The sequence below is a fragment of the Phodopus roborovskii genome, unplaced genomic scaffold (genome assembly GCF_943737965.1).
Source record: "Phodopus roborovskii unplaced genomic scaffold, PHOROB, whole genome shotgun sequence".
Lineage (NCBI taxonomy): Eukaryota > Metazoa > Chordata > Mammalia > Rodentia > Cricetidae > Phodopus > Phodopus roborovskii.
Genome location: NW_026126459.1, coordinates 25,270,327 through 25,395,834, shown reverse-complemented (window position 1 = coordinate 25,395,834; position 125,508 = coordinate 25,270,327). Strand labels below are relative to the sequence as shown.

The 125,508-nt window shown below is 46.7% G+C and overlaps 8 protein-coding genes, 1 non-coding gene and 1 pseudogene across 13 annotated transcripts in view; 4 read left to right on the top strand and 6 right to left on the bottom strand.

Annotated features, from left to right (window-relative positions):
- The first annotated feature begins 8,365 nt into the window (after window positions 1-8,365).
- Window positions 8,366-8,504, top strand: LOC127226256 (small nucleolar RNA SNORA48). The gene has a single exon (XR_007834867.1). It is a non-coding gene; the product is annotated as a small nucleolar RNA SNORA48 (small nucleolar RNA).
- A 6,414-nt stretch (window positions 8,505-14,918) lies between these two features.
- On the bottom strand, window positions 14,919-14,999 carry LOC127226250 (uncharacterized; annotated as a pseudogene).
- A 6,443-nt stretch (window positions 15,000-21,442) lies between these two features.
- Sp7 (Sp7 transcription factor) lies at window positions 21,443-29,512 on the top strand. Its single transcript, XM_051189086.1, has 3 exons — window positions 21,443-21,588; window positions 22,055-22,082; window positions 28,201-29,512. Exons 2-3 carry the CDS (start codon window positions 22,062-22,064, stop codon window positions 29,464-29,466), a joined length of 1,287 nt encoding a protein of 428 aa, XP_051045043.1. The 5' UTR covers window positions 21,443-21,588; window positions 22,055-22,061; the 3' UTR covers window positions 29,467-29,512.
- An 8,539-nt stretch (window positions 29,513-38,051) lies between these two features.
- Aaas (aladin WD repeat nucleoporin) lies at window positions 38,052-50,758 on the top strand. Of its 2 annotated transcripts, none has more exons than XM_051190021.1 (16): window positions 38,052-38,293; window positions 38,687-38,814; window positions 41,095-41,150; window positions 41,410-41,501; window positions 41,632-41,678; window positions 42,973-43,071; window positions 44,215-44,358; window positions 48,528-48,648; window positions 48,929-49,053; window positions 49,201-49,261; window positions 49,409-49,499; window positions 49,639-49,732; window positions 49,808-49,875; window positions 50,113-50,194; window positions 50,292-50,376; window positions 50,509-50,758. In XM_051190021.1, exons 1-16 carry the CDS (start codon window positions 38,171-38,173, stop codon window positions 50,731-50,733), a joined length of 1,641 nt encoding a protein of 546 aa, XP_051045978.1. In that variant the 5' UTR covers window positions 38,052-38,170; the 3' UTR covers window positions 50,734-50,758. The 2 variants fall into 2 exon arrangements, with proteins under 2 accessions (XP_051045978.1, XP_051045977.1); XM_051190020.1 differs by lacking the exon at window positions 38,052-38,293 and adding an exon at window positions 38,369-38,476.
- Window positions 50,759-51,517: 759 nt separating this feature from the next.
- Myg1 (MYG1 exonuclease) lies at window positions 51,518-57,839 on the bottom strand. Its single transcript, XM_051190018.1, has 7 exons — window positions 57,578-57,839; window positions 57,365-57,477; window positions 55,089-55,248; window positions 52,364-52,513; window positions 52,120-52,242; window positions 51,835-52,016; window positions 51,518-51,738 (listed from the first exon to the last, which is right to left on the bottom strand). The coding sequence occupies exons 1-7, from the start codon at window positions 57,791-57,793 to the stop codon at window positions 51,540-51,542; spliced, it is 1,143 nt and encodes a 380-aa protein (XP_051045975.1). The 5' UTR covers window positions 57,794-57,839; the 3' UTR covers window positions 51,518-51,539.
- A 208-nt stretch (window positions 57,840-58,047) lies between these two features.
- Pfdn5 (prefoldin subunit 5) lies at window positions 58,048-63,060 on the bottom strand. Its single transcript, XM_051190019.1, has 6 exons — window positions 62,896-63,060; window positions 62,595-62,697; window positions 62,262-62,293; window positions 60,845-60,919; window positions 60,652-60,757; window positions 58,048-58,255 (listed from the first exon to the last, which is right to left on the bottom strand). Exons 1-6 carry the CDS (start codon window positions 62,965-62,967, stop codon window positions 58,179-58,181), a joined length of 465 nt encoding a protein of 154 aa, XP_051045976.1. The 5' UTR covers window positions 62,968-63,060; the 3' UTR covers window positions 58,048-58,178.
- Window positions 63,061-64,347: 1,287 nt separating this feature from the next.
- On the bottom strand, window positions 64,348-88,366 carry Espl1 (extra spindle pole bodies like 1, separase). Its single transcript, XM_051190016.1, has 31 exons — window positions 88,291-88,366; window positions 87,902-87,991; window positions 86,328-87,383; window positions 86,067-86,171; window positions 85,704-85,815; window positions 82,478-82,614; window positions 80,945-81,138; window positions 79,974-80,213; window positions 79,655-79,799; window positions 79,398-79,536; window positions 79,092-79,231; window positions 76,422-76,556; window positions 74,955-75,074; window positions 73,908-74,079; window positions 73,245-73,373; window positions 72,959-73,115; window positions 72,435-72,544; window positions 70,423-71,411; window positions 69,690-70,078; window positions 69,364-69,527; window positions 68,037-68,250; window positions 67,745-67,944; window positions 66,900-67,027; window positions 66,650-66,772; window positions 66,190-66,345; window positions 65,927-66,097; window positions 65,699-65,803; window positions 65,430-65,545; window positions 65,220-65,303; window positions 64,908-65,072; window positions 64,348-64,698 (listed from the first exon to the last, which is right to left on the bottom strand). The coding sequence occupies exons 2-31, from the start codon at window positions 87,980-87,982 to the stop codon at window positions 64,491-64,493; spliced, it is 6,384 nt and encodes a 2,127-aa protein (XP_051045973.1). The 5' UTR covers window positions 87,983-87,991; window positions 88,291-88,366; the 3' UTR covers window positions 64,348-64,490.
- A 10,974-nt stretch (window positions 88,367-99,340) lies between these two features.
- On the bottom strand, window positions 99,341-101,608 carry Mfsd5 (major facilitator superfamily domain containing 5). The gene is made up of 2 exons (XM_051190005.1): window positions 101,433-101,608; window positions 99,341-100,913 (listed from the first exon to the last, which is right to left on the bottom strand). The coding sequence occupies exon 2, from the start codon at window positions 100,893-100,895 to the stop codon at window positions 99,543-99,545; it is 1,353 nt and encodes a 450-aa protein (XP_051045962.1). The 5' UTR covers window positions 100,896-100,913; window positions 101,433-101,608; the 3' UTR covers window positions 99,341-99,542.
- A 6,828-nt stretch (window positions 101,609-108,436) lies between these two features.
- Window positions 108,437-109,232, bottom strand: LOC127226137 (sperm mitochondrial-associated cysteine-rich protein). The gene has a single exon (XM_051190015.1). The coding sequence runs from the start codon at window positions 108,960-108,962 to the stop codon at window positions 108,444-108,446; it is 519 nt and encodes a 172-aa protein (XP_051045972.1). The 5' UTR covers window positions 108,963-109,232; the 3' UTR covers window positions 108,437-108,443.
- An 8,751-nt stretch (window positions 109,233-117,983) lies between these two features.
- Rarg (retinoic acid receptor gamma) overlaps window positions 117,984-125,508 on the top strand; it is a 22,330-nt gene continuing 14,805 nt past the window's right edge. Inside the window, exons 1-3 of one of the 4 annotated variants that reach the window (XM_051190001.1) lie at window positions 117,984-118,205; window positions 118,956-119,013; window positions 122,839-123,164. In XM_051190001.1, coding sequence (XP_051045958.1) covers window positions 122,981-123,164 — 184 coding nt within the window. In that variant the 5' untranslated portion in view covers window positions 117,984-118,205; window positions 118,956-119,013; window positions 122,839-122,980. Of the gene's footprint in view, window positions 118,288-118,955; window positions 119,014-122,838; window positions 123,165-125,508 lie in introns of all 4 variants that reach the window. The other 3 variants (XM_051190000.1, XM_051190003.1, XM_051190002.1) reach the window with 3 other exon arrangements.

Here is a 125,508-nt window from a genome sequence, read left to right as displayed (position 1 = left end):
TCTGTTGTGCAAGTTTTTGGACCGGGCCTCTGAAGGTACTCTGCCTGCTCAAGGGTGGCAAGCATGGCTCTGGCAGGCCTTGCCCTTCTCTCTCATTCCCTCTGCCTTGCTAAGAACCATTAGATTACATCCCTAAAGCTAGCCATCAAGGTCTGTTCCTTATTTGATCACTTCCTCTTCCTGAGGCTGAATACCAAGGTCCAGCTATCAAAGTATTGAAGTCTAGCAATCAAAAGCCCCCACTGACTCACCTAATTAACATGCCCAGTTAAAATTAAAGTCTCATCCTTACACGCAGTTTCCCCTTTCACCTTTTGAAACCACCATTTGCTTGTGGGTCTGTCTTCCCTCTATCCAGGGCCAGTCTTTGTCCCTTAGGGACAAATATCCTGTCCCCATCTACCTTTTTCCTTCTCATTCCCTGTTGTCCTCTATTTCCTTTTGTCTCTTACTCCCTGTCCTCTGTCCCTCTGAAGCAAATAAATCTGCTTTGTGCTGAGAACTTGGTCTTGGGGGCCTGAACAGATTTTTTTTTTTTTCCTTTTATCCTCAAGTTGCCCAAGCTAGCTCCAAGTTTGTTATGTGCTAAGGCCGGTTGTGAACTTCTGTTCCTCCTGGTTCCAAGTGCTTGGCCTATTGGCCTGTGTCAATTACCCTGCCTTTCAATCCAGGTTATGGTACACACTTCTACCTCAGACTAAAGCCACTTTCTCCACTTGATTTTTCATTGGTTTTGGTTTTTTATGTTTCTGAAATAGGCTCTAACTCTTTGGCCCAAGCTGGATTGTAACATACATGTACATAAATGTACAAATATAAACAAATGTCATAGAAAAAATTAGTAAGGAAAGAACTTTTTTTAAAAATGAGCTTGGTGGACGTTTTCTCTTTCTCCTTTTTTTGTTAATTTATTTTGTACATTCTAATCCCAGTTCTCTCTCCCTCCCTCCTTTCCTCCCACTCCCTTCACTCCCCCTCCTTCAGTCTGCTCCATGGAGAGGGTAAGGCCTCCCATAGGAAGTCTACTATGTCTGTCTCATCATCTCATTGAGGCAGGACCAAGGCACCTCTCTACCCCCAAGCATTCCTGTTTTAACTTCATGTATGTCTGTGTCAAGATGTGCTGGATCCCCTGGAACTGGAGTTATAGACCATTGTGAGCTGCCACGTGGGAATTAAATCTGGGTGCTCTGGAAGACCAGCCATTGCTTTTAGCCACTGAGCCATCAACCTCTCCAGCACCCTCCAAAAACTCTTAAGGTAGCAGCATGGTGGTATACACATTTAATCCCAGAGCTCCAGAGGTGGAGGAAAAAGGATTGTGACCCACCTGGTATAAACGGTGAGTTGCAGTGGATATTATTGGTGGGTGTTGAGGGATTAGGAGAGATGAGATGGAGGAGCCTGTGATCCAGATACATTATATACATGTATGGAGTTGTCAAAGAAATAAAAAGGATTCTAACATGCTTAGCTTTCTTGCCTCTACTCATTTATCTTTGTATGAATTCAATCCAAGGTTGTGGAATTTTTTCTTTTTCTTTTTTTTTGGGGGGGGGGTTTGGTTTTTTGAGACAGGGTTTCTCTGTATTGCATTGGAGCCTGTCCTGGAACTAGCTCTATAGACCAGGCTGCCTGGAACTCCCTCCTGAGTGCTGGGCTTAAAGGCGTGTGCCACCAAAGCCCAGCTTGTTTTTTTTTTTGTTTTTTACATTTTTTTTTTCTTGATTTGTTTGTTGCTTTAGTAATGGTTTGTATTGGTTACCTTTCTATTGCTTGAGAAAAAGTTTAATTTGGTTTAGGGAATTCAGAGGATTACGAGTGTCTATTGTGGCAATTGGACAGGCTGAGAGCTTATATCTGTTCATGAAATCTAAAAGCAGAGAGAAAGCAAAATATAAATAAGGTGAGGCTACACACTCTCAAAGCCCAGCCCCACACTCACCTGATGTTGTACTTTCTCAAACAAAGCCACAACTCCTAAGTCTCCCTAAGCAGTGCCACCAACAGAAGACCAGGAGTTCAAGCACCTTAGCCAGTGGGGGGCATTTCTCTTTTAAACCACCATGTGAGGCTGGAGAGATGGCTCAGCAGTTAGGAGCACTGGCTGTTCTTCCAGAGAACCCAGATTCAATTCTCAGCATCCACTTGGTGGTTCACAACTCTCTGTAGCTCCAACTGTGGGGGATTTAATGCCCTCTTCTGACCTCTGCAGGCATCGTGAATGATACATAGAAGAAATACATGCAGGCATACACATAAAATACATAATAAAGAGAAAATAAAAACACTACATAGTTTTTGTTTGAAAGATTTATTTATTTACATAGCCGGGCATTGGTGGCACATCCCCTTTAATCCCAGCACTCAGGAGGCAGAGACAGGCAGATCTCTTTGAGTTCCAGGCCAGCCTGATCTACAGAGATAGTTCTAGGACAGGCTCCAAAACAACAGAGAAACCCTGTCTCTAAAAACAAAAGAAAAAAACAAAAAAAGATTTATTTATTTATTATGTATACAGCATTCAGCCTTGGACACCAGAAGAGGGTACCAGATCTCATAGATGGTTGTGAGCCAAAAATGGTTGCTGGGAATTGAGGGAATTGAACTCAGGACCTCTGGAAGAGCACTCGGTGCTCTTAACCTCTGAGTTATCTCTCCAACCCATTTTTCTATATTTATTTTTTTTATGTGTATTGGTGTTTTGCCTTCACCCCTGGAACTGGTGTTATGGACAGTTGTGGGCCACCACGTGGTTTCTGGGAATCGACCCCAAGTACTTTGGAAGAGCAGTCCGTGCTCTTAACCATTGGGCCATCTCTCCAGACCCCACCACATAGTTTTCTTTTTTATTTACTGAGGAGAGTGAATACTTCAAACGGTGCCTGTAATGGAAACATAAAAAATCCTTTTCTAAGAGAATGCTTTTTTGTTTGATTGTTTTGTTTTACAGAGTTATGTTATACCTTCTGTGATGACAGGAATGAGAAATATCCACTATAGACTCAAGCATTTGAACACTTGCTCCAGGGTTGATACTGCTGTTTGGGAAGATTGTGGAACCTTTAAAAGGTACTGGGGTTTTTTGTTTGTTTGTTTAATTTTGTTTTTTGAGGCAAGGGTTCTCTGTAGCTTTGGAGCTTGTCTGGAACTTTGTAGACCAGGCTGGCTTCTAACTCACAGAGATCCGCTTGCCTCTGCCTCCTGAGTGCTGGGACTAAAGGTGTGCACAGCCACTGCCTGGCTTAATTAATTAATTAATTTTGGGTTTTTGAGACAGGATTCCTCTGTGTAGCCTGGCACTCACTCTGTAGTCCAGGCTGGCCTGAAACTCACATAGATCTGTCTGTCTCTGCCTCCTGAGTGCTAGGAATAAAGGAGTGTACCGCCACTGCCTGGCTGGTCTTCAGTTTTAACTCCAATATCTGTCTCTGAGTTTTTATTATTCATGCTACATAGATCCACCTGCCTTTGTCTCTTGAGTACTGGAATTAAAAGCATATACCACTACACTCCTCTTAGAATTTTTTTTAGAACAAGGTCTCTTGTAACCTGAAACTGTACTTGTACCCAAGATGGTTTTGAACTCCTGATCCTCCTGGGATCACAAGCAAGGGCCATCCCACTAGGTTTTGTTACCCTGGGGCTGGAATCCAGGGCTCCCTGCAGTGCTGTAGGCCATCCTTCTACCAGCCCCACTCTCTTACAGCTCTGGAAAGAAACTCAAGGAGATGCTTGATAAAGGCCTGTTGGTCTGTGGTGGCATGTGGGAAGAACCCAGACCAGGCTGTCTTCCAATTAGTCTTGTCCTTGTCCCTGTTGATAGTGAAGCAGGGAATGTTTGTCTTTGTTCTCTGAAGTTATCTGCTTTATTCCTTTTTGTCTCTGCCTCCTTCTTTCTCCACTGGATCTCTCTATTATGTAGCCCTGGCTGTCCTGGAACTAGCTATGTAGACAAAGCTGGATTCAAAGTCACAGGGATCTGTCTACCCCTGCCTGAGAGCTGAGAGCTAAGCTTCAACTCTAGCACATCCATCTTCCTCAAATCTCTATGAAGTGCTTCCATACTCTTTAAGTTTTCAAGGCTGAGCTGGATGATTACATGTATATGGTGGTACCAGGAAATGAATCCAGGACCTTTTACTTGCTAGGTAAGTATTACTCTACCACTGAGCTGCAGCCGGAAGATCATCCTTGGAGGGAATGCCCTCAGAGTCAGAGAGTAAAGAACTCCATGGCTACCTGACTCCCAAGGTAATGTGCTTACTCATCCAAACTGCCTTCCAGAGTCATCATCCAACTATAGTTATTTACCAGGCTGTCTTCCACTAGTTTACACACTTTTCCTCCCACACTTCTAGGATACTCCTGGTACACACACAGTAAGAAAGAAAAGCAGGTGGGGTACGAAATAGATGGAAACTTTGGATTCTGGGCTAGGGAACAAGATACCTTTGGGCCTTTGTCAAGTGTCTCTTTCAGCCAAGACTGTGAGAAGGGGTAGAACCATTACCATAGACCTTTCCCCACCCCAGCCTTTGCCTCGGTACTAGTGCCCTCTACTGAAAAGCGACAATATGCAGGAGATCAGAAGGTTCGCAAATGCTGCAGATGGGGCTTCTCATCAGCTCACTGCTGCCACCTGCTGGTGGTGAACAACATTGCTGATACTTATCTCATCCAGGCTCTAGATAGGGAGATCTGTTCTGTAAAAACCTCTTTGAACACTGAACACTGCCCTGTTCTCCAAGATCTTTTTTTTTTTTTTTAATTATTATGAAGTCCCTTGTCATTCTCACTCACAAAGTACTTTGACATTCCTGATGTTCCAACACACTGCGCTTATCTAGACCAAGTGAAGTTTTTGTTTCTTTAAACATTTATTTGTGTATTGTGTGTAGACATGTGTTTGCCACTGTGTCTGATGACCTGAGTTAGATCCCAGGAGGAAGGAGAGAGCAGATGTTGAACCCTGAGTTCACATGTGTATCTTGATATAAACACACATACACTAAATAAATTAATAAAGTACAAATCTTTTTTTTTTCTAAAAAGAAACAACAAGTAATTTCTTTAAAAGTTTCTGTGGTTTTATTATTTCTGTCTTGCTATTCTTCAAGCTTAGCACTTGTGGGTACCACTGGGAACTACACTACAGAGGATGGGTACAACAATACAGACTGCCCCCCAACAAAGAAGAATATTCCTAATATAAGCCTACAATCCCTATTTCATCAATGACTTACTATATTATATGAATTGGTCTTGCCTAGGAGTCTATACTTAAGGAACCAAAAATAATATCCAATCCACCCCCCATACTTCCTTTTTTTTTTTTTAAATTTTATTTATTTATTTATTTATTTATTTATTTATTTATTGAGAAGAGTTTTTCTGTGTAGCTTTGGAGCCTGTTGCAGAACTTGATCTGTAGACCTGGCTGGTCTCAAATACACAGAGATCCGCCTGTCTCTGCTTCCCAAGTTCTGGGATTAAAGATGTGAGACACTACAGCCCAATTTAAACTTTTATGTTGTTGTTCTTCTTTTTTAAAACAGTCTCACTCTGTAGTCTGGGTTGGCCTTGAACTTGTGGCAATTTTTCTGCCTTAGTCTCACGAATGCTGGAATTACAGATATGTACTACCAAGCCCTGCTTCATGTGTTTTGTTTTTACAGTTTGAAATTTACTTTGCTTTTGACACAGGATCTCACAATGTAACCCTCACTGGCCTGGAACTCACTATGGACTCAAACTCATAAAGATTGGCGTGCCTTTGCCTCCACAGTGTTGGGATTAAAGGCTTTCCCCTGGCTTCTTGTTTGTGAATTTGAGATAGGATCTCTTGTGTATTCAGACTGGCCTCAACTAAGATCCCCTTGCTTCAGTCTCATGAGTACTGGAACTACAGGCATATAACTGATTTTGTTGTTGTTGTTGTTGTTGTTGGAGACAGGGTTTCTGTGTTAGCCCTGGTTGTCCTGAAACTCCATAGACCAGGCTGGCCTTGAACTCACTGAGATCTTCCTGCTTCTGCCTCCCAAGTGCTGGGATCAAAGGTACACCACACTCACCTTTTACCCCCTCCTCCCACCCACAACATTCTCTCACTTAGTTTAGGCCTGCCTTGAATTCAGTATAGCCTTGGATATCCTTGAATTCCTTACCCTGCAGCCTCCATCTCCTGAGTGCAGAGATTATAGGCTTGTGACACTAAGATGCCTTCATAACATTTTCCCTTGTGAATCATAATGGTATCCCCAGCTCCAAGAAAATGACTTCACCTCTAAGAAATACCTCAAAGCTACAATCTCTACCATTTGTTCAATTCTGTTTTAGAGGCTTTTAAGAAGAGTCACCTTGAATTTAACTAAATATCTTAGTAATGTCTATTGAATTTATGTGCTTTTTTTTTCTTGTTTAACATATTAGTGGACCCAGCATAAACCAAACAAAGCAGTGTAATGACCTTCGGGCAGCTCGATTAGCTTCAGTTTTTCTTGTGACCTTATGTCCATTCCTCTATCCTTCTATAGTAATATACAGCTCAGACCTCTGGAACTTTTCAGTTTCACATACTTCCTCCAAACCAGTGAGACATTCCAAGAAGCAGAAGGCTATGTGTTGAATATTATTTTAACTAGGTAAAGATGTGTTACATTTGTTTATGCTGCAGAACAGAATATTACTTAAACTGTAGAAAGGTGTTTTACTTTTGTTTATGGTGCATTTGTTTAATGATATAAGGTGTGTGTTTAATTATGTAAAGATGTGTTGCATTTGTCTTACTTGTCTAGGCACCTGATTGGTCTAAGAAAAAGCAGAATGGCCAATACCTAGGCAGCAGAGGGATAGGAGGGACTGCCAGGCAGAGAGAATAAATAGGAGGTGAAATCTAGGCAGATGCCATTAAAGTATGTCACCAGTCAGTAACATTTGGTGGATGTGTTCATCAGTGCCTGATTCTACCCAGAGCTTCATGAAAACTTAAGGCTCATGAATGTGGCGTCAGGTCTCTCAGGGAGCATATGGCAATCATGCAACACAGTCACCAAGGATACCTTCCAGGACAACATAGAAGCCCTGCCTGGCTATCCTGGAAACTCACTTGTGCTGGGGTTAAAATAGATCCACTGGCCTCTAGGACAATACATCAGCCCAGTCTGGACATGCAAAAGAAGACACTTCATCACCCTAACATAAGAAGGAAGACTCCTGCTTCACTCGGGTGATACAAGTCCTAAGAGGCCTTGTGGAGTCGGGGTGGGGGGGGAGAAGGAGGAGACTGCCACAATCTGAGGGTGAATCAGGATTCTGCCAATAGCATTTCATTGAGAAAAGATTCCACCTTATAGTCGAACCTAGGATTAAATGGGAGATGAGGGGAATGTGAACTGGGGTGTGACTTGAGGTCAGGGGTTGAGGAGTCTAACAATAGACACCAGGCATCACATGCTTTTTGTCTTTGGGTTTTTTGTTGTTGCTGTTGTTTGTTTTGCTTTTTTGTTTTGTTTTGAGACATGGTTTCTCTGTGTGGCCTTGGCTGTCCTGGAATTCATGTGTTTGACCAGGCTGGCCTTGAACTCACCAAGACACACCTGGCTCTGCCTCCCCAGTGAGTGAGGCTGGGATTAAAGGCATGCACCACCCACTACTGCCTGGCTACACCAGTCATAAGTTAATGGAAGGGCCACTGAGTTCCTCCCAAGGGAATGAACTGATCTGGGGAATAGAACTTCTGGGGAGCAGATGCTTAGCTAAATGTCACTGCTGTTTCTCTCCCTTCTCCTGACTCACCCAAAAGGGAAGGTTCTGACATCTCAGTCTTCTCTTAGGATAACTACCATTCTGATTTCTCTGTATTTATTAATTAACTGAAATTTTACCTTTCATGGGCCCAGGCTCCCTTGGGCTCCTCTGCATCTGAATTGTAGGCTGGCTATCAGGTATGTCTAGTAAATCTCTAGCGTTCCTATTCTTGGTGTCCTTAAGGAGGACACAGTGGAATTCCTGGTCCTCTGGTGTTGGGGAGTTTGTTTCTCCCCAAAAATAATTATTTTGTTTAGAGAGCCTAGGCTACCATTATACACATTTTTATCCTCTACAAAAGCCCACACAAAATTTCCCAAAGGGAAAGGCATTGATATCCACAACCATTAGGAATGAAAGTGCAAAGGTGCTGGACAAGTGTGGTCTGCAATGTTGAAATGTTGGCACTTCGTTAAATGGCAATGGTGACCAAGTGGTGGTCTACACCACGTCCCTTCCTCCTGATCCATATGCCCTCTTTCAATGCATACTCAATAATGTAAACAAGTGAATGAATAAATAAATGAAAATTTTTAAAAAATAAAAGAAGGGAGGAAACCCCTGGCAATGGGAAAAGAGACATCTTGTGATGGTGCTCTTATGTCAACCAGGGGCAGAGCAGATGGCAGTTTTTGTTCATCCTAGCTTGATGCCTGGCTTGGTGGCCAAAGCTGTTTCATGCCTAGGGCACACTAAAAAAAAAAAAAAAAAAAGAAAGAAAGAAAGAAAAGAAAGAAAGAAAAGAAAAAGAAAGGAGGAGCCGGCAGTGGTGGCACATGCCTTTAACCCCAGAACTTGGGAGGCAGAGGGTGGCCAGTCTCATTGAAATTGAAGCCATCCTGGTCTACAGAGTGAGTTCTAGGACAGCCAGAGCTAAATAATAGAGACCCTACCTCAAAACAGTTGGGTGTCATGCCTTTTCTCTTTCTATAGTTTATAGTTTTTATTTATTTATTATTTTGAGACAGAGATTCTCTGTGTAGCCCTGGCTGTCCTGGAACTCCTTCTGTAGACCAAGCTGGTCTCGAACTCACATAGATTTGCCAGCCTCTGCCTCCCAAGTGCTGGGATTAAAGACATGTGCCATCACTTCCAGACTATTTTTATGTGCATTGGTGTTTTGTCTACATGTATATCTGTGTGAGTGTGTTACACCTCCTGGAACTGGAGTTACTGATAGTTGTAAGCTGCTATGTGCTGCCATGTGCTGTGGGTGCTGGGAATTGACCCCTGATCATCTGGCAGAGCAGTCAGTACTCTTAACCACTGAGCCCTCTCTCTAGCCCCAGGTGACTCATGCCTTTAATATCAGCACTCAAGAGGTAGAGACTGGCTGACCTCTGAGAGTGTAAGGCCAGCCAGGGGTGGAATCCTATAAATAAATTCTCAAAGGAGCAACAGGGAGAGAGGAGGAGTGGCCTGTCATCAGAGAGGTTTCTTGATCCCCTGTCTGTTCTTGAGAGTCAGGCTAGTGTTCTGTTTTAGATCTTAGAATCCATGCAGTTGCCCATTTTTGCTTTCTTTGACTCTGGCTGTCATAAGTAAACCTCATGAATACCCTGTACTAATAGAAGCAACTAGAAAGTGCACTGAAAGAGGCACCCAAGGAGAAGAGTGTTAGCATCCTCCCAGGACCCAGGAGAGACTGATCAGACATAATAATCATCCAGAAATGGAATGAGGCACTAAATACTGTGCAGTTGGGCACATAGATGTCCCAATCTGTCCCCTTTGTCATCTAATAACTTCCTGCAGCACTGTCCCAGTAATTTGGATCCCTAAGGTCTCCTTTTGAGGCAAGGAAGGCCCAACGAGTGGTTAGAAGGGTGTGGGGTAGGGTGGAGATAGTGTGTGGTGATATCTATGGATGTGTTGGCTCTCTAAGACTCAGTCCTGTGGTTCCTGTGTCGCCATGAATGCCCATGGGTGTATGACTGTGGCATGTGGTGTGTGCCTATGTCAGTGTGTGTGTCAAGGCAGGGGGCTCCGTGTGGTGTACAAATGTGTTGGGAGGGGGGTGATGGTGAGAGCCTGGCTCCTTTGCCTCCACCCCCCATCCCTGCTCCCATCTGGCCTTGATCAGCGGGTCCCTGGGGAGGGAGCCGCGGTTTCGGATACAGGAAAATGTTCCAGGAAGCGGCCACTGTGCTGAACCCTGCTTGGGCTCCCCCAGCGGAAATTGTTCTAGGAGGGAGGAGAGGAGGGAGTGTTGAGATAGGATTAAGGAAGGAGGAGGGTGGCTCTTGGCTCCCCTCTGGGTAGGATAAAACTGAGTAAATTGATGGGAGGCTCGGTCAGCCAGGATCCTGGAGGCCACTACCTCCAATCATTCAATGCAAAACTGGGAACGAGGAAAAAAGGGTCCCCTTTTCTATTTATTCTCTCGAGATCATTTTTATAGCTGGGGACCCGGATACCAGGGTCTTGACTGAAAATGATTTGGCTTATCGAGGGGCAAAGGAGTCAGCCCCTCTTCTCTCCACACTGAAAGGGACTTTGAAGTGTCCAGGACTGAGAGGGATGCCTAATTGGGATAATGGAGGTTAATGGGGCGCCTGGAGGGGGTGGCCACGCTCCAAGATCAAAGAGGCCAGCTCTCCCCACCACCCGACCAACACAGCTGGAGGTCACAGCTGGAGGGGGAGGGGCAGGGGCTTAGAGCCAGCCAGCAGGGGGTGCTCTGGCCTCGGAATGCTTGTCTTCTGGTGTCTCAGGTTCCTAGGATCTGCTTTTGCCGAGAGCGCTTCTGAGGAAAGTAGGATAAGAGAAAGTGGAGTCTGAGTCCTCTTTCTTGGGAGTTGGGGGAAGAGGGAGAGGCAGGCAGTCAGCTTCAGGTCAACGGCATGTCAGCACCGTAGGTCGTTGTTGCAGGGTCCCAAAGCACTAGATCTAGATACAGTTTGGATAAAGCCAAGCAAGGCTGGAAGGCTGGACACCTACCCTGGGTTTATAAGGGAAGCTGAGAAAGACCCGGCTGGGCAACTTGGGGGTGCTGACTAGGACAGAGGGAAAGGGACACCGGCACTCCCCCGCCACCGCCCCCCTGCCCGGGTTGGCGCTCCCTCTCCGGCTCTAATCGGCGCGGCGGCCGCAGCGGGCAGAGTCAGCGCCGCCAGTCTCCGGGACGCGACTCCCAGCAATTGTGGTCGGGACCGCAGATATGCAGCTGCCTCCTGCCCGGGCGCCTGGCCCGGCCTGCCCCGCCTGCGCCCCGCCCCCAGCCGTCCCGCCCCTCGCCAGCCCGCGGAACCCGGACACCGAGGCGTGCAAAGAGGTCCTTGGCGGCCAGCGTAAGCGATGGGAGATGCCCCCATCCAGATCTCACGACTTTGTCCCTCTGACTGCATCTGTTTCTTCAACAGCCATAGTTGGAGGCTGAGGCTCACTCTTATACTTTCACTGGATGAACACCTCGTTTCGAGCCTCCACATGGAAAAAAAGTCGAACAGTGCTTTGAAATCCAGAGGGATAACCTACGGAGGCTGGTGGAGATGGGGGTGGTGGCAGACTCCGGGGACTCTCATTAGCAATGGCAGTAGGGAAAGTTTCTAAGCGAGGAGAAAAGGGGGGACAGAAAAGAGGAGAAACAGGGTAGGGAAATAGTTCTTTAGAGGGACTCCAACAGTTCAGGAGATGCCTGCTAGAATGCTGAGGGTAGACCCTCAGATACGGCGCCTGCCCCTCTCTCCCTTTGGAGACCAGAGCCGCTGGCTGTCCAGGGCCATTCTCAGAATTGGACTGTAAAATCTGTATGCCTGCTGGTCAATCAGGCTGGTTCTCCTTTCCATGTTATTTCCCCCACACTTTGAGGAAACCAACTCTGTTGCCTTAGAGCACATCTCACCTGTGGCTTGGTCTGATGACACAATCACTTTCTCATCTCCAGTTTTGCCCTTCACCAACCTATGACAACACTAACAGGTATCATTTATGAAGCAAATACTAAGTGGTGGACACTGTTTATAGTTACAAGGGCTAGAGGTGTAATCCAGTGGCAGTTAAAGGTGGTGGCTCACACCTTTCTAATTTTTTGTGGATTTTTAAAAATTACTTTTATTAGAGGGGTGCATTGTGCCACAGTGCATTGTAGGGGTCAGAGGATGACTTTCAGGGGACAGAGAGTCAAAGAAAAGAACTCTGGTTTGATGGCAGATACCTTTACCCACTGAGTCCTATTTCTAAATGTCGTAACAACTCTGGGAATTTAGTGTCTTGTTTCCTGTTTCTACAGAAGAAGCATCTTGGGCATCATAGGTTAAACTAGTTTGCCCAAGCTTGCAGCAGAGTAAATCACTGATTGACCCAGAATGTCTGGCTCTAAGACACTATTTCATTATCATCTCTGCAGCCAGAGTTATCTTTCTTTTCTTTCTCTTCTTTTTATTATGGTTTTTCGAGACAGGGTTTCTCTGTGTAGCCCTGCTGTTCTGGAACTTTCTCTGTAGACCAGGCTGGCCATGAACTCACAGAGATCCACCTGCCTCTGCCTCCTGAATGCTGGGACTAAGGTGTGTGCCACTAACACCTGTGGCTAGAACCATCTTTCTAATATACATTTCTATATGCTGTTCTTGGGGTCAAGTTCAGATACCTTGCAGGGCTGACGAGACATTTCCCACCATCCTTTCCACCCCCAACCTTCCTCTCTCATGTACTGGGTGGGACCCAGGGGATTTGTGCTTGTGGAACACTACCACTGATCTACAGCCCACCAACATCCTTTGTGTGTGTGTGTGGCAGAGTTGGGCTCACATGGGAGCCTAGGTGACCCTCCTGCCACAGCCTCTGGAGTAGCTGGGAATACAGGCTTGTGCCACCTGACCCGGCTCAACCTCCCTGCTGCAGCCATATTCACTATCAGCATCACAAAGGTGTTCATCTCTCTAACCCTGTGACACTGTACATTTGCAATATTTCTGTTTTGTTGATGTTGTTTGTTTGTTTGGGGTATAGACTGTCAGGATGTAGCCCTGCTTGGCACAGAGTTCAAAATCACTCTCTTGTCTCTGCCTCCCATCCCAACATGCCCAGCTAGACCAATCCTTATTTTTATTGAGCCTTCCTACCTTTCGTCTTCTATCACCTCCTTCCATTTCTTTCTTTTGGTAAAATCTTACCACATAGCTTAGTCTAGCTTTATATAGCTCAGGCTAGCTTTACATAGCTCAGGTTAGCTTGTTTGTTTGTTTGTTTTGTTTTGTTTGTTTTTCTAGACAGGATTTCTCTGTGTAGCTTCGTAGACCAGTCTGGCCTTGAACCCACAGAGGCCCACCTGCCTCTGCCTCCAGAGTGCTGGGACTAAAGGTGTACTCCACCACACTGCCCAGCTCAGGTTAGCTTTAAACTCATGGCACTCCTACTTCAGCCTCCTATGTGCTAGGATTACAGATATGAGCCATGTCCAGCTTTTTTGTTTGTTTGTTTGTTTCTTTATTCAGTCATCTTTTCTTCTACAAACCTTCCTTGATTCCTTATTCCAGCACTGACTTAGATCAACCCTGTCTCCAGTACTCACTCTAATTAAATTAAATTAATTAAAATGATCCCTTTTCTTTTGTTCGTTGCTGGTTAGTTGCTGAGGCAAAGAGCTGGACCAGCCATGTTTATGGTTGCAGGCTTGTGCCTAGCTCTGCGTGCTCTGCACAAAGTATGTGGTCTTTGAACATTTGTTGAATGACTCAATGCTCTGTATACTCATTCCACATTTCATATATCTGTGACCCCAACAATTAGAGCAGGGCTATGCTTGTTCAGTATGCAGGAGACCCTGGGTTTAATCCCTTGCCATACCACACATAAGAAAGAGGGAGAAAAAGGTAAAAAGGAGGATGTAGCTCAGTTGATGGAGTGCTTGCTTGGCATGTGTGAAGCTCTGGGTATGATCCCTAACTTTGCATAGACCGGACTTCACGGTGTACATTTGGAATCCCAGCACTTTGAAGATGGAAACAAGAGCATCGGTACTCAAGGTCAAGAAACCCAGGCTGGCATGAAATTTACGTCCTGAGTAGACCAGGCTGACCTTAATTTAAGATGATTTTACCTTGACCTCGGCCTCCAGAGTGCCTGGTTTGCATTCAGAAATTAATTTTTTTGAGATTTACTTATTTTTATACGTATGGGTCTTTTGCCTGAATGTATATTTGTGTGCTATGTGCATTCAGTACCTGCAGAGGCTGGAAGTTCAGATTCACTTAAACTAGAATTAAAGGCAGTTGTGAACTGCCAGGTGGGTGCTGGGAATCAAACTTGGGTCCTTCAGAAGAGCTGTCAGTGCTCCTAACTGCAAAGCCATCCCTGCAGCCCGATATTCAGGATTTTTTTTTTTTTTTTTTTTTTTTTTTTTTGCTTTTTGTTTTTTGTTTTTCCAGACAAGGTCTTTCTGTATTGCTTTGGAGCCTGTCCTAGAACTAGCTCTTTAGACCAGGCTGGCCCTGAAATCACAGAGATCCACCTTTCTCTGCCTCCCGAGTGCTGGGGCTACTGGCATGCACCACCAACACCTGGGGATATTCAGGATTTTGAAGGATCATTTTTGGTAGTTGTTTAGTCCTATTCCTAGGGATAGAAGGTGTGGTCCTTATTCAAAAGTGTCATTTCTTAGCTGGGCATGGTGACACATTCTTTAATCCTAGCACTCAGAAGGCAGAAGCAGATGGATCTCTGTGAGATCAAGCCCAGCTTGGTCTACACAGTGAGTTCCAGGACAGTCAGACCTATGTAGAGAGACCCTGTCTCACAAAACAAAACAAAAATGTAGGTATATGTGTTTTTATTTATGACTTGTGTGTGGGTGCAAGAACATCACAACAGGTGTGGCTGTCAAAGGACAAATTGCAGGAATCTTTTTCTTCCATTATATGGGTACTTTAATTAAGTTTAGGGCATTGGTTTTGGCAAGAACTTCCTTAGCTCACTGCTCAATGAGCCATCTCACCAGCCCTCTCAAAAGAAAGATTTATTTTACTTTTAATAATGGATATATGTCTGTGTGAGTGTGTATGTGTACAAAGAATCAAACTCAGGTCCTCTGAAAAAGCAGTGTGTGTTCTTAATTAATCATTGAGCCATGTCTCCAGCTCTAAAGGGCATACATCTTCTCTAAAAATAAAAATATGGAGCATTTCATGAATTTATGTGTCATCCTTACACAGGGACCATGTTGATCTGTTCCTTTTTTTTTTTTTTTTTTTTTTTTTGTTTGCTTTGTTTTTCCAGACAGGGTTTCTCTGTGTAACTGCCCTGACTGTCCTGGAACACACAGAGATCGGCCTGCCTCTGCCTCCCACGTTCTGTGATTAAAAGCATGCTCCACCACTGCCTGGAGCTTTTCCTTTTTTTGGTTGTATATCTAGGAGTTCCAATTTTTAATGTATGTGCTACTGAAGGGACTAGTTTAACAAAAGGGCCTTTCCGGAGACCAACAGGGCCTTAGTTCAATGCTGACCTGTGCATGACAGATACCCAAGCAGGGAGGATTCCTGTGTTCCAAGGCTACACCTATCCCCCCACCACACACACACACACACATCCTATCCATCCCTGCTCCTTCTCTCTCTTCTCATAGTACTTCTTGCAGATTCTGATCTGTCTCCACTGAAACTACTGTTTCATTTCAGGGCTCAAATGTCAACCAAGGAAACTGAGGCTCAGAGATGAGGGGAACCAAGATTAGAGTCTTGCAGCTCCTAAAAGACAACAATGTAGTGGGCTGGAGAGATGGTTCAGCAGTTAAGGACACTGACTGCTTTTCCAGAGGATCCAGGGTTCAATTCCCAGCACCCACATGACAGTTGACGCCTGTCTATAACTTCAGTTCCAAGGTGTCTGACACCTTCACTCACATAGACATATAGGCAGTCAAAACATCAATGAACATAAATAAAAAAGACAGGAATGTGTGTAAGTACTTGGGGTGGGGGACTCCCTCTCCAAATTGTCTTGAGTGGTGTTTGCCAGCATTCTCTCTCCTATGCCATCAGCTTTGCCTCTTAGAGCTCCAGACTCCTCAATGTCAAATCAAAATGCTAGACGGGGCACTAGTCAGTGTCCAAATCCTGAGCCATTGAATAATGACTTCCCTTGACCCAGGACACAAGCTCTTCAAGGGTCCCTCCCATCAGATTAGCAGCTGTCCCTCAGAACTCTTGTCTGTGTCCCTACCTTTTCCATTCCATATATCTGTCTTTGCTTTTTCTGTTCTGTTAGTATTTTTTCTTTTCTACAAGGAAAAGGCATGTGCCACAGCACGCATGTGGGGGTCATTGAACAACTTGAGGGTGTCAGTTCTTTCTACCCACTATGTGGGTTCTCGGGTTCAAACTCAAGAGTGTCAGGATTGGCAGCAATTGTCCTTTCCCACTGAACTATCTGACTTACCTCTCTGTTTTGGTTTTTCAGGTAGATGCCACAGTAACTCATATTGCACCAGAACTCAGTATGGAGCCTATGCTGGTCTAGAACTTGTTGCAATTCTCCTGCCTCAGCTTCCTGAGTGCTGGGAATACAAGCATGTACCAGCATACCTGCCATCTTTTCTTTTTGGGGTGTGGTTTCACAATGATATCAAGACTGGCCTAGCCTCCTAATAACGGAGACAGACAGAGAGGATAGTCTCACATTCTTGCCCCTGGCTCCTTTTGTCTTCCTGTTTTCTTATTTCTGGGTACCTTCTTCTTCCTATCTCTTTGTCTGTCACTGGAGTCACCACTAGAGAGGAGGACTGGGCCTGGGTGCTTGGGGGCAGGGTGGATAGTGGCCAGACTAGGGGCCCGGGACATGAGCGCAACTTTCCAGGCTTCTCTTCCAGGCCCCTGTGGTTGGGGAGCTCCACAGAGGGAGAGATGAGTCAGCAGGGCCACAGAGCAGGGGGGCAGTTGGGTGGGGGTGGGGATGCCTGGGGTTCCCCAGGGCCAAGGAGTCTGCTTAAGGCCATCTGGGTATCTTGACTCCTAGGGGTGTGAGTGGTAAAGGAATCAAAGTAGTAAAGTAGAAGGTAGAGAGAGCAATATATAGGGCTGGCCATATCATGCCTATCCTCAGATTTCTTTGTTTACTTTTTGAGATAGTGCCTCATGTAGCCCAGGCTAACCTTGAATTCACTACGTATTTGAGGATAACTTTAAACTTCTGATTCTCCTGCTTCTACCTCTCAAGTGATGGGATTATGACATTTGCTTGTTTGGAGATGCTATGTTGAAATGAGTCTATGTGAGTCCACAAGAGGTATCAAGGTTACTGAATCTGTATACAGACGTATTTACATATACATACATACCTGTGAGTATTTTGCTGGTAATACATATATAGCTGTGAGTATTTGTGCTGGTGTGAATGGGATTCAGGGAGCCTTTGTGTAAGCATGGTATGTATAGCACATCTATGAGTCAGTGTGTGTTACTGTGGGTATCTGTACATTACATAATGTGAATGGGTTCTATGTTCTCCAGAAAGTGTGCTAGTATGTGTACCTGATTGTGTGTTAGTCATCAGGCTTGTAGGGTTATGTGTCAATTTTGAGGGTTCTTTTTTCTCCTTTCTGGTGAGTCTAAGCAGTCAAATCTACAGCAGTTTCGAGGAAAGCCTAGGAGTCCCTGGATTAGAGATTTCAGAGAGAAACCTTAACAGGTGAGCGTAGGCAAAGATTGTGAAGAAGGTAACTAATGCCCCTCAAGGAACAGGGAGTATAACTTCCCATTCTCCCTGAGTTTCATTCTCCTTCCACCTTTGCAAAAAGATGTAAAATCATTAGAACTGAAGGCAGGTTCCAAATTTAACCCCTATAGTCTAGAGAAGCCCACCCTGAATCTCTCAAGGGAGGGAGGGAAGGGAGTGGTCCCTGCGGTTCAGCCCAGTGTGGCATTGGGAGATCAGAAGGCACCATCCACCCTTTCAAGGGACGTCCATCTCAGAGCTCAGTGTCTGGGTGGCCATGGGCGGAGGCTGAGGGGCCCCCAGGGTGGTGGGGGTGGTGGATAGAAACCAGATGCCTAGGGGGTTTATACTGGAAGGGCCAGAGCCGCAGCCTCTACCCGCCCCTGCCACATGGCGCCTCTGCCTGGGCTGCCCCACCCCCTGGGAGGCTGGGCTGAGGGAGGCCTGTGAGGGTGGAGGTAGGTCCTTGGGAAGAGATTCCAGTTGCTGCCCTCCAGTCCCTGAGGGCACTGGAGAGGTGGGTGGAGAGCAGGACCCAGGAATACCAGGTCCACAGCTGGCTTGCAATAGTGTCTTTAACTGGAGTGTGAGACAAGTCAGAAACCTGAGCTCGAGGGCAAGGGTAAAGGTGGCATCTCAGAGCTGCATACTGCCACTCACCTGGCTGACACAGATCCTTGTCCGGGAGACTTGGTGTGCAGTGGCTACCTATCTGGGTTCCTACATTAGGCTCTGGCTTTTACATTTTCCTGGGACTCTGCTCCTCCTGCTTCTTTCCCTAACATTTGTAGGGTTTGAATGCTTCTACTCCTTCCCACAGGGAATGGAAAGACTGGCCCTTGCCTATCTACCCCTTTGTAGATGGAGTCTGTCCTTTTCATCCATCCCTTACCCTTCCATTCTCTTTTTGTCCAATCAGGTTTGAGTTCATCTCTCTCTCTCTCTCTCTCTCTCTCTCTCTCTCTCTCTCTCACTTTGTTTCTAGAGTCTAGATTTCTCTCCTGCTGGAGAGGTTCCTTTTTTTCTTTCCAGTTCTTAGTTAAAATCCTAGAGATTTAACCAACACTTAGGCCTTAGACTCCCCACCACCACCATGGAGGAGACTACACTGCGAGGTCATAGGAATGTCCCACCACGGGCACTTCCTTCTGGGCAGACGGGTGGGGTGGCCCATGTAATCATCGGACACAATTATGCCCTATTTATACTTCATCCCGTCCCCCCACCTGCTGGTTGCTTTACCCTTCACCTCCTCCAGACCTGGCTGTTCCTCTAGCTATTTCCCTTGTCCTTCTGTAGCCTTGTGTCCTATCTTTGTCCGTCTGGATCTGTTTCTTTTTCTTTTAAGGTGGTTTTTATTGTTGTTGCCTTTTCTTTTCTGCTTTTTCTGGGTTTTGTTTTGTCTTTTTTCAAAGCCAGGTCTCTGGTTTTTGTTTGCTTGTTTGTTTTTGGATTTTGTTTTTGTTTCTTCTTCTTTTTTATTGTTCTTTTCTCTTTTTTTGTTTGTAATTGAGACAGGGTTTCTCTATGTAGTCCTGGCTATCTTAGAACTCAAAGTGTAGCTCAGGCTGGCCTCATATTCAGAGAGACCCTCTTGCCTCTGCCTCCCGAGCACTCCATGGCAGCTTCTTGTTTTCTTGGGCTCTCTAATGCCCTTTCCAGTTCTCTTGGGACTGTTTGCTGGGCTCTTGTGTCCTCTCTTCTTTCCAGTCTGTCTTTTGCTTTGCCTCTTTGTCTGACAGCCACCTGGTTCCCAATACTTCTTTTACGTGTTGGGCTCACAGGGTTCCTTGTGAAATCATGTGTTAGAGAAAGAAAGAGAGCGGGAGAGAGAAATGAGAATGAGACTGGAGATTAAGTTAAATCCAGGTCCACATACTTCACCCATTAGCATGCACTCTAGCCATGAATTAGAAATTAAATCTGGGAGTTTGGATCCAGAATTCTTGAGTCCTACCTGAAATTTGTTTCTGTTCACAGCTTCAACTACCATGTCCCTGAACCTTCATTACCAGCCTTCTCTCAATTTTTTCTTTTCTTTTCTTTTTAAATTTTCTTTCTTTCTTTTTTGCTGAGCAGTAGTGACAAACCCCTTTAATCCCAACACTTGAGAGGCAGAGGCTGACAGATCTTTGTGAGTTTGAGACCAGCCTGGTCTACAAGAGCTAGTTCCAGGACAGCCTCCAAAACCACAGAGAAACCCAGTGTCAAAAAAATCAAAATAAATAAATAAATAAATAAATAAATAAATAAATAAATAAAATTCCTTTTCTTAGATGCAGAATCCAAGGCTTCAGCCCAGATGTATCCAGTCAAGAGTCTGTATTTTATTTATTTATTGTATATTCAGTATATGTATGTATGCAGACCAGAAAAGGACACTAGATCTCATTACAGATGGTTGTGAACTCAGGACCTCTGGAAGAGCAAACAGTGAGCCATCTCTCCAGCCCTCTGAGTTTTTTCTTTTGAAGAACTCTGAGGTCAAAAAGAACAAGAAAGTGGGTTCTCTCTGCCCCCCACAAAGAGAAAATGAGGGCTGCTAGGGAGTAAAGAGAGCTAGAAAGGACAGGCAAGGCTGGCTGAGGACAGAGGAGGGAGGGGGCAACTGACTTGCAGTTCCTCTTCCCAGACAGGCCCCCTTGTGGGACAGATGCTATTTTGTAAAATTATTTTTTTCATTTTATGTGCATTGGTGTTTTGCCTACATATATGTCTGTGTGAGGGTGCCAGTGGGTTTCCTAGAACTGCAGTTACAGACAGTTGTGAGCTGCCACATGGGTGCTGGGAATCGAACCCAGGTCCTCTGGAAGTGCAGATAGTGCTCTTAACCACCCAGCCATCTCTCCAGCCCTAAGAGATACCATGTTTACCACTAGGCTGTCCAGTGTGAACTCATCCTGGGGCCAAAGCATCAGTTAATAAATATTTTAGACTTCCTTCTCCCATTTTGATTGACATTCCTTCTCTTTCTCATCTGGGTAGGATGCTACAGTTGGAAGTCCTAACCAAGAACTAGCATAAGTTCTTTCTAGAGAGGGAATTGCTGCATGACCATCGAGGAGAGAGCCATGAAGTTCCACCTAGGGAAACAAGATGATTTATGAGAGAAACCACCTACTGAAGGAAGGACATTAAATCCCTAGAGGGCATCAGCGATGGCAACCCCTCAACAGTAGGAATGAGAGATGATAGATTATTCCTTTTGGAGGAGATTAATCCCAGGAGACTAGGTGTGGGCATGAATGAGTTGGCCAAATGACCCTCTGCTCTGACCCTCATTCCTGCTTGCTTTTAATCTCTAAGGTTCTAGGTTCTGTTTTATAACCTGAGGAGGGCCCAGGTCTCATTGCCCAACAGTCTCATTGGGGACACCTTCCTCTGCAAACTATGCTGTGCTCTTCCCGCTCCAGCCTGACACTGAAAATCTGGGCAGTAGACACAACCACACTGAGCAGATAGGTCATCCCTCCTACTCCACACACCACACATCACACACACACACACACACACACACACACACACACACACACACACTGCACAGTACCATCCTGATCTCATGAGGTGGTGGCTGAATGAACAAGAAAACATCTCCATTGCTAGCTTGTGGTGGGTGGTAGTGTAGGTGCCCCATTGTGTCATCATATTCATTGTATGTGAGTTTGTCTGTGTTCATTCACCACAGTGACAGTCCCCATGTGGGTAGCAGTATGTACGTGTACATGCATCATCCCTGTATTTGTCCATGAGTGTGTATGTCAGTGTGTTCCAGTCTCTCTGTGTGAGTGTCGTCCCCAATCCCCCATCCCCCCCCCCCAGATCTCTAATTAGTGGTTTGGGGTTTGTTCCTTTTCCCTCCTGTTCCTTTCCTCAGCAGAGCGGCAGCGGCGGCGGCAGCAGCCTCAGCAGCAGCAGCAGCAGCAGCAGCAGCAACAGAAGCTGCCGCGACACTGAGTAGCTGCAAGGAGTCAGAGTAGGATTATAGGATTGGATCTGAGTGGGAACAAGAGTGAGCTGGCCTGAGAGAGGAGCGGATCCTCCCAGCGCCCTCAGGCCACCCATTGCCAGTGTCTTCGTGCCAGACCTTTTGAGAGGAGACGGGACGGCCAACCTCAGACTCCCCAGGTACAGATGCTGAGCAGTTCTGGGGGACTGCCCACAGATGCCCATTGGATTTCTGGGGAATGTAGGACACCTGGGTCTACCAACCCTTTTCACTTTTCCCCGTAGCACCCCCCCAAAAGCTCTGACAACTTGCCCATATTCCTGCTGCCCAGCGGCTCCCTGGGCACCCTTTTCTCCTCTCCCTCTCAGATCCCTTCTTTGGGGAGCTCAGCAAATGGAGCAGGAAATTTGGACCCTCTGCCTCCCTCTCTCGCCCTCCTCATTGGATCCGGAGTCTTCTCCGCTGGGAAAGCTGTAATTAGAGGGTGGATCCCTACAGACAGAGAGCAGCCCCCCCACCCCCACCCCCCAGTCCCTTCTAACTTTAGATCTCTTCTCTCCCATTCTCCCTCCCTCTCCCTTCTCCCTCTCCCTCTGGCTCTTCGGTTCTCTCCGTCTGCCTGGTTCCCTGGGACCCGATCCCCAGCCTGAGGATGGCATCCTCTCTGCTTGAGGTAACTGTTTCCTCCTCTTCCTAGGAAACCAGCTACAATCTTCCTGGTCCTAATCCATGCCTACCCCACCCCCTTCAGCTTATAGAGACAGTTGCTGCAAAGCGAGTCACTTCCAGGGTCCTTCTGATGAAGAGGAGTAGGGTCCTAGGAGGGGCAAGCAGAGGGCAGAAGCAAAGGGAGGGGGAACAGGGTCAGGGGTTAGAGGGCAGTCAAAGAAGGGGGGAGAGAGAATTGGGTAAAAAGAAATCGAGGACCCCTAAGGTCAGCTAAACACTAACTGTGAGGAGTGAGAGCAGGGAGAAGAAATGGACAGTAGGGTAGGTTGGCAGCAGAAGGTATCTGAGTGGGCATGGAGGAGCTTTCAACTACAGTTCTTTGAGTTGGGGGGAGTCCCATGTCCAGGGCTCCTATATTAAGCAAGATCTGGTCAGGTCTGTATTGAGGGGAGAGCCTGGCCTGGGAGCTGGTGTGTGGGAGAGGAGGTAGGTTGTGAGAGAGTCCTGCCTGGGGTGGGGGGGGGGAGAGGCTGGCCAGGGGAATTAAGCCCAGGCCTGAGAGGGAACCAAGGAGGAGGGGCAGGGTCTGAGGCTGCTTGCCCAGCTCACAAATATTTAGCTTTCAGCCAAAGACAAACTAAGCTCTATTTTGGGAGTGGGAGGCTCCAGGGAGGATTGGGCCACTTCCCCTCCAGGCTAGGACCCCAGCATCCTTTGCCTCTAGTTCTGAATATTGACAGAACTAGGGTACCATATGAATTTGGGTTCTTGAGAAATCACTAACTTTGTCAGGGATTCTGGGGAACCTGAGGCACAGAGTCGGAAAGGGACTACTCACAGCTTCTCAGAACCTGAAGTCTTCCTGGTCTCTTGGTGGCGTTTCTGTGTCACCATCTCTAGGCTGCTTTCAGGGTCCTTCTGAAGGAATTTGGGGTGAGATAATCCTCCTTGAATGTCAGCATCCTCCAGTAGCATCAACTTGGCCCTATTCTTGGGGCCTTCAGAAGCCACCATCTCAGCCCAAAATAGTGGCACACACTTTTAATCCCAATACTTGGGAGGCAGGAACAGGTGAGTATGAGGCCAGCCTGATCCACATAGAGAGTTCGAGGACAACCAGAGCTAGAAAGAGGGGCCCTGTCTCAAAAACAAAGCAAGCAAACAAAATCTGTTCTGGAGGCCCTAAGTCAGGGCCCAGGAGTGATGAGTCTTTGGTGCTTGACTAGCCAGAAAGTCACCTAGCTAAACCTGTGGCAGCATGTGTGTGTGACACTTACTATGTGTCCACTGGCCTGTGTATAAGTGTTAGAGTTGCCTATATTGCTGATTTTGTGAGTACAGGTGTCTGTTTGTGTGTGTATACACAAGAGTGCATGTATACTCATAAAATGGATTATTTTAGTACTTAGTGCAAACGAAGAATGGTGTCTGTAAGGCTTTGGGACTGAGTTTGAGGTAATGGCTTGCCAGCCAGTAGGGGGACACACCCTATAAGCAGATAGGAATCTCAAATACAGAGACCTACTCTCAGCAGCATTGTGTACAGATCATTATGGCCCTTTCCCTAATATAGTCTACGTATTTATTTCTTATTATGTATATGTATGACTAGGGGCACAAATTTTTACTCAACAGGCTCTGAGTTGAGCCATCATTGGAACAATGGATTTGAGGAAGTGAGAGGAAAAGGGTATATATAAGTCCTTGGTCTGCTCAGGGCAGGGACACTGTCATGGGTATGCACATCATGCCAGCCTTGCCAGCGTGGCACTAGTGCCTGGGGGAGGGGCAGTTCAGAGACTTTCTAGAAAGACACAGACTTGGGGAAGCAGTTGGCAATAAGAATGTGTCATGGATGCTAGACCCAACTCTTTATGAACAGAGCATGCTTAACCCAAGGACACACCAGTCTCTCCTTTTGTCTTTCTTTTTTTTCTTTTTTTTTTTTTTTTTTTTTTTTTTTTTGAGCTAAGGTCTCTCTACATAGTTCTGGATGTCCTGGAACTCGCTCTGTAGACCAGGCTGGCCTCAAACTCTCAGAGGTCTGCCTGCCTCTGCCTCCTGAGTACTGGGATTAAAGGCATGGACCATCACATAAGGCAGTCTCTCCATTACTTTTAACTCGTTTTTAGGATCCTAGGTTTTTTTTACCTCTTCTGTAAGGCCCTGGGAATCCCTCAGTCTGGTATGAGTAGCTTCTCCAGCAGTGGGAAGAACTTGGGATTCAGAGAGGGATGCTGCTGCTGGGGTAACACTTAGCTGAACTGAGAGCAGAGCTGGGGTGAGGAGGAGAGAGGAAGGGAGGACACTAAGCATGGGGTTGGGACTCCAGTCCTAGAGGGATATAGCTGGGTGCTGGAATGCTTGTTCAGCAGGGATGAGACTTGGGGTTGAATTCCTAGGATGACAAAGATAAAAATAAAATACTCATAATGAAAGAATATATATATATGTTTTTCTAGACAAGATCTCTCTGGGTAGCTCTGGCTGTCCTGGAACTCAAATTCACAGAGACCCATCTGCTTCTGCCTCCCAGGTGCTGGAATTAAAGATGAGCTCCACAACTGCCAAGCAAGAAAATTTTTAAGAATTATAAAGCTGGGTGAATTAAGAAACCTGGGAGAAAGCTAGGCACAAGGAACAGGGACCTTAGGTGCTCAGTGTATGTAGCTAGTTCCAGCTGTCAGATGTATAGTAAGTATTTCCACTGTGTTTTACTTGAAAGAGGGGGTCCCCTTGGTTCACTTGACATCAGAGCAAAAAAGCTGGCTCCCAGCATGTCTTCCGTTACCGGCTCCTCGTTCGTTTTAAGCCTTTTATTTTCTTTATTATTTTCGATTTTTGAGACAGGTCTCACTACTACGTAGACCAGGCTGGCATCAAACTCATAGAGACCTGCCTGCTTCTGAGTGCCACCACACCTGCCCAAGCCTTTTATTTTAAAAGATGCTGGGGCAGGCATGGGGGATAGAGAAACTGGTTTCTACAAGGTACATATGATTAGATATAGGAACATATACCCAGAACCTTGAATCCTTTTCTCAGCTCTCACAGAGAGCAATCAGCCAGAAAAGCTGTGATGTGAAGGGACTTAACCTCTAGTGCTTGGCCCTCAGAGCAGTCTAGTACTTTGCTTTTTCTTTCTGGCCTTCAGGGGCCTCGCTGGCCCTTACTCCCCAAAGTCGGGGGTCTCATGTCAGCTTAGGGTTGGCTGTCTTATTTTACCCCTCCCTGCCTCCCCACAGCTGGGTGGGGTCCCTGGGCTTGGCTGAGGCCCTTGTGGCCACAGTGTGAGGGCCGGGCAGGCGGGGGACCGCGTCGGCGTTTTTAAAAATAAACCAACCGCAGGGAAGCCACCGGAGCAGGAGCCGAGCAGGGCCGTGCTGGGCAGAGGGGGGAGGGGGCAGCAACTAAAGGGGAGAAGGAGGGAGGAATGGCCTGGTCCAGCGTTTTCTGTGGCCCATTGCCATGGTGGGTTTCTCTTAGGTGGGAAGTGTATGCCTTCCTCCTCCTCTGTCTTCCTTCTCCTGTGTTTTCCTTAGCTTTCCTGGCCCAGGATCTCTTACCAGCTCTCCTTTGTTTATTCTGCCTCACTCATCCCCCACCCTTTTGTTTTTTAAATTTCCTGTCCACTTGTGTCTGTCTTAATGTAAACATCTTCCTTTATGGTCCCCTCTTCTCTGTCTCTATGGAGCTTTGCTTGGCACAGTGTCCTTTGCGGCCCATGTTTCTGCATCTCCATGTGTGAGCTCCCACCGCGTCACCTCCCCTCCATGCTAAGATTTCACTCCTGCCTCAGCAGCTCTCCTGCCTAAACTCTCTGCTTGGGCCATTAGAGGCTTCAGGGAAACCCTTACAGGAAAGCCCAGGGCTTTACTGTTGGACAATAATCAAAAGTTTATTTGGGTGGCTTTTGATAGCTCATGTTTGAAAGCCCATAGGGTTGGCAGGACCTCAAAAAGAGATGGAGTGCAGAACAGGAATCATGAGTGCCAACACTGTCACTGAAACCCTGAGACACTAGCCTTATCTATAGGATTTGACATCATGCCATGCACACATACATATTGAACTGGGAGTCACTAGGCTGGTTGGAGAGTCCTTTGTAAGCTTGGTTGTTTTTTCTTTTGTTTTATTTATTTATTTATTTTTGTTTTTCGAGATAGGGTTTCTCAGCATTGTTTTGGAGTCCAACCTAGAACTTGCTCAGGAGATCAGGCTGGCCTCGAACTCACAGAGATCCACCTGTCTTTGCCTCCCAAGTGTTGGGATTAAAGGTGTGCACCGCCACATCCAATGACTAGCTCTTAAAAAAATGGTTGATACACACACACACACACGAGAGAGAGAGAGAGAGAGAGAGAGAGAGAGATGTAGGGTGTATTTATGTGAATGTTATGCCATGGCATGTGTGGAAGTCAGAGGATAACTTGTAGGCATTCTCTCTTTCTACCATGTGGGTTCTGGGGATTAAATTAAGGTCATCAGGCTTGGTAACAAATGCTTTTGCCCATTGAGCCATTTTACTGGCACCACATGGTCAAGATTTTGAAGGTTGTCTTTTATTTTCTTTCCTTTATGTAAGGCAATTTAGTTGAATCCAGGACCTTGTACATACTAACCAAGGATGCTGGAATGCACTTCTTCCTAAAGACCTGAGGAGGGGTATGGAGAGCTCCTGAAGAATGATGGGCACAAGGGTGATCAGATTGGTCATAGCACATTGGTAGGCATTAAGGAGATACCTCTGGTTTTTGTTTGTTTTTCAAGAAAGGATTTATCTGTGTAGTCTTGGCTATCCTGGAACTTGTTCTGTAGGCCAGGCTGGCTCAAACTCAGAGATCTGCCTGACTCTGCCTCCTGAGTGCTGGGATTAAAGGTTGCACCACTACCACCTGACTACTTCTGTGTTTCTAAAAGTCCTCCCTCAGCCCACTTTCCCATCTTCCTTCACTCACTTGAATGGTATGGTGCAGACTAGCCCCATGTACCACACATTCGGGGATACTGAGACATGGAGGAGTAAGGCTGTGACCCAGTGTCCTAACCAGCTCCCTGTCTTGGGGAGTCTTGAGGACTTTGGACTCTTCCATTACCAAGAAGCAGGAGGTACCCAGTGTCTGCTTGAAAGTCACTCTTGCTTCACCACAGTCTAGGCTTGGTTACAGCCCTATTCCCTCTCAATGTCCCAGTGTCTCTGCTGTCCTTTAACTCCCCAGCTCCAAGGTCCATCCATGCCATGTGGTCTTGACTTCAGGGAGATGAGGCAGTGGCTCTTTAGTCAGGGGCTGAAGCAGAAACAGGAAATGGAATTGGGGTGATGCCAGGAAAATCTGGATTGGGGTCAAATATGGTCCCCAGTACTGTTGCTTCTCTGTACCCTACACTGCTTTCTGTGGAGAAGGTATGGAAGAAGGTGTCCTTTCTGTGCTGACCAAGCCCATCTCAAAGACTCCTGGGCTCAAGTGACCCTCCCGCCTGAGCATCCTGAGGAGCTAGGCTTTTTGTTTGTTTTGGTTTTGGTTTTTCCAGATAGGGTATCTCTACATAGTCCTGGCTGTTATGGAACTTACTATGTAGACCATGGTAGCCTGGAACTAATAGAGATCCTCCTGCCTCTGCTTCCAGAGTTGAGGCCTAAAGGTATATGCCACCATACTTGGTGTGTTTGTACAGTGACAGGGTCTATCTGTGTAACCTGTTCTGGCCTGGAATTGCTATGTAACTGATGACCGGAGCCTCTGACTTTTCCTGCACCCTCCACCTCAGTGCTAAGATTATGGTGTGAACCGCTGCATTCGGAGCATGCTTCTCTTTAAGGGGCATCTTTTTTGAGTCAGGACCCTAACTCTCACCTCAGCCAGGTCTCTCTCAGACTCCTCAGTGGACTAGAGTATCAGGTCTGGGCCTCTCTGTCCCTTTAAGACTTGATCATAGTTCTGCCCTGGTACAAGACCTCACTGGTACACCATTCTTCCCTATAGTTCCCCTTTCTCTCTAACCTTTCCCTAAGCTCTGTGCTCTGTTCTCTGTCTATAGGTCTCAGTCCCATAGCTACGTCCTTCGCTCTCTCTTCTCTTCATTGTTCCTAAGCAGTCCTCTCCCTCTCCCTCTATCTACAGGAAGAAGCTCACTATGGCTGCAGTCCCCTGGCCATGCTGACAGCAGCTTGCAGTAAATTTGGTGGCTCTAGCCCTCTGCGGGACTCAACGACATTGGGAAAAGGAACCACAAAGAAGCCATATTCCGACCTGTCAGGCCCCAAAACCATGGGGGATGCTTACCCAGCTCCTTTCTCAAGCACCAATGGACTCCTGTCACCTGCAGGCAGTCCTCCAGCCCCGGCCTCTGGCTATGCCAACGACTATCCACCCTTTCCTCACTCATTTCCCGGGCCCACGGGTGCCCAAGACCCTGGGCTACTGGTGCCTAAGGGGCACGGCTCTTCTGACTGCCTGCCTAGTGTCTACACCTCTCTGGACATGGCACATCCCTATGGCTCCTGGTACAAGGCAGGTATCCATGCAGGCATCTCACCAGGTCCAGGCAACACACCAACTCCTTGGTGGGACATGCATCCTGGGGGCAACTGGCTAGGTGGTGGACAGGGCCAGAGTGATGGGCTGCAAGGGACACTGTCCACAGGCCCTGCCCAGCCTCCACTGAACCCCCAGTTGCCTACTTACCCATCTGACTTTGCCCCCCTTAATCCAGCTCCCTACCCAGCGCCCCACCTCCTGCAGCCAGGGCCCCAGCATGTCCTACCCCAAGATGTCTATAAGCCCAAGGCAGTTGGCAATAGTGGCCAACTGGAGGGGAGTGGTGCAGGCAAACCCCCCCGGGGTGCAGGCACTGGGGCCAGTGGTGGATATTCCAGCAGTGGGGCAGGGCGTTCTACTTGCGACTGTCCCAATTGTCAGGAGCTAGAGCGGCTGGGGGCAGCAGCGGCTGGGCTGCGAAAGAAGCCCATTCACAGCTGCCACATTCCTGGTTGCGGCAAGGTGTACGGCAAGGCTTCACATTTGAAAGCCCACTTGCGCTGGCACACTGGCGAGAGGCCTTTCGTCTGCAACTGGCTTTTCTGCGGCAAGAGGTTCACCCGCTCCGATGAGCTGGAGCGCCATGTGCGCACTCACACCCGGGAGAAGAAGTTCACCTGCCTCCTCTGCTCCAAGCGCTTTACCAGAAGCGACCACTTGAGCAAACACCAGCGTACCCATGGGGAACCAGGCCCGGGGCCGCCCCCAAGTGGCCCTAAGGAGCTGGGGGAGAGCCGCAGCGTCGGGGAAGAAGAAGCCAGTCAACCTCCCCGATCTTCCACCTCGCCTGCACCCCCAGAGAAAGTCTCTGGAGGCAGCCCGGAGCAGAGCAATCTGCTAGAGATCTGAGCTGGATAGAGGAAGGTCTCCAGGGTCCTCTTCCCAGGCTCTCTTGGTGCGGAGGATCACTGCTTGCCCCTCACTCCTATGCATGCTATACTTCGGGGTTCTTTCCGCCTTTCCCTAGACATTCATAGCCTGGCTATCTCCTCCCTTTGCCAGGAGTCTTAGCCAAACTCCTGAAACCCTTGTCTGTGCCCAGTTCCTGTGCTCTGGCTTCCTATATTTTTTCCTCCCTGCCCCTGTTCACAGCTTCCCTTACTTTCCTTCCATTTGGGTTTCAACTCTTTGCCATCGAGTCTTTCTGCTTCCCCACCCTATTTGCCACTGCAGCTTCGAGTCTGTGTTCCAGATTTACCTTGTGCTTCCCATCCCTTTGAACCTTTTTTTTTTTTTAAAAAAACAAAACAAAACAAACACAATGATGATGATAATTTATTGCCCCCTGGTGGTTCTTCATTAGGAAGCTGCGTTAGGGAGATTGGTATTAACAACCTGGCTGAGAGCAGAGTGCCAAGAAGGGGGCAGACCAGCAGGGATCTGATCCCAAAGATGGGGTGACCCCAGGGTCAGGGAGGCTGCCCCCAGCCTTGAGTACTTAACTTTATGTGCCAGGAGTAAAGAATAGTAATAATAATAATTCTATTTATCTAAGTTATGATGACGGGTCAGGTAGAGTGAGCTGGAGAAGGGAGGGGATCTTTTTTTTTTTTTTTTTTTTTTTTTTGCTAAGGAAGGAAATCTCGTCAAATATATCTATAGACAAAACAATAGTGGAGATCTTGTTCTTAGATCTCTACCATTGAGGTTTCAATGGGTTTCTTTTTCAGGGGAGGTTTTTTTTTTTTTTTTTGAGACAGTGCTTCTCTGTAGCTTTAGAGGCTGACCTGGAATTCTCTTTGTAGATCAGGCTGACCTCGAACTCACAGAGATCCGCCTGCCTCTGCCCGACTCTCAGCGGAGTTTTAAAAAGTGGGTTGTTAGAGTTTATGTGGTATCTCTCGGTTAGGTCACTAAGATCCCCAGCCCCAGCCAGAAGCTGTGAAACTTCAAGTCCTACGGAGGGGAGGACTGGACTGTACCCCAGCTCTCTGGACCTCCAGCAGGTTCTGCCACTGACCCTCTCCTCATACCCTGAGACCTCATCGGCTAATCCCGTTGTCATGGTTACGGAGAGCTTGCGGCTGTCATCTTAAACATGTCCTTTGGGGGAAAGCCCACCTGACAGGAGGACTTTGGTTTGGATGTGCCCCTTCTGCAAAATAGGTGGGGAAAGGCTTTCTCTAGGATCAAATCCATAAATCAAGTATTTATTGAATGCCTACTATGTGCAAGGCCTGGTGCCTAGAAGCCATGAGAAAGAATTTATAGCAGGACAGAGGTCCCTTAAAGGATTTGGGGGTACATCCACAGGCCCCCAATCTAGGAGTTTACCCCGTTCCAGTGACTTTTAAAAGCCGCTTCGTGCCTTTGAACGCCTTTTCTGAGACTATTGGCTCTTCCTGTTCCGTCCTCTGCTCCTTCTAGGCCCCCAGAAAAAAGCCAGTGGAGTGCGAGAAGAGAATAACATCGTTGAAGGGATCATCCCCTTGCGGAATATTTCTTTTTTTAATTTAATAAATAAAAGTTCCATTTGAAATTGTGTCTGGTGAGAAAAGGGGAAGAGGAAGGAGATGGATGGGCCGTGGGACATTTCCTTAGCAAAACGGGGACTTCCTGTCGGAGATATTTAATCCGGCTCGGTTGCGCTTCACACTGAAAGCTAAAAAAATGACAACTTGGTCGGCCAAGTTCTTTAACGGAGTTGAGCTTTTAGTCGCCCGGTGCTATTTGAAAAGTCAGGAAGGCCGAGTCTTCTTCCAGGGCTCTTTCTCAGTGGGTACCATCGACCTTGGTCTGGGCAGTGACCAAGCCTGAATATCACAACTGTGGTCACAGTATGGATTAGCTCGCAGCGCAGCCCCTGCACGTCGGTGGTGAGACTCCAGGCTGGCTGACCCGCCTGGCACGTAACCCGCCCCCTGCCCAGGGCCTGCAATCAGCCGTGCCTGCCTCGGAGTTAGTGGAGGAACAAAAGCCACTCTGTGGCGGCCGTCCCCAAGCCACAATAGGGCTTTGTGCAGCCCCTTCCCCCAGGGCTCCCCCGCTGGGCTGGGGGCGTGCGTAAGGCCTTTTCCCGGGCAGCGGCCCGGACAACCGTCCACTCTGCCGCTGGAGTGGAGGAGCGGGACCCGAAGGCGACCCCACCCCGCGAAACCCGTGCCTTTGCCTAGGTGCAAGATCCCCAGCCCTCTGGCCCGGCGCTAGGCTTCAAAGACACTTTGAAGAAATCCGAGTTCCGAGCATTTGTCGAGTGGGCTGGGGGCCATGTGGAAGGAGACCCGGGAGAGTGGGCAGGACCTGGGGGCGCCCGGGCGCACACCGGAGGCAGAGGGCGAGAGCGGACCCCCGACCCCATGGCGCACAGGACCCCCCAGGGGCTGGCCATGTCGCCTCCGGGGCTCCGCCTGTCCGGTGCCAGCTCCCGCTCGCCGCAGCCTCGAAGTCCTCCCCTCCCAGGCCCCTCGGCCCCTTTCATCTTTCTAGACTCGGCTTGGGGTTTTGCTGGTTTCTGGGAGATAAAAACCGCCTCAAATAGCGGCGGCGCGCTGCCAGGACAAACAGGGCCGGGCGGGCCATGTGCGCCTGGTTACCGGCCCGGGGCGCCCGGCTCAGGAGGGCGAGCTCAGACCCCGGCGATGCCTCCCAAACTGTGTGTGGGGCCTCTTAGAAGTCTCTGGCCGCAGCTTGAGCGCTGCCCGGGCTTTCCCGCTCAGGTCGTAGGAGGAGCGCTGGTAACCTACGGCCGAAAGCCCAGAGCCCTGGGGGGGCGGGGGGAGGGTGCCACCCGGCCACAGTCGCTGCGTCGCCGGGGCCGTCGCGCCCCCTAGTGAAGTTAAGGGGCAGTGTCCTAGGCCTGGATTTTGGCCTCCCTTGAACCCGCAAAGTGTAAAAGCCATTTTAAAAAATGTTAAGTTAGCAGTGTGGAAGAGGAGGGCTGTACTTGAACGAGGCTGAGCCGGGACAGAGTGGCAGAATGGCACTGTAGCTTTATCCCAGGGCACATTTAAGGTCGGCTCAAACAGTAGATAACATAATCCTAGGATGAAGGCGTGTGTGTGTGTGTGTGTGTGTGTGTGTGTTCATCCAAAGGTGCTGGAAGTTGCAGGCAGGAATGATGTTTTGGGGTTAGGGTTGGGTGGTGATGGAGGTTCAAATAAAAACTGCCGGAGGTTTGTCTCAACACTCTTCCGTCATCTGATGGTGTCAATTCCATTTTTTTCTTCATGTCTGCCTGATTCCCTGTCTCCCAGCCAGGTGAGAGTTAAGTGACTTCTCAGATGACAGAGAATTGATTTGTCCTGGATTAGCCTGGCTAATAGGAAAAGGTTAGAGTTTGGTCACTTAAAATGCATGCGTGTAATCCTAGCACTTCGGAGTTTAAGGTGGGCTTGGGATACATGGTTTGAAGTCAGTCACCTTAGGCTACATATTGGGGAGGGGGGAAGTATATAGATCTGAGCAGAGTTATCTGAGGATTCTCTAGAACTATAATTATGAAAGACTAGAATTATTTATTTATTTATTTAATTCAGGGGCTGGAGAGATCGCACAGTGGTTAATAGTTCTTTCTACTCTTACAGAGAACTCAGGTTCAATTCCCAACACCCATATGGAGGCTAACTATAACTCCAGTTTCAAGAGATCATGCCCCTCTTCTGTGTGCAAACAAAACATCCAAACACATAAAAAAAAAATGTTGCCTTAAAAAAAAAAAAAGACATGTTCTCTCTATGTAGTCTTGGCTATCTTGGAATTGAATATGTACATGAAGCTGACCTAGACATCACAGAAATTTGCCTGGGTCTGTCTCATGAGTGTTGTGTTAGGACTAAGGGCATGTGCTAACACATCTGGCAGAGTTTTTAAAGGTTCTTTTATATTATGTGTTGGAGCTAAGAGTTATAGGTGATTGTAAGCTACCTGATGTGAGTTCTCTGAACAGAACTATGGTCCTCTGGAAGATCACCATGATGCTAAGCACTGAGCCATCTTCTCTTCAGCTACACCAGCAAATTTATTAAAAATTAAAAAGAAAATAAAGTCTCAGGTGACATCCATACCCTTAACATTTGAGGAGTAAAAGACTAGAGGCAAGTCTGATGTGGTGGTACAGGACTCAGGACACAGAAGAGGGCAGATCTCTGTGAGTTGAAGACAGCCACGGTGAGCTCCAGGCCAGCCAAACCTGTAAAGTGAGATCCTGACTCAATGAAATAAAATAAGAGAGAGGCAAACCAACTGCCTTATCTTATGAAGTGTATTTGCAGGTACCTTCTGGACATCTTTGTCTTCTGACCTGGTAACCTCTCCTGGAAGAACCTTTAAGATAGGAAGGAGAGGTGGACACAGAAACTTGAGGACAAAAGAAACAGAATCCCATTATTGCTCTTATGTTCTTCAGTGAGACAGGAAGCTCTGGGGCATGGGGCCTAAGCCTTAACATAGCTTTAAAATTTTATTTATTTATTTATTTTGATGGGATCTTAAGTATACGAGGGTAGCCTCTCAAGTTCAGTGTGTACAGCTTGACAATCAAGGTTGACTGGTCACCATTGTCTTTCTCAGCACTGAGGAAGCTGAGACAGGAAGATCCTGGCCTGTTTAAAAATAAAAACAAAAAATTATTCAAATACATCTCCCCCTCTTCTTTCCACTCCAGTTTTAGTTCCATCCTGTAGATTTCTTTAAGACAGGTCTTTTTGTTTTGTTTTTTGAGACAAGGTTTCTTTTTATTGTTTTGGAGGCTGTCCTGGCTTTCACTCTGTAGACCAGGCTGGCCTTGAACTCACAGAGATCCGCCTGCCTTTGCCTCCGAAATGCTGGGATTGAAGGCATGTGCCACCAACGCCCCGCAAGACAAGATTTTATGCAGCCAAGGCATAGTATGAACTATGCATCAGAGGACAACCTTAGATTCCTGAACTCCAGGTATTTTGTGTGGTTGGTTTGTGTTTGTTTTTGAGACAGGGTCTCACTATGTATCTATCCCTGGCTGGCCTGCAACTTCCTTTGTTAGACCAGGATGACTCTGGATTCACAGTGACTACCTACTTCTGCTTCCTGAGTGCTGGAATTAAAAGCGTGCACCACTAGGCCAGGCTAACACGTTTTGTTTTTCTTTTTAAAATGTTATTTATGCTAGGCAGTGGTAGCACATGTCTTTAATCCCAGTACTTGGGAAACAGAGGCAGGCAAATGTCTGTGAGTTCAAGGCCAGCCTGGTCTACAAAGTAAGTTCAGAACAGCCAGAGTTGTTACACAGAGAAACTATGTCCCCCAACTGCCCCCCCAAGTTCTTTGGGGCTAGAGTGATGGCTCAGTGGCTAAGAGCACTTACTGCTCTTACAGGGGACCCTGGTTCTGTTTCCAGCACCCACATGATGATTTACAACCATCTGCATTTCCAGTTCCAGGGGGTCCAGTGCCCTCTACTGTTCTCTGTGGGCACTGCATGGGTGTGGTGCAGACACACAGGTGAAACAGAATTACACATAAAAAAATCCTTAAGCCCCCTCTCTAATTTTTTAAAAATATTTATTTATGGCATGGTTGTTTTTATGTGGTCCTGGAGATCAAACCTGGGGCTTTGTGCATGCTAAGCAAGCAGTCTACTGACTAAGTTAGATCCCCAGCCCACATCTTTGAATTTAATACCATTATTTATGGGTTGAGAGTGCACCTTGGATGTTAGATTTTTGTGACTAGCTAGCTAGGAGAGGCTTTGAGCTTCTTGCCTCACAATGACAAATAAATAATTAAAAAGTGTCAATGTCCAAGGACACTTAGTTGATTGCAAAATTAGAGTTGTAGCTAATAACTTCTGACATTTGTTTAATACTTACCAATTTAGTAAACTATTTCATTTCCATTATTCTATTTGTGAAACAACTATATAAAATAATTATGACTGTTGAAAAGATAACACAGCAGTTAAGAGCATTATTGCTCTTCCAGAGTATCTGAGTTCAATTCTTAGCATCCACTAGTATTAGTATTCAGGCATCTGTACTGGCCTGCTCTTGGGGTTCTCTTTTCTTCTTCTTTTTTCTTTTTCTTTTCTTTTCTTTTTTTTTTAGTTTTTGGAGACAGGGTTTTTCTATGTAACAGTACTGGCTGTCTTGGAACTCACTTTGTAGAGCTGGCTGGCCTCGAACTCACAGAGATCTGTCTGTCTCTGCCTCCCCGGTGCTGGGATGAAGGTGTGTGCCACCACTGCCCAGTTTGCTCTTGGGGTTCTTACAGGATATGCCCTTAGCTGCAGCCACTAAGAGCACCTCCTGTGCACATTCACTAAGTTCCATTTCAAAAGGGCCCTTCCTGCCTTCTCTCTCTCTCTCTGTGTGTGTGTGTGTGTGTGTGTGTGTGTGTGTGTGTGTGTGTCTATCTCTCCCACTCTCTTTCTCTCACCACTCTTGAGCCCAGGGACTGGTCTCTGTCTGCTCCCCTCTCTGCCCCCTTTTCTCCTCTTCCAGTAAATCTTCCATGTGAGTCCTGTTGTATGGTGTGACTTCTGTTCTAGAGTTTTTAAATTACAGCACATATGGCAGTTTACAACTGTCCTTAACTCCAGTTTCAGGCTATTCAAAGCCCTCTTTGGCCCTACAGGTACCAGGAATAGATGTAGTGCCATCTGAGTGCTGGAGTGACAGGCATGAATGCACCACCATGCCCAGTGACAAAATGACTTTAAAGGGGGGGGGGGGAGCCAAACTCAGCTTCAGAGGTTTCAATTTGAGGTTAGGTGAATCCATTTCCCTGGGATTCAGATGAGGTAAAGAATCTTGGCGGCAGAAGCAGGTGGCAGAGACTGCTCATTCATGGTTGTTCTTTTGCTGCAGCTAATGCCTATGAAAGACAAACAGGAGACTCGGCGCCCACCTGGAGTTTATTGATAGACGGGAGAGAATGGGGGGGGGTAGCTAGTGGCCAACCAAAAGCAGGGGAGAGAGAGAGAGAGAAGGGAGGAGAGAAAGAGAAAGAGAGAGGCATCATTGGCACGCTTGCTTTAAAAGGGAAACATGCGTAACTGAGTCCCCTGGCAGCCGTAAAGCTTGAGCAGCCAGGTAAATCATGACATAGAGAAGACATGGCCATGAGTATCCCGACCATCATCAGGGGGCGGGATCAGCAGACTGCTGGTTCCCAACAGTGGTGGCCAGGAAGCTGAGTGAAAGTATTAACAGGTAGGGGTTAGGCCCAAGGCATACCATTTGTGGGTACCATTCTGTTGTGGAATATTATTTTAACTAGGCAAAAATATGTTACATTTGTTTATGCTGGAGAACATTACTTTAACTGTGTAAAGGTGTCCTGTATTTGTTTATTCTGCATTATTTTGATGATGTAAGGATGTGTGTTTAATTATGTAAAGATGTGTTGCATCTGTTTCATCTTGCCTGCTTAAGGCACCTGATTGGTCTAATAAAGGTCTGAACAATCAATAGCTAAGCAGAAGAGGAACAGGTGAGGCTAGTGGCAGAGAGAATAAACAGGAGAAACCTAGGTTCCAGAGAAGAGGAACGAGAGAAGAGAGGAGAGGAGGGAGATGCCACCAGCAGAAAGGAGAAGCAGTAAAAGACACAGAAGGAAAGAAAAGTAGAAAACCCTAAGGCAAAAGGTACATAAAGAGAAGCAGGTTAATTTGAGTTAAAAGAGTTAGCGAGAAATGAGCCTAAGCTAGGCTGAGCATTCAAAACTAATGTCTGTGTCATAAGTTGGGAGCTGGTTGGTGGCCCCAAAGAATAGCCTGGTACAGTGATATGTATCTCAAGTTGGAAGAGAACTATGAAGTGAACCTTGAACTTTTGATCCTTCTGTCTCACTGGAATTGTGAGGCAGGGTCTTACTGTATAGACCATGATGACCTTGTATTCCCTTCTTCCCATCTTCACATCCTGCAGTAATTGTAGCCTTGGGCCAACGTCTGGTTTGGGTAGATCCAGATCCAATCTGTGTCACTTTGCTACAGGTAGTTCAATGGTGCATTTTTTTTTTTTTTTTGAGGTTATTGTAAGGATTAGAAAGCATTTATAAGTAATGTACTTAGGAAATGTCCGTCTTTCTCTTTTAGGACTCCTTTGCCTGTGGGCGCGGGTTCAGGAGGCACAGCACTGTCCCCTAAAGTCCTTTCTGACTTTCTACTTAAGGTTTTTCCTGAGGATGGAGCAGCAGGATAACACAATCTGTATTTTCCTCAGGGCTATTCATGGGCGTTGGAGGGTTTAATTAGGTACTTTCCTAGACCTGGCTTATTTTGGGCTTTTTCCGTACTAAGTAAATGAGTGGGAGACGCTGTTGGGGATTCGGAGTTGGAAAAAACAGTAGCCTCAAAGGAAACAAACCAAAACCAAACCGCGGAGCTCTGGACTGCATGCTGGCCCTTGCGACGTGTTCTCTCCGTTCGCTAGGGGGCGCGCCAGGAACTTCCGGAAGTCCGTCCGGGAACCTCACACGGAACTTTTCTTAATTGCACTTCCGTTGAACTTCGCGCTCAGGTTTGTCCTGTACGGCTACCCGTCCGCGTACGAATCTAGCCCGGGAACCAAGAGTCAGGAGAGCGCAGTCCCCAGCCGGGAGTTTGTCGATTCTAGACGCCCTCCGGACTGGCAAGATGTGTTCCCTGGGGTTGTTTCCCCCGCCGCCGCCTAGGGGTCAAGTAACCCTATATGAGCACAATAACGAGCTGGTGACCGGCAACAGCTATGAGAGCCCGCCTCCCGACTTCCGGGGCCAGGTGGTCTGGATGGGGATGCATGAGTGGATCTGCGGAAACTGGGAATGGGTGGTGTCGGCTTGGCTGCCACGGGAGACTAGAGAGCACGAAATGTATTTTAGGGCTGGTTGGCTTGTAGGGGATGCCAAGGCATTTGAGGAGGATCTGGAAGGGGTAGAGGAAAGGAAGGATGCTCTGAGTCAGGTCTTTTCTAATGTCAACCCTGTGAAAAATGATTGGGGTTTGCAGATAAGGGCTTGTTTTTTTTTGTCTCACAAGTGTCATCTTTGTGGATATGGGAAATGGGGCCGTGCAATCTTTTATGCCTAGTCCAGCCATGGGTTGGAGATGGCGGGGAGTTCTGGGAAGACCTGGGGAAGAGACTGACTTCCATCCCCCAATTCTGAGGTATAGTGGATCAATCTTCCTGTCCTACACCTGACCAAGGATCCCCTAAAAACTCCTGGGAGGCTGGACCATGGCACGAGAACTGCCTTCATCCATCACCGGGAGCAAGTGTGGAAGAGATGCATCAGTGTTTGGTGAGGCGTGGCAAAAGGTTGCTCATCAGTGTTTGGTGAGGCGTGGCAAAGGGTTGCACAGGCCATGGTCTACAGAACCTGCAGGAATGAATGAGCCACCACACCTCTGCTTTGGGCTGCTCTTGAGAAGGCTGCATTATTCAGGTCTCTATCTTCACATCTGTAACTCCACAAATCATACCCATCCAAATCTCAAGGCTTTATCAAAAGCTTCATTTATCCGTAATGGCTTGCCTTGGTTTCTGGTATGGTTTTACTTACACCCCAGTTCTCAGCACCCACCTCATGCCATTCATTATTCGTCCTGAGCTTTTATCTGAAGCTCAGGAAAGTTAGCTAAAGGTTGCATTGGTTCATGCATACATAAGGTCACATGTAAGAGCTGAAGCTGTGTTACCCATGTTAGTATTCAGCCTTCTGAACTGGCCTGCCCTTGGGGTTACGACAAGATAGTCCTCAGATGCAGCCACAAAGAATGACACCTGTGCACATTCACTATGTTTGTGTTTAAAAGTGCCATGTCCACCTCCCATCTTTTTCTCTCTGCTTCTCCATCTTTCTCTCTCTTCCTCCTTTCCCTCCCCCTCCCTCGACTCTCTCTTTTGCTGCTCCTGTCCCCAAAGCCCTGTCTCCCTCTCCCCTCCCCACTTTTCTCATTCACTTTCTCCCTAATTTAAAAAAAAAAAAACTCCATCCAAGCTCTGTCTCATGGCATCTTTCTCTTGAGTACCACTTTTTAAAAATTACCACAACCTGGTCTCTGGCCACCTTTTTTTTAGCTGTGTAGCCTTGGAAAAGTTACTTAACTACTCTGTCCTCAATGAGACTTATCTAGCAGTGTGGTATTGAGTAGATGCAGAGAACTGAGAGGCATATTTTGGTACATATCTTGAAATATTTATTGTCACTATTACTATCATTACCATTATCTGTAAGAAGGATCCCTGGAAATTAAGTTGCTGGGTTCATGGGTTACTTTGTGAATTGTTGCCATGGAAAACTGGGTGTGGTGGTGTATACCTGTAGTCTCAGCACCAGGCACAGGGTCAAAAGTTTATTGTCATTCTTTGCTGTATAGCAAGATTGAGGCCAGCCTGAACTCCATGAGACTGACTCAAAAACAATCAGCCAAATACAAAAGCCAAACAAGACAGAGAACCTGGGTGATCAGATTGTGGTAATGTTCAATTAGACTATGGAAGCGCCCAGCCCAATGCCTGGCACATTATAGGCATATTTGCTGTATAATTACTGCTAGATGTTTCTCAGCATATTGCTCTGTTCCTTACTGATGTCTTAATTATTTCTCAGGTCTGTGTATTCTGCTTCCCAAGTTTCTTCTATATCCTTCAGGTTTAGGCTACTCCCCCATTTTCTTCTGGAGTCCTTAAGTAGCTCCTTAATTGATCCCTTTCTCCATTCTGGACTCTAACTTCAAATTGATCTTTCTGAAATGCTCACATGATTGTTTCTCTTGCTTAAGACACTTCAATGACTTGCCATTCACTGTTTGAAAGTAAGGTTGATGCCCCCCCCCATTTTCCTTTTGAGACAGGATCTCAATCAATATGTAGTCCTGGCTGGATAGAATTCATTATTTAGACCAGGTTGGCTGAGGACTGACAGAGTTCTTGCATGCTGGAATTAAAGGTGTGAGCCACTACATCATGCCAAGCCTTAACTGACCCGCTCAGAAAGTCCACCACCCCTCACCTGTAAGTGGGCAAACTCTCATTGAGATTAGTGTGAGAGAGAAATGAAAGGATGAGCCAGGCATGGTGCTGCACGCTTTTAGTCCAGCACTTGGGAGGCAGAGGTAAGTGGAGCTCTGTGAGTTCAAGGCCAACTTTCTACACAAAGTAAGTTTCAGGGCAGCCAGGACTGTTACACAGAGAAACCCCATCTTGTGTGTGTGTGTGTATGTGTGTGTGTGTGGGGAAGCAAAATATAAAATGCTTGATGCTTATTTAGCACTCATTAAAAATACAGTACCTAGTGCCTCATATAGTCCGGGCCGGCCTTATACTGTGTTGCTAAGAATCTTGAAATTCTAATCCTCCAATTTTTATCTACTCAGTGCTGGATTATAGGCAGGTGCTACCTCACCTGATTTTATGTGCTGGTAGGATTGAACCCTGGGCTTTATTTATGCCAAGCAGAGATACTCTACCAACTGTGCCACATACATCCCAGCCCTCTTGAATATGTTTTAATGAATGAGACCTGTTAGGGGGACTTGTGACAGGATGAGAATAACTCTTATTTTTTTCTCCTTGTGAGGCGTGATGTGGGCCTTTTTGGAGTCTTGAATGAAATTGCCAATTCAGAGGAAGAAGGTATGTGCCCCTCTAGTCTCCTCTACCTGTAAACTTGTCTCCTTTCCATACTTTCCCCAGTTAGCCCAACTACTCCCATAGCCTGCTTTTTTTCTGTCACTGTCTCTTCCATGTACCCAGATGCCCTAGATGGGTACTGGGAAGAAGGTATCTAGACCCAGTACAGTGCTGGGCACAAGAATGAAAGAGTTTTGACTCTGTCCTCACCTAAAAGCATTGCTAGTAAGGTGTAATCTGAGCTGTCTTTTTAACCCCACAGTGTTTGAGTGGGTAAAGACAGCATCCAGCTGGGCCCTGGCTCTCTGTAGATGGGCCTCCTCTCTCCATGGCTCCCTGTTCCCGCACCTATCTGTAAGTTTAACTTCCTCCCTGCCTCTTTCCTTTGTGGGCAGGGCTGGGTGGGAGTGGCCCAGCTCCTTAGTGGGAAGGTTGAATAGGTGAGTCCCTGTGTATGGTATGTCTATTTGCTGTGTTCTTCCAGCTCAGAAGTGAAGATCTGATCGCTGAATTTGCCCAAGTAACTAATTGGTGAGTGCATAAACCCAGGCCCAATGTGGGTTAGACATCCTGAGTTGTGAAAATTCCTTTGGGGAGAGAGAGGGCAAGGCAGAGACTCCTCTACACTTTCACCCCTGTTCTGCTAGTTTTATGTTTTTTGAGACAGGCTCTCTCTGTAGCTTTGGAACCTGTCCTAGCACTCAGTGTGTTGACCAGGCTGGCCTCGAACTCAGAGATCCACCTGCCTCTTCCTCCTGAGTGCTGGGATTAAAGGCGTGCACTACCTTTGCCCAGCTCTGTTTTGCTAGTTTTATTTCAACTTCCTACAAGTTAGAGTGGGAACCTCAATTAAGAAAATGCACAGACAAAACTGGCCTATAGACAAGTCTATAGAGGTGGTTTTTGTTTTGTTTTCCTTGTTTTTAAAAACAGGGTGGTTTTGTTTGTTTGTTTTGTTTTTTAATTTGTGTAATAGCCCTAGCTGTCCTAGAACTCACTTTGTAGACCAGGCTGGCCTCTTCACTCACAAAAATCACCTGCCTCTGCCTCCTGAGTGCTGGGATTTAAAGTTTCACACTATCCCCATCCAGCAGTGGGGGTGTTTTCTTAACTGATGATTAATGTGGAGGGCCTAGCTCACTGTGGTGGTCCTAGTTGATATAAAAAAGTAGACTGAGCTGGGCAGTGATGGTGCATGCCTTTAACCCCAGCACTTGGGAGGCAGAAACAGGCAGACCAGCCTGGTCTACAAAGAGCTACTTTTAGGACAGGCTCCAAAGTTACACAGGGAAACCCTGTCTTGAAAAACAAAAAGAAGAAAGCAGATGGAAATCTGATACAGTGTTGTATATCTTTAATCCCAGCACTCAAGTAGAGGCAGGTGGATCTCTGAGTTGGAGGCCAGCCTGCCTGACCTATATGGTGAGTTATGGAGAGCTAGAGCTACATAGTGAGGCACTGTCTCAAAAGCAAACTACCCACCCAGCCACCTACATCACCTTAGAAAGCAAGCAAGCAAGCAGACTGAGCAAGCCAGTTAAGGTTAGGGCAGCGCGGCCTCTGCCCTAGTCCCTGCTATGGTTCTTGGCTTCCTACCCTCACCACCTCTGGATGCTGGATTACAAGCTATAAGATGAAGTAAACACTTTTGACTATGCTGTTTTATCACAACAGTAGAAACCCTAAGACACCCCCTTCCCCACCCTCAGAAAGGAACAAAAGAAAAACTGAGCATCTCTTTCTCATGTGGAAGGGAGTCTGAGTGAGTGGCTAGGTTGTTTGTGGAGGTACAGCTACTGACTGACTCCGTGCTGATTCCCCGCAGGTCTAGCTGCTGCTTACGGGTCTTTGCATGGCACCCTCATACCAACAAGTTTGCAGTGGCCCTGCTAGATGACTCCATCCGTGTGTATAATGCTAGCAGGTATGAGGGTGTGCACTGCAGCATCTGGTTCAGACTGGCCTTACCGTCTGCCCTTTGTGGGCTGGTCCATAGAACTTCCTTCTAGAATTGGTTGGGGATACTCCACAATTGAATGTGTCCTTTCTAAGTTTTTTTTTTTTTTTTTTTTTTTTTTTTTTCTGAGTTGGAGGTCTCTGCTGACCTTGAACTAGAAATCTGACTGCCTCGGCCTCCTTAGTGCTGAGATTAAAGGTGTGCACTATGACACCCAGTGTACATCTAACTTTTATCTCATGCTTCTGTCCCACAATACTCCATGTTCTTGAACCACTCCCTGGGAGGGTCTTCCCCACCCCTTTTCCGCCCCCTGTACTGGGGGTCAGATCCAGGCCATTGTACAAAGTACCAGAGTTATTTCTAAACTATGCCCTTAGATGTAGCTTTCTTCTGTGCAGTTTTACCTTTTATCTTTTTTATTTTTTGAGACTGGGTTTCTCTACCTTTTATCTTTTTTTATTTTATCCTTTGTGTGGGGAGGGGCGGGAAGGGGGTTCTGATGTAGTCCTAGGCGTTTGGAGCTCACTCTGTCGACCAGCCTGGTCTGGAACTCTGCAATCTGTCTGACCCTGCCTCCTGAATACTGGGATTAAAGACATTTGTCAGCACACCCAGCCTGGTTTTATCTTCTTTTAAAATTTATATTTTTTTTATTTTATGAGTATTGATTGGTGTTTTGCCTGTATGAGTGTCTGTATGAGGGTGTCAGATCTGGAATTGGAATTACAGACAGTTGTGTGAGCTGCCATGTGGGTGCTGGGACTTGAACCCTGAACCTTTGGAAAAGCAGCCAATGTTCTGAGCCATTTCTCCAGCTCCTGAATTTTATTTCTTATGTGTTTGAGTGTTTTGCCTACCTGTATGCCTGTGCACTGCATGCATGCAATGCCTGTGAAGGTCAGAAGAGGGCGACATATCCCCTGGAAATGGAGATAGACAGTTGTCCTATGGGTGCTGGGGGTTAAACCCATGTCCTCTGGAAGATTGGCCAGTGCTGTTAACCACTAATCCATTTCTCCAGCACCTTGTTTTATCTTTTTAATTGAACTTAGGTTTCCTGAGCTTAGTGTCCCTGCTTTGACTCAGCTTCCCATCTCTTTACCCTAGCACTATAGTTCCTTCCCTGAAGCATCGTCTACAGCGAAATGTGGCTGCACTGGCCTGGAAGCCCCTCAGTGCCTCTGTCTTGGCTGTGGCCTGCCAGAGCTGTATTCTCATCTGGACCTTGGACCCCACCTCTTTATCCACCAGGTGAGTCCTGTCAGCCTGTCCTGACCTGACCTGGGGATCATGCCAGGGGCTTGTGGGGTTTGCAAGTTACCCTCCTCACAGCACTTCCAGGGCTGTGGAGAAGCTTATCTTAGGTCAGGTGGGTGCTAAGATGCTCTGTCTTGACAAAGGGACAGAACTTAGAGGCTTTTGGGATCATGGGAGAATGTTATCTGTAGGCCATACACCGTCAGAGTTGTAGAACAGGAAGAGATACAGATATGAATAGAAACCATAGAAATTAGAACAATCACCAGTCGATGGTGGCACATACCTGTAATCCCAATACTGGGAAGCAGAAGGCAGATCTCTTGACCTCCAGACCAGCGTGGTCTGTAAAGCAAGTTCCAGAACAGCAAGGGGTATGCACAGAAACATTATCTGGGGGGGGGGGGAGGGGAGGGAAAAGAACATTTTCCATGAACTAAATAAAAAAATAGAAAATTCTAAAATTACGAACAAATACGGAAGCCTTTTGGCCAGCTCCAGATGTGGAAGAACTAAGGTCAGTGCTGCATATCTGTAACCAGCTACATAGGAGTCTGAGACATGAGGGCCACCTCAGCCTCAGCTCAGAAGGTTAAGGACAGCCTGAGCAATAGCCTGAGACCCGAGACCGCCTTAAAAAAGGGGGGAGGGGAGAAAGGGAGATGTGAGAGAGGATAAAAGAATTATTTTTTTCTTTCTTTTTTGGTTTTTTGAGACAGGGTTTCTCTGTGTTAACAGCCCTAGCTGTCTCAGAACTGGCTCTGTAGACCAGGCTGGCCTCAAACTCAGAGATCCACCTGCCTCTGCCTCCTGAGTGCTGGGATTAAGGTCATGCACCACCAACGCCCTGCTTGTTTTGTTTTTCAAGACGGAGTCCTACTATGTAGACCAGGCTGGCCTTGAGCTCACAGAGAATGCTAGGATTAAAATATGTGCTACCATGCCTGGCATTTTCTTTTTTTAAGAAGTACATTTACTTAAAGTATGGCTGTGGGACATTAGAACACTTTTGGGGCATTACTATGTGGGTTCCTGAGACTGAACACAGGTTTTCAGGATTTAGTGCCATCTCTCTTGTGTCCCCTCCTCCATTTTTCTTTCTTTCTTTCTTTTTTTTCTTCTCTTCCTCACCAGCATAATCTTTATAGAGAAGTTATAAAATTACTATTTCATTATACTTTTTTTTGGACAGGGTATTCCTTTATAGCCTTGGTTGGCCTAGAACTTGCTATGTAGATCAGGCTGGTCTTGAGCTATTAGACAGTGACATTTCTCTCCTTCTGAGATTAAAGGATGTATTACTATGCCTGATTTGTTTCAATATACTCTCAGTGGCTGCTTTAACATCTTACGTTACCATATAAGACTTCTCAAGACTGAGACACTGACATCTATCCATTCCTTGAGGCTTGAGGGTGGTGTGGAGGTGGTGGCTTTTTTTTTTTTTTTTTTTTTTTTTTTAAGATTTATTTATTGTGTTTACAATGCTCTGTTTACATGTCTGCTTCAACACCAGAAGAGGGCACCAGACCCAATTACAGATGGCTGTGAGCCACCATGTGGTTGCTGGGAATTGAACTCAGGACCTCTGGAAGAGTAACCAGTGCTCTTAACCTCTGAGCCATCTCTCTAGCCCCAGGTAGTGGTGGTTTAAGACAGGGTTTTTCTGTAGTGTTGGTTGTCCTTGAACTCACAAGGTCCTCTTCCGAGTGCTATGACTAAAGGTGTGTGTTTCACCACCACTGGCTGTCCGTTACTATTAACTAGTTACTTGGATCTCACCAGTGTTCATGTTGATGTCTTGTTTTTTGTTGAACAATTTCAAAAAAAGTTTTTAAGTGTACAAAATGGCACAAAACATCAGCACTGTGGTAATACTGAGTCATGTGTCTTTGGTTGTTTATTGAGATAAGGCCTAATGTAGGCAACTTTGATCTCAAACTTAGTATAGGTAGGGCTGGCTTTGAACTCTTGATCCTCCTGCCTCTACCTCCTAAGTGAAAGGATAATAGGAGTTTACCACCATGCTCAGCTTCTCCTAGGGAAATTTCTTTAAGGTTTATTTTATTTTTGTTTTGGTTTTTCAAGATAGGGTTTCTCTCTGTAGCCCTTGCTGTCCTGGAACTCCCTCTGTGGACCTGGCTGACCTCGAACTCAAGAGATCTGCCTGCCTCTGCCTTCCTAGTGCTAGGATTAAAGAGGTGCATCACCACTGTTGTTTTTTGTTTTTAACTTTATGCATATGGGTGGTTTGCCTATATGTATGTCTGTGTACCATGTACATGCAGCATCTGAGGAGGCCAGGAGAGAGTGATACACCCTGTGACTGGAGTTAGAGATGATTATGAACCACCATGTGGATGCTGGGAATTGAACTTGATCCTCTGGAAGGGCAGTTAATGCTCTTAACCACTAAATCATCTCTCTATCCCCTTTCTAGGAAATTTATTTTTCCTCCCCTAAGGAGAAGCCAGCAAAGTTTTATTGAGAATAGAGTAACAGTTCATGTAGGAGGAAGCTTCAAAAACAATGGGCTGCCCTTTAGAATGTTTTTATTTTAGGGATAGAGAGAAGGTAATGGGAGATATCATTCTGTAATTATGTTTCTCTTATTGGTTAATGAATAAAGCACTGTTGGCAAATAAGAAGGACTAGGAGACAAGGAGGATTCTGGGAGATGTAGTAGAGGAGATTCAAGATGTAGGGACTTGAGAGAAGAGGTCTGGACCCTATCTCCAGTAAGATAAGATCACGTGGAAACACTTAGATTAATAGAAATGGGTTAATATTTAAGACAGAGCTAGTCAATAAGAAACGCTAGTAACAGGCCAACAGCTTTATATCTAATACCACATCTCTGTGTTATTTGGGGGCTGATGCAGCTGTGGGATCAAGTTAGCTGAAAAACTACTCATAACTATAAGACTTAGAAGATTTTTCAGGGGATCTGATGCTCTCTTCTGGCCATCATAGGCATTACATACACATGGGCACTGACGGGCATGCAGGCAAAATGGTTTTACACATAAAACAAAGATTTATCTTTGTTTATCTGTGACACATACATGTGGCATGTGTCACAGGTACATTATAGGGACAGTGGAGCCACTGTGAGTTGGAGCTCTCATGTTTGAGCTGACTTAAAAGATTATTGCCATTCACTATAAAGTTAATCATCTGTCGATGGCCAAGGCCCTCAAAGGAATTAAAGGTGGTTACTGCTGGGTAGAAAGGGAAGAGCTCCCAGTAGTGGAAGTCAGTTCACATACAGCTCTTTTTTGGTAAATAGAAAGCTGTGGGCACATGGAAGTGGGAGATGTTTTGATGAGAAGGGGCGATTGGTGCAGGGGTTGAGAAGAGAAGTGTGGAGTTGGATCCTTGGGGTAATCTCCCTGGTGACCCAGCACAGTAGGGAATGACACACCAGTGTAGCCTTTTAGACTCACTGCCAGGAGCCGTCTTCAGAGATTTGGACTGCGGCTTCTTTTTTTTTTTTCTTCAAGACACAGTTTCTGTGTGTGTATCCTGTATTCTGGCTGTCCTAGAACTTGCTCTGTAGACCAGACTGGCCTCGAACTCAGGGATCCAACTGCATCATCTGCCAAGTGCTGGTATTAAAGCTTTTCTTCTTCTTCTTCTTTTTTTTTTTTTTTTTTTTTTTTTTTTTTATTTCATTTTTTAGCTTCTTTTTATCCTGGCAAATCAGGGGCTCTCCATAGATCTTCCCTCTAACCTCCACCATTATTGTTCATTTTTCTCAACATGGATTTCAGTTAGAGGCTATGGGTTAGGGGTTCTAGCAAAAGCAAGGAAATGGAATCATGACATTTTCATTTCCTGGTGTTTGGGTGCTGGCAGGTCAGAAGAGGGCATTGATACCCTGGAGCTGGAGGTGCAGGAGGTCAGTGAGTGCTGGGAGGCAAACTCCTACCCTGTGAAAACGCAGCAGGTGTTCTTAGCCACTTAGCCTCTGTAGCTTCCTTGATGCATTTATTTACCATCCTTGTTTTCTTGAGATGGGTTTCTCTGTGTAGTCCTGGCTTCCCTGGAACTCAGAAATCTGCCTGCCTCTGCCTCCCGAGTGCTGGGATTAAAGGCATGAGCCACCACCTTCCAGCTTTTATTATCATCTTTTTATTCTATCCCTGTTGTTTATCCCACAGACCTTCCTCTGGCTGCGCCCAGGTATTATCTCACCCTGGACACACACCAGTCACCAGCTTGGCTTGGGCCCCCAATGGGGGACGGCTGCTCTCGGCCTCCCCTGTAGATGCTGCTATTCTGGTGAGTGGTCTCCACCCCTATGTTGAGACAAGAGCCTTCTTCACCTGGCGGTGGAAATCTTACAGGGAGTGAGATTGTCTGTCTTCAGTTTATATAGTGAGGGAGCTAATCCCAGATCTTACTCTGACAACAATCATTGTAATCATAAACCCAGGTCTTCATGTTGAGAAGTTAGTTTCTTTCTGTGTCCCTTCTCTGGGCTTTTGTGCATAGAAGAGGGTAGCCTAAGTGAGCTGACTGATAGTGCTCTGAGTTTCTGTACCATTTCCCTTCCTCTCAGGTATGGGATGTCTCAACAGAAATCTGTGTCCCCCTTCCCTGGTTCCGAGGAGGAGGGGTTACCAACTTGCTGTGGTCCCCAGATGGCAGCAAAGTCCTGGCTACTACTCCTTCAGCTGTCTTTCGGTGAGTGGATAAAAAGCTGAGGGAAGCCAAGATCTAGAGAAAGGCACTTGGTTTCTGGGCCGGATTCTGGGGACCAAAAAGTGGGGACAGACCCACATTTGGAGCATGAAGGCCCCAGGCCATAATCATTGTCTTTCTCTGGCTCAGAGTCTGGGAGACCCAGATGTGGACTTGTGAGCGGTGGCCAACTCTCTCAGGACGCTGTCAGGTAAGAGGGGCTTAGGACTCACAGAAGCTGGGGATTTTTTTTTTAAACGGGCCTGGATCACCCTCGATGGTTCCATACCTCTACTTGTCTCTTGCTTTAGTCCTGTTATAGACTTCTTTTCTCCTGGCTTTTCCTTCCTGTCCCCAGACTGGCTGCTGGAGTCCAGATGGGAGTCGACTGCTGTTCACTGTATTAGGGGAAACACTAATTTATTCCTTGTCATTCCCAGAAGGATGTGGTGAGTTACATTTCATAATACAGCTTATATGGGGTGGTAGAGGGAGACAACAGCCTGTGGAGTGCACTGAGGGAAGAAGGAAGTATAGAAACCTAGGAAACCAACCCATCACTGCATGCTAGAAACCTCTGCCCTTCAGGAACAGAGAAGGGACATGTTGGAGGTGCGAAATCAGCAACGATCGTAGCAGATCTTTCTGAGACGACAATACAGACACCAGATGGAGAGGAGAGGTAGGTTTCAGTGCCTGTGGGAGGAGTGATACAAAGTTGGAAGAGCCACATTTGAATGCTCCTGTCCTGTCACAGGCTCGGGGGAGAGGTCCACTCCATGGTTTGGGACCCTAGTGGTGAACGTCTGGCTGTGCTCATGAAAGGTAAGGAACAAAGAGAATGGGGCTTGCTTCCTTTGAGACAGGGTCTCATTGAGTAGCATGGGCTATCCTGGAACTCACTGGGTAGTTCTTGCCTCTGCTTCCCACTGCTGGATTAAAGGTGTGCACCATTACACCCACTAGAGAAAAAGGGCTTTTAAATCACAGCCTTAAATCTGTCCTTGCTCTGTGGGACCTGGTTTCCAGAGTTCCCTATATTATCCGACTCATTTCTTATAGGAAATGCACGGGTACAAGATGGGAATCCTGTCATCCTCCTTTTTCGAACTCGAAACAGCCCTGTGTTTGAACTGCTACCCTGGTAAGTGCCAAGCAGACCTCTGGGTCTGGACTACACTGCAACTGCACAAACTTCCCTCCCAACACTGATCCCTCACATCTTTCTCTTCTTGCCACAGTGGCATCATTCAGGGGGAGCCAGGAGCCCAGGCCCAGCTTATCACTTTCCATCCTTCTTTCAACAAAGGGGCCTTGCTCAGTGTGGTGAGTAGACAAAGCTAGGTGTGTGTGTATGAGTATGCGTGTGTAGATGTCTCCCGAATGGCTGGAGCCTCTGTAGTTTTGGCCTATCATGAAGTTCAAACTCTTGACACCTTCTTTACCCTTTTTCTGCAGTGCTGGTCTACAGGCCGAATTGCCCACATCCCCCTGTACTTTGTCAACGCCCAGTTTCCTCGCTTTAGCCCAGTGCTTGGCCGGGCCCAGGAGCCCCCAGCTGGAGGTGGAGGCTCCATTCATGAAGTGCCACTATTTACTGAGACATCACCAACCTCTGCCCCTTGGGACCCTCTTCCAGGTCTACCACCTGCTCAGCCCCACTCCCCTCACTCTCACTTGTAAATAAAGTCTTCTTGTTTTCTACTCATTTACCAGGCTGTGTTTTCTTTCCTAGTACGTTGTTTGGATATAGCAGAAAAAAAGGATTAGGTCCACGGACCAATATTCTACTGTCATTTTCTAACTACCTGTGAATTTGATCAAGTTATTTAGTCCTCAGATGGCTTTTCTTTTAAGGTTTATTATTAAGGTAGGGGGCTGGAGAGATTCTCAGAGGTTAAAAGCACTGTCTTAGTTCTGAGTCCTGAGTTTAATTCCCAGCAACCACATGGTGGCTCACCACCATCTGATGCCCTCTTCTGGTAAGTAGGCATACATACAGGCAGAACACAACATACATAATAACTAAACCTCAAAAAAAAAAAAAAATTTATTATGTTGTGAGCCACCATGTGGTTATTGGGAATTGAACTCAGGGCCCCTGGAAGAGCAGCCAGTGCTCTTAATGGCTGAGCCATTTCTCCAGCCCTTCTCTTTATTTTTTAAAATGTTACTTGGGAGTACATATGTGTATCTAGTGCCCACGGAGTCAGAACGGGGTGTTGGATCCTCTGGAACTGGAGTTATAGACAGTTATGTCAGTGCAGGGAATTGAATCTGGTTCCTCTCCAAGAGCAACAGCAAAAATGCTCTTAACTGCTGAGCTTCCTGTGCAGCCCACTAGGATGGCTGTCAAATGGTTCGAAAAGCAAAGCTAAGAAGCAGTGGGAAAACACCTAGCCTAGGACCCAGTACGTAGGATGTTGAATTTATCAAGTCTGAGAAAATTAATAGGTGGATAAGGGCCTGGGTCAGTCAGAGATGAAGTTTTATTTAACTACAGCATTTTCAAGGGGCGTAGGTGCTGGGTGCTGGGCAAGAGTGGCACGGGCCATGTTCAGGGCACCTTCTCGAGTGCGGTGTCCACCAATGAAGCCATTGGCGTGGACAAAGATGCAGCCAGGTATCCCACTGACTTCGTCCAGGGCCTCATCCCGAAGTCCCCGCCATGGCTCTGGAAGGGGCAGCCTATATATAAGAACAGATGATACATAAGGGTGGCAGACTCCCAACAGCACTGAAACAGAACCTGAAGGCAGGTAGGGTAGTTTTGTGGGTACTCACCGGCTTTGGAATGAGTGAGGCTCCTTGGGTACACACTGGACTCGCCACTGTCCAGCCTGATCAGTGTAGATAACAAAGGTGATGCTCACTAGGGGGGACAGCTCAGATTCTAGGTGGTATAGATGCTCCTTCCAAGGGCACCCACCTTTTGCAAGCTCCACTATTTTCCCACTTGAGTCCACCTGAAATGGAAGACAGTGTGCTAGGGTTAGGTACAAGCAGGAAACCCAGTAGACCAGATAGCTCAGAAGTATCCCTGGCTCTCAGGCTACTTCCCAGGTCTACCTTGAATCGTTGGGCCAGAGCGTCCTCTACCAAGGCCCGGGCTGGCAGCCAGCTGTGCTGGTAGAAATTTAATCTCTGTAGAAACTCTTCTTGCACCAGGTCCATTGCACGCCTGAACCCTGCCTGGGAACGGTGGAAACCGTAAAACATGATGGGCACTGGCCCAAGTTCTACTTCACGGGACTTGGAAGGCATCTGTTCTTCCTTTGTCCTCAGGTTCTAATATGATTCAGGTTGTCCTTACCTCAGTGTCTTGGTTGGGTTGGTTCCAGGTAGGATTAAGCCGAGCAACCCGGGCACTCAGTGTAGTGGTCAGTGCATATCGAGGCTCACCTTCCCACTGAGAGATCCCATTGTCTACTGCATCTATCTCTTCCACAAAGTTCTCGTACATCTAAAGTAGCAGGGGAGATGCACTTGAGGGAGGATACTCACCACTGTAAAGTTGGCACAGGTTTCACAGAATGTAAACACACTTCCTCACAATAGTCCTGAGTGTTTCACCATTAACCAGACGGAAAGAGGGAGAAACGAGGGAAGGAAACAGCTTAGTGTTGGGACTGGAATTCAGGTCACCTGACTTCTAACAAACTTGTGGCCAAGACCAGGACAGCATGTGAGCCCAGGGCATTGTGTGTGTGTGTGTGTGTGTGTGTGTGTGTGTGTGTGTGTGTGTGTGTGTGTGTGTGTATGTATGTATGTATGTATCACTGATACTCTGCATATACACCCTCTGCATTCCAGAAGAGGGTGTGAGATCCTGTTATAGATGGTTGAGAGCCACCATGTGGTTGCTAGGAATTGAAATCAGGACCTCTGGAAGAGCAGCCAGTGCTCTTAAGGGCTGAGCCATCTCTCCAGCCCTCACTAATTTTTTTTAAAAGATGGGCATTGTGGCACACATTTAATCCTAGCACTTAGGAGGCAGAGGCAGGCAGATCTGTGAGTTCAAGACCAACCTGGTCTACATTGTGAGTTCTAGGACAACCAGAACTACAAAGTGAGATCCTGTCTCAAAAAAACAAAAACAAACAACCAAAAAAAAAAAAATCTTTTAATTCATTTTTATGTGTATGGGTGTTTTGCTTGCCTGTGTGCAATGTATATGCCTAATACCAGGGGAGGCCAGAAGAGGGCATCAGATTCCCTGAAACTGGAGCCACAGACTAAAGTGCCATGTGGATTTTGGGAGCCAAATCCTGTCCTCTGGAAGAGGAGCCTGTGCTCTTAACCTCCAACCTGGCTGTGACTTCTGAACAAGGATTTCAGTTCCTAAGTAGGATTGTGGAAATGGATTCCTGGGCCAAGAGAGGGAAGAGTAATGTGTGCTAACTAGGCTGTATAGCAAATTAATGAGGCAGTTGAGTGGGAAAGTGTTTGATGGACATTAAGAGCTATTAAAAAAAAAAAAACAAAACAAAAAACAAAAAGCAAAATCAAAAAAGAAAACCCCAAAAACCAAAAAACCTGAGCCATGGGGCTGAGATGAAGCCATAACGTACCATATGTTAGCAGCAGCTACAACACTTAACTCTGAAAAAATAGTAGAAAAAATAATGCCTCAAATTCTAGGGCAGCAGCAGGAGATATGGATGAGAATCTACCCTCAAATGTACTTCATATCAGTCCCATGTGTGATGTGTAGAAAGAGCACTGACCTCAGAGAATCGAAAATGTTAACGCCTCCATGCATAGTACCTCTTATATGACCCAGGCTTGATACTCACATAAAACTCAGCACTTAGAAAACCCATCAGCACAGGAAATAAGTAACTCCATTTGTCTAAAGCGTTGGCATTCCCAAAACTCTTAACCTACTCACTTCTTCCCCCTTGGCACATACAAACCGAGGCCGATGCTGGAGAACTGAGCTAAGGTCTGAACCCAAAAGTCCCCCTCAGTCCTGTGGGCTCATGGACTTCAGGGCTGATGCTGTCTGAAGTGCTGGGGACTGGATGAATCACAGGAACAGGGTTAAATGTTGGCCTTGGTACTGTTTGGCTTGAACCTGAAGATGCCTCTGTAATCTGTCCTTTCCACTCAAGCCCGACAACTCCTGTGGCCCTAGTGAAGCATGCAGATGGGGAATAGACACTCGACAGCCAGCCAGGGAGCCAGCCTCTCTGCACCCAGTGACTCTGAGTATAAGCAGCCTTCTCTGTTTACTGAGAAACAGCAAATAATTCTTTGTTTCTTTGGTCTGGTTTTTAAGTCAGCATCCAGGTGGCCTGAACTCAAGATCTTCCTGTATAAGCTTCTCAAGTACTGGGTGAACTGTGCACCACCACACCTGGAATAATTGTTTTTGGATGTATGGCACAAAAAAGACTGGGAAACGCTGCTTTCAACGCTCTTCCCTTGAGTGGTGTGGGTATGTACACTTACAGTCCCAGCCCTTAAGTGGGGAAGCAAGCATACTACTACTTAGTCACAAGTTCAAGGCCAGCCTAAGCAACACAGGCAGAATCTTCACTTCCCACTCCAGGATGCAGGTTAGGAAGGAGCAAAGAGCATACCTGATGGGGAGGGTGACTATTGGGTCCCTGTGGTGGTTTGAGTAAGAATGGCCCCCACAGGCTGATCTATTTGAATGAGAAGGATTAGGAGGTGTGGCCTTGGATGACAATGTGTCACTGGGAATGACCAAGCCATGCTCAGTGGTGTGCTGCCTCCTGCCTGCTGACGTGGATGTGGAACTACCTTTTCAGCACCATGTCTGCCTGAATGCCAAATGCTCTCTACCATGACGATATGGACTAAACCTTTGAAACCATAAGCAAGCCCCAATAAAATTACTTCTATAAGATTTGCTGTTGTCATGGTGTCTCTCCACAACAGAACAGTGATTAAGACAGTTCCCTACCGTCCAGTGATGCTGACAAGGGGGAGTCCAAGTGCCGCATCAGTTCCATTCCTAGCCAGCCTGGTGGGAATGTATATACAGGACAGCTTTGTCCTCAGGTCCGTACCTTGTCATAAAGGATATCCACCACGCTGTCCTCTTCAGTAGTGCCCAGCAACTGGGCCAGTAGCTTATGCCCGAAATGCAGATAGACAAGTCCCGCACTGCTCAACTTGGTCTGCCATGGCTTCCCAGGGCACAGGGAACTCATGGTGTCAGTAAAAGTCCTGAGGAGCACAGGGAAGGGCTACAGTGAAGGAGTTGGACCAGGAGTCGAGTGTGTGCATCCAAGTTTACATGGGGAGACCTGGGTATCAGCAGGATGGGGAATTCATACAGCAGGAGGCTGTATGAATGGGGAGAAGAAAACCCACTCAAAAGATGTTAGCTTTTCCTCCAGTGCAATCATAGGCCTTGGTTCAAAGCTTCTATTCCTGCATTCACTTGACAATGATTGGAACATCACTTACTGTATACCAGGCTTTGTGTTTTGTATATTAAGGAGAAAAATCTAAGATTCTGTCCTTTCAAGTTCACCTGTGGGAGGTTGACAAACATCAGAGCAACTGTAGCTCCCTGACCTCAAGTCCTTTATGTAAAATAGGGCAGTGTTTGCCTACAAACCATACACATCCTCCTATGTATATTTTTTTGTTTTGTTTTAGAGACAGGGTTTCTCTGTGTAGCTCTAGCTATTCTGGAACTCACTCTGTAGATCAGGCTGGCCTCAACTCAGGAGATCATCCTGCTTCTGCTCCCCGAGTCCTGGGATTAAAGGTGTGTGCCACCATGACTAGCTATAACTTTTTTTCTGGATGGGACCAGGGCAGGCTCAAACTTGCTCACAGATGATGGCCTTTAACTCTTGACCCTCCTGCCCCTACTTCCTAAATGCTGGGGTTACAAATGTACAGCACTTGTATCTTTTAGATCATCTCTAAATTACTTAATAGGAGGAAGATGTTAGGTAAGTTGATGTTATAGTTTAAAGAATAAGAACAGCATATTCACATTCCATACAGATGCTTTTTACTTAAACAAACAAACAAACAAAAAACAACAAAAAACAAGCCAGGGGCTAGAGAGATGACTCAAAGGTTAAGAGCACTGGCTGCTCTTCCAGAGGACCTGAGTTCAATTCCCAGCACCCACATGGTGGCTCAAAAGCATATATAATGAGACCTGGTGCTCTCTTCTGGTGTGCAGACAGAACACTGTATACATAAAAAGTAAATTAAAAACAACAAACAAGCCAGGCATAGGCACGCCCGCGCGCGCGCGCGCGCACACACACACACACACACACACACACACACACACACACACACACACACACACGTTTGATCCCAGCACTAGGGAGGCAGGGACAGGCAGATCTCTGTGAGTTCGAGTTTGAGGTCAGCCTGGTCTACAGAGAATTCCAGGGCAGCCAGGGCTGTTTCACAAAGAAACCCTGTCTGGAAAAACTGCAAACAAACAAACAAACACAACAGAAGGGAACAAATTTCCCTAAACTGGAAGGAGGAGTTGTGAAATGGAGGTGGGAAAGTGAGGGCACTCGCTGAAGTTTGAGCAGAGTGTGAGGTGAGGGCCGAGGGCGACAATATTGCTGTGGGTAACACATAGCTCTGTTCTGCTGCCTGGATAAAACACCTGACAGAGACCAACATAGGGCAGCACCAGCTTGCAGTCCATCACCGCAGGAAAGGGGCAGGAGCTTAAAGAATCGTTATCTCACCCACAGGCAAAAGCAGAGAAAAAACAAGCCTATGCAAGCTTCTGTGCTTGGCTTACTTACTCCAGCCCAGGAATTAGTGCCTCCCAGTCTATCATGGTAATTAAGAAATCCCACAAACATGCCCACAGGACAGCCTCATCTGGATAATCCCTCACGGGATTATCCCCCAGGTGATTCTAAAATCCAGGTTTTGTCAAATTCAAAATTAAAACCAACTATCACCGGGCTGGGGATGTTAAAAGAGCTGGTTGCTCTTGCAGCCTTAGAGGCAGGTTCAATCCCCTACGTCCACATGGTGGCTCACAACCCTTAACTACAATTCCAGGGCATCCCGATGCCTTCTGACCTCTGTGGACACCAATGCACTTGGTGCAGATATGAATCCAGGCGAAACAAATATACACATAAAATAAAATAAAAACAAAGCACAAGGCCACTGCAGTGGACTGTCTGTCCTTGAATTAGAAGGATTCAGTTGCCTGCGGAAAGGTTTCAGTCCCAGAGCGATTAAAGAGTTTGGCCTCAAGGACTGGGGCAATGGAAGGCGGGATTGTAGCACAAACGGAAGTTAAATGAAAACAGAGAAGAGATGTTTGTGAACTCACCTCTGGTGGTGATCGTAACGGTGTCTCAGTGGGTTGTACTCGCCACCCACATCCACCACAATGTCACAAGAAGCCAGTTTTTCGGGGTCCCGAGTCCGCACAATCTCTGCATCCTGCAGACACAGAAGGGAGGGGCTGTCAGGCAGAATCAGAAGATGAAGGGTAGGTTTCCAGAAGGGTGATGCTCAGGTTAGGTTTGCTGTCCGTCTGTACCCTGTACTCTGGCAGGAGGCGGAGCAACGCGCAGGCCAGAGCCTCGTCGCAATGGAAGGTGCCGTTGTGTGTCCCGATTCGCGGTGGTGCCATGAGGTTGCTGCGAGGCCTTTTAGGGGGCGAAACGGACTCTGGACCGAGCATGCGATGCTGGATTTGGAGAACTGACCGCAGCGGCAACAACACTGTTAGAATACCACGCAAGAAACAACCCATACAGTTCCCGCCGAGGGAAGGCTGACCCGGAAAAGGAAGTGTCTAGTGCAGCTTCACTTCCGCCTGCAAGCCATCCCCACGGCAACCACAAGCGTGCCTACTTTCTTCCAGCTCCTCAAAGCCCCAGGTGGAATCTCTAAAGGCAGAGTGGATAGCCTATTTTCCGGTTCTAGGCAAGCGTACACCTCTGGACACTCCCAGTTCACCACCCGTCCACACACACCGTCCACCACCACCACAAGAAAAGACCACCATTTGCCCAGCTGGCACATTTATTAACATTAAACACAAGGCCTTCTCTTCCCAGACACCAATAGGCATTGCCCACAAAGTCCCAGGCCCCTTGAAACAGGGTTCATCTACGCTCCTTTTCTGCAACACATCTTCATGCCTTGGCAGTTGCCTGATTCGCCCCCAGGGCTGTGAGCTGCTGGATCTTCTGGCTCATCGTTTCCATGACGGCTAAGAGAGGAGAAGGAGTGTCATAATAAGATACTAGAGAACCCAAGGTGAGGAACACTGTTCAATCGTGCAGGGCATAAGGAAACAAACAACACACAGATTGAGAATCTACACCGTGTCAGTCAGGATAACTGCTGGAATATAGTGTAGAATGAGACTCTGTCTCAAAACAAAAACAAAAAGCCACAAACTCTTCCCTGGCTTTAAAATCAAGAGCAATTTCCTGTACCCTCTTTCCAGACTGATTTAGTTGGTGTGAAAAGGACCTACACTTTCTTTTTAAACTTCCTGGAGGATTGCTATGTGCAGATTTCTACTGTGTTTATAGACATTTTATTCCAACCCATTATCAGATTTCTTCTCAATCACTCAAACCCCCAGGATAACACATCAGGTACCAAAGAGAAACATCTTTTCTGTTGTTGCTGAGACAATGTCTCTTTATATAGTGTTGGCTGGCCTCAAACTCAGAGAACTGCCTGCCTTTGCCTCCCAAGGTTGGGATCAAAGGAGTGTACCACCACATCCAGCAGAGACATGGTTTTAACTTGGAGGAGATACCTTCAAGCTTTTCTGTTGTTATTTCATTTTTTTGAGACAAGGTTCCTCTGTGTAGCTTTGGAGCCTGTCCTGGAACTCACAGATATACCTGCCTCTGCCTCCCCAGTGCTGGGATTAAAAGCGTGTGCCACCGCCCAGCTTTATTTATTTATTTTAAGATTTATCACGCCTTATGCATGTATACAGTGTTCTGCTAGCATATATACCTGAATACCAGAGGAGGGCAGCAGATCTCATCATGTGGTTGCTGGGAATTGAACTCAGGATCTTTGGAAGAGTAGCCAGGACTCTTAACCTTTGAACCATCTCTCCAGCCCTGATTACCTCCAAGTTTTATGTTACTATCCATGTTTTCTTCAAGCTCTTGAGTGTGTATGTTTATGTGTGTCCACCACTAAGCACATGTGTGGAGACCAAGGAAAACAAGGTATCTTACCTTTTTATCATTCTCTGTCTAGTCCCCTGAAATAGGGTCTCTCACTAAACCTGTAACTCACTGGCCAGCCAGTGAACTGCCAGGATCTGTCCTACCGGCACTGGGGTTACAAGCACTTGGGTCAAGCCCAGCTTTTGGGTACTGAGTCCTTATGCTTATGCACCAAGCCCATGGAGCCATATTCCCCAGCCTTTGGATGTTTTTAAATTTTAATACTTACTATGTGTGTGCTCGCACACACTCATGCTCATGTGCACCTGACCATATGTATATGCACTGTGTTTATGTAGGAGATTAAGAAGTCATATCTCCTCGTATTGGAGTTATAGGTGGTTGTGAGCTGCTACACAGGTGCTTGGAACTGAACCTGTGCCTTTTGCAAGCACATTAAATGCTCTTAACCACTGAGCCATTTCTCTAACCTCTGTGTTTTCTGAGGCAGGATCTTGGTACGTACCTAGCTTGGTTTCTAACCTGGAATCCTCTTGCTTTAGCCTTTTGAGTGCTAAAATTACAGGTGGGCCTCATCACATACAGCTGGATTACTCATTTACATTGATAGTACTGTACGTGGATTATGTGTGTACACACATATATGCAAACACATTATATGTATATATGCATACATATAAGTAAATGTTTTTTTTGTTTTGTTTTTTGTTTTTTTTTTTGTGGTCCCAAGGATTTAACCCATGACATTTATATGCAAGGCACTCTCTGTTGGTTTGTTGTTGTTGTTTTTTCTGGGGCTTTTTTTTTTTTTTTTTTTTTTTTTTTGAGACAGAGTTTCTATGTTTAATAGTCCTGGCTATCCTGGAACTAGCTTTGTAGAGCAGGTTGGCCTCGAACTCACTGAGATCTGCCTGCCTCTCTGCCTCCCAAGTGCTGGGATCAAAAGCAAGTGCTACAGCCGACCAGCAAGCTAGGCACTCTTACTACTGTACCTCTCTCCTGAAGACTAAACCAATTAAGTCTTTCTGGGAGGTGGGGACAAGAGTCTCATGATGTCCCCACTAGCCTGAACGGTGGGATTAAAGTCTGAGCTACAAACCCTGGCTCCTGTGTTTCCTTTGAGACAGTCCTCCCACTTCAGCCTCCTCAGTCTTGGGGATTACAGATGTGTGCATGGCATCATGCCTTATGCAATAATGTTCTTTGTTATAGAGGTATAAAGTGTCAGGAAGTTCCCTGGGGGCCTGGGAGATGGCTTTAACAGCTAGAAGCACTTGCCACGAAGCCTGATGACAAGAGTTTAATCTCTAGAACCCAGGGTGAAAGGAGAAAATCAACTCCTGAAAATTTTCTTCTAACCTCCATACATGTACCACCGCATTTGTGTGCTTCCCCACACCTCCCAGAGACATACAGACATTCACAGATACAGTTTTATAGAATTTACCTTGTTTCATAGCATGCTTCTCCTGCACAGCTGGCTGGATCTTCTCCATCTGCTTGGTAAGGAAGTCTATCTTCCTTTTGAAGAAGTCCTTGGCATCCTCAGCTGTCTGTAAGATCAGAGGTCAATGATGGAATAAAAGGAGACCCCATCCTACACACCTTCTCTGAGGACATCCATAGGCTAACCAACTCACCTTCTCCACATAGTAGCCAGTTCCCACATCAATGAGCACATGTTCCACGTCATGTAACTTCCCAGGGACATACATCTGAGAAGCAAGGATTAAGGGAAAACTAGCCCAGCATGAAACACAGTTTTGTCAGCCAGAACTAACCCCAAATAACAGAGTTGGTTCCTTGTGAAGACCACAGAAGCTGGATCACTGTCTTGTCCTGATCCCACCCAGATTCCCCCATTAGTCTTTCCACAAAGACCAGATCAGATGCAACCATGCTTTCCCAAGGTTCTAGAACAGTGTAAGTGGAAAGCTAGCCTTATCCATGCCAGTCATAATGATAAATTATTACAAGTTCTTACTTTTTTTTTTTTTTTTAAGATTGTATACAAGTGCATCGTGTGCATGTCTGGTGCCTGCAGAAGTCGGAAAAGGTTGCTGGATCCCTGGGGTTGGAGTTACCTACACCAAATTAGGTTCTCTGCAAGAGCAAGAAGTGCTCTTAAGTAGTAAGCCCTCTCTCCAGCCTCAGATCATCATTAACATTTACATTACATTTGTGTATATGTTTTCATAAGTGTGTATGCCATGGAACATGTGTGGAGGCTGGGAGTTGGTTTTCTCCTTCCACCATGTGGGCACTGGACTGAACTCAGGTTGTGTTTCTGCACATTTTTACCCACTAAATAATTTACTTACATTTGTTTTAGTGAATTGGTATGAAGGTGTCAGATCCCCTAGAACTGGAGTGTGGGTGCTGGAAATTGAATCCAGGTCCTCTGGAAGAGCAGCCAGTGCTCTTAACTACTGAGCCATTTCTCCAGCACCACACTGTCATTATTATTTAACTTAAGCAATCCTCACAAATTGCTATTCGTAGGTTTCTCTTTTAGCCTGTTGTTTCATGGATTATTTTCAACAGATGGAAACAATCTAGTTTTCTTAAAGTAGTTTTGGAATGAGCCACAATTAAGATGACACTAACAGAGCCAAGTTCTCAATTTTAATGTCCTACTATTTTCCTATTGCTTTAGCCGGCTGTCAGTTTTATCTCCATATTAAATGAGCATCCCCACACAGCAAAGAGAAACATTACACTTCAATTCTTCGTTGAACTCTGATGGAAAGTATTAGACACTGGCCCTAGATTAGACAAGAGAACTATGAAGTGCATATGACCCTTTGGTTTTCGAGCCAGGATTTCTCTGTGTAGTCCTAACTGTCCTAGGACTCACTCTGTAGACCAAGCTGGCCTCCAACTCACAGAGACCCACCTGCCTCTGCCTCCTAAGTGCTGGGATTAAAGTCATGCACCAATACCACGCTGGGCTATGACTGTTCTTAAAATCATTGGGTGACTGTTATCAAAACTCTCCCCGTTTGGGGGAAATGACTGAGGGATAAAGCAAGGTAGCATTTCCTGTGGAAAGGATACAGAACTCGTCAGTGGAACCAGTAATTCTTTTCCTGTGAAAGTAACGAAGACAAACAGCTGGGGAAGGCTGGCCGCTCCCACGTGAAGACGTTAAGGGGAGCTCCTACAGGGCTCAGTATCCACAGACAGTGAAAGAACAGCAACAGAGGTGACGGGAGCTGAGGGATGTCTTGTGCATTTTAGCTTTTCTGTAGGCAACATGCAGGGGCTCGTGCGGCTGGCTATACACTACCTAATGGGCAGTTTTCTCTAAGGAAAACCAGAGCGGGAAGAAACGGCAGAGACGCGGGCTAGCAAAAGTTCCCCAGGTGCCCTCACCCGCCTCATCCATACCCTCGTTGCTCTTGTTCAGCACGTTCAGACAGTCCTTAGCTTCCACGTACTTGGTCTGCACCACCTTGAGCTGAGCAATAGACGTGGACAGAAACTCCACTTCCTACAGAAGCGGAGATAAAAGGGGGTCAGCCCGGGAACCGGAGAGGGAGCTGGGCTCGGACAGAGGGGGCGGGACCTGGGACCGGATAGGGGTTTCCCTGGGAAAGGAAGCTTTCCCCAACGGGAAGGCGCGGGGGCGACCAACTTCACGCGGCCGGAGGACGTGGTGCGCGAGGAAAGTGCCGGGACAGGGCCTCACCTGGTCCAGCTGGTTCTTGAGCATTTCCAGTTGTGGCAGGTTCAGCTCCGTGATGTTAATAGACTGCGCCATGTTGGGAAGGAGGACTACCGAAGAGGAAGCCGGCTCGGCGTGCGACACTCTAGCCAGCCTCCGCGGTATTTCTGTGGTGCCTCCCGGGGATACACTCTGCGCCGCTCGTCTCTATGACCCTGCGGCTCTGAAGGGAGATAAGGATCTCAAGCTTGATTTATAGAGGATAATGGAGATTTTTCGCTGAGTATACCATAGCTAGCACGACTAAATCGCAAACATGGCTTTAGCCGTCAAGGAACTGGAAACTCCTGAAAGTCCTCAGGGCGCAACCGCAAGATTGTAAAGCTGTATACACTACTGCACATTGCTGGGACAACTCTGGAGACAGGCCTGTGTCGTGACAGAACCACTAAGGTGTTTTGTGGGAACGGTGCTTTAAAGGACAAACGAAGTGGAAAGGACTCTAAAGAACCACCACTGCTGACCAACAAGTACAGCATAAGCTTGTGTGTCTGTTTGGCCTGCGTGTGTGTATATATATGTATGTATGTATTATATATGATGTACAGTATCAAGGACACTGGATTCCTTGGAGCTGGAATTACACTTAGTAGGTAGCCTCCATCCAAATGCTGGGAACGGAACCTAGGTCCTCTGGAAGAACAGCTTAGTGCCCTTAACTGCTGAGCATCTGCCTAGTGCCAGCATAATTGTTACCGTGTGTTTGATATGAGCGGTATATAAATGTAAGATGTGAGGCAGAGACAGTCGGATCTCTGTGAATTCTAGAACAGCCAGGACTGTTACACAGAGAAGCCCGGTCTCAAAAAAGCAAATATATATGCTTCCTCAAAACAGTTTAGTTGGGGAGACAGGAACTGTATGGAAGTAGAAAAAGCCCATAGAATCTGGACTAATCATAGAGAAGAACAGTGGTTTCTAAAATCACTGAGCAGAGGCAAGGGCAATGGAGCCATTACAACACACCCTCAGCACTCTCTCGGCCTGTGCTGTCTATCCATCTGCTTGCCTTTCACTTAAGCATTTTGATGGCCTTCTGTCCAGCTCTGTCATCCAAGGCCCAGCCACACTCAGCTGTTAATGGGGAATTCTGTCACTGGTCTACTAGCCAACTGAGAAAGGCTTTTTTTTTTTTTTTTTTTTTTGGTCCAGGAGGTGGGGTTTTCAATTGGGGATGTGACAGAGGAAGCCAGTGGGGGCTAGCGGTGGCTTGAGTCTTGGCTCAGGTTCCCCTTTTGTTTTTTAATATTTGTACATAGGATTTTGCATTTTAATAAACCATAAAGAAATTTTTATCACCCAACTTTGTCTTTTGGCTTTGCCTTTCTTCCCAAAGCCTCCTCAAAGCTCTCTCCCATCTGCTTATATCCACACAGCAGGAGTGAGGAGAGGAGCGGTCAGGTCTGTAGACAAAACGAGGCTTGGTATATCTTTTATTAAGGTCACATTAAAAGGAAACACTTCATACAAAACACCAGGAAAAATCACTTTAAAAATTCTAAATAGTTAAAACTAAGTTTATAGGTAGACACATAGTTTCTACCATACATAAGGCTGTGTCAGGGTGTTTGTAGAGAGACAGGTAAGCCATAGGCTACAGGTGCAGCACCAATAAGATACTTGAGTCGAGGAGCCTGGCGGGCCTGGCTGACATAGTAGAGAAGGGGGGCCCCTGGGCCTGCTCCTAGCCAGCCCTGCAGCAAAGCCTCTGTATAGCGGTCAATGTCACGGTCAGTCACATCCCAGAGATTACCTAGAAACAAGGGGCTGGGAAGAAAGAACGGAAGAAATACAAAGTAAGGGTCTATAACATAAATATTGGAAAACATTAATGGTGATAGATATGTAAAGAAGCTTGAAGCAATGAGGAGCTCCCTTGGCTTATAGTTCTAGGAGGGCCCAAGACAGGAAGAACCTGGGGATGGGGACAGGAGGAGTTTTAATGCCCTAGGGCAAGTCTCATTCCTTGGCCTCACCAGCCAGCCATGATGTACTTGAGCACGATACCAGCTCCCTCCAGGTTTCCATGCACAGCAAGGGCTGCACTGCTACAGCCAAACAGCAGGGCCACTGCCCGGCAGCTCAGCCGCATGACAGCCTGCCCATCCAGGAAGCGGGCACCAGCTCCGTGCCCTGCATAGCTAAGGCAGAGGAAGTGAGAAATAATTACTGAGTTATCATTCCTAGGCCCCTACTTGTCTCCAGAGGCCCTAAAACGTCCAATCATCCCATAGTGATATCTTCCTCCAGAATGCCCCTCACCCTACTTCCCTGACCCAAACACTCACATATATAAGTCATGCTCTGTCAGGGCAGCCTGCACCTGCTGAAGGCTTGGCACTTCCCCAATCACTCCTTTCCAGCCAGCTTCACTACAAGGAAAAGGGGAACAGCAGACAGAAATGAGATGCAACAACTGACTCGAGCAGGAGCACAAGCATTGACCCTGCATGGTGTCTCTACCTTCCCCACCCTACTTTATGCCTTCGTTTCCAGACCTGCTAAAACTGGCTCGAAATCTCTCCTCTGTGCTTGACAGGTTACTGTGAGGGTTTAGGATATAGAAGGTATTCCGTGGATCCACACCTTGGTTCAGCACCGATGAGGCCCCAGCCTGAGGGGTAAGCACTATCAATTAGGGTCTTAGTCTGTCCAGGATGCCCAGCCGCCAGCATAATCAAAGCCATTCCAAAATTGACCCATCATTCAGCTACTCCTATCTTCCCAGGGATCGAGCATCCCCAGGCCCTATATCCCATTTTCCCACCTCTTTAGTGATGGAGTAGCTGAGGAGGAAGTGGAAAGAGGGCAGCCGGGTGACAGGCAGTGCTCGGAGGCTGGACATGCTTTCCCACGGCAGCTTCTGCAGGTCCTAGAGAAAAAGCACTCCAAGGTTACTTGCTGCCCCAGCACATAAATGCAGATGTCTGAAGGGCTCAGAGATGAGCTCATGCTCACTACCCTCTAGACACTGCTCAGTGCCCCAGCTCTTTACCTTGTCTAGGACCAATACAAGATGCTGACTTCGAGGGGCCACCTGGCTCCGTACCCGTTCTACCGCCTCACTCAGGAGCATTTGGGCACGTTCTGGCTGGGCTGGGCACAGCCCATATGCCAAGGCCTGAACATCCTGGCTGGTGAGGGTTTTAGCACCACTAAGAATGACCTACAGGAGAATAATGATTAGTGGGTGTGGGTGCCCCTGGCTGATAGAAAAAAAACCATTATCACACTTCCCCTTCCATTTCCTGAACTCACTTTTAGGAGAGTGGAGTCAGGATATTCCCAGCCACATTCCTGCAGCAACTCTTGTAAGCGAGAGGCCTCCTGGGCAGGGCCAGGGTCTGCACTGGATGGCAGCAGCAGCCCCCGCCAGCAGCCCAGCACATGCTCCTCTAGGGAGGTGATGAGTTCCTAGGGCAGGGGCCAAGCTTTCAGTTAGATAGGAAACATATTTAAAAATGAGGAATTTCTATCACTCTTAGAAAGTCTATGTCATTTCATTTTCTCACACTTAAAAATTAAAGACATAGTTGGGTGGTGGTGGTGTACACCTTTAATCCCAGAGCTCATGAGGCAGAGATAGGCAAATTTCTGTGAGTTTGAGGCCAACCTGGTCTACAGATTGATTTCCAGGAAACCAAGGCTACACAGAGAAACCCTGTCAAGATCCTGCCCCCTCCCCTCTTGCTTTTCTCCCTGCCCTTGGAGCACACACCTGCATCCTTTGATCCAATGCTAGCCTCCCTGTCCACCACGCTCGTTTCTCAGTACAGCTGCTGTTTTCTTTCTGGTCCTTCTGGATGGCATCAAACTCTTTCAGCATGGAGCTTAGTGGGAGCTATGGGAGATGAAGAGTTATGAGATTTGCTTACCTAGTGGCTGTCACCTTTCCATCCCTTAGGGACAGAATTCAGGCATCAAGGTCCATATACGGCAAAATCTAGTCCTTGGTACAGGAACCCTACCTTGTTTTGGGCAGTGGGAATCTTCACAGTAACTGGAGGGTTGTCCTTTTCCAGTCGGGTCAGCAGAAGAGTATTGCTCAAGGTTCCAGGCTGGAGGGTGGCCAGGGCCAACACACAGACAATCACCCCTAACATATGCAGAAGACACACCCAGAGTCAGCAAACACAAGAGGTACTTGCAGACTTGCCTTCTACAGAGTCCCTCAAGACAACTCCAGGAAGTCTTCTCTGGTCAATAAAGTTCAAGTGAGCTCTCTTGCCATTACAGCTCCTGGCAACAGGCAGCTGGTACTTCTTTCTATCCCTCACAGCAATTAACAAAGGCTGCATTCAGAGTAAGGGCTCATATCATATTAGCATCTATCATTCTCTCCCTCCTTCCTTCCTTTCTTCCTTCCTTCTTTGAGACAGTTTCTCTATATAGCCCTGGCTGTCCTGGAACTCAGATTCATCTGCCTCTGCCACCACCGCCTGGCTTAGCATGTTTCATTTTAATGTCAGAAGACTCCAGACATCTCAACACACACCTGAAGAAAAATTGTGAATTTCAGAATAAGTCTGATGTGAGGAGAAAAAAAAAAAGTTAATATGAATCATAGGGCATGACAAACAGGGTGTGGTGATGCATGCCTAAAAATATCAGCACCCAGAAAGAAGGCTGAGGAAGGAGGAGTTTGAGCTTGAGGCCTGGGTTACATAGTAAGGCCCTATCTCAGAGGGAAAGAATAAAAGATAAAATATAAGGAGCAAAATCTAGGTAAACTAACCAATCGCTTAAGCTCATCTACTGAGTTCAATTAGCTATGTAAGAGGACCAGAGACCCAGCCGGAAGCAGACATCATACCACTGGGTATCAGAGCCAGGTGCTCCTGGAAACTGTTCTTCTCTGCCTGGGGGAAGTAGCCAGATCCCAAAGCTCTGAAGGAGAAGAGGTTCTGGATGCGGGCCAGATGCCCCAGGGGGGCACCTCCAGGCCTCTCTTTCAGGTTCAGTCCTTGTAGATGCTCTGCTAATTCAGGTGACCTTTGGTGCTTCTGGGCCTTGCTGTAGGCAATACAAACAGGAATGAGCCCGTCTCCACACAAGTCAGGACACTTGCCCAGCAGTTTGCCCAGTATACCCTCGATAGCATTCACCTGAGCTGTCGGTGCAGATGGGTGAGCAGCTGGTGACGACAAGTGATGGAAACAGACTCAGCAACAAGGAATGCGGTGGCATAGGGGTCCCGGTGACCCAGACACAAAGCCAAGAAGCGGCAGAGGTGGGCATAGAGCCCACTTGGAGGGCAGTGGCTGACACCATGGAAAGCAATGCTCAAAGAATCCGAGATGGAATCCAAGGTAGAAAGATCTAGAAACAAGTCAACATTATTGCTGAACATGAACCCCTATTTCTTAATTAATGGGACCTTTTAAGTTATCCCTATCTCACCTCCCATAGAGAAGAGCAAGGGAATGTGCCAAGAGAATTGACTCTTAACAGACATCATTCCACCCTATCCCCCTAAAGCCCCAATTTACAATGAAGGAAACAAAAGCTCAGAGAGATTAAGTCTCTTGCACAAAATGCAGATTTCAACCAGGTTCAGAGACTGCTAGACCCAGGAAGCTAGAGCCATAGACTGGGAAGATGTGTATCATCTATAATATCAGAACTTTATAGAGACAGAGGCTCAGTATTCCCAAGTTCTAGGTCAGCTTGGGGGCGGGGGCAGAGAAAGAGAGAGAAAGCCTGGCATGGTGGTATGCTGGTGTATGATTGTACTCCTAGTATTTGGTAAGAGTTATCCTTGGCTACATTTAAAAAAAATAAATAAATAAAATAAAAAAGAGCCTTTAAATCCCAGTACTTGGAAAGCAAAGGCAAGCAGATCTCTGTTGAGTTTGAAGACAACCTGGTCTACAGAGTACATTCAAGGTGTACACAGTGAGACCCTGTCTGGGGGAAAAAAAAGACAAGCTGGGGAGATGGTTCACTTGTTAAAAGTGTCTCTTATGGAAGCTTCGTTTGGACACTCAGTAACCATTTAAAGAGCTAGCCAGACAATGGCATGAACCTGCAATCCCAGTGCTGAGGAGGCAGAGACAAGTGGACTCCTGGGACTTGCAGTCAGTTGAACTATTCAGTGACCTCCAGGTCAAAAAACTAAGATGGAGAAAGCAACTAAGGAAGAGATCAGTTGTCAGTCTTTGTCCTCCACACACAAAAACACATATGCATGAATACACAATTGACACAACACAAATATACCCACACATACATGAAAACACACACACACTTGCATTCATACAAAACTGAGTAGGATGGTGCACACCTATAATCATAAAAGCCGGCCTGGACTATATAGACAATGTCTCAAGAAAACATTTTTTGAAAGTTTATCTCCCAAAAAGGACAGATATCAAGAGACCTGTGGGCTCAAACCTCCCCAGGTAACCCAACTTCAGTGGTTGGTATACTCACCAATGGGTACAGGGACTGGGAGAGGTGGAAGCCAAGGACCAGGGTCACTATTGGCCTCCTTGTCAGGGTACAGGACAGGCAGTTCTGCCTTGCAGGAGTCCCGTCTCAACACCTCACATTCTCCTATGGGTAGGTGAGGGCCTGCAGCTGATGCCTTCTCAGCTAGGGAGAGAATATGACTTTTCATGATGCTCCCTCCTCCTTTCCTAGCCCCTTCCTTCCCCTTCTATACTACATTCCCAGAGCTAGCAAAGGCCTTTTCTTACCGGAGTCCCAGGGACACCCAATACATAATATACAACACATGCCTACCTGCCGTCCTATCTGAGGCTGAGTCTTCCCCATCAGAACCCCTGAGAATTTCAAAGCTCATTTCCAGCTGGTTGTCCATTAGCTCCTCTTCAGGAATAGTTCTCATGATCTCAGGTCCCAGGCTGGCGCAGACACAGAGGGCTGTCTTGGGACCCTCTTCTTCACAATGTCTTGATGTCACCTTCTTGGCCCGACGACCCCTACCACTGAAACTGGTGTGTGCAGGGTCACTATCTCCAGCAGCTACTGCATCTGTCTTCAAGTTTGGGCCCTTCCTGGTTTGGCCCCGGCCCCGGCCTCGGCCTCGGCCCCGGCCAGCAGTCCCTCGTCTCTTAGGTTCCTCTACAAGTTGTGCTTCAGTTGAGACCAGGTCTTCCAGGTCACTGTCATCACTGAAGTTCACCTTCCACAGAGGGAATGGGCAAAATAAGAGTCAAGAAACTCTCAGCAATACCTTTCAACAGTAGGTGGCACTATGGAGGTATCAACAGGTGTCTCTCTGATGACTTCAGAACTGACCTCCCTCATTGTACTTGCCACTCTCAAACCCCATGGTAACTCAGTTTGGAAGGAGGAGGAAAGAGTAGATAGGAAGGATGACAAGGGAAGGAACAGAGCTAATGAAGATGCATGGGCAGGACAGACAGATCAACACTCCACTTGGCTATGGGGAGCTACTCTACAAGGACCATACTCTGTGGACACCCATCTTCATGCCACTATCACCTAACCTCAATTCCAACTTACCTTAAGGCGAGTCTGGACTCTCCTATGTACCCTGGGGGCCAAGGGAACCTCAGGCTTGCTCTTTGTAGAATGGACTTCTTCAAATATGGTAAAAGGGACACGAGGGCCAGCCTGCCTAGCCCGGCCTGAGGGCTTAGGGGTACAGGGTGTCCCATCCTCTTCCAGACCTTTCTGAGAGATATTATGGAGGGGTGGGGGAGCAGAAGCTATCTGCTGGCACCTTTGTCCAGAGCATTTTTGTCTCCGAATCTTAGTGGGCTCTAAGACTGTGGGACTTTTTACCAATGGTGGCTGCCAGCCCCAGGTGCTTGCAAAAAGTTCAGAAGTACAGCAGCTGAAGCTGGCCAGCTTTGCAAGAGCCTGAACCAAGAGCAGGTTGGCTCGCCAGAACTCCAAGTATTGTATCCGTGTTGCCACAAACTTCAGCCCTGATGCTAGGACCTTTCCCAAATTCTTTTCAGATGTCTGGTTCAGGCACTCCATTGCCAAGTGTGTGTATACTTGAGCCATAAGTTCATCAAAGAGGCTTGGGACAGAAGAGGGGGGTGCACTGTGTTTCAACGAAGCTTGAAGATTTTGTGTGAAGCGCTTGGTGGTTGCAGGGCAACCTTTCAGCACAGCTTGTAGTAGATCCAGACCTTGGGCTTTATGCCCCATGGCCAGCTTCGAGCCTGCAGTGACCAACACCCAGCGTAGACAGACTGCTGAGAGGACAGGGCTAGCACACAGCAAGCAGTCACAGGCGGGTGAATGGGACAGGAAGCCAGGGTTGGGAGGGGGCTTGGTTTTCAGGACTGGGGAGGAGTTTGTAGAGGGTTGGACAGGGCCAGGTTCCTTGAGCACAGTGGCTACCAGCTCCAGGGCAGGGCCTCTCAGGAAGGGTTCCTCCTCTGGTAGCTGTGGGGAACAGGGGACTTGAGTCTGCTGCTTCCCTTTCTGCATACGGACCTTCTTCACAGAGTCTGGGTGCTGGGTCATGCTACTAAACTCTAGGGAGAGAGAAGATCAAAAATTACAAAACTAAGTCTCAAGAAGTCTGCCATAGGGTTCAACGCACTGTACATGCCATTTACTTAAAAGTTACTCACAACATTTGTGTAACACACAAAAAATTAGGGAAATCCTCTTCAGAAAAAAAAAATCCTAGTATTTTCACTCAACAAGACTTAACAGTGCACTCTACACACCACTTTTGTAACTCAAAAGATCTGTGTTCTCACTTGATAGGGGAGGTGCACAGGAGATAACAGAGGTAAAAATATTAGACAAGCTGGGCATTGTGACATACACCTTTAATCTCCAGACCCCAAATAGTCACACATGCATGTTAAAGTTTGAGGACAACTTTTAGGAATCATTTCTCATCCCACTATGTGGGTCCCAGGGATTGAATTCAAACTATCAGCCTTGATGTAAAACATCTTTATCCATTAAGCTATACAGTCAGCCATAAAGTAATTATTTTGTTTGGTTGGTTTTTGAGACAGGGTCACATTACATGGCTTTGGCTAGCCTGGAACTCAGAGATCTGCCTCCAGAGTGGTGAAATTAAAGGCATGTGCCACCAATCTAGTCCTTTAAAAAAAAGAAAAAGAAAACAAAACACTAAAATGTAGCAGGGTGTACCAGCACACACCTTTAGTTTTAGTACTGAGGAAACAAACATACCTCCTTGAGTTTAAAGCCAGCCTGATTTGCTTGACTTACATAGTGAGTTCAGGACAGCCAGGACTATATACAGTAAGACCTTCTCTTTAAACAAACAAACAAACAAACAAGCAGCTTAACAAATAAAATAAGCCAAAGGTATTCAGCAGTACTGAAAAACAGCCAGGAAGAGTTGGGCTTATGCAAATTCTCTCTGCAAGAGGAACACTAATGTTCTGCCTGAAGTCAATGTCACTTGGTACCAGACACCTGTCTGATTCAGAATGTAGCCAAACCTTTATATATAAGTACATGTTGCAATACAGATCCTCCCCATCAAGCTTGGGAGGGACCTGGCAGCTCACCTGTGGAAGACTCAAGCAGGAACAGAACCTGCTGTAAGTCTGACTGACAGAGGTCAATGTCACCTCGGGCCAGCTCCAGCTCACTCTTCAGTACAAGGAACAGGGCACACCTTGTGAGAAGAGAACCAGTTAACAGAAGGCTGTTTGCCTGGAGACTCTCCTCATTCTTTCCCAAGCCCAGCCCTTGCCATCTTTGCCTGAGTCCTCAAGCTGACTTATGGCCTCTCTGAGGGAACCCTCTGTATAGTCTCACCCCAAATCACCCTTCAGCTATATTTCCCAACTGCATTGCTTACCAAGCTCCCATGGGCATAGGAACTTACAGAAAGACAGTATGTGAAGTGTCCTGTACAGATTTATCAGGCCTGTCAGCTTCTAACCCAAATTAACTAGGCGTTTCCTACTTAGCCATAGGATGCCTTCTCCTACCAATCTCTGTAGGTATAGTACGGAACTTGGACAATCATTGGGGAATACACACTCAAAAGCACATGGCAGGAGCTGGAGTCCTTCCTCTCACTTACTGGTGAGGCATCTGCAGCTTGGTTGTAAGTTTCAGTGCCTCCAAGCAAAAGGCCTTGGCTTCACTCACATTCCCCAGACGGCCCAGGCGGCCAACCAGCTTCTCTGAGCAGCTCAACACCTCTGTGAGAACCTGCCACTTTTGCACTAGATTTTCACCTGTAGTAAATGAAAGAGACAAGACTTTAATACAGGCCACAGATAGCTACTCTGGAGACAAAGCACCCAATCCATCCTATCTAGTATGTTCAATCAATCATCCAGGGTCCCACACTCCTCTTCACTCACCGTAGTCTAGAAAGGGTGACTCCACAGCTGCTTTCTGAATTGAAAGCACATCACCACCCATAAGAAGGATGATGATGCTTCTGAGGAGCTTGTGGGCATCTATGAGTGCTGTCTCAGGGGTCTGCCAGCCTGTAGTGAATGAGGCAGAAAAAGACGATTGCAGCAGCACACCTAACACCTTCAATTAAGATAGTAAACACAAGCCCTTGGGAGGCACAGGCTGGAGGACCTCTGTGAATCTGAAGCTAGACTGGCCTACAAATCGAGTTTCAGACAGCCAGAGCTGTTACACAGAAAAGCCCTGTCTGTGTAACAAACCACAAATTAATTGATTAGGGGGAAAAAACCCCAAGCACAAGACACTCTTTTCCTTCTGCACCTTAGGCAAACAGAGCTAATCAATCACAGAATTCCTTCCCTGAAGTCCCCTGGGGGAAAGAGGGGTATCTTAGAATTCCTTTTAGTTTAATATTCCAAGCAGTTACTGGTTAAGTGATTAGATGCAACAAGTGAAGTGAAACCCATTTGCTACCACAGGCACAGGTAGGTTCTAGATAGGATGTTTCACATGCTGGACAGCATGAGCAGATGGCTGCAAAGAACAGACAGACAGCAGACAAACCATGAACACTGTCCAAAAAGGCTAAGAGCTCCCTCTTTCACCTTGATCCCAGAGCTGCTCACGAAGGACACTTGAGAGAATGTTCGATGAGAGGCTAAGGTAGAAAGCCAGGATTTGCAGGGCCTGGACACGTAGCAAGTACCAAGCCTTGGATGTCTTCTGGAGGGCAGGATTCCGAAGGACAGAAAGCAATAGAGAAACACCCTCCGTCACCTAGGAAAGGCAAAAAAACCAGAGAAGAGTCATATATAGCCGAATGGTGGCACACACCTTTAATCCCAGCACTTGGGAGACAGAGGCAGACAAATCTCTGTGATTTTCGACAAACCTGATCTATAAAGCTAGGGCAACATAGAGAAACCTTGTCTCCAAACAACAAAACAAAAAACAAAAAAACAACACCCCCCCCCAAGAGAGAAAGAAAAAAAAAAAAAAAAAAAAAAACAGAAAAACTGGAGCTTGAGCAGAATAAGAGATGATCAAGACACAGCTAATTTGGACAGAAATTGAGATGTTTTGGCACCTACTAGATTTTCTAGATCAGGGCTCCTGTGCTTCCTCATACCCAAACCACTGTTTTCCTCTTTCTTTTTAAGAAAGTCTTGCTGTCTTCCCCAGTTCTTAAAGCCCTTAATGTATCTTTCCACTGCAGAAATGGGCAAAGAAAGAAATTAATGTCTACTACCATTGAGGAAATCTCGACTGCTTTTCAGGGTCCTGAACATTCTGTCTAGATGCAGGAAAATCTCAGAAGCCAGACAAGTAACATGAAAATCCCAAAATTTCACAAGGTTCAGGGCCTTTGAGAATTAGGAAAGTAAGAAGAACTAGGGTGTAGCTTGGGCTGGGGAGATGACAAATGTACAGATTCTGACATGCAAACATCAAATCAAGCTTGAAGACCAAAATTCATAGGGCCAGAACACATGCAAATACTAGACGGCTACAGCAACGCATTCATAATTCTAGCACTAGAAAGGAAAGGCAGTGGATCCCTAGAGCAAACCAGTTCACCACACTAGTTATACAGGCAAGCTCTGGGTTTGACTGAGTTCCTGTCCATAAATAACATGGGCAGTGGCAATTACCTTCTGGTAAGCCCAGCAGAGTTGACTTCGAAACAGAGCACAGGTCAGGGAAAGGAGCTGGTATGTATCAGTTGCTTGGTCCAGACTCTTCAGGCTTGATTCTGCCTCTTCCAGGTATAACTAATTAGACAGGATGCCAGCAGAATGCTAGTTATAGGCTCTTCACATTAAAATAGAATAAAGCATTTGCAAGCAAGGCATTGAATATTACAAGCTACAAAAAGCTACACATTTGATCCTTAGAACACTTTCAGTTAACTCTCTCTTTCTCTCATGCTCACACCTGCCTAAAGAGCAATAGATGAATAACCTCAGTCACCTTGGAAAAACAAAAAAAAACAGAGAAAAGCTTAAGATGCCCTCGAGGGTCTGTCTGCAGTTCAAATCTCTGCCTTCTCTGCCTTTAAGAATGAAAAAAAGAGTTGAGCAGTGGTGGCTCATGCCTTTAATACCAGCATATGGGAGGCAGAGGCAGGCAGATCTCTGTGAGTTGGAGACCAGCCAAGTCTACAAGAGCTAGTTCCAGGACAGGCTCCAAAGCTACACAGGGAAACCCTGTCTCAGGAAAAAGAAAGAAAGAAAGGAAGGAAGAAAGGAAAGAAGGAAGGAAGGAAGGAAGAAAGGAAGGAAGGAAGGAAGAAGGGGGCTGGAGAGTGGAGCAATGGGTCATCAGATAAGACACTGGTTGCTTTTCCAGAGGTTCTGAATTCAATTCCCAGTACCCACACAGTAGTTCATAATCACCAATAATACGATCTGATGCCCTCTTCTGGGATGTAGGTATACATGCAGAATACTCATACATAAAATATAAAGGAAATGAAACAGCGATTTTTTGGAAAAAAGTTGTGGTACAAAGTCAGGATAGTATCATTTGGGTTATGAGAAGCCATGGGAGTATTTTGGGAGGGAAACAGATGATCAGATCCCATGCCAACTGGCAGAAACCAGAAGATGAAATCAAAAAGGGGAAACTGGGTTTTAGTGTAGTGGCAAAGCACTTATCTAGTGTGCCTCGGGCCCTGGGTTCAACTGCCAAGAAAAAAGGGGGGGTAGGAAGATGGGGATGGCCCTTGATACCAGCAGAGGCTGTGCAGATTCTGATCTGCAGAGTTCCAGGACAGCCAAAGCTACACAGAGAAACCTTGTCTCAAAGAAAAAAAAAAAAAAGAAAGAAAAGAACAGAAAAAAAGGGGAGAGGGACAGATGGGATGAGTGGAGAAACTGAAAAAGCCAATTAGAAGTACGGCAGCTCCATCAACTAAGTCGTGGGAAATGGGGCAGATCTGCAGACCTGAGTGACAGTTCTTGTAATAGGCAGGAAAGAAGCCTCTAGAGTTCCCATGCTATATATAGTCAAATGTTGGGTAGAAAGCGGCCTCTTTACTACCCCATCTTCTCAAGGAGAAATGAACCTTTAAAGCCACTTGCCCCCATGAGCCCCAGACTCAACAAGCCAGCACTTACCTGGGCATAGCTGGGACAGCCAAGGCTCAAGAGTTGCTGGGTAAGCTGGCAGGAGGCACTGACTGCCTTTGCATGGTCCTGTAGTCTCTTAGATACAGTCTGAAGGAGCAGGAGAGTCTCCAGAGCCTGCAGGGGCTAGTCATCCCAGAGCAGAATGTTGACTCTGCTCCTGTGATAGCCTGTATCTCCAACCCCCCAGGCCTCTGAAATGTTAGACCTCGGGGTGTTCACACACACTCAGAATCCATCAACCATGCTCAGGAGATCTATAAACCAACCTGCCCTCTCTCGTCCTTGTCTGTTTTGGGACAGGGTCTCGTGACCCAGACTGGCCTCAAACTTGGCTGTTATCCAAACTGGTCTGGGGGTGAGAAAGTAGGCACACACCTTTGATCTCAGGACTCAGGAGGCTGAGGCAGATCTCTGATAAGGCTAGCCTGCTCTACAGAGTGAGTTCCAGGATAGCCAGGGCTATACACGAGAAACCTTGTCTCAAAAGAAAAGAAAAACTGGCCTTGAACTCCTATCCACCATGGTCTACCTCCTCTATGCTAAGACCACAGGCCCTGCTGTTTCAAAGTGCAGCCACAGTGACGGACCTACAATCCCTGCACTGTGGAAGTTAAGATAGGATTACAATTGTGAGTTAGAGGACAGTCTGGACTACATAGACAGACCCTATTAAAAAAAAAAAAACTATTAGAAAATAATAATGGTGGTGACACACTTAATCTCAGCTTGATCTACATTGGAGTTCTAAGCAAGCAAGATCCTCACAGTGAAAATCTGCCTCAAAAATAAGTAAATATATAAATAGAAAAATAACAACTAAATAAATAGGAAATGTAGTTCAGTTACTAGACTATTTGCCTAGAATGCAAAGTTCCTGGACATGATCCCCAACACCACTAGTACATGGGTGCTTACTGTATACCAAGGACTGTGCCAAAAGGCTTCCATGCTCATTTAATTTGCATAGTAATTCTAATCTCTATTGTATAGAGCAGGAAACTAAGATTCAGAAAGATAAGCTCCTGTAAGTGTTCAAGTGGAAGAGCCAAGGCTCAAACCTAGATCTGAGACAGCATTTTGACCCCCCACCCCAGTGCTGGAAATATGCCCTAAAAGTTCACAATAACAAAGTATGAGTTTTAAAACCGTATTTTATTTTTTTGGTGGTTAACTGGAGGTTTAACCCAGACCCTGAACATACTCAGCAAGTGCTCTGTACCGAACTACTTCCCCAGCCTTTTCTTAGTTTTGGAAACAGAACATCATTATAATTTTAAGGCTGGAGTAAAGCTTTCGATTCTTGCCTGAGCTTCCCTAGTAGCTGGGGTTGCAAGTGTATGCCACCACACCTGTTAGGAACTAGCACAAAAGAACAACAATACCCACTTTGGCTTTCCTTTTATGGTTGTGAACATGGGGTGAGTCAAAGGAAGAGCATCAGTCTGTGAAGCCCCTTAAGGTCATACATAAAAACAAAGTTGTCAGGCTGGCGAGATAGCTCAGCAGATAAAGGTTCTTGTCACCAAGTTTCATAACCTAAGTCAGATAGCAGGACCCACATGGAAGGAGAGAAGTGACTCCCACAAGTTATTCTAACTGCCACACTCACATCCAAACACTTTGAATAAATAGTTTTTCAAAGTGTGTAGAATTGGGCCTCATATGGTCACATAGGCCTATAACCCAAAGGCAGAAGCAGGGGATTGAAGGTTTAACCCTGGCCTAGGTTCCACAATGAGATCTCTCTTTTTTAAATTGTTTTTTATTATATGTGTATTGGTGTTTTGTTTGCATGCGTGAAGAATCCCCTAGAACTGGAGTTATATAGACAGGTGTGAGCTGCCATGTGGGTACTGGGAACTGAACCTGGGTCTTCTGAATGAACAGCACTCTCTCTTAAGACTTTTTTTAATTGTGTGTGTGTGAGAGAGAGAGAGAGGAAGAGAGAGAGAGAGAATGTGTGTGAGATTCTGTTTGCCTAAATGTGCACCACAAGCCTACAATGTCCACAGAGGCCATAAGGCGGCATCAGATCACCTGGATCTGGAGCTACAGCTGTGAGCTGTCATGGGGGTGTTGGGAATTGAACCGAAGCCACATGTAGTAGTAATTCTATAAGATAATGCTTAAGTTTTCCATTTACCCAAAACATTTTCCATGCATCATGTGCTGAACATTGACAATGCCCTAAGGTGAAATTATTGTTTCCAAACCTTTTAGTGGCACTGGACTTTGCATTGCTAGACTTTGCCCTTTGTTTTGTTTTGATTTTTTGAGACAGGGTTTCTCTGTGGCTTTAGAGCCTGTCCTGGAACTTGCTCTTGTAGACCAGACTGATCTCAAATTCAGAGATCTGACTGCCTCTGCCTTCCAAGTCCTGGGATCAAAGGTTTGCTCTGCCATGGCCCGGCTTGTCCTTTTTTTTTTTTTTTTTAAAGGAGGATATTACCATATAATGCAAGCTGGCCTCTAACTCATAATCCTCCTGCCTCAATCCTCCCAAGTGCTAGTATGGGAAGTGTGTGGCATCACACCTAGCAGAGCTTATTTTCTTAACATTTAGGTTGCATGGCTTCTCAGCAGGTACACAGCTCGAAGGGAGGGAGCTCAGTTTCTGCTTTAACCCAGTGGCATAGACTCCATCAGTTGTCCTTTTACCTTTGACACCAATTGGTAGAGGGCAGCCAAGATTTGCAGGGAAGCTGCAGTCTGCTGGAAACACCGCACAGCTGGGGCTGACTCCTTTGTAAGCACCTCCTTCCATAGGGCCAGGGCTTGGTCCAGGCATTTGGACTGAGCTGTAAATCAGAAGGTGACCATTTTCTCTACTTGGCCATAGGGAAAGAACTTGGCGTTTGTGCCAGCCACCTCCTCATTCTCTCCCACATCCCCAGCACAAGCCCAGCCTCTTTCACACTAGTGGTATCTATGTTATCATCTACACTGTTTACTGCCCTCACTCACCCGCATCAGCAGCCAGGTTGAAGGCAATGTTACTGTATAGAAAACGATCTTCCTGGAGTTTATCTTCATAGTTTAGGTCATTGACTTCAAATTCCTCCATGTTAGTAGGGGCCTGGGCTCTCCGATCCCGCTCAATACCCTGATTGGGAGAGAAGAGAGACTAATACAAAAACCAGTACTGGTACCAGCTCAGTGGAAGCAGCCCAGGACAAAAACTATTGATTCATGCCCAGTAGCACAGGCTCAGTTCCACTTACTTCCTGCATTTTGGCCTCCAAGGTACAGATGTAGAGCCATAACAAGGCTTGTGCTTTATCGTCCAGAAGGCAATCCTGCTCCTGTGCCTCAGGCTTCACAGACTCCAGAAGTTGTAGGGCTTCCTGGATAGCATCCAAGGCAGAGCTGTAGTAGAGACAGATGCACTTAAGTGGGGCCCACTACAGACAGCTGGATACATTTCAGTTCCAATGACCATAAAATGAAAGGAGTGTTCAGGAACAGAGCAGGAAACCAACCCCCATAACAGTAATATTAAGGCAAGGAGCAAAAAAGGCCTCCCTAGTCATTCCTCCTCACCAGTCGGTCTGCTGGGCAAAGTTGTGGTAGCACAGCACCTGAGCCAGTTCTACCAGGTGGGTAGCTCGTGCCCAGGCTCCAGCTGCTGTCTCTTCAGGGCTGAGCTCCAGCAGATCACAGATGACATTGAAGCGTTCCTGACCAGTGTCAGCCCGTACCGCCTTGTAGGCCCGCAGCTCCTCCCTCAGCAGCAGGACCTGTGTCTCTGGGTCCCAGCAACTTAAGCTGTCTCGCAAAGTCCTGAAGGGCAGATCAGCACCTGGGTCAAGAACTTGAAGAGTCTTTGCATCCTTGCTACTGAGCCTCAGCCTTAGGTTGGCACAGCTCCTCTAACTTAGGATGCTGCTTGAGGGATCACATCCAAACCTGTACCCAGGAGTTGTAAAACCCTGTATTGCCTGGCTTCTGACCACCTAGAGACTGTCTCATTGGGCATGTCAAGCCCTTTCCTATCTCCATCCTCCATGCTGACTTTCTCAAGCCACTTCCCATTCCCAAGCTTGTTTCCACCCCAGTGTTTTCCTATTCTGAGTTTTCTATCCCAAGGCATTTATGATGGATTCTACATCTTCAAGGCTAACATACATACATCACTTCTCCAAAAAAGGGACCCACCTAAAGTCCTTCTTTAATCTGGTCATAGTTTGTCTTTGTGAAATATACATACAAAAACACTGTTGTATTTCTCCAAGTAGAGCATAAACCAAACCAAACAAAAACACTGCTTCTTACCACTATGGTCCCTATACCTGGCATGCAGTAAGCACTCAATGTGTAACTGAGTGTGTACTTTCTCAAAAGTGTGTAACTTTCTCAAAACTAAGAATCAAGAAGGCTGGGCATGGTAGCACATGCCTTTAACCTCAGCACTAGGAAGGCAAGGCTAGCCTGGCCTACATAGCAAGTTCCAGCACTATATAGAGATATGCCCAATCCATGGGCAAATAATTTAACTCTCCTCTTCTACTCACTTCAGCTGTAGCTCCTTGTCTCCTGCCTTAGTTGCATCCATTTTGACCCGAACCCAGAAAGTGACTGGCTCAGCCATGTGTTCAAAGCTGTAAGGTTGCAGAGCTGTCAGCCATAAGGTCACCATCTCGCAGCCCTGGGCCTGTTTACCCAGTTTCTTTAAACTCTCCACATGCAGCCGGAAGCACCTATGCAGCTGACCAGACAGGTTAGAGTTGGGAGCATGGAACCAATGAGTATACACACAGCAGAGCACACAATCACCACATGGGAGGATAGCAGGCAGTCCCCCTGCTTCTCTGCACACCAGACAACTAAGCATCCGGGTCTTCTCTTCAGGGGCCCCTCATGGTCAATATTCACAAAGTTAAGGACCTGCCCCACCTCCTATGGCCTTTCCTCAGCACAGGTCACTGTCTGGTCCTGACAGAAATGCAGGGCCACTCTTACTTTTAAGAGCTTCCTTCTTTCTACCTTCCTCCTAGCTGGTTAAACTTCATATTAAGCCTTGATTTCTTTTTGTTTTGTTTCTTGTTTTTTTGTGGGGTTTTTTTTTTTTTTGAGACAGGGTTTCTCTGTGGCTTTGGATGCTGTCCTGGACCTAGCTCTTGTAGACTAGACTGGCCTCGAATGCACAGAGATCCACCTGCCTTTGCCTCCCCAGTGCTGGGATTAAAGGGGTGCACCACTACCACCCAGCAAGCCTTGATTTCTTGCACCATCCACTTCTTTCCTACCTATCCTTTTCTGCCCAGGCTACCATAGTTGCTCCACTATCAAGGCTCATACAGTGGCGGCAAGGCAATACAAATGCCAACCTGATGTCATGGCTCCACTTATATCCTTCAGCTACTCATGCCCTCATTTGAGATATAACTCAATGCCCTGAACTACCCATTGTCACTTGCCAATCCAGCCAACCCATCCTTCCAACTCATTATTGCTTAAGACATTGGTTTTTACTCTGGTTTTCAAAGGACTACCACCAAGGGTGTGTGTGTGTGGGGGGGGTTCTTTTAAAATAAAATATGTAGATGTCTGAGCTCAAGAATCGGATGTAATTAACTTGAGGAAAGCATTAGAAGAGAACTTTTCTGAAGTTCTCTCAGGTGATTCTCATGTGAAGCTAGGATTGGAACTGGCTTAGGAAGAAGCCCCAAGTGAAAGCCAGCCATTTCAAAGAAAAAGACTGCCAGGTGTGGGTGCACACGCCTTTAATCCTAGCACTTGTGAGGTTGAGGCAGGTGTGGAGCTCTTCTGAGTTTGAGGTCCACCTGGCCAACATAGAAAATTCCAGGCCAGCTGGAGCTACACAATTAGATCTTGTATAAAAAAAAAAAAAAAAGAAAGAAAAAAAAGAAAAAAAAAAAAAAAAAGAGGAAGGGAAGGAAGACAGGAAGGCAGGCAGGAAGAAACAGCACAAGCAAGGGGGTTAGGGAAACACTCCCTGAGCACTGGTGCTCACCCTGGGGTTCTGCAGGGTGGCCCTTTCACAGTACTCAAGGCCACCACCAACATGACCTTCTGCCTCCTACCTTCTCAGGAGGCACCTCGGGACAAGCACCTGACTTTGCCAAGCCCAAGTGCTGACAGACTGGCTCCAAGATGGCACAGGCCTCCTCATAGAGCCCGTGACTGAAGAAGCTATAGGCCAAGTTGCTGCTGTAAGAGGCTGCAGGGAAAGAAGGGACAACTGACCGTTATAATGGCTCCATGTCCCTGGAGTCAACTCATCAGCTTCTGGAAGAGAACACTATCAAATCAGACCATCAGGGAACACAAGGGAGGACAAGTCTCTCCTTGGGCTCCACATCAGCTGCTGCCCACTGTCCCTGTGGAGGGCTGAATCTTGACCTATTCTGCCTCCTTCCCTCATGCCACTAAGGCCATATTACCTTCCTTAGCATTCCTTGAACATATCAGACCCTCTCCAGCCTTCAACATTTTTGGCACTAGTTGTTTGCTGTACCAGAGATCTTTATTTCTAGGCAGCATCATGGCTAACACCTTCCAAGTCTTGTTCAAGTCACACACCCACGAGACAGACCTTAAACACCTAATTTAAAATGGTACTTGTACTCCTTACCCTTCCTGGATTTTTCTTTTATTTTTTAAAAATGACTTAGGCTGGAGAGATGGCTCAGAGGTTAAGAGCACTGGCTGCTCTTCCAAAGGTCCTGAGTTTAAGTCCCAGCAACCACATGGTGGCTCACAACCATCTATAATGGGATGGAAGCCCTCTTCTGGCATAAATGCTTATATGTAGATAGGGCACTCATTAAATAAATAAAGAAATAAAACTTTTTTTAAAAATCTGTTTTGTTTGTTTTTTTTGAGACAGGGTTTCTCTGTGTAGCTTTGGAGCCTGTCTTGGAACTCACTTTATAGACCAGGCTGGCCTCGAACTCAAGGAGATCTGCCCACCTCTGCCTCCACAATTTTAATTGTTACGTGTATGAATGTTTTGCTTGCTTGCATGTGTACCGGGTGTATGCCAGGTACCCATGGAGGTCAGAAGAATGAGTCAGATCCTTTGGAGCTGAAGGTACAGATGGTTGTTAGCTTGTTAGCTGCCATATGGGTGCTGGGATTTGAACCCAGGTGCTCTGGAAGAGCAGTCAGTGTCCTTAACTGTTGAATCATCTCTCCAGCCCACCTCTTCTCACTTTTTTTAAACTTTATGTACAATATTCTGCCTGCATGTACACATGCATGCCAGAAGATGGCACCAGATCTCATTATAGATGGCTGTGAGCCACCATGTGGTTGCTGGGAATTGAACTCAGTTTATTCATTTTTATTTTGTGTGCATTGGTATTTTGCCTGCATGGGTGGGTGTCACTGTGAGGATGTCAGATCCTGGAGTTACAGACAGTTGTGAGCTGCCCTGTGGATGCTGGGAATTGAAGCCAGGTCTTCTGGAAAACCAGTCAGTGCTCTTCTGCCATTTCTCCAGCCCTCTTCTCTCTTTTTTAACATGTTAATAATCCATTTATTCAGTTACCTTTTCCCCCAAACAAGAGCATGGTTCCAGGGACAAGGATATATATATATTGCTTAGCAGGTTTTTGTTTTTATTTTTTTCTCCCCAGACAGAGTTTCTCTGTGAAACAGTCCTGGAACTCACTCTGTAGACCAGGTTGATCTCAACTCAAGAGATTCACCTGCCTCTCCCTCCGGAGTGACAGGATTAAAGGCGTGTACTACTGCCGCTGGCTGCTTGGCAGTTTGGTTGAATGAATGTCAGTAAGTTATTCTGAGTTGATGGGGAGGGGACAGTATTAAGGCTAAACTCAGGGCATTGCACATGCTAGACAAATGCTCTACCACTGGTCTACATTCTCAATCTAATGCAGTTTCTCAAAATATACATTGTAGCCAGGTGTGGTGGTGTCTTTAATCCCAGCATTCTGGAATCAGAGGCAGGTGGATCTCTGCTAAATTTGAGGTCAACCTGGTCAACATAGTAAAACCCAGTCTCAACTAAATAAATAAATAGATTAAATATAGAAAAAAAAGAATAATAATTGCCTCAGCAAAGGGAAACTTGAGTGGAGAACAGATTAGGGACTTTTGATACCATATGACTTTTTTTTCTTCTTTTTGAGACAGGGTTTCTCTGTGAAACAGCCCTAAATGTCTTAGAGCTAGCTCTATAAACCAGGCTGGCCCTCAAACTCACAGAGATCCACTTGCCTCTGCCTGAGTGCTGGGATTAAAGGAGTGGGCCACCAACTCCTGACCTAAGAAAAACGGGGTCTTATATATACCTGGATGGCCTGGATCTCTCCATATAGATCAGGCTGAACTCACAGTGCTAGGTTAAAGGCATATGTCACCGTACCAGCATTATCTGGTTCTTAAAAGTTTAAGTTATAGAGTTTGAGAGGTGGTTCAGTGTTTTAAGAGCACTTGCTATTCTTGCAGAGGGCCTGTCTGATTCCCAGCATCCACATGGAAACTTACAACTGGCTGTAACTGCAGAATCCTCTTCTGACCTCTATGGGCACCAGGCACACATGAAGTACACATACATACATGCAAGTATTCACACATACAAAAAAACCCAAGCCAGGCATTGGTGGCCCACGCCTTTAATCCCAGCACTTGGGAAGCAAAAGGTAGGTGGTTCTCTGAGAGTTTGAGGCCAGCCTAGTCTACAGAGTACATTCCAGGACAGGCTCCAAAGTAATACAGAAAACCCCTGACTCAACAAACCAAAAATAAAGTTACCCAGTGGTGCACACCTTTAATCCCAGAACTCAGGAGGCAGAGGCAGGAGTTTAAGACCAGCCTGGTCTACATAGTGAGTTTCAGGACAACCAGAGCTATGTAGAGAAACCCTGTCTCAAAAAAACAAAAAGCAAAAAATTAAAATATAACTTGTGATCCCACCACTTTGGGAGGCTGAGGCAGGAGTACTGCTACGAGTTTGAGCCCAATTTGGACTACATAGAATGACTCTGGTAAAAAAAAAAAAAAAAAAAAAAAAAAAAACCAAACAAACAAATATAAAGGCTGTAATGTCGCATGTTAGGCACCAATGTTCTTATAAAGCAAACACCAAATCATACTGTAGAATATAAGACAAAAATCAGAACCAGCTGTCATAAGCCCCATCATGTCTCTCCTGGCATTAACCAGAGTGACTGCTCCTCATACAGTTCTCAAAACGAAGGCAGCCACTGGTCAGAAGTACAAAGCAAGTACTACATGTGACAGCCCTCCCCCAAAACTGCATCTGAGCAGCAAGACACTTACCAGTCAAGCCCAGGTAGTCACTCAGCTCTCTGCCTGACAGGCCCTTTAAAGCTTCCAGCATCCAGACAACAGTAGATCTGCAACTGTCCACTAGCTGGGCCAGCTCAGCTGCCTAAAGGGACAAGAAGGTTGGAGGGTGAGAAGAGTCATGCAAGGTCCACTGGGACTTTCATCTTGCACCCATGCCCAAAATGAAAGCAATCTGTAGACCAGGCTGGCCTCGAACTCATAGAGATCTGCCTGCTTCAGCCTCCCGAGTGCTAGGATTAAAGGCATGGGCCACCAAGCCAGGCCCCCAAAGCTCTCCTAAGAAGCAACCTCAGACCCAAAAACCAAACACATTTCTTGATTCCCAGATGGTACCTGACAGCCTTGGGCAAAGTCGTAAACCAACCCAGTGAAGAGATGAAGACCGTGGAAGAGCATCTGAAGCAAAGACTGCTTCTGCTTGGAGGAAACTTCACAGACCTGAAGAAGGAAAGAGCACCTGGTCTGAAACTCAGCAAGGTCCTGCTCAACAGGATGCTTACCAGGCACAGCCCAAAGAGCAGCTCACCAAGGACCCACAACTTCCAATTCTTCACAGAGCCACATCCCCACCTGACCTCCAGGGCCTTAACTCACATCTCGAAGCTGTCGCACCAGGGAGCAGTACCCTCCCAGAAAAGCAAAGAGCTTCAATATGGTATCAAGTGCACAGTGTCTCTTGATTCCTCTCTCCAGGCCTGAAAGGAGGAACTGGCAACTGTCATACAATGGCCGAAGTGGGGGCAACGGTTCCTCCAGGCTGGTGCTCAGAATCGCCGATGCCTTCATCAGAAGCTGAGCCACGGTCCCTGCTTTTTTTCCTGTATCTCCCAGCAGCTCAACACCCAACTGGCATAACTGGAGGCTGGGAGCTACACTGCTGTCCTCTAGGTGATCACGAGCCTCTGCCACTACGCTGGCAGCCTTGTGGTGGTGGTGGCTCCAACAGAGGCGACGGCAGTGTTCCAAGGTAAGTTCCATGAGGCAGAGGGCCCTCTGTGGAGAAAGGGGACCGGGAGAGCAACCACCCTCACCTACTAAGACACTGATCACATGCCTAGAGAGCATGTCATATAGGAAGTCAGCATCTGTTTCATCTAGACCACATCCACTAGCGTCGAACAGCTGATAGGCAGCTACTGCTCGACAGGCCGTTGGAGAAGCGAAGTGAGGAACCTCACAAGGGACACTGTCATCCTCCAAGAGTACTAAGAAGCTCAAGGCTTTCAGCCGAGTTGAGAATGCAGCTCGCCGCTCAGACAGTGCTTCCGCTCCCTTCCAGAGCAGAGAGAAACTGCCACGAGCCACAGCCTCATAGTCCTGAGGGGCAGCCTCTCGAGAGGTCTGTACCAAGCAGGCATGGAGAGACTGGGCAAGGCACAGAACAGTCTCTGGTCTTCCCTGAGCCAAACCATTCCGAAGTAAGATGAAAAGAATTCGTTCCAGATAGAGAGGAGGGCGCTGTGGGGTGGACAACAAATAGCCATCACAGGCCAGCTCTGCCAGGTCCAGCAGACTCCTCAGATGCCCAGGGCAATTGAGCTTGGCAGTCAACTGCTGGTTGCAAGCCCTAAGGATGGCATCACAGGTTTGTCTTCTTTCAGCATCAGATCGGCTGCTGGGAAAATCAGTTTGAGAACTGGACAGGAACTCCTAGGAGGAGAAAGATATAAACAGGATGAACAGAAAAGGAGGTGGAGAAAGAAAAGGAACTAAAAATCGGTCACACAGACAAGGATCCCCTCTCCCCAAATTAGGGCAAAACACATCAGGCTTGGTGGCACAGGCCTGTGTTTAATGCAAAAGGGTGGAAAGTTCAAGACCTTCCTGGGCGTGAGTGTGTTCAAGACCAGCTGGGGCAATTTAGTGAGACACTACCTCAAATAAAAAATTGAAAACAAGCCAAGAATTCCGGCACACGCCTTTAATCCCAGCACTTGGGAGGCAGGGCTGGCGGTTCTCTCTGAGATCCAGGACATCCACAAAGTTAAAAAAAATTAAACTGAAAACATATATCTCAGTGGTGAAGAACTTTCCTGCATGCATGGGTTCCTGTTCAATCCCCAGTATAGAAAACGAAAAATATTAAAATTTAAAAAGAAAAAAAAAGGGGGGGGGAGACAGATGGTCTTAGAAAACTTCATGTGCCCTGAGTCAGAAAGCTCCTCCACCTTCAAGTCAGACAGCAGCTCCTGGGCGTCCTTCTTGCTGCATAGCACAGCTGCGAAGTTGACTCCTTTGAAGTTCCTCATGGCAAAAGGCTAGAGGGAAGGAAATGGATTGTAGAAGGCTGCGAAGATTTGTAATGGAAATAGCCGGAAGATGGGATGAAAGGTCGTAGCAGTATTCATGGGACTGAAGCAGGGAAAGAATCCTACCACAATCCTATGCCTAGACTCTGGGCTTCCGTCATAAACTGACGCGTCCACTATTTCTTCCTCCAGACCAACCCCTGTCCTCCTGTCCCCACCACGCCACCCCAGAGGTCTCCACAGGACCCCCGAGGCTCCACAGAGGCGACCCGTTTCCCCCCGAGGTCAGAAATGGGAACGCCATTCACCTCGTCCTGAACACGCTCCCAGGAGACCCTCCGAGCCTTATTTCACCCAAAGTCACCGTTCTTTACGGGTCTAGGAAGTCGGAGCCACCACCAAAAATCCAAAAGATCGTCTTCGTTTTCCGCGCCAGCTCCTCCTTTCAAATATCCCTAATGGCCAATCAGCGAGAAGGTGCAACGCCGGCCAGCCTGCCGCGTGACGCTCTGGGAGTTGTAGTTTACCTGCCACACTGCCTGTCACGTGAAACCTGCCTGGGCGGGGTTCCGCTCTGAACAGGAAGGCCTTTGGAGCACCCGCAAAAGCCTTTCCCCACAAGTCAGGGATGAGTTCTTCAACTACAGCCAACTCGAATCACTTCTTTTTGGGATGGCCACCCCCTAGCATATTCTTGCTTTTATCTCCCGAGCTCAGGCAGGATTTTAAATTTCAAGAGAATTAAAATACCCTCATGGCTTGTGTTACGAAGGAGGAAAAGGGTGTAGTACCCTTCGATGGATATATTCTTACTTTAGACTCCGTTTCTTCTACGTGAGCCCTGGCTGTCTTGGATCTCGCTCTGTAGACCAGGCTGGCCTCTTCCTTGCAAGTGCTGGAGGAAAGATGTGTCCACCTTTATACAGCTTAGGCTGAACTCTTGTCTCAGATGCTCTAGTGATGATTCTTTATATAGAGTGCTCTGCCTGCATGATGGAAGAGGGCACCAGATCTCATTATAGATGATTGTGAGATGCCATGTGGTTGCTGGGAATTGAACTCAAGACCTCTAGAAGAACAGCCAGTGCTTTAACTTTTTTGTTGTTTTGGTTTTTGAGACAGGGTTTCTTTGTAACAGGGTGTCCTGGAACTAGCTCTTGTAGGCCAAGCTGGTCTCAAACTCACAGAGATCCGCCTGGCTCTGACTCTGCCTCCTGAGTGCTGGAATTAAATCTAGAGAGGATTCTTTACCCTCTGGCGATGGGTGATGTTTGGCACCACCGTTGGCTGTGGTGTGTCTGAGAAACCAGGAATAAGACAGACTCCCTGACAGGCAGATAGGGAGAGAGGCAATGGCTAGGCAATAGAGATGCTGAATTTTCAAGATGGAGGGCCAGTTTCTTAACCTCCTGACTCACTCTCTCTCTCTCTCTCTCTCTCTCTCTCTCTCTCTCTCTCTCTCTCTCTCTCTCTCTCTCTCTCCTTTCTTTTTTGAGACAGGGTCTCTTTATGTAACACTAACTGTTCTGGAGCTATCTCTGTAAACCATGCTGGCCTCAAACTCAGAGATCCACCTGTCTCTGCCTCCTGAGTGCTGGGATTAAAGGTATGTGCTACCATCACCTAGTGATAAAATTAATTTTTTTCATAAAATTAACTTTTAAAAAGAATAATATGTGTTCCTTTTAACAGGTTCACTATGAGGTGGGGCTGTCAAGGCACACCTATAATCCAGATACTGGTAAGCCTGAGGCAGGAGGATCTCAAATTCAAAGCCTGTCTGATCTACTAAGTGAGTTCAAGGCAACTTCATTTAGATAATTTCAAAACAAAAAGTAAGAGAACTAGAGAGATGTTTCAACAGTTAAGAGCACTTGCTGCTCTTGCAAAGGACCCAGGTTTTGTTGCCAGCACCCACATGGTAGCTCACAAATGTCCTATAACTCCAGTTCCAGGAATCCAATGGAACTGGAGTTCCTCTTCTGACCCCTTCTGGCAGACACATAACAGTCCTCATATATATGTACATGCAGGCAAATAACTCATGAAAAACCAACAGGTCTTTAAAAATAAACGAATAAAAGTGAAAAGAGTGTTGGGAATGTAGCTCTTATTAAAGCATATACAAAGCCCTAGACTCAATCACCAGCACCATAATCAATCAATTAATAATGATTATAGACATTTTCAGGATACTCCGTGTAAGGTAAAGGACCTAGAAGGAAGGAGGTGACCAATGAGGACATCAGTTGTCTCAATACTAACCTCCTGCACCTTAGCATCATGCTCATCTACATATCCTTTACTGAAAGCTGGGCATGGTACAGGCCTGTAACATGTGGTCCAACACTTGGGAGATGGAGTTCAAGAGAATCAAGAGTTCAAGGTCATCTTTGGTTACACATCAAGTTCAAGGTCAGCTTGTGCTACATGAAGTCCTGTCTCAAAGCAAAGACATTATAGTGGCACATGTTTTTAAGCCCAGTGCTCTAGAGGCAGAAAGGCCTGCCTGGTCTACATAGCAAGAGTCACGTCAGCCAGGACTACCTAGAGAGACCTTATCTCAAAAACACAATAGGGCTGGAAAGATGGCTCAGTGGTTAAGACCACAACTGCCATTCCATAGACCTGTGTTCAATACCCAGCCACAACATGGCAGCTCACAATTGTCTCTAACTCCAGTTCTAGGGGACCTGAAACCCATAGCAAGACACCAATGCACATAGAAAAAAAATTAAAAATAAATAAATAAAAACAACCAAAAAATGTGCCTGAGATGAACTTGAATTACATAATTTATTTTTGTGTATGTATTCATAGGGAGACTTGGGTTGCATATGGAAGTCAGAGAATAACTAACAACTTGCAGAAGTCTGTTTTGTCTTTCTCAATTGTGTGAGTTCTGAGGATTGAACTCAGTTCATTAGGCTTGATAGCAGGAATCCCAATGCCTGAGCCATCTCACCAACCCTAAGTCATGTAGTTTAATCCTGCATCTGAATCTTAAGTATATAAAGAGGCAGCACAACAGATACATAGAGAGATCGATAGATCGATAGATAGATAGATCGATAGATAGATAGATAGATAGATAGATAGATAGATAGATAGATAGATGGGGTTGGGCAGTGGTGGCACACATCTTTATTCCAGCAGTCAGGAGGCAGAGGAAGGGTTAGAGGCCAACCTGATCTACCAAGTGAGTTCCAGGTCAGCCATACCTGTAACACAGAGAAACCCTGTCTCAGGGAAACAAAAACAAAAAAGAGCAACTAAATAAATAAATATGCAGCACAAGATAGTGGAAAGAATTTTGAACTTGAAACTGGGTAGTGGAGCTAGATTCTAGTCCTAGCTTCATTTGATTGGTCTCTGTAATAAGGGAACAAACTGGGTACTTGTAATCCCAGCACTCAAAGTAGAGGTGACTCTGTGAGTTTGAGGCCAGGAGTCTACATAATGAAGTTCAGGCTAGCCAGAGCTACATAGAGATATACTGAGATAGTTCTAGCTTAAGAAAAAGAAAGAAAGAAAGAAAAGAAAAGAGAGAGAAGTGGGAGGTGGGGGCTCAGATACAGGAGATAGAGAGATGGCTCAGTGATTAAGAGCATTTTCTGTTCTTGCAAAAGACCCAGTTCCTCTGCTGGTTCCATATGACAGCTCAAAACCATCTGTAACCCTAGTTCTAGGGAATTTGATGCCTCTTCTGTCCTCCTTGGGCTCCTGAACACATGTTGTATGCATGTATACATTTAGGAACACACATACACATAAATATATTTAAAAGGGGGAGGGACTGGAGACATGGCTGAAAGGTTAAGAGCACTGGCTGCTCTTCCAGAGGTCCTGAGTTCAATTTCCAGCAACCGCATGGTAGCTCACAACCATCTATAATGAGATCTGGTGCCCTCTTGCGGAATGCAGGAATATGTACAAACAGAAAACTGTACACATAATAAATAAATCTAACAAAGAATACATAAAAGGGGAAGAGGACCTGGGATACAGGTTGAGTCAAATGTATTTAATGCAATACTTAGTGAACACTCTGGAAGTGCTTGGGATTTCAGATGTTAGAAATTTTGTGTGTGTAGCATAAGCATATACGTATGTACATACATATATACATACATATTTTATGTCTCAGGATAGGACCAAATCTAAATACACAGATTTCTTTGTTGTTTTAAGAAAAAGGTCTCATGTACCTAGGCTGTTCTAGAACTTGCTATAAAACTGAGGCTGAGCTTAAACTCCTGATGCTTCTGTCTCCACCTCCTAAGTACTGGATTGTAGGCCTGGAGCACCACACTTAGTTTAATTACAGAATTTATATATTTATTTATCTGCAGTGCTATGGGTTAAACCTAAGGCATTGCTCATGCTAGGCAAACCCTGTACCACTCATTGTACAATACAACAGAGTGGTTTTTGTTGTTTGTATTGTTTTTCAAAACATGTTTTCTCTGTGTTAACAGTCCTGGCTGTCCTGGAACTCACTCTGTAGACCAGGATAGCCTTGAACTCACAGAGATTTTCCTGCCTCTGCCTTCCAAAATTTGGGATTAAAGGCAAATATCACCACTTCCGGATGTGCATCTGTGTTTTTAAAGATTTAGTTTTTTTTTTTTTTATAGAGAGGAGTGTCTGCTTATATATGTGTATATATTACTTGCATGCTTGGTACCCAAGGAGACCATAGGTGTAGGGTTGATTCACATGGAATTAAATTACAGGAGGTTGTGAGCCACCTTGTAAGTGCTAGGAACTAAAGCCATCTCTTCAGATCCCATATCTCCATTTATACAGTGACCCATTACATGAGATCAGATATTAAATTTACCACTTGTGATATGATGTTTTTGGTCATTTCATAGCTCATAGTTTCAGATTAGAAATGCTCAATTTGGCCTGGTAGTGGTGGTGCATGCCTTTAATCCTGGTACTCGGGAAGCAAAGGCAGGAGGATCTGTGAGTTTGAGGCCCTCTGGTCTACAGAGTGAGTTCCAGGTCAGGCTCCAAAGCTACAGAGAAGCCTTGTCTTGAATAGCAATAGTAATACTTTGTCTCAGAGAAAAAAAGAAAGAAAGAAAGAAAGAAAAAAAGGCTGGAGAGATGACTCAGAGTTTAAGAGCACTGGCTGCTCTTCCAGAGGTCCTTAATTCAATTCCCAGCAACCACATGGTGGCTCACAACCATCTATAATGAGATCCGGTGCCCTCTTTTGGCATGTAGGCATACATACCAGCAGAACATTGTATGCATAATAAATAAATAAATCTTTAAAAAAATAATAAATAGTTTAGGGTGGGTAGCACATGCCTTTAGTACCAGCGCTCAGGAGGCAGAAGCAGGTGAATTTCTTGGTTTGAGGCCAGACTGTTATACAGAGTGAGTTCCAGAACAGCTAGGGCTACACAGAGCAATACTGTTGCTATGGAGTATTACTTTAACTAGGCAAAGATGTGTTACATTTGTGCTGTGCTTGTTTAACTATGTAAAGATGTGTTACATTTGTTTATACTGTAGTTGTTTAATTATGTAAAGATGTGTTGCTGTTTCACCTTGCCTTCCAGAGGCACCTAATTGGTATAAAAAAAAAAAAAAAACTGAACAGCCAATAGGCAGTAGAAAATAGAAAATAAGTAGGAGATCCAAAAGAACATGGGAGGCAGAGAGGGAAGACTCCAAGGTCCAGACAGCAGCCAGCTAATCAGACATAGAGTAGGACATACAAAAGGAAAGAAAGGTAAAGAGACCAGAGGCGAAATGTAGAGGGAGAGAAGTTGGTTAAGATAAGTTATAAGTGCTAATGGGACAAGCATTCATAACTAATAGTAATTAGTTATGATTTGGGAGCTGGTTAGTGGCCCAAAAGAAAGCCTGATATATCCTGTCTCAAAAAAAAACAACCAAAACCCTAACAAAGGAAGGTAGAAATTATTAATGGGGCTGTTAAGAGCTAAGAGCACCTCCTTCTTTCCCAGTGGACCTGGTTTCAGTTCCTAGCACCCACCTGGTAGCTCTCAACCATCAGCAACTCCAGTTCCAGGGGATTTGATGACCTCTTCTGGCCTACGTGAGCACCATTCACACATATGGTACACATACATATATACAGGCAAAATACACACATAAAATTTTAAAAGTCTAAAAAAAATCTTAAATACATTTTTTGTTTTTCAAAACAGGGTTTCTATGTGTAACACTCTTAGCTGTCCTAGAACTTGCTTTGTAGACAAGACCAGGCTGGACTAGAACTCACTGAGATCTGCCTGCCTCTGCCTCCCAAGTGTAGCGATTAAAGGAGTGTGCCTCCACCAGCCAGCCTTAAATATACCTTTTAAAAACCATTTGTTTATTTTCATGTGCATTGGTGTTTTGCGTGAATGTGTGTCTCTGTGACACATATTACATGTGAGGGTGCTGGATCTTCTACAACTAGAGTTACAAACAGTTGTAATCTGCCATGTGGGCTTGGGGGATTAATCCCAGGTGCTCTGAAAAAGCAGTCAGTGCTCTGAACTGCTGAGCCATTTCTCAAGCCCCTTATACACATCTTTAAAAATTAAAAAATAATGTAACTTAATGTATCACCAGGCTGCCAAAATACACTAACAGTGGCTATATCTGATGCTCGGGATTAATGAAATCTGGCTTTTTTTTTTTTTTATACATTTGGTCATGTACTGCATAACTTTCTGTTCAATGACAGACTACAGATATTATAGGAGCTCCCTACGACTTGTCATCTACTGATATTATACCCATCTAATTTTTGTAGGTACACTCTATAATGTTCACACAATGATGAGATCATTGAGCAAGACTTATTCAGAATTTTTCTAATCAAATAACACCAAGTGCAATTGCTTAAAGCAATACCGCTATGTTGCTATAGCAATATAATTTTTTGTTTGTTTGTGTTTTGAGACAGAGTTTCTCTGTTTAACTGTCCTGGCTGTCCTGGAACTCACTCTGTAGACCATGCTAGCCTTGAACTCACACTTGAACTTACAGAGATCCACCTGCCTCTGCCTCACAAGTGCTAGGATTAAAGGTATGTTCCATCACTGCCTGGCATAAATGTGTTTTAATATAACATTTACATGTTTATCATTGCATGTTTATATTAAATATACAATTACATCTTCTCATTTGACCTTTACAAGGAGCCTATCAATTCTGATTTTCTCCGTGTTTTGTTTGTCTGAGACAAAATTTCCTTATATAGCCACATCAGCTTTGATTTTGTGACAATCCTCCCTCTGCTGCCAGGGTAATGGAATCATAGGCCGATATCATCATACTCATAACTTTTAAGAAACCTGCCTGTCTTGGTGACAAACACGGGCAATTATACCACTCCAGAGGCAGAGACAGAAGAATCACAAGTTCAAACCTAGCTAGAACTAGAGATCCCTCTCTAAGACAAAAAAACAGGTTTGGAGTAGTGGCACACACCTTTAATCCCAGCACTGGGGAGGCAGAGGTAGGCGGATCTCTTTAAATTCCAGGCCAGATAGGGGTAAACAGTGAGACCTCGTCTCAAGACAAGCAAACACAATTTGGTTTTTTGAGACAGGGTTTCTTTGTGTAGCCTTGGCTGTCCTGGAACTTGATCTATAAACCAGACTGGCCTTGAACTCACAGAGATCAGCCTGCCTCTGCCTCCCCAGTGCTGGGATTAAAGGCAGATGATGCATCCCTTTAATCCTAGCACTTGGGAAACAGACACAGGTGGAGCTTTATGATTTCAAGACCCTGTCCCAAACAATAATAAAACAAACTAACAGAGGAGAAAGAGAGATGGGGTTATGGAGAGAAGGAAAATCACAGGTAGAAGAGCAATGGGGAATGAAACACATACCCTCGATCCAAGAATACTATCTTGTAGGCCGTGGAACCAGTACTTCCTCTTTCCCCAGACATTCTGTCTCTTTGTCCATGTGGTTCTGTGGGTTGCCCCTCTTCTTCCTCAGGACCATTTAAAAGCCATAGAAAAGCATCATGTGTCTATGCAGATGGAAACAAGCAGGAGTTCTTGAGGGAAGACTGTGGCTGCTATCAAGTCTGACCCCAAAGTGACCTTCCCACTTGAGGAAGAGGAAAGGAGTTCAAGTGGACCATACTGACAATACAGCTGCACACACACACCCGAAGCAGAAGGTCACTTGGATAGCCTGATTCTCCCATCTGGGCTAGGACCAATAATAAACATTGCTGGGAATCCCCCAACCCTTGGGACATGCTGGAAAGCTCTGCTTCTCTTACAGCCCATCCATTCACTCATTCCCCAAGCCTGATAAGCTCAGCTGTATTAGAAACATGGAGAACTAAAATGTAAAAACAAACAGTTGAGGCTGGAGTTGCAGTTCAATAGCAGAACTAGGGATGTCAGTATATGTCAAACAGTCTCCAGCAGTGAAAAAGATAATCAAACACTTAAGTAGTACTTAAAATGTGGGCCAACTACTGTTCTGAGGACTTAAGCACAGTAATTAATTTAATCTTCCTAAGAGCCCTATAGGGTGGAAACCATGTTGTCCTTCCCATTTCACAGATAAAGAAACTGAGGTGGAGAATGGAGGAACCAGATTTTAACCAGACAGCTGGGTCTGGGTTTGGGTGCTATTATTTTTGCTGTTGCTATTGTTTTGAGAGAGGGTCTCATGTAGCCCAGGCTGGCCTTCAACTTGCTTCATACCTAAAGATGGCCTTGAACTCCTGATCTTCCTACTCACATCTCCTGAGTGTTGGGATTGTAGGCTTGTGCTATTTCACCTAAGGTTTTCTTTTTTTAATTTATTATTTGATTTTTTTAAAGATTTATTTATTATGTATACAGTGTCCTGCCTGCAAGTTTGCCTGCAGGACAGAAGAGGGCATTACAGAAGATCTCATTACAGATGGTTGTGAGCCACCATATGGTTGCTGGGAATTGAATTCAGGACCTCTGGAAGAACAGCTAGTGTTCTTAACCATTGAGCCATCCCTTCAGCCCCACTTAGAATTTTTTTCTTCCTTCCTTCCTTTCATTTTTCTTTCCCTTCCTTCCTTTCTCTATCTCTCTCTCTTTTTGTTTGTGTGGGGGGAGGGGAGGTCAGGGTTTTGCTGTGTAGTCCAGACTGTCTTCTAACTTGTTATGCAGCTTAGAGTAACTTTGTATTTTTGATCCTACTGCTCAGCCTCCTAAGAACTGGGAGTACAGGCTTCAATGACAATGCAAAGGATCAGTTAACTGTGTAACCTCAGTTAACTGCTTGCCTATGTGGGGCATCAACATCTCATTTGAATCACATGCACCATTACCATAAATGGATCGATTGCAGAGCCTAAATACTCTCACCCTGTTTTATCTCTGGGGCAGTACTTGGGATGGAGGAGCAAGGCTGTAGACTAAAACACAAGCAGGTGGAAACCCAGTGGACATAAGCTGTGTGTCATGGCAAGGTCATGAGGCTGGCAACAAGACCAAGGCTTTAGTCTTTTTTTTTCCCCCAAGACAGGGTTTCTCCATGTATTTTTGGCTATCCTGAAACTAGCTCTATAGACCAGGCTGGCCTCAAACTCACAGAAATCCTCTTGCCTCTGCCTCCCTGGTACCCAGCTGTGTTTCATGACTTTAAGCCAAGTTACTCCTTTTATAAGGATTTTTCCTCAAGTTTAAAAAAAAAAAAAAAATCACCAGCAATAAAATACACAGCGCATAGTAGGTACTCAGTAAAAAAAAAAAAAAAAAGTTTACAGTGATAGGTACAACCCTAAGCTGCCATCCAGAGCTTTGCACATGAGTCAGATAGAGAATACACATCTTTATCTGACCCTTTGAAACAAGCTCATCAGGGACAAAAGCAAAGAAAATTCCTAAGTATCCCTTTCCCCTACTTCCTTATCATTTAAAAATATCAGACCCACCCCCATCATAACTCCATCAGTAAGTACTACTGTCATCTATAAAACAAGTCACTAGCTAGGCATGAATATCTGTAAACCAGAGGCAAGGCAGGCAGACATCTGAGACATCATGGCTAGGCTGGTCTACAAATTCAGTTTTAGGCCAGACAGGACTGCACAGTGAGACCCCCATCCCAAAAACAGAAACCAACAACAAAGCCAAATCATGAACTAAGCTCTAGATCCCCATCTACTCTAATATGCTTCTCCATTGGTCATTCCTGGCTAGGTAGATGGAAAGTAAGCTGTTTCTTCTCCAGACACACATTAGTCACAGCCACAAGGCAAAGCACCCACTTGTGTGTATATATGGGGATGCTCAAGTGAACAAGACAGTTTCCTCCTGCCCTCAAGAGATCATATGCAAAAGACAGAATGTCTACAGGTAACTATAAAATACATCTTGGTCCAGCTCAATAGGGCAGAAGAGGAAGTTAATTACAACATCTTTAGTGTCAAGATGGGGGGGGGGTGCAGATGATGATGATACCTGCTTTTGTTCTTATCCTCAACTTGCATGGCCTGGGGCGGGGACATTGCCTTCTTCTGATAAGTGGGCATTTGGGACTATGGTCCTTTCTCCAGTATCTACTGTAGAAACCTCTCCCTCAGCTTATACTCTCTCTCCACCCAGGCTGGTACTTACAGGACTTGGAACATCCTGGATTCTAAGACCCAAGGAAAGGTACTTAATTCCTTTCCAGAGCACTTGGGTCCCCATGCCCATCTCAAGCACATTCCAGGATACACCCTTGAGCCACTCTCCTTCCACCCCCACCCTTCTTAAAGGAGAAGCCCAGGTTCTGTTGGGAGGAGGAAAGGCAGATACAATCAGAGGCGAGGCAGGGAGGGGCCCACAAAACTGGTGTTCCCACTGGTACCATTTCCTGCCCTTATGACTTGCTAGCCTTCACCAGGTCTGGGTGGGGAAGAATCAAAATCAGGTACAAACAAGATGTCCCAGTCCCTCAGCCTTTTACCACTGTCTTCTTGGAAGCCTTTTGCTTATGTTTCATGAAAGGACATGTGGTCCTGGACAAATGGAACATCTGTAGCCACAAAGCCAGAAGGCAGGCAAGCATTCCTGTTCAGAACAGCAAAGTTATTCCTACAGGAAGACCTTAGTTTATCCTAATAGGGTAGTTACTGCAGTAAAGCAGCCTAAACCTCTGGAATCTTTGTTCAGTGGCCTGACATATGGGGCTCATCTTCCCCTTTGAGCTGGAGAGATAGCTCAGTGGTTTAAAGCACTCGCTGCATAATCTTGAAGATGAGAGTTCAAACCTCAGACTTGAAGACATCAGAAACAGAAAGCATTTGCTGGTAATCCCAGTTCTACCTCAGAATCTCCAGTTGCCCCTCACCAGAAACTGTGGTGGCTATAGTAAATCAAATCAATGATCCACTAAAAGTGTTTATTTTTATACAGCAAGGGGAAAAGGACTAACACAGTGAACATTTGGCACCTTTCCAGTCCATCACCCCCATATTCTTCCCAATACAAAGCACTGGCAAGAGGGGCTGCAGGACAGTCACAAGTCATACAGGTGGGTAGGTGGGATTCAAGAGTCCATCCCAGGTCCCTTGTCCTGGAAAAAAAAAATCAAAGCTCAGGGGCATAGGGCTCTCCCGTGGGAGAGGGCACCCGCAACTCAGCATCATGCCTCACCACAGTGAAGAGTCCCACCACTGCCAACAGAGTCATCACCATGACGGCAGAACATATACTGAACATATTCCTAGTGCCTGTTTTTCGATCACTGTCATGTAGGACAAGAAGCCCGAGACAGGCCAGTAAGTGCAGGGGCACTCGGAACCAGTTGAGAACCCCAGCCTGCTCTGTCTCTGGGATCACTTTTCTTCGAAGGAAGCTCATGCTGGGAAAGTAGAGCCCACAGGCCAACTCAATAAGTAGAAAAGCGATGAAGGATTCCACGGGATTTTCTTGGCCTGGGCTGGTAGAGAAAGTCAACATGAAGAGAGAGAAGACAACGATGAGGACAGCAAGAGAAAGTAAGTGCATGGGCTGAAGGTGGTACCTCTTGGAGGTAGCGATGCGGTACAGGGAAGAACCCAGCAGGCTGGCAGCCATGAAGCTGGAGAACACAATGCCCAGTGGGGCCCCATGTGGGTCCAGCACAGGTGTCCAGAGGAAGATAAAGATGAAGATGACACTCTCAAACAAGGCTTGTATGATGCCCAGCAGCAGCACACGGCGGTCAGACAGGAGGCAGCGCAGGCCTCCAGCACAGGTCTTGGAGAAAGCACGCTGACGGTCATAATTCTCTCCCCAGTTGCGAAGGGCCAAGGCCCCTGCCAGAGCCAGAAGGGGGATGGCAGCCACGAAGGGTGCTACAGGCCCCAGCCCCATCCAACTAGCTACAGCCTCAGCTGCCACACCTGCTGCCACAGCCAGCACATGGTTCCAGAAGGCAGCTCGGGCAAAGGTAGCTGGGATCCACTCAGCAGGGAAGTCATGCCTTTCTACATGCTCATGGATGTACCAAGCCTCAAAGGCTGAGAACAGGAGAGCAGTAGACAGCCCGCCAAGTGCTCGGCCCACCAGCAGCACAAAGTAGTCTTGCGAGAGCTTGGTTAAACAACACAGAGAGTAAGTGAGGGAGAAAAGCACACAAGACTTCTTACGACCCAGCCAATCCACAAGGGAGGAGGCCACCAGGCCAAAGAGGACTGTGGAGGCAAGGCCACAAACGTAGAGGATAGCAATCTGACCCTCCAAGAAGTGGTAATGCTGATAGAGTTTATACAGGTAGGGGGCTTGGAGCCAGTCTGCTGCCAGGGCTAGAAAGTAGACTTGATAGAAGTCTAGTTGAAACTGAAGGAAGGAAGGGTTGCTGCAAGCCCTTCCAGGGGGCTTGGCTTGGCATCTTGACAGTTCCAGGCCCAGGCAGGAGGCCAGGAGGCCCACAAAAGACAAATAGGCAGTCACCAGCATGGTGGGCCCCCGGACGACCTGGGGAGAGAACGTTGGTCATAGTCATATCCATAATCCAGGTAGCACAGCTCCACCCAACTCCAGTGTCAATTCCACTCCCCCAGAACTGAGACTGGAGGGACCAGTCGGGTGGGTGGGAGGAGTAGTTGTCACCTAAGACTCCGTGGGGCAGGGAAGGGTGAGATGGAGGAGAGGCCAGAGCACTCGCCCCACCCTGGCCTGGCACAGCAAAGTGGGACTCCTTTCAGTAATCCCGGTCCCGCAGGTTATAAAGGGGCTGCTGCCCTTCCCCATGATAGCTTCTGCACGCTTCTTCTGTTACCTCCCATCCTCACCCATGAGCCAGTTCTGGAGCTCAAGCGTCTCCACATCTATCCCGAGCATCCCTTCCGCCCGCGCAGGGCCCTCCAATTGCTTCACGGTCACGCGCGTGCATGGCAGGTTCACCCGACCCTGGCTCACGCTAACCCTCTGCGCCCCCTAGCCTCAGCCTAGCATCCTCTCATCCGCTCGCACTTCGCCCGGCCCCCGTCTCACCTGCTGCCCCGGTCTGGGGGGGACGCTCCGGACACGTCCGGCTCCAGGCCGCCGGGCCGCCCTCCCCGCACTGGCTCCGGCTCCGTTCGGATTCTAGCAGCGCGCCCGCCCCTCACAGCCTGCTTCCGGGAGCCGGGCTGGCCCGTGGCCGCCGCCATGATGGCCCGTCACGTGACGGGGGCGTGTTGCAGAAAGCCACGCCCCTACACCTCACCCCCGCCCGCCCAAGAGCTGAAGAGCCAGTGGGGAAGGGGCTGCAGGAGAAGCTCGTGGCTTGTGTCTGGTGCTATTGGCTCCCTTAGCTCGCGGATACCTGCGGGGTCATCCCAAATGAAAACGTATTTTCTCTGGTTTTCCACCACGCGCTACCTCGGAAGATGCCCGCAGTTCCTGAAAGCCAGCGACTACCTCTTGCCAATGAACTCTGCTGCCCTAAGTCCAGGCTACTCCAGGGTTTGCATCTCCCACAAGGACCTCCCAGGCCAGCAGTCACTATTGTCCAGACACCTGAGGGAGGCGGTGTGGTGTAAAGAACTTGGACCCTGGCTGCACATAGATTGAGGTTCCAGTCTTACCCAATGCTTTACCAGCTTAGCCAAGCCTTCCTATTTCTCCCTTCAAGTCCCACTTTCTTTGTGTGAACTCATAGGAGAGCAACCAGTGCCCAAATGAAGAAGGCCAAACGTGCAGTCAGAGTGTAGAGTTATAAACTTCAGTCCTGGAGCTCAACTCTCACCTCTTGCTACCTAGGAACTGTTTTATCTTGGGATATTTGTTAAGTTTCCTTCAACCTCAATATTATGTTCTGGAGATTCTCCAGTGGCTTCCCTTTCATTAAAGATGAAGTCAAAATATTTCTAATAGTATACAAATGCATCTGTCCCGGGGCTTTTTGCTTCTTCCATGACGACCTCATTCATTACCACTCTGCCTACTTGCTCCCATCTGGACCTCAGCACTCTGCTTCCTGCCTGTTATTAGAGAAAACTGCCTACCATGGAATGGTGGTTTATGTAATCCTTGCACTTGGAAGACTGAGGCAAGAGACTTACTGAGAATTTAAGACCAACTTGGGCTGCATACTAAGTTCCAGGACTAGACAACAATGAGACCTTGTCTCAAAAAATAAATTACTAACAACAATAATAATTAATCATAAGAATGGCTAGAGAGAAATCTCAGTGATTAATAGATTAAGAGAAATTGCTCTTCTTGCAGAGGACTAGAGTTTGGTTTGCCAGTACTGATATTCAGTAGTGATTTCATAACTATCTGTCACTCCAACTCCAGGAGATCAGACCAGCTTATTCTGACTTGTGAAGGTGCCTGCAAGAAGGTAGTATGCATACGATCACATAGGCTCACACTCATACACATAAAAAAGTACTTTTTTAAAAATTCATTATTATTGTTATTATTATTTTGGTATTTTGAGACAGGGATTCTATCTAACAGACCTGGATGTCCTGGAAATCACTTTGTAGACCAAACTGGCCTCGAACTCACAGAGACCAGACTGACTCAGCCTCCTGAGTGGTGGGATTAAAGTTGTTCATCACCATGCTTGGATGTAAATAAACCTTTTTAAAAATTTTAAAGAGCACACATAAATAAATAAATAAAAATAAGCCAGGCAGTGTGCACTCTCAAGCACTGAGCCTTCTCTTTAGGCCTTCCTTTCTTTTTTTCTTTTCTTTTTGAGACAGAGTTTCTCTGCATAGCTCTGGCTGTCCTGAAACTCATCTGTAGACCAGGTTGGCCTCGAACTCACAGAGAGCCACCTGCCTCTGCCTTCAGAGTGCTGGGATTAAAGTCACATGCCACCACTGCCCAGCTTTCTCTTTCTTTCTTTCTTAAAATCAAATCTAAAATTTTCCATTTTCAGTCACATAGTTTATAGAAAGAGGTGTGGCAAGTGGGCCAGGGTTGTAAAACAAAAACAAAGACAGGTTTATTTACATCACTCTGTCTACACTTGGTTGCAGGGATGTCCCCACAGCAGGCACAGCAGCTGCACTTGTGGGAGCCCTATTTGCAGATGCAGCATGCTACACATTTCACATCCACAGGAAATGTACCTGCCTCTTATAATCTAACCCATGGATTATGTAGAGCAGTGATAGAACATTTGTCTACTATGAATGAGAGCCTTTAATCCCTAACACTGAAAAAAAAAATACTCAGCCAATTACTATTGATGGCATATCTCATTTAACTGTCAAAATAACCCATTAGGTAGGCATTATTAGCCCCCAGGGTTGAAGAAGTAGTATATCCTGAGTTCCATGGTAAGAGGTAAAGCAGGAATTAGGGTTACGGTTTCATCCTTTCAAAGCTCCTGGGAAGATGAAATGGGTACAGTACCTGCATAAACTATAACTGTTGGTTTTGTCTATTCAAAACCTTGGAGAGCTGGGCAGTGGTGGCACACGCCTTTAATCACAGCACTCAGGAGGCAGAGGCAGGAAGATTTCTGTGAGTTTCAGGCCAGTCTGGGCTACAGAGTGAGTTCCAGGACAGCCAGAGCTACACAGAGAAACCCTGTCTCAAGAAACTAAAAACAAACATACAAACAAATAAATAAAATACAGGGTAGAAGGATCTGAGGTTTAATCAGGAAAAACAATTTGGTAACAATTAATTTTATTTATTTGGGGCAAGGTCTCATTACTATGTGGCCTGGCTGCCTAAAATTCATTGTAGATCAGATTGGCTTCAAATTCACAGAGCTCTGCCTGCCTTTGCCTATCTAGTTCTGGGATCAAAGCCTTGAAACACCAGGTCTGATAAATTTAATTTCTTTTTGGAGGTCAGAGGACAATTTCCGGTAAGTCAGTTTTATCCTTCAACCATGTGGATTACAGGGACAGAACTCACAAAGGTCATCAGGCCTTGATGGCAAGAAGCTTTGCCTGTTGAGCTATCATGCCAGCCAATAGTCTGTTAATTAATGTGACAGAGCCTTATTGTACCCCTGACTGTCCTAGAATTCACTATATAGACTCACAAATACCTACCTGCTTCTGCCTACTGAGTGCTCGGATGAAAAGCATACACTATATCCTACTTTTGTTTTGTTATGCTGGACAGGGGTAGAGGATGGGGATGCACATCTTTAATCCCAGCACTCTGAAGGTGAGGATCTCTATGAGCCTGGCCTACAGATCAAGTTCCAGGATAGCAACGGCTACATAGGAAAACCCTGTTTTAAAGAAAAAAAAAAAAAAAAAAAAAAAGATGTATTAGCCAATCTTGGTGGCTTGTGAGGCAGAGGCAGGCAGATCTCTGAGTTCATGCATAGTGAGTTCCAGAACAGCCAGGTCCACACAGGGAAACCCTGTCTTAAAACAACAGCAACAATAACAACAACAACAAAAACCATTTATGTGTGTCTATATGTATATTTATAGAACTACCATATACATGTAGTTTCCTCAGGGGCCAGAAGAGGGCATCGGAACTTCTGGAATGTAGGTTATAGAAGGTTGTTAACTGCTTTGTGGATGCTGGTAACCAAATGTGGGTCCTCTACAAGGGCAATATGCACTCTTCACCATTGTGCAACCTTTCTAGCCCCCATATTATTTTGGATTATTGTAGAATCTATTCAAAATATGTATACTCTTAAGATTGCTATGTCTCTTTAGACTGTGAGGGACAACTGCAAAAGATCTTTTTGGGAAATTTGCTCGTAGGTGACTAGAGGAAGTAAAGTGGTCTGTCAGTGCAGTTTATCTCCAGAACCATCTGCTAATTGAGGGTCGCCAGGGTTAGGATCTGTATGAGAAGCCATCAGGAAATCCTAGCTTTCATGGAAAAATGCTCAGAGAGTATTAGAAATCAACTAGCCAAACTTTTATTATTAAGGTGTTCAAACATACTCAAGTGTGGAACACATAATTCCATGAGCCCATACATATTTAATTCAACAATTATAGAGTCTGCCATCTTATGTCTTCTGTTTTCTCCACTGAGACATTTCAAATTAAGTAGGTTGTTTACTCCATATGTCCGTATCAATGCTGAGAAATAACCTCAGGGTCATGCTTACATCTAACAAATTAGCATTGATTCCTTGGCATCATAAAACTCAGTCCAGCTGAGCAGTGGTGGAGCACACCTTTAATCCTAGTGTCAGGTAGATCTCTGTGAGTTCAAGGACAGCCTAGTCCATAGAGCCAGTTCCAGGACAAGTTCCAAAGCAGTACATAAAAACACTGTCTCAAAAAAAACTAACTAAATAAATAAATAAAAACTCAGACCAAATGCTGGGCATTGATGGCACGTGCCTTTAATCCCAGTACTGGGGGAGGCAGAGGCAGGCAAATCTCTATGAGTTGGTAGCCAACCTGGTCTACAGAGAGAATTCTAGGACAGCCAGGGCTACACAGAGAAACCATGTCTTGAAAAACAAAAACAAAGACAAAAAAAAAAATCTACAGTTAAATGTTCTCAACTTCTAAAATATCTTTTTATAGTTGCCATCCCCCATATGTTCCAGTGTGGTTGTCTAAATCGCCCCCCACTCTCAGGTGTCACTGGGCTCTAACACTGAGGTGTACCCTCAGCTCTGTGGCTCTGTTTTAAGTCCCTTCTCACTTTTCCCACAGCAATTGGCTTGTTTAGGTCAGATTTTCTCACCAGAGTCTATTTACTTCCTCCTTGTGTCATTTAATATGTTTCTCCATCGCCCGTATTTCTCATTAAATAGGGGGCTGAGGAGTCATCTCAGTAGGCCAACCACTTGCTTGGCATACAAACTTGATAAAGAGTTCAATCCTCAGAACCAGGGTAAAAACTATGGTCAAGAATGTAATTTCAGAGCTGAGGATGCAGAGACTGTGTTTGGAAAAAAAAAAAAAAAAAAAACAGCCAGTAGGTGGTGGCACACACCTTTGATCCCAGCACTCTGGAGGCAGAGGCAGGCAGATGTCTGTGAGTTTGAGGCCAGCCTGGTCTACAGAGCCAGTTCCAGGACAGCTTCCAAAGCAATACAGAGAAACCCTGTCTCAAAAAACCAAAAAGAAAGAAAGAAAGGAAGAAAGAAAGAAAGAAAGAAAGAAAGAAAGAAAGAAAGAAAGAAAGAAAGAAATTGAGGTGGACCATGCTCTAAGGAACAAATCTTTGGTCTCCATGAGTACCTGTAGACACATGATGTTCATACACATGATATGCACACTTATGAACATCATGCACATGTGATGTGCAATGGTGGTTTGATTTAATTCATGTTGAGCAATCTGTGTGTTTCTTTTAATTAATTAATTTATTTATTATGTTTACAGTATTATATCTGCATGTATCCCTGAGGCCAGAAAAGAGCAGCAGATCTCGTTACAGATGGTTGTGAACCACCATGTGCTTGCTGGGAATTGAACTCAGGACCTCTGAAAGAACAGCCAGCGCTCTTAACCTATGAGCCATCTCTTCAGCCCCAATCAGTGTGTTTCTTTGGCCAGAATCTTCCCTAGGCAATGCTGAATGCCTCAGACCGCATCATGACATCAGGCAAACAGTGTCTGGCTCTTCACATTTAGTGACGCTAAGCTTCATCTGTGGGCTCAGGTAATGGAGTCATGATTCCCTAGTTGCAAAGTCCTCTGTGAATCAGCTAGGCACACTGGTACACATCTATATCCCAGCACCAGGGAGACTTGAGGCACAATAAGACAGAATTTGACACCAGCCTGGGCCTGTTCAAAAAAAAAAAAAAGGAAAGAAAGAAAAATAAAATAAATGAATGAAACAAAAAGAAAAGGAAACTCAGAGGAGACAAAAACAGAAAACAGAGACTGGGCTGACAAAATGGCTCAGCATGTAAAGATTAGATTCCTGTGTCCTACATGGTGGAAGGAGAGAACTGACTCCCAGAAGTTGTCCTCTGGCCTCCACTGGTATACTGTGGCATGACACACATTAATTAAAATATAAGAAAAAAGAGGAGGAGGAATTGAGGGATGTGGTAAATTAAAACTCTAAGGGAGAGTTAGGTGTGGTGGCACAGGCTTCTGATCCCAACCCTTGAGAAGTAGAGGCAGGAAAAACAGAAGTTAAGGCTAATGTTGGCTATACAGTGAGTTCATAAAGCTATATAAAAACTTGTCTCAGGGTTGGAGATTTAGCTTAGTGGTAGAGTGCTTGCCTAGCAAGCACAAGGCCCTGGGTTAGGTCCTAAGCTCCAGAAAAATAACAAAACAAAATAACAACAAAAAACAAACCCAATCCACCAAAATCCAAAAAGCTACCTCAATTGGTGAGGTATGTGTTTTCTAACAGGGAACATACAAGTTCAACTACCTACATGTGGGTAGGACCCCTGGGTCCCCAGCTCCCCTCTTCCCCAAGATACAAGAGCATGGCTGTGGCAGACACAGGATTACTGTGGCAAGATTGAGGTCATGAGGCTAAGTGAGCGCTTAGAAATTTCCAACACAAAACATCCGGGCAGAAGGTTCCTGGATGGACACAAAAGACCAGGAAGGATGTCAAAGCTATCCCAGGGGAGGGAGAAACCAAGAGCCCTCTTCTTAACTATCTCTCTTGGTCCAAGGGCTGCCAGCCTCCTTTGTATGGCTGAAGATGAGAGGTTAGGAGGCCAGATACTCTGAGACAATCATGAGTATGGATGGAGGTCGAGAGCCAGGAATGTCCTCTGAACTTCCCACATCCTCTAGAAGAGGAGCCTGCCATAACCATGTGAACTGCAAAGGAGACATGCATAGGTGTCCCCTGCAGACTGAGTGGGGAGAGGAAGGAGCCATGGACATGCTTACCTTAAGGGCTGCAAGGCTCTGGAGACACTTTCAAGAAGGTGCAGAGGAGGAGGTTCTGGAACCATCAGGAACACATCCAGAAACCAGTATCCAAGGAGTGGTTCCTTGTCCCCTTCAGGACTTGGGAAGCGGGTATCCACCTGACTCCATCTTCACCCTACAGCTATGCAGAGCTTCTTCTGAGGATGTAGCTCTAAGTGTCCGCTGAAGCAAATGTCCCAGGATTCGTTCTCTCATCCTAGATTATCAGACAGAGCCCTCGAGAAGCCCTCTGTCTCCTGAAGCAGAAACTACAGCAGCCTGTGGAACCCTGAGGCCTCCAAGCAGTGCCATGGCCACAGCTGCAGCTGCTACTGAAGCCCAGGTGGGAGCTCTGACAGGCAGCTTGGCCTGTGGAACAAGGGTAACTGGGGCAAGGCGAGTGGTGGCAGTAGGTCATAGGTGGACTTGAGCAGGGGACACCTATGCATGTGGGGGGACAAGTTGAGGGAGAACAGGCAGGGCAAGGGGGGCAAGAGCAGGTGCAGGGTGGGCCAGGGACGCCTGGACAGGAAGGGCAGGAACCTGTATATGAGGGACAAGCATTGCCAGGACAGGTGGCAGGGGGACAGCTGGGACAGGGGCAGGCACAAGCAGAAGGGGGACAGGACAAGCAGGGAGAGGTAGCTGGAGGCCCATGCCCAGAGGATGGAGGGGGCTCCTGGTAGGTAGACTTCTTATTCCGAGGCCCCAAGCGGAGGCCCAGAGAGAAGTCCATTTGGCTGCAGGATCAGGCAGGCTGGGGGCTGGGTGAAAGGGAGGGCTGAGTGGATCAGGGCAGGGGCAGGATTAAGTCTAAGACACACTGAGCCTTACTGATCCTGCAGGGAGCTCAGACCTCCCCACCTGGCCATTCTCTTCTAGATCTGCCTGACAATACTTTTATCCACCCTCCCATCTGGTCCTTTACCCGCACCAGATCAGAACATGTTCTTCAAAGAGGATGTGCACTTTCATGCCAACAGTCATTTGTTCACACTGTTCCTTTGCCTGGGACTTGTCTTCCTTCCCGCTATTCAATCACAAGGAATTTCTAGCAATTCTAGGCCCGGATACCTGCCAGAGTCTCCCTAAGCCTGGAAGCCAGAACTAAAGCTTTGGGTTCTCCATAAGTTCCCAGGGGTCTCAGGAAGGCAGCCCAGTAGAAGAAGCACTCCAGGAGACCAAGTCAGGGATATTGCTGGAGATGATAGGAGTGTTAAGGAGGCCTGGGTTCCGGGGAGTTGAGAGACAGAGAGAGAGAGAGAGAGAGAGTCCCAGGTGTGGGTGTGGGGGTGCCTGGTTGTCTATGAGAAACCAACAACTGGCTTGGACAACTATTATTTGCTGGTCTATTATTGTCCAGGTGGTGGGTGCTGGAGTGAACTAGATAGCTACATTTATTTCCTCTCTTAAGGAGGGCCCATAAAAGTAAGGAGTAGCACGGGGTGGGGGCAAAAGCTAGGTAAGTCAGTATTTCATACAAATATCAAATAAAAGGTGGTTTACAGAGGGGACTCTAGACAGTCCCCAACAGTTTGGTTGGGTGGTCCTTAAGGATTCTGGTTGAGTTGCCAAGCCCTGGCAGTGGAGAGAGCTGTCTGAAGGTGAAATGTACCCAAATAACCAGGCAAGAAGAAAAACAGTCAAGAATAAGGGAGCCCCAGGATTTGATCCCCAGCACCACATTAAAGAGGAACAGGAAGAAGACATGGACTATCAAGTCAGAGTACTTGCTGCTCTTTTGGGGTCCTGGTTCTAGTTCCTAGCACCCACATGGCTCATAACAATCTCTAACACCAGTACCAGGAGATCTGATGCCTTCTTCTAAACCATGTGAGCACTATATATGCGTGTGTTGTGCACATAAACATGCAAGCAGAACACTCGTGCACATAAAACAAAAATAAATACATCCACAAAATAAATAGAGTGGAGAGGGCCTGGAGGGATGGCATGCCCAGTAAAGTTCTTGCCTGCAAGCCTGGCAACCTGACGTTGATCACCAAGCCCCACATGGCAGAAGAAGAGAGTCAATTCCCACAAGCTGTTCCATGGCCTTCATATGCATGCTGGGGCATGAGTGACCTCCCCAACAATAATATTTAAAACAAAGTGAAAAGAAGAGAAAGAGAGATGGGAAGGGGAAGGGAGGGGAGGGGAGGGGAGGGAAAAGGAGAGGGGAGGGAAGACTATAAGCTTGTCTTTTGCATGTTCATCTTCTTCGTTTTTGTTTGTTTGTTTGTTTGTTTGTTTGTTCGAGACAGGGTTTCTCTGTGTAGCAGCCCTAGCTGTCCTGGAACTCGCTCTGTAGACCAGGCTGACCTCAAACTCACAGAGATCCACCTGCCTCTGCTGCCTGCCTCTGCCTCCTGAGTGCCAGAACTGAAGGCATGCACCACCAATGCCTGCCCTGCTCCTCTTCTTTACTGTGATGTTGGGAATCAAATCTGGGGGCTCCTTTATTTGTATTAGAGATTGCAATGCTAATGAAAGATATCTTCATGGAAAGACTGAAAGGAAATGAGAGAGCAAGTCATGGAAATTTCTACCAGAAGAGCATTCCACAGAGTGCACAAGCAAAGGCAAGACTCATAATGACACAGGTGAGAGGTTAAAGAGGGCTGGTGAGTTGAGGTAGCACTTGGATCTTTTGTTTGCTTTTGTTTTTTGAGACAGGGTTTCTCTGTGTAACATCTCTGGCCTCAAATTCACAGAGACCTTCTGCCTCTGCCTCCCAAGCGCTGAGGTGTGCCTGTGGGGCTTCTTGTTGCTATTCATGACCCTATTAGAATTTACTGTTACCTATTTTTTAACTTGTTTTTGTTTTTTGAAACAGGGTCTCTTGTAGCTTAGGTAGCTTCAAACTAATGGTGTAGCCAATGACCTTGAACTTCTGAACCCACTGTTTTGACCTCCATACTTGTCTGATACAACTGAACCTGAAGGGGTGATAGCACATGTTGGTAATCCTAGCATTTGGGAGCTGAGGCAGGCATATATACTGCCTGTTCAAAGCCAGTTTGGGTTATATATCCAAGACCCTGCTTTAAAAAAAAAAAAAACAAAACTAAAACAAATATCATCATCAACAACAACAAAGAAAAAGAAAAAAGAAATTTGAACATACAGTTTAACTCAGGCCAATATTCTCCAGAAACTGTGATGTTCAAAAATGTGCATAGGGGCTGGAGAGATGGCTTAGAGGTTAAGATCATTTGTTGCTCTGTAGTTCCCAGCACCCATATCGTGGCTCACAACTGCCTGTATCTCCCATCCTAGGGGGTCCAACACCTTCTGGACTCTGTGGGCACTAGGCACATACATGCCAACAAATCACCTGTACACATAAAAATTGAAAAAGTAAAAAATTGTGCATAGATGTTTTGTTTGTGATAGTCTAAACTGAACCATCTTCCAAATCTATGAATACAAGGATAGGAAGATGAATTGTGGCATATGGATGCAGGGATGTTATGCAACAATAAAGAAAATCCTGTGTAACAACATAGACATATCTCACAGAAAGTTAAGCAAAGTAAGAGAGAAAAGCAGAGCTGAGGTTACAGGCACTTGTGAGCCACCTCAATTTTGGATTATCTGATGGAACAGCTGGTACTCTTGACCACAAAGATACCTCATTCTTTCCTGAAATTTTTTTTTTTTTTTTTTTTGGACAGGGTCTTAGGTGTTCCAGGCTGGCGACAAACTCACTACACAGTAAAGCATGACCTGCTACTTCTGCTCCTGCTCTTCCCTCTTCTCTCTGCTAGCCACTAAGTTTTTAGGCAAGGTTGCGCCACCATGCCCAACTTGTCCTTAACATACTTATACCCTCCTACCCACACACACATTCATACACATACTCAGAACAAAAAGAAAAGTACTCTTCCTGTGCTGCGGAATATAACTGCTGGAGACTGTTCACTTGGTAAGTATAAAGCCCTGGGTTCTTTCAGATCTCTAACACCATATAAACAGGCGCTGCATGCCTGTAATCCTGCATTCAGAATCAGAAGTTCAAGATCATCTGAGGCTACATAGCAAGTTCAAGGCTAGTTTGGGGCACTGAAGTTAGACATCTCCTAGTCCATATACACATCTCTCTCACAGACCTTGAGGATAGTGACTGCTTTATTTCTGAGGGCGCCGGAGAGCTGGCTCAGGGCTCAGTGGTTAAGAGCTCTCGCTGCTCTTCCAGAGGTCCTGAGTTCAATTTCCACATGGTGGCTCATAACCATGTATAGTTGATTCTGATTCCCTCTTCTCGAATAAAGGCATACATGCAGATAGAAAGTGTGTGTGTGTGTGTGTGTATCATGCTGAATTAGGTTATATTTAATTTTCAAGTCTCTTGGAAAGGCATAGAAGGCCTATTATGAACAAGAGATCTCATGATTGCCAATGTCTGAGTTATCGTCGTGGCTTGTCTATGTCCTCGCTGTGTGACATTGGGCAAGTCATTCAGCTTCTCTGCTGCTCTTCTCCCTCTTCTATAGAAGGAGGGTGATAACTATGAGCTTGCTGGGTCATATTGGTGTGTATTAAGTGAGATTATGTACATGCCTGACACAGAGTAAGTGATCAACAAAGGGTAGCTTCCTGCAAACCCCTCTTCCTTGCCCCATATCTTTTCTTCAAAAAAAAAAAAAAAATTTTTTTTTCAGATAATGGGCAGCCAGATATCAAAGAGGACCCTAAAGGGTGGACCACAGGGTTGAGGTCTCTTGGTTTTGTATCTAGATGTAGTTTGGGAGGAGACTGGCAGAGATCTGACTGGAGGTGAGCTGAACTCAGGCACTTAGTGGGAGTTGGCAGAACAGGCAAGAGGCCTGGGTCCTGGGAGTTTCCAATCAGGGGAAGTCCCAGGTGTGGGTGCAGGGATGCCAGGCTGGCCCCACCCAACACCCTGGCCTCAGGGGATGTGGGCACAGGTAGAAAAGTAGGTCAGAACAGGGATGGTGCTTAACCCCACTGGTCCCATGACCTCTGCCACCTCCAGAGGTGGCATGGCCACAAAGAGGCCAGCTCCCTCCTCCAAAGGGCCCTCCATTCTTTTCTTCAGAAGGAAGAACCTGTCCAACTGGTGTGTGGCTCTGTGCTAAAGCCCTTACTAAATACATATAAGGGTCTGATCCCAAGCATTGGACTTAAAAAAGGCAGCTGAAGGAAGACCCTTAGTTAGAACTTGAGTAACTGGGCAATGGATGGAGGAGAGAGAAGACCTCTCTCCCCTAAGCAGGTTCTGCTCAAAACAGGCAGCTGCGCCCGCCTACAGGCTGCTGGCAGACACCTGGAGCACTAGCCTCATATACACTGCAGCAACTGTGGAGGCAGACATGCTAGCTCCAGGGAATGGGGCAGGTCAGGGCTGGATCTACAGGGAGGGTGGAGTATACAGGGAGGAGAAAGCTTTCTCCCCAGGAGGCTCCAGCCAGGCAAATGCAAGAATCTTCATGCTGGAGAATTTGCCAATTTGGAGCCTTGATTTCTGTATGGTAAATCTCAAGCCCAAACCTGTAATTCTTCCCTTTCTGTGCCTCAGTTTTACTCTTTGGAACACGAGAAGGAATAAATGAAATCATTCTAGCACAGCATTACCTACCATGAGGAGGCTTTTACTATCCCTTCCTTGTGGTATAGTGGACGGTGTGTGTGTGTGTGTGTGTGTGTGGGTGGGGGTGGCACAGGAATAGGGACCCCCTCTTATTTTTATCAGAGTGATATACATGACTGAGAGCTAGGACCTCAACTTTCCTCTCTCCTTTTCTTCTTCCCAGAAAGCTTTTCTGATGCCCCTGGCTGGGTGTAAATATACCCTTCCTGCAGCACCTCTTCATCCTACCTGCCCTACTTAGTTAACACCTGACACCTCCAGCAGACTTTGAGCCAACAAGGGCAGGGACCATATATAAGTATTCCCAGGGCTTAGTGCATAGTCTGTTCAATACAAATTTGCTGAATTCATGAATGGTATATGCTGGAAAAGAAATTCTTAGAGCAGTACAGAGTAGTCCTAGAGTATTATGCTTCAAAACCAAGGCCTTATTCTACACAGAGATCTGGATAGCCCTGGGGCCTGTGAGGAGCTTCCACACACAAACTTACACATTAGTGGAGCCAACCAGCTGGCAAGCACAGATAGGCCCAGTACAAGGGTAAAATTGAATAAGTACTGAGGGTAGCCTTGGCATAGAGGATACCTGGAGGGATGATGTGGGCAAAGGAGGGGAGGAGAGACAAGGAAAGGACACGTGTTGTACAAAACATGTTTTCATCATGTTCTCCCTTGGTGCCCTGGTCTCCAAGTCCCTCTAGTACTTGTGTGCCTTAATGATGTCCTTGGGGAGTGTAACCCAGCTTCCCCCAGCCCCCACAGACATCTGCCAGCAATCTCTGAGTGTGACTTGGGACATGCCTGCAGGACCAGATTGAGCATGAGAAAATGACCCATTTTGTGTCTTGATGTTGGTGGGAAGGGACAAGGGTAGGGTAGCAGGGCAAAGACAGGGCCAGGAAGACATTCTTGAATCTTCTCCCTGAACTACTCTTGCTCTTTGCTCTGTTAAGCAGGTAGGAAAGGGGGCAAGAGGGGTGGCTCAGCGGTTGGGAATGCTTGCTGCTCTTCCAGAGGACCTGGGTTCACTTCCAGGGACACATAGTACAACTGTCTATAATTCCAGTTCTGGAGGATCCAAAGCACTCTTCTTTTCCTTTTGTTTTGTTTTCTTCAAGACAGGTCTCTTCATGCTTCCCTGGCTGTCCTGGAACCTACTCTGTAAATCAGGCTGGCCTGAGACTCAGAAATCTGCCTTTTTCTGCTTCCTGAGTGCTGGGACTGAAGCCATGCACCACCACCGCCCAGCTAAATGCCCTCTTCTGACCTTTACTGTCAATGAATGCACATGGTGGGTACACTTACATACACTCACACACACATGCTCATAAAATAATAAGCATTTTTTTTAAAGGTAGCAAAGCAAGAAGCATGATCCTAGGACCCCTGGGTTATCACTTCTCTGACCTTCCACAGTGAGCAAATGGAGCATCTTTAAATAGAGCAAAGCCTAGAAATAGGCTTAATCTTAGGTAAAGAAAAGGAAGCAGAGATTCCCTCCACCACGATAGAGAGGGAAATCCTGGATAGACTGAATCTCATTTGCAAGATGCAGAGTAGAGAAGGGAGCATTTGAACTCCTCAGTCTTCTGTGTCTATTTATTTTTATATTATTAGGGACTTGAGCCTAGGACTCTATATTGCTAATCAAATGCTGCACCAAGAAACTGAGCTAGCCAGCCCTACTTTTCCTTTTTTTTTTTTTTTTTTAATTTTATTTTATGTGCATGAGTGACTCACCTGCATGTGTACTTTGAGTACCTGGTACCCAAGGAGATCAAAAGAGGGCAGAGTTGTAGATGGTTATGAGCATCCATGTGGGTGCTAGAAACTAAACCCAGGTCCTCTGCAAGAGTAGCAAGTGATCTTAACTGCTGAGCCACCTCCCCAAGCTCAAAGCTTACATTTGTGACTCTCCTGCCTCAGCTTCTTGAGTAGCTGGGATTGCAGGCCTCTGTCACCCGGCCCTGCCTGTTGTGGCTAACTGCTTCTGTTACAAACCCCAGCAGTTGGGCAAGGGGCAGAGACAATTACTGATGAGAGAGGCTACAGTGAAAATATTCCTGGCCATCACATCACCTCCTCCCCATTTCCCACTCCAGCCATAGGCTAAAAAAGGAAATTTCAAGTTATAGTAACCAGGATGGATAAATGAACAAACACCCGCCAAAAGACAGAGACGGAGGCATATCGACAAGTTAAGACAAAGGGGGAAGGCAGAAACAATGGAATTTTAGACTCACTGTCCCTTTGGATGCTTTCCCCATTAACTTCTCCATTCCCATCTGTACCCCAAGCTGCAGTCTCAGAGCTCCAATTCTTGGTCTCTGGGTCAAGGCCCTGAAATCCTCTAAAGGTGAAAGGAGGAGCAGAGAGAAGTGACAGCCAGTGGAGAGAGCTGAGCAGGGTGGTGCCTGGGTCTATGTTCCAGTGCCTGGGCAGGAAGGGAATGGTGCCCAAGCCTGGTTCATGAGGACAGGAGACTCATTCACTGTAAACCAAGTACAGATGTGATGGGGTGGGGTGAGGAGGGGGATCAGGGCCACATTCCCAAACCGCAGCTGGGCCCCGCCCCTCCTTCCGCCAGCCACCACTAGGGCAGGGCAGGAGGGGTTAACTGCAGCCTCCTGGCAGGATTCCTGCCACACAGGCAGCTCACCATCCCACCCCAGCCTGAATGCCAGGGTCCAACTCCCTGACACACATCCCTCCCACACTGCTGAGAGCTGCTCCCAGGGTAACCGGCAAAGTCAACAGCAACCAGGCCACCTGGGGACAGGACCCTGGAGTACCTATTCCCAGCTCTTCCCAGCCCTGGAGTGAAAAGGAGGGCTTGTCTGCACCCTCATTGATGTCTCTGGTCTCCTGGGACAGTCAAGACTTGCCTCTTCTTCCCCCTTCTCTTTCACCTGATAATGGCTACCGAAAGAAGTCTTTCCCAGGAGGGGGGACACCTGGCCCCTAGGGTGGCAGCCAGACCAGAGCAGAGTAATGCTAGGGTGGAAAATGTGATGTGGCTGAGGAGCCCATTCCCCAGGTGCTGGCCACCCTGGGAGTGCTTTGGGCTAGGGCCTGACCCAGTCTGTCCAATGAGGACAGACTCATGACTACCCCTGCGGGAGAGCTTGGGTTCTATGCGTTAGACCTTAGACTTCACTTTTCTCTAGCCTGAGCTCTGTACAATGGAGTCAGACTATTGGCTTTTCTCTCTAGGTTTGAGAGTCTGTCGGTCTTGGTTTGTTTGAAGTCAGAGAATAGACACTGATTTTGGGCTTCTAGAGACCCAGCGTCAACAACATTCGTGGCGCATCTACCAGGCAGCCAGGCAGGCCTTGCTGGCTGAGCCAGACACACACCCTCGCCTGGGCTTTCTCCCTCACACCCAGCGCAAGGCTCCTCCCACTCCCCCCCCCCAGGTTCTTTTAGCCCTCCTCCCAGCCTCTCTCCCTCCAAATCCAAGCCTAAAGGTGGGGACAATATTGGCAGCCGGGGACCCACGCGCCTTAACTCCTGGAGCCAACTGCAGGCATAGTGAGAGGGAGGAGGTCTGTGAACCCAATTCGCAGCACTCACACACACACACACACACCCGCTAGTTAAACCAGTTTGCTCCTAGGCTATAGGACAGAGAAGGCCAGGCAAAGGGAAACAGACTGCTTTGACCTACAGGTGGAGGATAACTAAGAAAAGGGGACAGTGCCTTCTTCTTTGACACACTCCTGCACCATCACTCTACGTCCTGGGAGTGTCCACGTCCCCCACTTCCTACCCTGGGAGGTACCAGAGACCGGCCTGGCAGAGTACAGCGGACAGGGACAACTCAATCTCCCCAAATGGCAGCAAAGGGGAAAGCGCCAGAGAGAGTTGGCATCACAGAGCCCAGGACACTGACCTCTGCCAGTTCTGCGGGCCTCCCGGGGATGGAGCCACGGAAGCCCAGCAAATGGGAGGGGCAGAGACCCAGGCGTCCTGGGCCGCCCCGCCCAGCGCCCCCCCCCAGCCCCAGGGCACCGAGGAGGGAGCCGGGCAGGGGCAGGCGGCAGGGGAGGGAGGAGCGAGGGCGGGAGGGGGAGGAGGGAGCCGGGCAGGGAGGGAGGTGGGGGGGTAGGGAGGGAGAAAAAGAAAGAAAATATTTTCCGTGTCCCCGCCTGCGGAGTCAGTGTGCGGTTTGGGAGAAAATGTGTCGGATATTTTGGGGCGGTCACGTGGGCGGGCGGGCTCCGAGAGGCCCCGGGATTGTCCCAGCCTAGAGCCGTGCCCCCTGGAGCCCCCCATTTCCGAGACTCCCAAACACCGCGCTCCATCCCCGAGACCGCCCGACGCCGCGGGGTTCCGCGGCCTTCCTTCCCCCGCCCTCCCCTCCAGGTGAGTCAGGCGGGGAAGCCGGCTCGCTCTCCCGCCCGCCCTCGGGCCGTGGACGCCGTGGACACCGGGGTCCTCCGCTGAAGTGAGCCGGGGGCGGGGGCGTCGGGAGCCTCGGGGGTCCTTTTCCTCCGGGGGTGGCCAGACTGTTAGCCCGGCTTGCGAAGGGGCTTTCTGCCCCAACTTGGGGTTAGGAATGACCTGGGAAGGGAAAGGGAAAGCGAAGATTTTAGACAGTCTGAGAATGAACCGGGTTATCTGCCCTTGATTTTTGGTGAGTATTGGGGGGAGGGGGCGAAAGCATTTGAGAAAGACTTGGGCAAGGGAACCTATCCTGTACTTGGAATGTCAGAAAAGACAGGGTTCCCTTCGGTGGCATTCTTCCACCCCTTGGGGCGGGGGTACTGAAGGGTGGATCTGATGGTCCAAGTACCCTTTTGCCAGTATAATAGCACGTCTCTGCTGAGAGACCATGAAAGGGTCTAGCAAGTGATTCTGGCTATCTGGGTCAGGAGCTGGGAAGAAGTGGTGAGAAAATGGTCTGTGGAGTTTGGACGGCAGGGTCAGGGTTTCCTCAGACCTATCCCCAACTATCCAAGTAAACCAATGAAGGAGGTGGGGGAGAAGGGGCTCATTTAGAGTATTCTAAGAGGGGAAGCCCCAATGGAACAAAGGAAGAGTTAGAACACTGGGACAGGGTCAGGAGTCCTAGTCCTGGAGTGCCATTGACAGAGCTTCTCTTGTTGCCACCAGGTCCCCTCACCTCAGCCTAGCCCAGTATGTAGGAGGGAATCTCTGCAGAGGCCAGAGGGTAAGGATATGCTTGGTGGTCACGGGGAGAGGGGAGCAGGGATGCCTGAGGAGAGGACTCCAGGTCAAAATGCTTAGATGACATCCTCTTACAGGGCTCCAGACTTGGACAGTTGGAATCCTAATTCTCAAAGGCTGAGGAGGTTCCCACTCTTATGATCCATTCTTCAGATACTGAGTTGAGGTTGAGGACCACAGCCATTGTCATAAGGAAAAGACTTGGAGGAGGTTAAGGGGAGTGTGTGTGTCCAGGGTGCCCGAAGCTTGGGTATCCCAAACACACACACACACACACACACACACACACACACACACACACACAGTAGCTTAGAGTTGGTAGGCAGCACAGGACACGCCCCCTGCAACCCCGGCACACCCCCACCTCTGGCTCACAAAGCCACCTAACTGGCACCTCCAGTTCCCCCCTGCCCCACCCTGCCCGTGCCCTCTGATGCCCACACACATTCCACTGGCATTGCCTGCCTGCCTCCTGGGTACTGCCCCTCCCTGGGGCCAGTGTGTTAGAGGGAGGGCACCTGAGGATGAGAGGTGGGGAATCAAGGGTCTAGACTCCCCCAAGAATGGCAGGGAGCCAGGGAAGCCAAGCCCACTGCTGCCTCCTGGAGAGCGGGCTGGGGACTCAAGCTGGAGCAGAGGATGCCTGGGTTCTCCGCCCATTCTGGAGATGGGGTCATGGAAAAAGGTGGTCGTGTTTATACAGAGGGGAGGGGGGCAGCGGGTGGAGAGCAGATGACAAGAGCAGCTTTGTTCAAGGCTCTGGAGCGGGCATGGCAGCAGGGAGACGCCCCCCTCCATCCGGCAGCCCCCTTCATCCATGCCCTCCCCTCAACTCCACCTCATCTCTAAGACAAGCAGCTTTGTAAGAACCTTTTCCCCAAGTCTGTTGCCCCGCCCTCTAGGCCACACCATCTGAGGTGGCATCCTGGGAAGAGGGAAGTGTTCTGTGTCATCTGCAGGTCCCCTGAAGAACCCAGACAGTTAAGGCCTTCTTTTAGAATTTCCTTTCACTTGTTGCTATCTTCAGTTTCTTGCTCTCTTCTTCTACCTGGGACTGAAGCATACACACACACACACACACACACACACACACACACACACACACACACCTTTTCCAAAGAGACCAGACTTAGGAGAGAGGAATCTTTACTGCCTTCCTTCCTCTTTACCCCCAAGTCTCCTCTCCCAGATAGTTGAGGAGGAAGGCCAGGACCAGGGAGAGTTGGCTTGTCCTTTGCTTAACTCAGTATCCTTGGTGGGGGAGGGAGAGGAGGTTGCTGAGCATGTCTCCCTCATGCCTCCTGTTGAAGCCCTGCCTTACCCTAGAGACCCTAGAGGTCTGTTTCTTATCTTTAGGTAAGATGCCAAGACAAAGATGGCTGGAGTGGAGAACCTATTCCCAGACTATGCAAAATCTGGGGGGGGGGGATTGGGTTGGGGGTGCTCTACTAGTTCATCACTCTTGGCATTGGAGGGGTTAATCCACCTGGAATGTAGCCTAGCCTGTTGAGCTATGGCCCAGGGGCCTTAGGGGCCCTGGACTCCTGGTTCCACCAAGGTTTAACTTGGGATGAGGACCTCATTGGCTAGGGAAGGAAAAAGAGAAGGCTGGAGGCTCAGAGTTAATATTTTAGGACTCTGGGGGAAACTGGAGTAAAGAGTTGGAGGGTCCCGGGCCTATGGGTGGTACCTAATGAGGAAAAGGGGCTCCTTTTCACATGGGAGCTGAGTGAAGGGTGATGATGTTGGGTTTTGAGTTCTTACAACTATAATTTAATCCTAGGAGTTTGGAGGTTGAGAGAAATGAGAGAAAGAGAGAGGAAAAACCAGAGGAACACAGTTACCAGTCAGATATTGATCTTAGAAACAATGACTAATGGAAAGAGATATAGAGATGCCTATGGCCTACCTGTGGGGTACCCTTGCTGTGGTCCTCTGCCCTTCTTTATCCCATCAGTTCTGGTTAGTGTAGTTACTCTCCCAGTCCATGAATTTACATGGTAAATGGATCTGGAGATTTCCCTTAGCCACAGGTAAGCCCTGGGATTTCTCTTTCCTTTTTCTCAGGCTTCCTTTCTCCTTTCCTAGGTTCAGGTTAAAATTTTCAGGGGTGGGGAGAAGTTATATTTGAGTTAGGAAAGAATGTAGGGAGAGCTTTCTAGGGTCTAGAGAAAGAGGAGGAGGAAGAGGAGCAGCACTGTGAACTTAGGGTAAGGAGGGACTTTCTAGTATCCCAATCATCTCGTGATTCCACCAGCATCCCCGATTTGAAGAAGAGAAGGCAGAGGGCATAGGGAATCTGGGCTGAATGTGGGATGGTTGGTGACAGAGAAAGAGTAGGGAGGAGAAACAGGAGTATGGAGGAAGACAGAAAGGAAATGATAATTAAATGAGGCATGCAGGAAGTATAAAGTATAAAATATTGACATAGCATTTAACATGTGCACATGATGAGTTATTGAATCTTCAAAACACCCTTACTAACAGGTGGGCCCTACTATTCTCAAATGGTAGATAAAGTGAGACACAGAGAGATGAAATAACTCCTCCCAAGTCCTACAGCCAGTAAGTGGAGATATCAGTGCAGCGTGTTTGTATGTGACCATTGCACTGTACTCTCCAAAGCCATATAGGACTCAGGTGTTAAAACAGAGACAGTGGCTTGCTTGCTGTTGCCCAGATACTAGAGTTTGAATTTATCTTTTACTTATTTACTTTTTGTTTACCTGCTTATTTATTGATTGATTTAACTTTGGTGTCCACCAATCATAGATGTCCTGGAACTCATCCTGTAGAACAGGCTGGCCACAAACTCACAGAGATCTGCCTGCCTCTGCCTCCTGAGTGCTGGGATTAAAGGCTCGAACAACCACTGCCCAACTATTTATTTATTTTGAGTCAAGCTCTTACCTCAAACCCAGAGAGATCTGCCCGCCTTTGCTTCTTGAGGGATGGGATCAAAGGTGTTAGGTAGGGTTAAATGTGTGCATCATCATGCTTAGCTTGATATTTTTTTCCTTGCTGGTGTTGGGTATCAAGATCTTTTTTTTTTTTTTTTCAAGACAGGTTTTCTCTGAGTAGTCCGGCCAACCTAGCACTTACTCTGTAGGCCAAGCTGGCCTTAAACTCACAGAGATCCACCTGCTTCTGCTTCCCTAGTGCTGGGATCAAAGGCATATGCCATCACTGCCCAGCTCAAACACAGGATCTTGCACTTGCTACATGCTAAGCTAGTGTTGCACCACTGAGCTATAAACCCCAGCCTTAGTGTTTAAATCTTGGCCCTGCCACCCCTGGGTGGTGGTGGAGCACATCTTTAATGCCTTTAATCCTAGAACTCCCGGAGGCAGAGGTAGGTGGATCTTTGTGAGTTCGAGTTCAGCCTGGTCTACAGATTGAGTTCCAGGACAGACTCCAAAGCAACAGAGAAATCCTATCTTGAAAACCAAAATAAATAAGTAAATCAATAAATCTGAAATCCACTCTTTACAAACATGTAATCTTAAACCAGTCACTAAATCTTAGATTCCTCATCTTTAAAATGGAGATGTGAGGATTAAATCAGATGTTTAGTTTTGATGCTTCAGTCTAGGAATCTCCCCACCAGATGTCCTCAGATCATTGCTCACCTCAGACACTCTGTTTACCCTTCCCTGAAGCTAAACTGAAGAATTTCTTAGCATCTGCTGCCTACCCTGAGACACTGCAAGTACCCAATGTCAGGGTAATACAGGCCAACTGAGAGATAGTTGTGGCTTTGGGCCTCACACTGAGTGTTGTCTTATCTTTGCTTTTTATTTCTTTCCAGGACCCTTGGAGCCCCAGTGGGCAGGCCAGCCAGGGTGGGCACGGAGCCTCCCAGGCCAGGTCAGTGGGCATGGGCCGGGGCTGCCCCTGAAGACCACCCCCGCCCACTGCAAATTCCAAGGGATTCCTACACCGCAGCTGCCATGGCCACCAATAAGGAGCGACTTTTTCCGGCTGGTGCCCTGGGGCCTGGATCTGGTTACCCAGGAGCAGGCTTCCCCTTTGCCTTCCCAGGGGCACTCAGAGGGTCGCCACCATTTGAAATGCTGAGTCCTAGCTTCCGGGGCCTGGGCCAGCCTGACCTCCCCAAGGAGATGGCCTCTTTGTGTAAGTCTCAGGGGTCTTGGAAAATGAGGGCAAATGGGTAGGGGGCAATATAGAAAATGGATATTCTTGTTGGAAAGGTGGGCAGGGAATGGGACTTTGGTCTAATAGAATGGTGGTGCCTATGGGAGAGGGGTGGGGGGGTGGAGTTGGATGTATTTGAGGATAGTATCTGTAATGAGAGTTCTGTTCAAATATGATCTTAAAGAAGTGGGCCATAAAACTACTTGTGGATCTAAAATTGCCTCCTGGGTCACTCATCTAGCAGAAGGGAACACATTTGTGTAGACACTCGAGGGTGAGTCTGGTGTTCTTCAAGGCTACATGTAGTTGGGAGGTGTGGGGGAGACAGACAGTGGACTAGAACCTGAGAAGTTGTTGGTCAGCTAGCTCTGTGATGGAGAGGAAAGATGGCTGTTCTGAGGCTGCAAATAGGAAGGAAACTTAGTGCCAGGTGTCTAAAGATGTGTGGGGCTGGGAATGTTTTATTTGTTTGTTTGGTTTTGTTTTGAGACAGGGTTTCCCTGTGGTTTTGGAGCCTGTCCTGGAACTGGCTCTGTAGACCAGGCTGGCCTTGAACTCACAGAGATACACCTGCCTCTGCCTCCCAAGTGCTGGGATTAAAGGTGTTCATCACCACTGCCCACTTCTCTTGGAAAGTTCTTAAAGGTTCCAAGGAGGACAGAAATAGCCTGGTGACAAAGAGGTGGCCCTTGATCCACAAAACAATCTAAAATGGTGCAAAGGTGCTCCAGAAGTGTCCCCTCCTCAGCCTCCTGTCCCTGGACTCTCCCCTCCCTCCAGGTCTGCAATAGTGCCTGCATACTGAATACTGTGCAGATCCCTGCTTGTGCCCAGGCCTGCCCTCTTTGTGTTAAGCCTTTAAATGCTGATAGCAAGTAAGACCTGAGCCTCATTTCTCTATCTGGGACCCCTCTTTGTCCACTTGGTGATTGTCCCTCCTGATCAGGCCATGACAGGTAGTGAGGTGGGCTGGGGTGGGGTGCCTTGGCCTCTAGTTTTCTGACATAGGGATCTGTGTATAATGTGACAGAATATATACAAAGAGATGAAGTGAAAGCTTTACCTGAAAGGAAGGAACAGAGAAAGAAAAAGATAAAGATACATTCTTTAGCTTGCCATGGTGGTTCACACCTTTAATTCCAGCACTTAGGATATAGAAGTATGGATATCTGAGTTTGAGACCAACCTGCTCTACAGAATATGTTCCAGGACAGCCAGGGCTACACAGAGAAACCCTGTCTCAAAAACCAACAACAACAACAAAAAAAAGATATAGCTCTGTAGCTAAGTAAAAGAAGTGGGTTGGGGGGAGACTTTGCCTGATTCAGGGGTTATACTTGGAGGGTTTCCATAGGAGCGACTGCCCTGGGCAGGCAGCACCACTGGAAAGTGTGCTTATCTGGAAGTGTGTGTGTGTGTGTATGTGTCTCCCAGGCCATGTGCAGTTTGTGTGTGTGCAGCATTGCTGAGACTGCTCATACACAGAATTCCAGTGTATGCAATACACAGGCAATGTAAAGAATCAGGAGGTATTTAGTAAGGCTCTGCTGTTTGGTAGAGACTGCCTGTGGCATGACTGTAGTTCAACAGAGGTTACCATGTGGCATACAGAGTTTGTGAAAGAGCACAGAGCTCTTTTTTTTTTTTTTTTTTTTTTTTTGAACTTCAGCTGGATTCTCCTCTTCAATGTCATCCCATGAATCCGTCCTGAATCAGGCAATGGGAATAAGCCTCATCTCCCGTGAATGTATTTCTCACAGAGAATCATACAATTTGACCTCTTGGATTTGATCTTCCCAGGGCCTGAGGGAGGTAACTAAAGGACCTGGAGTGAAAAAGAAACAAGAGAAAGATAGTGGTAGCAGGGAGAGTGCCCAGAGACAGGGCCAGTACCCAGTGACATTCTCCCTGTGCTCTTCTATTTTGGATGCAGGGAGGTGGAGGTCAGGGTTCAAGTGAGGCTGAGGAAGGAGAGAGTGCCAGGCTGAGCTCCATCCTCCAAGGCTGCCCTGAAGGATGGGAACTGCAAGGAGAAATTCCAGAGAAGAGCCTGCACCAGGGAAGGCAGCTGTAGAGGGTGAGGCAAATGAGCTTAGAGGGACAGGCCCAGGCAGGGAGGTAGCAGGTGAGTGGGGAGGAGGGAAGGCCTGGGTCCAGACTGTGTGCCTGGGGTGGGGCATCCAGCTCCTAGTGATAGTACAGAAAAGAGGCAGGAATCCTGGAGTTTAGGGAACCTCCCTTGGTGGGAGAGTGACTGGCCAGAGGATGAGAGGGTGCCACCTCATTTTCTTTGATCTGCTGTCCCCTTTTGGTTGTGATGATC

Bases quoted from the DNA above. Each gene is read 5' to 3' on its own strand.
- LOC127226137 (XM_051190015.1), bottom strand. From the start codon at position 108,962: ATGGACTTCTCTCTGGGCCTCCGCTTGGGGCCTCGGAATAAGAAGTCT.
- Sp7 (XM_051189086.1), top strand. From the start codon at position 22,062: ATGGCATCCTCTCTGCTTGAG. The intron at 22,083-28,200 runs GTAACTGTTTCC...CTCTATCTACAG, and splicing joins TGGCATCCTCTCTGCTTGAG to GAAGAAGCTCACTATGGCTG.
- Espl1 (XM_051190016.1), bottom strand. From the start codon at position 87,982: ATGAGGAACTTCAAAGGAGTCAACTTCGCAGCTGTGCTATGCAGCAAG. The intron at 79,232-79,397 runs GTGAGTGAGGGC...TCTGATTTACAG, and splicing joins CAACCTGGCTGCTGATGCGG to CTCAGTCCAAATGCCTGGAC. The intron at 66,098-66,189 runs GTGAGTTCAGGA...ATTCTCCTGTAG, and splicing joins CTGACTCCACTCTCCTAAAA to GTCATTCTTAGTGGTGCTAA.
- Myg1 (XM_051190018.1), bottom strand. From the start codon at position 57,793: ATGGGTTGTTTCTTGCGTGGTATTCTAACAGTGTTGTTGCCGCTGCGG. The intron at 55,249-57,364 runs GTGAGTTCACAA...TGTGCTCCTCAG, and splicing joins CGTTACGATCACCACCAGAG to GACTTTTACTGACACCATGA. The intron at 51,739-51,834 runs GTGAGTACCCAC...TCTTATATATAG, and splicing joins CCTCACTCATTCCAAAGCCG to GCTGCCCCTTCCAGAGCCAT.
- Mfsd5 (XM_051190005.1), bottom strand. From the start codon at position 100,895: ATGCTGGTGACTGCCTATTTGTCTTTTGTGGGCCTCCTGGCCTCCTGC.
- Aaas (XM_051190021.1), top strand. From the start codon at position 38,171: ATGTGTTCCCTGGGGTTGTTTCCCCCGCCGCCGCCTAGGGGTCAAGTA. The intron at 38,815-41,094 runs GTGAGGCGTGGC...TCTCCTTGTGAG, and splicing joins AAGAGATGCATCAGTGTTTG to GCGTGATGTGGGCCTTTTTG. The intron at 50,377-50,508 runs GTGAGTAGACAA...CTTTTTCTGCAG, and splicing joins AAGGGGCCTTGCTCAGTGTG to TGCTGGTCTACAGGCCGAAT.
- Pfdn5 (XM_051190019.1), bottom strand. From the start codon at position 62,967: ATGGCGCAGTCTATTAACATCACGGAGCTGAACCTGCCACAACTGGAA. The intron at 62,698-62,895 runs GTGAGGCCCTGT...CCGCTTCTGTAG, and splicing joins TCAAGAACCAGCTGGACCAG to GAAGTGGAGTTTCTGTCCAC. The intron at 62,294-62,594 runs GTATGGATGAGG...TTACTTTCACAG, and splicing joins GCTGAACAAGAGCAACGAGG to GAAAAGAATTACTGGTTCCA.